At 40.9% G+C, this 116341-nt stretch overlaps 3 protein-coding genes across 8 annotated transcripts; 2 read left to right on the plus strand and 1 right to left on the minus strand.

Moving 5' to 3' along the window:
• The first annotated feature begins 16786 nt into the window (after positions 1–16786).
• On the plus strand, positions 16787–84771 carry kcnip4a (potassium voltage-gated channel interacting protein 4a). 2 transcript variants are annotated; one of them, XM_028428826.1, is made up of 8 exons: positions 16787–17470; positions 75198–75322; positions 81138–81207; positions 81612–81682; positions 82091–82198; positions 82569–82673; positions 82764–82826; positions 82925–84771. In XM_028428826.1, exons 1-8 carry the CDS (start codon positions 17386–17388, stop codon positions 82970–82972), a joined length of 675 nt encoding a protein of 224 aa, XP_028284627.1. In that variant the 5' UTR covers positions 16787–17385; the 3' UTR covers positions 82973–84771. The 2 variants fall into 2 exon arrangements, with proteins under 2 accessions (XP_028284627.1, XP_028284626.1); XM_028428825.1 differs by lacking the exon at positions 16787–17470 and adding an exon at positions 62181–62801.
• Positions 84772–84848: 77 nt separating this feature from the next.
• On the minus strand, positions 84849–100601 carry sec24d (SEC24 homolog D, COPII coat complex component). 3 transcript variants are annotated; one of them, XM_028428824.1, is made up of 23 exons: positions 100504–100601; positions 96535–96742; positions 96214–96289; positions 95854–95984; positions 95438–95731; positions 94959–95080; positions 94577–94688; positions 94225–94352; positions 92851–92989; positions 92642–92757; positions 91993–92117; positions 90314–90505; positions 90067–90160; positions 89461–89577; positions 89093–89263; positions 88734–88830; positions 88509–88654; positions 88293–88431; positions 87893–88011; positions 87600–87779; positions 87296–87487; positions 86857–86946; positions 86318–86458 (listed from the first exon to the last, which is right to left on the minus strand). In XM_028428824.1, exons 2-23 carry the CDS (start codon positions 96683–96685, stop codon positions 86318–86320), a joined length of 3072 nt encoding a protein of 1023 aa, XP_028284625.1. In that variant the 5' UTR covers positions 96686–96742; positions 100504–100601. The 3 variants fall into 3 exon arrangements, with proteins under 3 accessions (XP_028284624.1, XP_028284625.1, XP_028284623.1); XM_028428822.1 differs by having other exon boundaries at positions 96214–96316; XM_028428823.1 differs by lacking the exon at positions 100504–100601 and having other exon boundaries at positions 84849–86458; positions 96214–96316; positions 96535–96685.
• Positions 100602–101755: 1154 nt separating this feature from the next.
• Positions 101756–114755, plus strand: synpo2a (synaptopodin 2a). Of its 3 annotated transcripts, XM_028428875.1 has the most exons (4): positions 101756–101912; positions 107172–107323; positions 108420–109216; positions 110653–114755. In XM_028428875.1, exons 1-4 carry the CDS (start codon positions 101805–101807, stop codon positions 114393–114395), a joined length of 4800 nt encoding a protein of 1599 aa, XP_028284676.1. In that variant the 5' UTR covers positions 101756–101804; the 3' UTR covers positions 114396–114755. The 3 variants fall into 3 exon arrangements, 1 of the variants encoding a protein (XP_028284676.1); XR_003672108.1 differs by lacking the exons at positions 101756–101912; positions 107172–107323; positions 108420–109216 and adding an exon at positions 109465–109828 and having other exon boundaries at positions 110653–110791; XR_003672109.1 differs by lacking the exons at positions 101756–101912; positions 107172–107323; positions 108420–109216 and adding an exon at positions 109465–109803 and having other exon boundaries at positions 110653–110790.
• Positions 114756–116341: the final 1586 nt, after the last annotated feature.

Genomic DNA, 116341 nt, shown 5'->3' on the forward strand with positions numbered 1-116341 from the left:
GAAATTGCTCACGGTAAGATTCCACATCCGGCAGTTGAATGCTGTGGTGAAGCTTAAAGGACCCTGAAACCTTAAGATGTAATGTCAGTCACCATGTTGCTGTATAACATGTTTGATATCATTAATAGAGTCCTCGGGTGCACGTCCTTGTTGAGCGCCATTCTGTCCACGGATATAGCAGATTTTCTCAAATGAGATATGATAAATAGTCGAGCAGCTTGAGGCCAAATGTCTAAAGCGAATCTCTTTCCGTTTTAATCCCTTTTCCCCACTTGGTCAAGAGTGCAGGCCTCAGTAGAACTAAGGTGGAAATGGGAAAAGGCAATGATGGATTAGAGAGGAAGTTGAGGCAGCGTGTAGCCTCTCAGCTCAGAGGAGAAGGGGAGAAAGAGTGATTGCCCAGGGACCACCGGCTGGCTGAGATGCAGACATGTCCTACTGTTGTTATTCTTTTGATTCATATGTTGTGAGAATAAGTGGAAGGGTATCCAACGGTGATACCTTTCCCTGATGTTAATTTTATTCTTAGTATTCACTTGCACTGGTGACAGCCAGAGAGGCAACATGCAAGCTGATGGTATAGCAGGTGATGTTTTATCTGTTCTTTTGGACAGTATGTTTTGTATCTTGTATGTTTTTCAGTGCAGTGAATAATCATTAGCTCTGCACAGAACCTACCTGCTTGCAATTGCGCTCCTTATAAGTCTATATATGGGTTAAACATGACCCTGCCGAAGCACAAGTGATACCAAAAGCACTTTCCATTATGTCACGCAACAGTGAGCCGACCATTCTCTTTCTCAGTCTTGGCCACAACCTCTACCCCTCTGTTGATAAACAGGGATTAGCAGCTAATAGCCAGGGATTAGCTGGAGAATGGGCGACCCCAGCGAAGCATGTTGTTTGTAAAACGCCTTTAAGTAGCCTGTTGACAGACAGTAACACTCACCCCTCCATCCTATCAATTGGATACAGCTAACTGAGATGCTGGGTGGTTCAACACGTGACCGTGCACTGGACATAGCTGTAACCAAGCCTGGTTCTCAGAGGGACTCATTCTACACATCATTAAAGATGCATTTCTTGCCACATGCAGGTGTTTTTCCACAGACCTGATGGAAACACATACCAGTCTACTGACAACACAAAAAGCGTTCACTTGTTTGTGGCAATTTGTGGATAAACTGACTTGATTTTGTAGTTAGTAGGTCATTGTGACTTTGCCTGTTAATGTAAAATTCAACTATATCCTTTTGAAACAGTTCTACTGTGTATCATTACTTTCAGCCTGGAACACAAACACTAACTAAAATCTCTCTCATACTGTAACTTGGTACCAGCTTTTCTGAAGTTGATGTGATTAATGGCCACACCATACTAACTCCACCCACCCAGTTTGTAATCATGGTTTTCCGCCTCAGAGAACAAATTGTGATAACCCTATTATCAAGGTTATTTCCTCAAACTATAGAGGGATCCTTTTTTCATAGCCACAAACAGTATCTCAACATCTCTGAAGCATGAGTAATAGTCCCTATGACGAGAAACTGTTGTTGATGAGTGGAAGTTTAAGCGGTTTGACTCGGCTGATTGTGTGAACAATATCTTTGGTCAAACTGAAGACACAACATCACAATGCCTTGCTTTTTATTATAAAACCAATGCATTAAGGAAAAGCAGACAGAGCTACTGAAAATAAAAGTTCCAAATCTACTGATGGATTGGACTAACTCTGGGAAAAGTTGGTTTGAAGTTGTGAATGTCATTAATCATCAGCTGCTTCTGCATAACTCATCTTTAACCTGGCTACCTTATGTTCCTCACATGTCCTCCTTTCTCCTTATCTCTGCTGGTGAAGCAGTCGTTTGCTGGTAACCTACTTCAGTCAAGTGTTTGTATTCTAGCAGCACGGGCCCTCTATAAATAGGCCCTCCTGATTGATACCCAGTGCAGTAAAACCTCGTAAGCCTGTGGCTGCTGCAGGGCAGAAATGACTTTCTTGTGTCTGTGTCACTCGGCTTTCACACACCTGTCCCTGTCATGGTCTAATTTATCTCCCAGCCGCCTTAGTCAGGCCGCATCTAACCAGCAGGCAGAGTTCATTGCCAGGCCTTGAAAGACCATGCAAGTTCATTCATATTTCCCCACAGAGATGGTGTCTAATAGGGTGTGGTGTGTTTAATGTTCAACATGAAAGGGAAGCTTCTGCCCAACTGTAATTAGGTGTTTCAGGAAAAGCCATTTTACTGTAACCTCTGCTGCTATATAAATGAATTAACACAATAGATCTATTTAGGTCTATTTACGGCATTTTTACCTTAGATTTTCGAATTATTTGGCTTCGTGTGCATCTTTACTACACGTATACGACTCATGCTAATGTTTAGCAAGTCAGGAGATTTCCCTTAATAGAATTTTTGTGAAATACTGACGCTACTTTATGCAGTGTTTTGCCATGTTTTGTGGCAACAAGAAACTTTTATGAAATGATTTAACCTGCTAGTTACTTGCACAACAAATAACTTAACCTGCAGCTCATTTTAACAAGCCAGGGTTGTCACGCGTTTGTGTGATTGAGCAGTGATCCATCTTGTTAGAGTTGGAGCTTTGCACATGTGGCTAATCCACACTGTATGTGTCATTTTAAGGCAATAAGACTGCAAAGCTACACTGACTGCCATCTTTCAAGCCTAGCTTGTTGTGTATCCTCCCACAATGTCACATCATTTCTTGATTTAAATAATGTTAATTTTCTAATAAAAATTAACATTAAAAAAATTAACAGAGAAAAATCTGTTCAATCTAATAAGTTACCATGGCAACAAGCAACAGCACTGATTTCAATTTTTAAATTGAACAATTAATTGTATGCTCATTTCAGTTAGAGTGATTTAAAGGGACTTAAATAAGGACTACTTCACTGTCTGGCTGTCAAAGTTTCACTGTGCTTTATATTAGCTTTAAAAACCATTCTGTGGCAGGGAGATAATTTTTAATTGAAATCATGACTTTAAATGAATTCCAGTCATACTGTGGTGAAATAATGTGTTATTAATTCAAGGATTTTATAGTTGTAGCAAAAGCAGCATTTTCTTTTTGAAAGTACTCCATGCTGAAATGAAATATTTAAACGATGCAGCTTCATTAGGAAGGCAATTGATCACCATTGTAATGTACGAGGTACTGTTGGCTATCTGGTGCATTTCCATTATCTCTCCTGCACTGTAATACAAATAATAGGCACCTTCCTGTTGTGACCATAAAATGAAACACTGAAATTATGTTAAAATATGCAACACATTCTGGGAGTCTGTAAAGATAGTGATTCCTGCTTTCTAGTGGATGTTAATGCTGTTATTGTTCTGCGTTGAACACTCTCCCAGTTTTCTCTTTTGTGTGCCAATACCCTGCAGTTGAGGCTGTGAGACTGGTGTAGAGGGTTTGATGCTGTGGTAGTGAAACCAACATTACAGTATTGCTGACCACTGCAGCCAACAGGGACATCTGTGAGCAGATACATAGTGGTAAGTGTAGAAGACATTTGAGACAATAGGGGAGGTGAGAGAGAAAGGGTAGAGTAATTAGCTGGTAGGACTGTGGAATGAACAGACAAGGGCATGGCAAAAGGAGGAATAGAGACAGAGACAGATGGCTGAAGGTGGAAGCTTGGTCCGAAATGCCAGGCAGAAGATACCTTTTACAGTCCAAACTGGCAGCCTGCAACAGAATGAAAACCTGTTCCTGTGAGACACAAGAAATCTTGAGAGCAGCTGTTCTGAAAAATACACATTCACAACCACTAATACATCGAAGTGGACTGACTTACCAAAATAAAGGTACACTGTTTAAAGGTACACTTTAAGCATGCATAAACTGACATACTGCAAAGGGTAGACTTCCAAAAAGTACTTTTTGCAGATTGCAATCTGTAGCTCATCCTCACCCGGAAACCTGACAACATGAGGCCGATATTTCAGCCTTGAAAACACAATATGTGTATTTCTCCAGAGGCATTTGTAGGTGTTCATGGGGGCAAAAAGGGGGCAAAGACTTGACCCAATGGTTGCCAAAAATGACTAATTTTATGATAAATCCAGCTGCGATTAAAGATTAAATTTAACAGTAGGTAAAAACAAAACAGCTCGCAGTGTCAGGGGGCCTCAAATCTTGACTGCCTGCGTGAAAATTCACTGCACTGCATATGACGTGTTGTTTGTTTGTTTTAGCATAAATGTAGCATAGTGCTATTTGTTGGGTAAGACTTGCATATGTTTCGCTTAAATGTAACCATGTGTCATATTTGCGGAATGTATTGTATTGAACAACTGTGGCATTTTTTTGTGAGGACGGGTTGGTAATCTGGGATTATTGCCATCTGACAGTTTCAGGATAAACATTTGTCTCAATAGATAATATAACAAGCTCTTCAGAATATAGCAGCCCATGCCTTTTGGTTTGTTCGACTCTTTCTAATGCCATCATCGAATGTACAGTTAAAGAAAGCTCATTTTGTTATCTTCATGTCATATTGATGGGAAATTGGAGTCTTGTTAGTCTCTTGGTAACACTGGCCCATCCAGAACAATCTTTTTAAGTGGGACTGTGGGATGTTTTTCTCACTTTCACAGAGAACAAGGTTGGGGATTTCTCACCCACGCTGCAACACATTAAGGGCAGCCTCTATATTTGCTTCCCCACTAATGGCAGCAGTCCCATTTGTTCTCACTTGAGGGGGAAACCAGGAGTATCAGCGCTCCCAGTGGACACAGCCTGTCCTTCTTAAGTAACTGTTGTGCATGTTGGTCTGTCGGCAGACACTGTAGAAATCAGGTCAACAAACCACACCAGGCCTCCTGGAAGAAACCAAACAAAATGAGGCCATGGAAAAGAGATGGTTCTCAGCTGGCCTGGAGAGCTTTTTAGCATGGCACAATATACGCTTTGTTATGACAGTTAACTCTCTCGTAACGCTAACACAGTCGCTCACTAGAATACGTTGTCCATTGGAGTTGGTGCCATGTCTTTGTTTGACATTGTGAAGGCTGCTTAAGTTACAGCACCTATTATGGAGTAATAATATTGTTTCATTGTTTGAAATGATGGTTTATATTTGGTGCGTTGTCCGTAAGCTTTACCTCATGCAAAACAGTGCAGAATGCTGCAAGATTGTATACATAGAAACATCGTCTCTCCCTTCCATTATTTCCCCAGTTGAAGCATTGACACCTTTTTGTAAAACGGGATATTAGCCCACCACATAATCCCCTTGTGATGCATTTCGTTGTACATCCAGTAGTGCTTACTGGCAGTCCACTTTTGCTGATGAATTTCAAACATGATGGCCTCCCAGTAATTACAGTCCTAATGATCATTTGTACTGAATGGTGGTGGGTGTAATTTGACCATTCCCATGGTGGCAACCAAGTAGTTTTATTTTTCTCATTGTCAACGCAGTCATTCAGTAAATAGCTTTTTGCAGGAGAGAATGGTTTCGTGCCCCCTAGCATGGAAGGTTCAAAGGAAGTCGTCATGAGTACCTGTAGCTGCAGAACAACTGAATTAAAAGTGTTTTTTTGGAAGGCTCAGCGTGTAATTTCTTTTTTTTTTTTCTCTGCCCAGACATTCCAAAATATGAGTGCAGGTTTTGGATAGGGAAAAATACACCATATTGAACACAGCTGCAGTTTCTAGATTGGCCTAATACTCTGGCACTGCAGACTTGATCGGCTCCTTCAAAAAACTGTAATAAATAGTTAAAGAATATAATATGAATATGTATGGTTGGGATATTTTGGTCTTTTTTATTAAATCAATCAGTCCGACTTATTTAAATATATAAAGAAATTTCACTAGCTAAAAAGATGGGTTTTACCTTTGAATATTTTAGGAGCAAAAATAATATCAATACCTTAACGGGAGAGTTTTTAATCATCAGTCCATCTGCTAGACACTGCTGCACAGCTGGAACAGATGTCCCAGAAATAAACAAATGCTCACACCAACTTTATCAGAATGTTTACCTCAATGCATTTAGCATCAATGTCTGCAGTCGGTCATGATTCTGTCATTCATGAAACCTTTTGGGTTTACTGCACAGACGATAAAGCTCCAGTATCAAGCAAAACTGCATAAAGTCTGAGAATAAGTGTCTTAAGGACAACGCCTTTTTAAACAAAACTAATTTGAAACAAATCTCCATGCATTTTATTCCTTAACACATTTTGTGAATCAGGAATTCCAGGAATTAGTTTATGATATAATTGTGAGCAAATATTTGTTCAGAATACCCTGTGCAGGCTTGTATTTGTTTGTAAGTGTTCTTTTTGGTCGCATTTTCAAGAGCTGCCAACTGTGAGGGATTTTTTTGTTTTGTGAGAAGGGGAAAAAATAGTCTCTTAGTGGTCTTGCAGAGCAGAGTAATAGTCCCACGGCAGTGAGAGGTTGCTCGTGTGCCTTTGCCCTGGGCTGGTTAATAATAACGACCATTCCCAAATCCTAATTGTTCCCTGAAGACTCAGAGTGACTGTAGTTGTCATATGATGGCAGCTGTGATTTGAATAATAAGCAAGGTTGTTTCATTCTGTGCCTACTGTTAAGGATTTCCCTTGCAAATGCTTTCTGTGAATATCACAGTGTGTGAAATGAATAGTGAATATTTATGCACACAAATATTACAAATGTAATCATTAAGATTCATCAGTTAAAACATCACTGTTTAATACTATGGGGCTGTTAGCATTGTTTATAATGGCATTTGAGCTAGTGGACCCTGACTTGTCTTGTCAGTCAGTGCGGTTGGGTTTTTGATGTATGTTCTGCTGTGTAATTCTGCCTTCAATGTTTTTGAAGTGCTCCTACAGTTGGTTCAGTCTCTGCATGGTCCAACAGTGACAGTTAGTAAGCCTTCGTGGTTTAGCTCTGAATCATGAAATAAAAAGCAGCAGCACAGCAGTAAACCCAATCTCCTGCCTCGTATTTCTACTCCGTTCCATCAGTGCTCAGGGCTACTTTCTGCCACATTATTAGCCAGCCAACTAAAGGTGGCCTTGGTAAATTTGCTCCAGCACACTATAGCTCTTATCAATGATTTAGAGTGTCAGGATTAATGTTCACACTCCATCCTGAAGCTCAGTCCATCCGGTGGTTCAGTGACTTCGGGGTTTGTGGCAAATCTGTTTTTAAGGACTTTACAAGGAGAAGAAGTCAAATAAAAAAAAAACAACATTTTCATGGTGAAATCCTCTGAATGTGTAGTGGTGTTTCCTGGCTTTCATCAGCATGTTAACAAGGACTCAACCTCTTACTGGCTCTGCTTAGCCTCACATTGAGTGCTCTGGAGAGTTTGAGGGAAGACTGACTGGCTCCTACTCACACAGATTTGCATAACCCATTCTCATATGGTTGCCAACTAGAGTTGTGCTATCACTTGAAAATGTATCAAAGCAACAATATTAAAAAAAAAGAAAAAAAAGCATTTAATTCTTAAGAGACAAACATTTTTTTTTTCTTTGAAGAAAATAAGCAGGCTCCTCAATAGACTCTGAGCTTGGCTAGCAAATGAAGATCAATGCCCTAGAAAATCTGTGATTTTATTCAAAGCCAAGATTTGCATCTAATTTAGCATTTCCAGGCTGGAAATGAAAACATACAGAGGAAACCTGTGTATCAATGTATTACATTGTCAGTATTGGAAGAACCAGAATCGTTGTTTTTATGTAACATCCAGGCGAAGTTTAAGATCCAGCCTTATGTATGATGAAGAAAAGCCTTTATGTGTTTGTTGCAGGAAAGGTAAATCAAAAGAACTGCCAGTCTGAGACATTACCTTAACATTCACCACATGACCAACTCCATTTCAAACCGAAGCAGCACTCTGCAGTATAAACCCATAATTTAAATGCCATCTACATTCCCCTGGTGACACACTCTGCCCCCTTTTCCCCATTCCGTCACCTGCAGAGAATACTTCGAGATTCATGATGTCTGTGTCCTTAGTGTGCCGTCATATTTAAAGACCTGGCTGCCCCGAGGAGCAGTAAATACGAGGGGACTGGCACTCTCCAGATCATTATTGTTTTTGCTATCAGTGAAAATGAATGCTGACCCCTCACTCAATCAAAGTGACTGATGAGGTGATAGTAGGGAGGATGAAGTTCATTACTGTCCCTAGGCTTGATGTGTTCATTACTCAGATGTATTGTGATTTCCTCGCCTCCTTGCTTTTTCTTTCTTCTTGATCTCACCGCCCTTCAGTGTCAAAAATACACTTTTAAATGCCAAATTTTAAATACAACTGCATGGATTAGGTACCTTGTTGCTGTATTTCCTGTGTTATATTTTACCAAAGTCCCTGCAGGATACACTTCATGCAGTCTGTTCTTACCAGGAAAATGGAACGTGAGGTCAATATTTTCTTGACAAAGGAACATGTCAACATGTCGTGTGTATATTTCCCTGGTTGCCTCTCTGCGTGTTCATGGGGGTGGAGACTCATCAGCCTTATCGCTGGCAATGGCAACCGCTCGATGGGAATGGCTTTCATTGAGGTGTCCTCAGCTAAGTGTGCTTTTTAAGCTAAGAGAGGTTTTGTCCATGCAGCTAGGCTGTGCCCACTGGGAAGATATAGATATTCAAAGTGGCAATAATGTGGATCCCACAAAGAATAATGTGGTTTTACCACTTCCTTTCAGAAAACTAAAGACTTTACACTTGCTTATCAGCATTGCATGCTGCTCTTTACAGAGTGAAACTTTCCAGCATCTGCAATCTGTCAGGTCACCTGCATGCATTATCAAGCCGCAAGATCCTTGTGCATTAACTTCTGTGCCCTCACATTATAAGATACACAGCACGCCTCACTGTTTGATAAGTCCACCAATTACACAGAAGGTCACCTGCTCTGCCGACAGATGTAGGCAGTGCTAAAACTGGTTGAGAGCCAGAGTTGAAGAGCGGCGGCTGGAACGCTTAATGCAGGCCGTTCAACTTAGTGTATCAGTGTTTGATTGGATTTTAAATTGACAGCATGAAAGAAATGAAAACAACATCGATTTATTGTGATTCAAATACACACTCTGTCGGCCATACTAGAAAGTAAGCATGAAAGACATTGGCATTCAGTGGCAGAATAATGAGGTGTTGGACCTCATAAGGATTTAGAGAAAATGCTTCAAGCAAAATTTAAAGCACCTATCTCTATCATACCTGGCTTGAAAGCATTTGAGGAAAAAACATGGCCGAACAGGATGACAGGTGAATGTGGTTCCAATGTCACTACAAGGTTAATAGCTTCAGGGATTGGTTCAAACATATATAACACTCAACAAAAGGAGAATTTGAGGCTGATTTTGCACATCTAAACTTTTCAGACCGCTGCTAGATCTCTCAACAATAAATCAGAGGTGAACATTAATTCTTGCTGTGTGAAAGTAGCCCTTTGTCAGCAGGCATTAATACAAGAGCCAATGTCCCTTGAAAATAGCTGGAAGTTAATTTCACCATTTCAGAGCCTGTAATTAATCTGTATGAAGAAACATTCATTGAAGTAGGGATTCATATAGAATGTATACAGTATCTTCCATTACAGGCCATGTTTCAGCTGTGTGTAGGGACATACAAAGCAAGTCACCCTTATCAGTGTCCTGTTCAAGAGCCTTCATCTCCCCAAATAGCCTCTGCAAGATACCTGAGTGTAGATAAAACGTCGGCTGTGAGTCCAAGGAGTAATGACAGAGATATACAATGCTGTGTTCTCACCCGGGAGGAACAGGAGATAGTGTTTCGGGTCTCGCTCTGCCATTATAAGTATCCCATCAGCAGATTTATAATGAAGGGGATTACATCAGTTTTCCATAATGACCTTTTTAAAACGAACTCAGCCTAATTCTAAAGGATGGTAATGAATGCCAATGAAGACTGACTGCACTGGACATCTTGATACGCATTTAGGCAAAGCACCGTTTTAAACCTGCCATATGGTCAATAGGATGATCCATCATTCTGTGTTGAAGAATATGCTCATGCTGTAGTGGTGTGAGTGGTGTGTAGAGCAAATGCAAAGCAGGAAAATGGATTTTAATGTGAGGAGGCATCCCATATGCTTTGCTCAGGAGTGTCCGGAGGGAGCAGTTGTGCTAACATTAGCACACTGATGTCATAATCAATTCATTACTGTCCTCAGATATCGACCCCACTCTTATCTGCAGTGACACCATGCATTGTGTTTTGTCTTAGAAAGATGCTGAATTCCTAATTTTTGTTAGCACTAAGGGGATAGGTATCACGTCACTTCCATTAATCCTGTAATGAATCCTGCAGGTTGAATTAATCGTCAATATAAATGTCAGCAATAGCAACTTTCTACATATACTCTTTGCTTCTGTGACTTTCAGCTTGAGACTACATGTAAAGTCAGTCTTTTTTGTCAAATTAGACACAGAATGCATAGTTTTTAGTAGTTTGGCCATTCTAATGCAAAAAAATGGTGCAGTTTGGTCAACAAGGAGAAATTAATATCTGTTGAACAGGTCATTGCCACTCATGCATATATATGTGTGTGTGTATTTAATATATTTGAAGCTGACTGATGCTGACTTTCAGTCATTCTATTTTGTCTCATTTGTCATCAGTTGGCCTTCTCAAAACAATTTTATTATATGCTTTAATAAAACAGTAAAACCCTTTCCATTAACAAACTCAATCAACCTTTTTTTCTTACAGCATCTGTATGCTTTAGCTCTCTATAAAGGTTACCATAGCAACCACTTGGCTTGATAGCTTTCCCTCCCTGCATCTCCTGAGGCAGGGCTCTTCTTTTTTTTTTTTATTCCGCCTTTGGTTGCACAGTCCACACCCAGTATTGTAAGTGATTTAGTCCAGCAAAGCATGTCATTGTTCATTGAGTTGGTTTTATTTCAAGTTCATTTATGGACCATCAGCTTTTTAACTTTAAGTGTTTTTTTTAATACTGTGGCAGAAATTCTTTTTGCCTTTGAGCAAAACTATAAACTTCATGTGGAGAGGACGGAGCTGCACTTTAAAGATGACTTTATTGGGATTACCTTGACAGAAAGTATGATCCAGATATAAATGAGGAACCCTGCAGTGCGCTGATCCTCTTTACAAGAATATTATAAAAGCTTCACATGATGATTTTGATTAAAATGTGCTTTAATTGTGGTTATATTGAAGTTTTACCACCTAACATGGGCACATGACAGATGTGTTTAAAGCACACGCTGCACATTTCAAGATTTTTATTGTTTTTATTTATGCTGTTGTGATGACAGTCTCTGCTGTGTGGATGTCCCATTTTAGTGTCATTGTGTAGATTTGGCAATGATGTGTCATATTACCGCTCTAATTTTGAGTCTCATGATATTGTGTATTCAGTAAGCAATTCTGGGCAGATAGCCCAGACTTATCTGTTCTATTTGGACCTGAATCCATCACCCACAGCATACAGTATATCTACTATATCCAGTTATTTCACCCCTCACTGAAATCAACTGCAGTAGAAGTGTTTATGCAGTCAGCCTCCTTGGATTTATTTCGATATGAAACAGTAAACAGAAGTGATGCAGCACTTATAATCTTCTGCCAGCTTCCTGTGTACTCAGCAAAATGTCCTGTGTTGCAGAGAGAGGAGCTTGTTGAATGTTGCGTTAGTAAAATAAATTGGTTGTTGGGCGAGTGCTTATTCACACAGTGCTTTTTGTGATTATACCTTTTGTTGTTGTTGCTATGAATTTAATACGTTTTCCACCAGATTAAAGACGGCCTTCAACAGAAGTGCGTTTTTGTTTGAAGGAACAAAGCCACCATTAAGGACATTGAGGTTGTGGTCTGTTTTACATCTGGCCTTTGTCTGCAATGGGAAGGGTTATTTCATTTTGTGTGTTTTTATTGTTTAGCTTGGATCGATCAGCAGTGATGTAAATATGATACCTGTTTGTGCATAAGCCTTGGTCCTAACTGTTCTTTGTTACCTACATAGACTGTATATACATATAGAGGACATGACAGCTCCCTAAAGGTGAGGCCATCTCATCTGTGTTTAAATATTCTATTTTTCAATATGTTCGTATTCAATTAGTTATGGTTGCCTAATGTCACGGTTTAGCAGCCAGTGATGCAGCAAAGCTACATAAAAAGTTGACATACAAGATGGCGTCTTTTTCCAACCTGCAGCATTTGCACAAAGGGTGAAGATGGGGTTTTTTTGTGGCACTTTCATTATATCTATATATACACACAAAAGCAGTCTAGCATAAACTTATCTTCTTTTTCTCATGCTTCGCTGATGGCATGTTGGTGTTTTTTACCAAAGCTCAGCTAAGTTAACTAGCTGTACAGAAGTTGTTCATCAGAGTACATGCTGGTGTTCTGTGATATGTTCAGGTGCTAGAAGACATTAGACTCAGTGCCCATGTAAAGACAGCCTGCGGGTATTGTACCTGCAGAGTCTGGCAAGCTGGCTTTCTGCAGCTTTGCTGTTAAAGCACTTCCTTCTACTGTGCATTGGTGGAGATAACAGGTTAATTATCTTCAATACATTTTTCATGTCTGTGACTCCCATAATGCAAATGCCAAACGTGTCATTTGATAAAAAACTAATAAATATTAATTCGGAAAAAATGCAGTGGTTAATGTGATTGACATATGGTCAGTTGTGTGCATCTGGGCTGGACTGGAAATTAAATGCTTTATTAAAATATATTTCATACTATAAACAGCTGTAGTATGTACGCAAAGAAGAACATGTCAAGGTTAACAAGCAGAAATAGACCTGTCGTGTAAACATAGAAAAAGTCTAGCAGTAGCAACAGGCGTGTGGACTTTCTGCAGGCTTTGCACTTGTCAGATAGAAAAGGGTGGACTGATGATCTTTCCTTCAAGGCAGGGGGAACTACTATAGCTTTTGTGGCTCCAAACATATAACTACAGTTCAGTGTCTTAGGAACCTGCACAGATTGTGTTGTTTTGCTACACACTCTTTTGCCAGGAAGAAGAAAACCCACAAAAACTCAAAAATGTGAATAATTTATAGGCACTACTGCTAGTCTGTGAATGTGGTTGTGTGGTTCTCTTGCTTTCAGGAACTTTTGTATAAATATTATCAGGCAAGCTGTGGTGAAAGGGTGAAGAACTTTGCCAGCACAGTGAAGCGCACTCCACATCCAGATGACAGATGGTTACTTTATAGATTGTGGCTCAGCTCTTGGTGTTCAATTTAGTGACCAGTTGGCCCAAAGCTACAACTTCCTTATTGGTTTTAGTAGCAATGTATCATCTATTTACTCTTTACAGAGAATATGGTACATGTTGCTGCCATTTAGCTTGTATGCAAGTCACAATGAGGTCCTCAGCTGCGCTCCCGTGTTTGTTGATAAGCTGTTATCTGTAGTTTTTTTCAGTGACCAAGCTGCTTTGACACAGTAGGGGGAAAAAGCTGTTGTGTGGTAATGGTGTTTCTTACCCCTGGGCGTCCACAGTGGGTGTTTTCTAATTGGATCAATATATCTGTCAACTTCTCCCTGAGTGGAGGCTATTTCATGTCGCTCTTGTCATTGCTGCAGGGTGCAACATGTAAAAGCCCATGTTCCATCTGCAAAACAAAGCTTCTTTAGAAGTTAACTCCACATCAAGTCTCACTGTTCTGTACCTAGTTCTTCCAGCTGAGCTTCAAACAGCATGGAAGGCCAAACTAATGATGTTAATATTATATGGCACACAACTTTGATTTCAGATGCAGGAACAGAGGTGAAATCAGTCCAAGTTATATTTGCACTTGAGCAGTAGGGTCATGAGTACTTCAGAACAGTGTCTAGCCAAATCATGGTGCCTTAAGGCTACAATTACTTTTACAGATATAGCTCAGTAGCTGTCTGTCTGTGCTGTGGAAAAGAACGTAATTATATTCACATGAAGACGATGGGGCTCGAGGCTGCATAACGTATGCTAGTTTCAGTTAAGGATTTTGTCTATGTGATCATGTTATATAAAAGCACAGCAAATAAAATGCATTTTAATATATTGATTCATATATAATGACTGTGGTCTTTAGACTTACTTAAATATCCATGTCAGCAAGTGTATTTGTGGTGGCCCCAGCCTCCATGTCACTTGTTGCCTTGACCATGCTCATTAGGGTAACCATGGTGTGTGTTGAGTTTTTCCTGACTGTATATGGGCTTGGAATGTAGTGATTTGTTCCATCAGACCTTACACTCAGGGAGGGGGTGTAACTTACTTGGGAAGATATATGACTTTCAGTTTAAGCGCAGTGTTCAGCAGCAACACATTGTACCTGGAAGATGATGATGATGTTTTTTGGTCAGTGTTTGTTTGCGCATCTCCCAAGTGAGCCGCAGGCCATCTGCTCACCTCAGATATAGTGAGGTGACAAACCTCACTGAACTCATTTTGCTGCGGACTTTAGTGTGTGTGCACGTTGTTTGACCTGAAAATACTGCTGTGTAGCTGCTCCAAGCGCCGCCTCTCTGGGAACCGCAGACTCCAGGGGTGGGTTTGTTTATCGGAAACATGGGTAGAAATGGAAACCAGTGGCGAGGTGACAGGTGATGGAGTTGCACACATGTTGAAATTAAGTTTTCTTCAGGGGGTTATTCTCTTGGCTCAACTTACAATGTATACAATGTATACATTGAAAAGTTTAAATCCATAATGCATTCTTTTGAAAGCTCTCCTAAAACCAAAATACAAGAGATGACATGTGAGGAAAGGATTAAACTGTGTGTTAACATATCCAGCTTACTAGTAGTAAATTTAATGTAGCACAAAGCCAAGCAGCTGTTTGATTTTTTACATGGGTAAAAGCTACATGTCTAGTGTATCCACCGGATGCTCATAAAGAGTTCAGTGTATTGTAACATTAGCAGCTCTGTCCTGGTTTAGGGAAGATGACACTCCAGCAACCCAAGCACATTTGTAATAGGATGACAGCAGTCAAACACATGACCTTGTCTCATGATAGATATTGCAAGTAATAAATAGGATTTTTCACATCTGTATGTTTATTAAAATTGTTAGTGTCACCAATGGCTAGCTGTCTCACTTGCACACCTCTTTAGAATATATTTACCAGTTTATTAAACTATAATTATACTTGTTGCTTCTAAGATGTTTTTGGAATGCAGTTTTTTTTACAGTCTCTCTCCTAGACCATAACAGTATGCACGGTGTGACAATAGGACAGGGTTATATCACTTTTTCCATCTTTCTGTCTGATCCGGATGTACAGATCTGTGTCTGTTTGACCGTCAGTGGGGCTACGAGCACAAAAGCACAGGCAGCTGTGGCTCAGGTGGTAGAGCAGCTGTACACTGACCCTAAGGTTTGTGGTTGCATGCCAATGTGTCCTTGGGCAAGATGCCGTGTGTGCTTGTGTGTGCCCAAAGGTGAGTGTGAAGATAAAGCAAATTGAGCACCTTTGAGTAGAGTGAAAAATGCTATATAAATGCAGATCATTTACCACAGAGAGAGGGCACAGAGACCACATTTAGGGATGAGACGCCTGTTGTGTTGTTCCTGCTTCCTCCTTTTCTGCACCCTTTCTTTATGTTTGAATAGACATTTTCACCAAGCTAGCAGAGCTAATAATAAGCCTAATAATAAGCCCATCAGGAGTCATTAAGTAGAACTGAGACTTTGTTTTGTCTGCCTTTTTGTAAGTCAGATTTAGCTCCACCTGTTACGTCCCCAGCTCAGCTAGGGGAAAAGTGGGATGTTTTTTATAAACTGAAACTGTGACAGGCATAGCCACATAAGGTGCTGACAGGATGGTTGTGTTGATTTCAGTTTGTCAGCCACATCACAGAAGCACTTCTACAGGTACCTTGTAAATCATACACCTAATTGAGAGTGTACCAGTTCCCTGTGCTGCTCTGACCCAGTAAGAAGTTTCACACAATCCTTCAAGTCCTTGAAATCTTTATTTTTCTCAAAGCACACATGCTTTTTTTTTTACATTCCAGCCTTTAGAGCAAACCCCTTGCTCCTCATTTCCGTCTGTGTGTGTGTGCGGTGTAACACACTATAACAAGAACTTCAAGGTCAGAGTCTGCAGAGTCTCTATGCAGAGCAGGATTCACCAAAATAGAACTGCCTCCCTGTCAAGTGACCTGTAGAATCTCAGCCCCATTTTTGAATATCTTTAAGCCCAGTCAGTCTGATGGGTGTGTAGTGATGAGAAAATGTGGACGATGTTTTCTTAAGTAAATGTAGTGCAGTAATAAGACTGGGGACAGTTAAAGGTTTGAGTTAATGACAGGCTTTTCAGAGGGGAAAGCCTGTCATTGATAGATGAGTGCAATTGAGGTACAGTGTTGGCTAATTAGTGGAGAAGATGATGCACTTGGCTGGTCCTAATGTCATCACAGACACTAGGCGTAGCCTGTCAGTCATTATTAATACTGACCTTGACATTTTGTCGCAGGTGTGTTTGTCACTCCTTCTGCCTTTTGTGTCTCAAGCCAGTGGTGTACCATTATTCTTGTCCATTACTGTCACTCATCGTTTTAACATTCAACTCGACAGCATGCGGAGGGCCATAATGTACTGTCATTGCTGATTCACTGAGGTGCACACTTTCCCCTTAATTCTCCTTTATTTCTCTCCTCCTCCTCGTGTGCTTACTATCTCTCCTCTCCTCCTCCTCCTTCTCCTCCTCTTCCTCTTCTCGGGCCAATCAGGCCACACCTCCATGGCAACCGTCAGTGAGGGTAAAACATCCACAGATGGTGCTGAGTAGAGCGAGCAGCAGGCACACTACGAGATCAAGTGTGGGAGTGTGTGTTTGTTTGTGTGTCTGAGAGAGAGAGAGAGAGACAGACAGAAAGAGGGAGAGACCCACTGGATAACCACTGTATTGTGAAGCCAACAGTGTAGTAGTCTGTAGAAGAAGTGTAGGAGCTCAGAGGAGTGTGTTGGAGGAGAAGGAAAGAGAGAAGCCCCTTCACCTCCCTCAGAGAGCAGGAGGTAAACCGCCGGTAAGCAAATATTAATGACCTGACAAAAGAGCACACAACATCCCTGTGTTGATCAGACAGCCTTACACTGGAGCAGCGCAACAGAGGAGCTTGGATACAGTATACATACAGCCACACACACGAGCAAGACAAGCCCCCTTCGCCGCTCTCTACTCACTCATGATCATCACTCCTGCCACACGCAGACACAAGGGCCACGCTGACACAACCAGTGGAGTGGAGGAGAGAAAAGGACACTTCTTCCCCTCTTGTGGGACTTTGTCAAAGTGAAAACTCTTCCCTGGATTTTTTTGGTTATATTTATTTCTTTTTAACTGAAGCCAGAGTCCTTCTTTTTCTGCTGACCTTTCCAAGCAATCCCCCCTGAGGAGCAAAGATGAGCTGCAGGAAAAGGTGCAAGCGTGAGATCTTCAAGTTCGCACAGTACCTGTTCAGACTTATCACAGGCACGCTCAACACCGGTAAGACTTTCTTTGAGTAGCTTCTTTGATTTGTCCCTCCATTGGTGCTGTGATTATTCTCAATCCGCAGGGATTTACAGATTTATCTTCTCACCAGTTTCTCCGCATAAAAATGATCTCTTTGCAAAGTTTACAATGGAGACACTGAGCTTGCATACCGTCAATGCCATACAATATTTAGGCTGTGTATACATGTATGCCTGCAAAGCCTGCTTGAGAACTGTGAGGATTTCCAGAGTGCATTAGGATTTATCACCTACTCTAATGTGTGTGACTGTGCGTGCATGTGGAAGTTGAAAAGCACACAAGGACAGACAACGGTGACCACGGACGGCGGTTTGCATATGTTTAAACCTCTGAATCGATGGTTCTGTCATGCTTTCATGCACATTATATCACCATTGCTTGCCGAAGTTAGATTTTTTTTCTTACATTATCCTCAGAATGAAAAGTTGTCGAGTATATTGTGCACCTGTAGTGTAATTTTGTAAATCTACAACATGCTGCAAAGTGCAGTAGTCTCTTTAGGGTTCTGCACACACACACGCACACACACACACACACACACTGAGCTTCTCTAATAAGACATATATTGAATCAGTGGGTTTAACAGGATTAAATCTTGGATTATCGTGGATTACCGCAAGATTACTCTATGAAGAGTTCCATAAAGGATAAAGGTTAGCAGCTGTAGCATTCAGTGATCTGCATCAAACTTGCAGCGGATTATTCATTCATGTCATTCAGCTCACAGTGGACTTTACAGTGCACTGTGTGGTTTCTGTACTGCAGATGCACAGATGAGTCTAGTAGCATACATTGACACCCTTGCCTCATGTGGCTCCTGTTCTTGCATTAACTGGCTGTTATCGAGCAGGTTGTTGATTATCACATTGCATGGTGCTAATCCCCAGAGAGGTGCTCGGTGAATGCTCTAATGATTAACAGCAGTCTTTTGAACATATGTGACTTGTAGTATTCTTACAAGTTGTCCCCTTTTAGATTAGTAAAAATGAAGGTGTTCACATGGAGAATATTTCCATAGGAGCCGCGGCCTACTTTCTACAGTCTTCTTGACCTTAGAGACGGTAAGAACAAGTGGGGAGGATGTGTGGCAGCCACAGAGAAGAGTCGCCCTATCAATAAGCTGCTCTATAAAAGGAGGAAGAGGTTTCAGTTTTCCAATCATACATATGAGTATGGGCTGATGCCAAGCTTGAAGAAATCCATCTACAGTCTTTACTCAGAGGAGTATGCTGTTGGTTTCCATGGAGACCAGCAAGTGGTTTAGGTCAGATTGCAATTCGCATTTGGCTATAACATGATTAGTGTATATTGTGTATTTTTTTTTAGTGACAATGATAAAGCTTATAAAATACGGTGGTGTCTTGTTTTGCACTAGAGGCCACAGTGGCTGCTAAATTGTGTTTTTTATTCTCCGTTGACACTTATTAATTATTGATCGTGTAAAATACAAAGCTGGACATGATTTCCCTTTGGACTGACCTTATTTCTGCAAAACAAAGCAATGTTTTGTGTCCACATGTTTAAAATTTCCCCTACATTTTAATGTTTGATATATGTGCTCATATGCATACATGTGTGGGGGTTTTAATCAGTGGGAATCATATAATTAGACATATATGTCACAAGTGCAGTGTTGGTGCACAAACTCTGACATGTAACACCACCTGGGGAAAAAAGACATCACATGCATAACATTATAAAAAGCCATTACCAGCCATTTATTAGACAGTTTCCACTCAATAAACACATCATTTTAACTGATCTTACACAGGCTGCGCTGCAGATTAAAATAAATGGAGTTTGACCGTCGTGAAGCTGGCCCGGCCGTATTTGGGTGACCAGTAGGAAAGAATGATTGATGGAGTCAGTTAGCAGACCATGGGATTTTAATTGAGGTGTTCATTGTCCTAGAACAGGCTCACAGTCATTGCTTCATTGACCACTTAGTTGCCAAGGCCAGAGCAAACACAAAGTGTGGAATAAGGATAATGTGTGTGATGTAACGGAACATATCTGCTGTACATCACATTAATGCTTTTTTTCCCCCCCAACACCGGCTTCTCAACAAGAGGTTACAGATCCAGTTTTGACATTGTTTTGTAGTCAGCATGCAGCATGACTTTGATATGAAGTTTGATGTCTTTGGTCAGCACTTACAATCATTTATTGATCTAAGTAGATGGAGCATACTTGCACAGAAAGTCTCTTAGGAGAGACAGTAGGTATTCACGTCACGACTGCAGCACGGTAGGCCTTGAATCTTTCGACTGGAGAGGAAAAATAGTTGGAAAACAAATCACAGATGTCCCACGTTACACAACTGAACAGCAGTGTCAGCACTTTCTCAATCCATAGAACCTTATTGGCTCCTCACCCAAGGGGAAATCTTCATCCCCCTCCAACATATCCTGCACAGCCTCTGTGACAGACAGGGAGGGGGAGCCACCACTCTTCCACAGTATCCACCAGGATCATTTAGATGTTCTAAAGCCGGGTTATTTATGCTGCTTTCATTTCAGTGACACTTTTTCAATGTCTGGTCGTGGTGTAGTCAATACCTGAGGTTGTGCAGTGAGATACTTTTAATCGTGTTTTTTCCACCTCGGTCTGGCTGGCAGAGCACACTAAATCTGCCGTTTGCTCTGGATCAGAGTGATACCTTTTGGATTCTTTGACCACAGTTCACCTCTTCCCTGAGTGTCTGGCTGTCAGGCTTCCCAGCTTCTGTGCTGCATCATCCTCTTTTTTTCTCACCAGGACAGGCTCACATGTTCTCAGCATACAGTATGACATCACAGCACATTCCCTCTCAGCCTCTCCTCTTTGTGGCCTTTGATAGCTTCAATAAACCTTTAAATCATTTTCAATAAATATTTTGATGAATATTTCCTTTGCTTTGTTTTTCACAATCCATATATGAGCTTTCAAATGTTTATAGATTGGGTGCGCTGGCTTGCAGCAAATGCCAAATAGGCATTTTTTTCTGTGTTCTCTTTATTGCTAAATCAGCTAAATGGGATTTAGTTTGTTCTTAAATGTAGTGTTGTTTGCAGTGTTATTTCAGGGGTTTATATGTTCAGGTTTAGCATTATTATTCGCTAAAAGCTTAGCTCTACAGTTTGTTTGGGTTATGGCTCTCATTTATAACAGGTGTAAAGAATCTAAATTCCTGTGGCAGACAAAGAAAATGAATGACTGCAGTGGCTTCATGTCACAATGTGATGATCCTCGCTGTATTTTTTTAATGATTCTTACATTGTTTGTCAGGGGCTTCAGTTCAAATTGAGATATGTAGTACTGTCTCTTTAAAATTAACCTTTTTGATGTGCTACCTCAAATAATTTGTAGAATATTTATGTTGAATTATTAAGATAAAACCGACTCATCATGCACCAGTGTCACCTAAATCAAAGAACATGTTACAGTTATTCTGCTCCTATAAAATGTTCTCTTATGGTTACTCAGCAGTTCTCAGGCCAAAAAAAGAAGAAGCAGCACTCATTGGCTTTTCAGTGTGTACTTATGAGCACATGTGTGGGGGCCCGGTCAATGACGCGAGGGCCCTTCTTTGTTTCCCTCTCTTTGGTTTCCTGATGGCTATTAGCAGGTCATGTTCCACCTGTCCCATGAGGACAGCACGTTCAAAGCCCATAATCCCTGACCAAACACTGAATATTTGATACCCACAGGCAGGTTAGGTTGGCATCACGGTTACGTGCAAGTGTCCTCATTCTGAATGGCAAAAGACAAGGTGATGTACTGATGTGCAGGCAGGCGCAGACATTCAGACATGTTATCGTAAGCCTCCGTTTGAAGTCCATATCTGCATTGCTAATATATTGGCATTTTGTAATAATTTACACTGCTCTATTGAGATCATATTAGAAATATTCATGCAGAATAAAACAGCATTCATTATTGTTCAGCAGCTTTCTTTTTTTGTTTAACTTCTCAAGATACGCAGCGTATCCTTCATTTTACGTGGCAGGTGAAACACTGTATTACTGTATAACTGTATTACATAATTTTCCCATCATACCTAGTGAACCAACATGGCATCCGCTGATTCACCTGACAAGCATCTGGATGTATCTCTACCTGAAAGCAGATGTATGTGTTCACATGATTGCTTACTTACTCACTGCATAGATCTGACCTGCTCCATGTTAGAACTGACCACCTGGGAATGTAAAATGACATGACCGGTGTTAAAGGAGGCTTTCCTATGACGTTCAGTACTCAGAATTACCTCCTTTTGCACCATTCTGTACACATCCATTCCTGGAATTGAACGTTAGCTTCACAAAAAGACACTAATGGAGGTGTATGTTGTGTTTTCTATGTCACTCTAGATTAAGAAATGAAAGTTATAAGCAAAAGATTAGGATGTTGTAGTAATCCACTCCATCAAAGCATCTTTGCCAAGCCTCTTACATAATGGAAAACGAAGAACAAGTATCAGTGTTATCTAGTAATAGCTTTGTTTTAACCTTGCACCGTGACCTTTCACCGTAACCCCGTTTCCAAGGTTCACTGCCTCTGACGAGCACAGCGCAGAGATGTTTCACTGTGATATGCGTATCCATATCAGCTTCCTGGCAGGCCCGGTCTCTCTCTTTCACGTCTGCCTTCTTTTGGTTTCTGGTTTCTGCTTGCTGTGTTGCCGTCCAGCACCACAGCAGCACAGATTCTGGCAGAACACACAGTGCTTGGCTCTGTTGAGTATGATCAGAACTGACTGTTGATGCCTTAAACCCCACCTTTGTTTCACAAAAGATCATCCTTTCCCTGCCTGGAAATGAGTGACTGGCTGTGTTGAAGTACTGCAAGACAATCTGTCCTGGTGTAACGTAAAACAGGAGAGGGAGAGTGTGCTCACTGTAGTGGAAAATGAATGTCACCATCTAGTCAGGACTCCAACTCCTTGTAAAACAGCAGTGAAAATATTTCCCCGACCTTGCTATTGTCGAGGTCATGACTGGAAAGTAGCTGCACATGAGTTATTACCTGCTTAAATCATCCGTGTGTCCCTCCATCATCATTTCTGCTCCAAGGCAAAACACACATTTCAATGCTAATGTAGTCAGGCTGTAGAAATACATCTGCCCCTCACCAGCCCCATAATTGCATATCTTATTAATTACTGGAACTAATTATGTAATGATGAGCTTGTCACTAAAATGTCACCATCAGAGTTGAAAAAGAGTGATTAAAGTTTAATGCATCAAGGGACTCTAGTTAGAATGTTTGTGTAGTGCAATCTCAAATCTATCCAGGGTTGGGTGATTAAAAATATCCTACCAGCCGCTGTCAGTCCCACAACCAAAGATTGTGTATGTGTGTGTATTAAGGCTTAAAAGTTCAGGTCATCATGTGCTGCAAGCTATAAACTCAGAAGTAGGAGCACGTAGCACGACTAAGACGGAGAGATGAAGCCCATGCTAGAAAATGCAGTTCCCCACCGCACCCTGTGGGGACAGGCCTTAAAAGCTAGTCCATAGTGGAGGTGTGTGTGTGTGTGTGCGTGTGCATGTGTGTGCAGGTTATCTGTGAAAAGAGTTGTGTTTCTACGCTTGTATCGATCAGCCCTCTGTCACCACCACAGCCTTCGCTCATCCTTCAGAATTTCCTGGATGACAATTCTCCTCATTTGTCTTTGTTTGCATTCAGCATTGGCCTGTGGTTAATGGTTATCCCGAGCCTCTGTCCATTCGAATTCACCCGTGCTGGCCCATGTAATCAGTTTTCCCATTTGCACTAATGTTTGTAAACGAGAGTCCCTCTGAGTGGAAGGAATGGCTGGGTTATTTTTAGTTGGCAGTGCATGGTCTTGTGTACGAGGTATCTCTGTGAAGTGAGCATGAAATTTCCCTCCTTGACTTTGTGAGTGTTGATTTATTTTCTTTGCTATGATACCAAAACAGAATCTTGAGTTCACCACTTTCATGATCAAGCTTTGTATTCTTGTGAGTGGAGAGGCACTAAAGAACTGACTGTGCCCTTTAAAATTGCTGGCAATTAGGAGGGGCTGTAATTTGTTTGGTTTGGATTGTTTTTTATTGCCTTAGAGGATTGTTCTATAACCCCAGTGCTTCTCTGACTCCTTTAAATGATCATTACTATTGTTAAACTTTAAATTAAAAAGTTTATATCCCCCCTTTTTTGGTCTCTCTCCAGCTTTTAGTCCTTGTTCTTCCTCTCTTGCTCAGCCTTATCTCGTCTCTCACTTTTGTAATCCCTTCATGTTAAGGTCCCGTTGAGGATGTCAGAACTTCCCCACCGTCAGTGGTCTTGGCTGTGTTTTAACAAAAAGTAAATCCCCTCCCTGCCCTGGATGTTCAGCAGAACAAGAGACGTTGTCCTCTCCATGCACCGTTAGCTAGCAATTACAGGGACTGCATTGCTGCTCCAGCTGCCTACCAACAAAGAAAATCAATACACCTTTGAGGGTCAGAGTGGAAGGAAACTTGGTATCATTAATACACACTAATGTCCTCATGCACAGCTATATTCATTGTAGTGCTAGTAACCTCCTGGAAGCTTTAGTATCGAACACATCATGTTTTATTGAGAGGCTTTTGTTGCTGCAGTCCCACAGGAATCTGAGCTTTTGTGTTTATTCCCTTTCATTATTTCTGTTTATTATTTCTGTCAATCTACCTCACCGAACGCAGAAGACTGCACGAAATGTCAAATGGTTGGATAAACAGAGGAAATGAAAAGATGGACAAGTGGCAAGATGTAAATGACGGACCCCCTTTTTCCACACACAAGCTGTAGTTTCTGACATTTTCACTGCGCAGCGCTCGCTCTGTGAATTGTGATCGCAATTACGTTCAGGATGTCATGCTTTAAAGTTATTACAAGCGTCGCTGTAATAACTTTGATTTGAACAGGTAATATAAAACAGATTTTTTTTTCTTGGGAAGCTTTGTTTCAGCGACCAAGTTAATGAAGTGTGTGTATATCAGGGCAAGTGCTGCAAACAGTGTTGTATTTCTTAATTACACCCTCTCAGGCTCAGGTTGGTGTGTCATTCAATAAAATTCAAGCCATCTGGCCTGCTCATACACTACACATGTAGTCCCATGGAGAGAGCAGCTTGTTGTCCTTGAAGCTATATATCACAATGCTAATGCTGTTCATGATGGAGTATTGACCGTCAAATTATATTTTGTGCTTACGTCTCCTTGTTGTATTGTTTATTTTCCCTCACTGGGATTAGTTGTGCACACTGTTATCATATTATTTGCATGATTCCAGTTTAAACAGCGCCAAAGGGCGAGCAGAGAAGCTGAACTCATTTCTTTAACTCTTTCTGACTAACCAGCTGCACTGGTTACTGTATGTTGCAGAGTGCAGAGGACTGTGTGACCCGAATGTCGCTGCTCATCCTCAGCATCCAATCTATGATGTTGACTGTATAAGCTGGCACGATGTCAAGGACACTAAAATCTACAGCCTGCTCTGTGGAAGGCAAGGCCAGTGTGTGGGAGAACATGGAAGGTGGACTGTTTTTCTGCCAAGATTGGGACCAGATACACCCCCTCTTATACACACACACACACCTCTGTTGTAAACTGGTGTAATCACTCACTCTCGCTGGCAGAGCTCGTCGTGGACGACCATGCAGAAAATGGAGCTCCATCTCCATCATTCCACAGATAGATCCACCCTTGGCCCCATTACTTACCTGGCTGACTCTGTGTCAAAACCAGGCAGGTGTAAATAAAAGAGATCCAACGTCACTGTTAAAGCATAACGGGGGGCCCAGATGCCTCTAGGAGAAGACACTAATTAGTTGCTAAATTAGCTGGAGTGAGTCAAGTAATGTGTTGCAGTGTAACTTCTATCTGCGTCATTAGTCTTTGTAAGGAGAGTGTGGTGTCTGAGTTATAGTGGGTCTCCTGTGTTCCACACTGTCTGTCTATGAATGCAACGCCATGCAATGCAAGCATCAGTGTGGCTTAGGCATTGTGTTAATGACTTTTCAATGGATGTCTCTACTTTTCCGTTTTCAATTCAGCAGTGAATCATTACGTCCTGTTGTAATCAGTTACACCCCTCAAAACCTGCTTTTGCACGCCTCTTATTGTCAAAATTATGGATAGAGCTACTTACCTAAATTGCTCTCTGAAAGATCACACAGCAGCTTTTATCTCAGTCAGACGTCTGTTAGATTTGTCCAACCTTAAAACAACGATGCAGCATCTTGAATCAGGATTTGTGTTTAAATTGCGAAGATCTAAGTACATAAACTTTAGACTTACTGTGATGAATCGGAACAGGTTGGACTGAATATGCTGAACAACAACATTTACAGACTACCAGTGTTTTGTCATGGCTACTGGCCAGTTTCAAACAGTGCCATATTGATCAGAGCATCTTAAATGTTTAATGACAGGAAAACCTCAGTTGTAGCTATAATTTTAGCCAGGCTTTGCTGGTAAGACAAGTTTCCAAGCTGATTCGCATAGGTGTGACACTGCGAAAAATCAGGCACACACACACAAAGAACGATTAAGTGATCGCAGCTCAACACAGAGAGGAGGTGATGTATTACACTCCAGGCACCAGAGAAATCATGGTGTCATTTCTCTTCTGCATTTTCCATGCACCACTGAAACCATCGCAAATTCAATTTAAATGCAAAGCAACACAGGACAAAAAGGTATTTGTGTTTGCCATTTACAGTGTTTCTTCCTCAGCAATCACCGAGCTTCGGCCAATGCAGCAAAGGCCTATCTCCACAGATCACCCTGACCATTCTATTGCTTCTGACTGGCTGCTTGATACATTAGATTTGTACCTAATATGGATGGATCACCCTTTTGCTCTTGTGCCTCCATTCAGGTTCTTTAGCCTATTTTCCTCCTGCTGTCTTTTGTGATTAAACCCAAGTTCCCCAAAGGAAATCTGTGTCTTTTCCTCTGATCTGTCCGTCAGGTTCAGATTCTTTACAGACCTGCTCTTATCAAATTATAATATAGGTGACCGAGAATGATTTATCAGATTTTATTGTCTTGGGAGATGGATAGCATGGGTTCAGTAATGGAAGAATTGATTGAATTGCATCGTATTGATTGAGTTGTCTTAAAAGCCATCATTGCAAAAGTCTGTATACATTTGGCAAAGGACCACCAAACACCCCCAAAGAATATCTGTGCTTTTAAATAGAGGAATCACTACAATGCAAAACCAGAAGCAGGCAGACGTCTGTGTATTTTCTACCTGCCATTAACAGTTATGCCTACAGTGCCTTGCGAAAGTATTTGGCCTCCTTGAACTTTGTGACCTTTTGCCACATTTCAGGCTTCAAACATAAAGATATAAAACTGTAAGTTTTTGTGAAGAATCAACAACAAGTGGGACACAATCATGAAGTGGAACGAAATTTATTGGATATTTCAAACTTTTTTAACAAATAAAAAACAGAAAAATTGGGCGTGCAAAATTATTCAGCCCCCTTAAGTTAATACTTTGTAGCGCCACCTTTTGCTGCGATTACAGCTGTAAGTCGCTTTGGGTATGTCTCTATCAGTCTTGCACATCGAGAAACTGGAATTTTTGCCCATTCCTCCTTGCAAAACAGCTCGAGCTCAGTGAGGTTGGATGGAGAGCGTTTGTGAACAGCAGTTTTCAGATCTTTCCACAGATTCTCGATTGGATTCAGGTCTGGACTTTGACTTGGCCATTCTAACACCTGGATATGTTTATTTGTGAACCATTCCATTGTAGATTTTGCTTTATGTTTTGGATCATTGTCTTGTGGGAAGACAAATCTCCGTCCCAGTCTCAGGTCTTTTGCAGACTCCATCAGGTTTTCTTCCAGAATGGTCCTGTATTTGGCTCCATCCATCTTCCCATCAATTTTAACCATCTTCCCTGTCCCTGCTGAAGAAAAGCAGGCCCAAACCATGATGCTGCCACCGCCATGTTTGACAGTGGGGATGGTGTGTTGAGGGTGATGAGCTGTGTTGCTTTTACGCCAAACATAACGTTTTGCATTGTTGCCAAAAAGTTCGATTTTGGTTTCATCTGACCAGAGCACCTTTTTCCACATATTTGGTGTGTCTCCCAGGTGGCTTGTGGCAAACTTTAAACAACACTTTTTATGGATATCTTTAAGAAATGGCTTTCTTCTTGCCACTCTTCCATAAAGGCCAGATTTGTGCAGTACACGACTGATTGTTGTCCTATGGACAGAGTCTCCCACCTCAGCTGTGGATCTCTGCAGTTCATCCAGAGTGATCATGGGCCTCTTGGCTGCATCTCTGATCAGTCTTCTCCTTGTATGAGCTGAAAGTTTAGTGGGACGGCCAGGTCTTGGTAGATTTGCAGTGGTCTGATACTCCTTCCATTTCAATATTATCGCTTGCACAGTGCTCCTTGGGATGTTTAAAGCTTGGGAAATCTTTTTGTATCCAAATCCAGCTTTAAACTTCTCCACAACAGTATCTCGGACCTGCCTGGTGTGTTCCTTGTTCTTCATGACGCTCTCTGTGCTTTAAACGGACCTCTGAGACTATCACAGTGCAGGTGCATTTATAAGGAGACTTGATTACACACAGGTGGATTCCATTTATCATCATTAGTCATTTAGGTCAACATTGGATCATTCAGAGATCCTCACTGAACTTCTGGAGAGAGTTTGCTGCACTGAAAGTAAAGGGGCTGAATAATTTTGCACGCCCAACTTTTCTGTTTTTTATTTGTTAAAAAAGTTTGAAATATCCAATAAATTTCGTTCCACTTCATGATTGTGTCCCACTTGTTGTTGATTCTTCACAAAAAATTACAGTTTTATATCTTTATGTTTGAAGCCTGAAATGTGGCAAAAGGTCACAAAGTTCAAGGGGGCCAAATACTTTCGCTAGGCACTGTACATTTGTTGACAGAATGCTTAAGCCAGGTCTTCTCAGGTCAGGCAGCCTGAGGGCAGTGCAAACAGGTGCATATTTGTGGCTATGTCTGTGACAATGGCTGCAAAGCCTGCCTACTGTAATACTGGGCTTTCAGGCCAAAACACAGCTGGTTACGGTGATGCATGTTGTTCACATTCTGTGGTGAACAGTAGGTAGAGGAAGAAAGAAGTGGATACTTGAGACACTTTGGTGTGTAGTTGCAAATATCTTGTTCTGCCTGGGGGATGCCTGTCTTGTAGTGCAATCTCATACAGACAGTAAGTTTGTGGGGAAAGAAAAAGGTGCAATCTGAGCTTTGCTAGAGTAAATAGAGTGGAGTCGGTGGAGCGGAGATGGAAAAGCTGGAGGAGAAAATAGGGATGCAGACAAAGCAATATTTGCTTCCTGTATTCCCCATTCTTGTCCTTTGTGAAATGTAATATGCCAGGGAATGGGCCAGAAACTATTCTGGGGAGTTTCAGTTTTACTGTGGAAGCCAACCATCCCTTTGTGCCAAAGTGGGGAAAAAAGCAATCAAAAATAGTGCTTTTAAATCATTTTAATTGGAGCTGTGAAAAGATATATTTGTTTTATAACCCTGTATGTGAAGACTTGTCAAGTAAAAGAATGGTGTGACAGCACCTTCTGCAGAATAAATAAATGGAAAAAAGCAACCATTTTCTGAGAAAACATGTCCCTGACTGTCCTCATCTTGAGATTAAACTGTTTATCTACTATGGGTGAGGATGGGTTTCAACTTGAGTAAACAGGCCCTTTGAGGTCAGTTCAAGTGCTTGGCTTTCTATTCATGTTACATAACTGAGACTCATCGCAGGTCGGGAGAGGTGAAAAAAACGTAGCTCTCTATTGGTGTTTGTGAACTTAATCATAGGAGCAACCATGTTTTAATTATAGCAGTTTAGAACATGGAACACAATACCGGAGTCCTGATCTGCGAACTTTACAAGTGCAAACTGTGATTCATCAAAAAAAAGCAATCAGTTGTTTTTCCACTCTGTTGAGGCACTTGATAACATTATGTTCAAGGGAAGAGGGATTAGTCATCAAACAAACCCCATCACAAAACCATTAAGCTGTTTTTAAATGGCTGCATATATGCACCCAGCTTATTGAAATGATATAGAGGATGGATGAGCTTGATGTTTCTACATTGTATGATATGATTAATTGCATAATTTTATGCGTGCATGCTCGCAGCAGCTTGTGTGGACTTCCTGATTGGCCCAGCATTAAATAAATATGATCTGTGGTTTGATCTTAGAACAAGGTCAACATGTGGTCCACTGTGCTGTCATTAAAGAGAAATTTCAAAGACACTTAAATTAGATTTCTGCAGTAGGGTGTCTAACCAAGCTGCAACTCAGGGTTTTTATCAAACCATCCATTACTATCACATCACAGCATGGAATTTCTTTCATTCATCTTTAAGATTACTTATAAATGCCACGTATAATACTTTTTGGAATATAGACCCTCCTGCTGGAGGCGGCCTCATAACGAATGTCCACATTGTACACTAATGCAGGCTGTGTAAGAATTAGCCTGGCTGTCATAATAGCAGGTGGGCTGATATTCAAGATCTGCAATTAGCATATTTGCCCACTCATACCTTCTCTTGCTTCAGATTGCTCTCTATGAGTCCAGGTTTAACTTTTCATTAGCTTTCTGTTTTAGTTTGTCACTCCGCTCAGGCTCTCTGATGAGCTATGACTCAAAAGGGCAAAAACATAGTGCCAGTGTTCTCTCAGCGGCTTCAACTGAGGCAGCTTGCTCCACATTGTGCTGATGGAAAGTGCCATCAAAGATGCGGCCCTCTTCGGGGAGGCTGATATTGTTTGTCACGCAGGGGGAGGGAACGGTGTGGGGTTTCAGTGTGGTACAGGAGGAGGCTAGATTTCTCTGCCATGTATTACACTGGATTGTCTGTGTAATCAGACACTCGTAGACACTCATAGGTTTTGATTAGATATTGTAAAAAGGGTTAGTCTCTAGTAGCCGTTTATTTGCTATTACCTGATTTTTGAACAGATTTAAAGCTCAGCAAGGTATTAATCAGGGATAAGGGACCACATATCTTTGAGCATCCTTCTGATTGTATTCCCATGCTCTTAATAAGCTACATTACAGTATATTTATCAAGTAGTTTTTTTTTTTTTTTTTCAAACTTACTGGACTGTTAAACCTGCAATAATGGTTTTCATAGCGAGTTCAGAGCAGAAGGATCATAGATGTATCACAGTTTACTGCACAAAAAATACAACTACTGTGTATTGTTATATATGAATGAACAGTCTGTACCAAAAAAAAAGTTTTACAAAATTAATCTTAAATATACTGCCCTTGACTCCTGATTCATGGGTTGTAAATGAGATCATTATAGGGCCCATAAGGTGTGTAACTGTGCACAGCATTGAGTGTGTCCTAACATCTCACCTTGACACAGTCCATAGCTGAGGAGAATTTAGCTCCCTTGTGGTAAACCCAGCCTGCAGAATAAAGGTAGAATGTAAAGTGAAACAGCAGCTCTCTTTCTCTTCTGCACCCTTTTGTCATTGTGTCTCTTAGAGGGTGTATCTCTTGTTGGTGGTTTTGTGCAAGTGATGGCGCCAAGCTAAATGATAGTACCTCCAGGTTCATGTTTAATGGAGGACCCCATTACACATGAAAAATGGGCCTTGTTCTGTAATGGCTGGCTAAATCTAGAGCCTGGAGCAGCTACAGAGAAAATGCTTTAAAGAGAACAGATACTGTACAGGTTGATGATTTTATGCTACATGATATGTTTGTGAGGAGGTTTCTTGAGGAGGTGTTTCTGTCAGTCGCAGCATATCGTTTTTAATGGAGGAGGGAGCCGATGGGACGTGCGATGTGTGAAATTCCATTTTGCTTGGAAACAGATGGGCTTGTTATAGATTGTTCACAGCGTCAGCGTGATATATGAAAGGAAAGTATCGACGTGGAATGATACTTTGAAGAGGTTATGTTGATGAAGTGATCATGCTTGGGTGAGTCTAGGTGTTTATTCTCCCTGGATCACAGAGAATAAATAGGAGTTAACATAAGAGCATGTATTGATTTTTGTGTTCAATCTGGGAATATGCTGTAAAAATGCATGATTTAACACAGAGATAATAAAGAGACTACATTTGAGAAGAATAATTTCAGACTATAGCACTATGCTCTCTTTGACAACCTTCCAGATTTACCCCATACATGGCCAACAGATGGCCCAATGCCCATATATTAATTATAGGCCTATAATGGCTTATATATATGGTGTATATTGTTAATATATCATTCTAGCCACACTATTAAATGAACTTGCTGCACTTGAATTACTAAGCTTGTTAAGAAAAAGTGCTTACTACTCAACAAACACAAACCCAGACAAATGCATCTCATTGTTAGTGCCCAAAAACATACCAAATACACTCCGCAAGAGCACTCACACAGACAAGGAGGAAGCACTCAACACGTCACAGGGTGATCACATTTCCTGTCACAGACTCCTTCCTCATCCCACACTGAGTTCTGAGGCCCCCAGGCCCTCAAGTGACAGGAAGACAAATTGGTCTTGAAGAAGCCCAGAGGCAATCAGAACACACCACTCAAGCACAATTACTTGTCCTTTAACAAAGCGATCAATGTGCTCAGTGAGTTTGACCTGTGCTAGCTGGGCCACATTAAAACAGACTCTCTGGTTGGTTGGGTGCACCATTGAATTAATGAGAAGGAGAGAGCTTCAAAAGGTACATTTTACATATTGAAAAGCTGTCAGTACCATTTGTTTGAAATGTCCCCAAGCTAATTTGGAATTCCTAAACTCTAAGCACAGGAAAATGTATTGAATTTATTCAGACTGATGACAAGAAACAGCAGTCGCATAGTGCGTTATGATATTTAGACAATTAATGCACAACATCAATGTAGCTTTCATACCAAGAAAAGGAAAAAAGTTTCATGGGGCCCCACTATGTAATCACCTCACGTGCTGCTTCTCTGATTGCCTACCACTGTTTTATAACCTACTGATTGCCCCTGCTTTGCAAGTCTGATCAGTCAACCATAGTGTTATAATGGGCTATCAAAATAACTGATGATAAGGACATTGGAAGTCAATTTAAATGTCTAGTCCTTTAAATCTATAGGACAAAAGTGCATGTTTGTCGACTCTAATGTTTTATCATATTTGCTTATATGTACACAACACAAAATTGTCAGGTGGTCACTGTAGAGGCTTAAGAGTGCTGTCCTGCGGGACGGTGAGAGGGTTCACAGCACGGTGGCAGGGCCGCTGCAGCTTCTGCTATGACAGACCAGTGTAAAAATACTTGTACATTTCAAGGGGACTTGTGCATGTGTGGGCTGTCACAATGCATCTGTCTGCCATCATCAGCACAGAAAAACTGTGGGTTTTCATATACAGATACCATCTGCAGCGGCACTGTCTCGAGGGGGAAAAAGAAGCATTCAGACAATGAGGAAACATTACTCATCATTATATAAAAAACTTTAATAAGCCCTAGTTAGTCTGTTTTCTGCTGTTGAGCCCGTACTGTATTTATGTGGCTAGATTTATGTTATGGGATCATTGTAACTGCCTCAGCTGATTTCTTATTCATAACCTCAGCATGAGTCTGTGCAGTCGATACTGAAGCCAGCACCTCAACTTACAAAACACTGTTTACAAATGTTCACTGTAAGACAGTTGCATTCTCATTACTTTTTCATATATTACTCATGTTTCATACAAAGAAAGTTATTACACACAGGAAGGGGAACCCTCTTCTTCTAGCGCTTTCTGTTGCACATGTTGTATTACTTCGTCCATTAATCACTGCTGATTTGTGTTCACACCAGGATTTTATTGGGTTTAAGTTCAATTCCCCACTTCTAGCAAATGGTATATAGTGAATAATTGATGTGTAAGTCATGTCTGAGGGCAAGAATATAAAAAAAGAGTGCATTCTGGAGCGATGAAGGATCTCTTCAGAGCTGGGAATTTGGTGTAAATCCGTGCTTATTGTGGAAGAAGGCAGAAAGTCGGCTGTTACATCAGATTTTCTCCTTGAAAAGAGCCAAAACTGCAGTATTAAACGTGGGTGTAAATAGAGAAACAAATGAGGCTTGAATGTTTTAATTCTAAACATGTAAATTGACTTGCTTTAAAGAAAAGAGCTCACTGCTTTAACAGATTGAATTGCTTTTGATCTATCTTCATTGGTTGATTGAATGCCATTAAAAAAAAGATGATTATGCAACCTTCTCATGAATTTGTGCACTGTATGCACATGAGTAGTTATTCAGCCATGAATTATACTGAACCTGCTCAGCTCCACATGCGCACATTTACACACACTTTTCAGCTACAAAATTGTTGTGCGTAGGATTAAAATTCTTGTTCTATAAATTCTTCCTCTCATGAATTTGGTCATATTTTGCTGCTGAGCGATAAAGATGGGAAAATCATCGATTGCCTATTGAACCAAAGCCTATGTGACGCCACAGCTTGACCATGAAATGGGATTTTATAAAACCCTGGAGAGCCTGCACTCAACCCTCTCTGCACTGTTGTAACTAAGGCGGGCGAATGAGAGATCATGATGAGACAAAAACATGGGCTACTGTGATGTTTTGTGGATGTCACACTACGTCACTGCACCTGCTACAGATTCAATTATATCTTCAAGGATAATTCAGCAATTCACACACCTGCCATAACAGGAACTCTTCCTGTTGAAGTGCTGTCTGCTTTTGGCTGCAGTTTACTAGCAGAGCATTATCAAACATGTGAAAAAAATGCAAATTGCTGTCAGCACCAAATGTCTCTATTCTCACGGTGACTTGAGATGTGGGTGTGTGTTTGTTTCATTTCCTGACACCTCACTCCAGACAGGAGAGCTTGCTGGTTGTGGTTTTTCCAAGTATGAAATATGAGGAGACACTCTGTCTTGTTTATAAGCCAGTCTGCTTATGTAAATACACAGATTCCCTCCTAAACTCAGCAAGAAAATTTGTTGTTTACCTGAAGTAGTAAACAAAATTGTTTGGCACTTACAATAACATAACGTGTGCAAACTTTTCTTACGTTAGATGGGCGGATACTTCTTCAACTCAGCCGTTTTGCTCATCAGATTCATATTTGCAGGATGTTTCTCACTCATGGACTGTAGACAGTGTATATATAAAGATGGTGGCTGTCATAGACCCTGCCACTGTCAAGTTAGTGGATAGTCTTATGTGTCCTGGTGCTACTTTTTTTCAGTACAATCATAATTACCATAGTTAGTTATTGTTGGCTATAAAAGGTACCAAGTAACACTGTGGTCAAAGGAGCATCCAAGCTACAGAATAAGTTGAGGAAGGGGTGTGCTCCATGTGGAAGTGGGTGGGTGTGTGGATGGAACAGCAATGATGTGGCTTTACTTCTCAATCTCTGTTGTGCAAGATGGGGTCTTTTTCCCACAAAAGTGCCTGATATTTGGCCTCACTTTAAAAAAACAAAAACAAAAAAAAAAACAATTCTAGGCGCAGCCGTGTCGTCCATCTTTACATACAGTCCATGATTTAAACTCCTTTGCTTCGTTCCTGACTTTTTGCTTGTTCCTGGAAAGCAAGAAGATGATGGGCTATAAGTTTAGCTTGTAGTTGAGGCTGACAGACTGATGTGTGCCCTGGCACAGTGCAGCAGCCCCTAACTGCATTAAAAGAACCCCATCCACCGTTTCCCTCTTCTCCTAAGCCTCGTGTGGAAAACTTGCCTTGGGTTAGTGTGTATGATGTCATTTTCCCCCTAAATGGAAAGTATTAACACTTTTCTCCTTACACCAGTGTGATGGATGCATACTAAACAGCACCCACTGCAATTTGAGGTGGCCTCAGTAAAACCTGCACTGAGGCTTGTAAACCTGCAGAGAGGGTTACTGTAATTGACTCCTGTAAACATCATAATCGAAATTTGCCGCATAATTGCAGAGAAACAGGCTTGTTTCCAACATTGGGTTCTAATTTAAAGCAGAAATCATGAAACGCCTGCTACTGAGCAAGAGCTGTCAGAGCCTACATTGTTCTGGTGTCTAGCTGGGAAAATGAATCCCTCCCTCAGGTGAGTGTTGACGCTGATGCTGGAATGTATTCACCTGCTGTATTTGTCAGTTTGTGGGAGGGAGGAGAAGGGTGCAGTGAATCTGCAGGAGAGGACACTGAATATAGCCCCGCTTGTTTGTGTTGTTTGTTGAATTAGTGATAGAGAGTGCACTGGTCTTACCTTCTGGACAACATGGTTCCCATGGTGAGACCTAGTGGCAAACTTCACAGCCAGTTTTACGGAATAGAAACACTATTGCACCACCAAAGACAACAAAACAGAAAAAGACAGCAGTCATTTAGTGGTGTACTTGCTCCTCTCTGCATGCCATTTTTGGGTGATACAAATTTAATGTGAGTAGTTGTGTGTCCAAGTACATCCAAAGGTCTTGCCTCTTGGAACTCCAACTTGAACCCACAGACTAATACTTTAAGTATAGAAAAGAAAGAGAATTAGGATGGCTAGCATTCATTTATGTGTACAATTTACACTTTTTACTTTGCTCACAACACAGTGCCTTCATTTTTAACTGATTGACTTCTTTCCTTGAACCTCCAGCAAATTCACCAAGCTAGACACACGAACTGTTGTAATACTCTGTAATGTCATTTTGTCTGTGCTCTCTGTGATATTGATGATTGCGGGTTAGAAAGCTGGAAACATGCTGGCTTGCATACAGCCGAATGAAACTAAATGTACTAGAACATCCTGGTATTTTAGCATAACAAATAGTATAATAGTGTGGGTATCAAATAGATGCACAACAGTGGTGCTTTGTTTCTTTTTCATCTTGCAGCTCCCTTTAGCCTTTTTGTGTCTCTTTTATAGTCCTTCGGTGTCCTTTTGTAGTCGCTCTGTGTCTCTTTCAGTGACATCCTGCTGATGAACCAGAAATCTCTTATTGTATTTCAATCAAATATTACTGTAGCTGCAGTCGGAGCTGTAATATGAAGGAAGAAAATAAACAATAATGCTGAATTGTATTCGGATGGAAGATGCTCGATAATAAGCAGGAGAGAGGGAGAAAAAAAACACAGTACGTCTTATAAGTGAGTTCAGATGGAGATTCTGCCATCAGAGCCCTGTAACTCCTGAGACTCTACCCTGTGTTCAGTAGCCCTCTTCAGTCTTTGACTCACACAAATTGGCAGCCTCACCACATGCTCCCTCACATCCTCATATGGATTATCAATGAGCCAAGACTGGATCACTTAAAGACAGCCCTGACTCATAACATCACATTAACAACCACAGCTGCTAGCGTCAATATGGTGACAACCATGATACTATACCCCTGTCCGCCTAACTTATTTATATGATTTGTGTACCATTACCCAGCATCCCTAAGGGCGCTCAGTGTTTTATGTTTGCCTTACAGTGAACTGAACTGTCTTGGGAAACAGAACACACCGAGGTCAGTGTTTACCATGTAATGCATAATTCACACAGACATTTCTGCCAGTCAAGTTAACATCATGTAATTTTAATGAGCATGAACTTAACCTAGTTCTGTTAGGTAGACCGAGCTGCTTCTGAAATTGGCCTCTATAGGGTGTGAGGTCGGTCACTACAGTACTGTAGAGGGGGATTTAAAGGTTACCATGACATTGAGGTTCAGAAAAATGTTAAGGTCAATGGCAGGTACTAGAAAGAATGTGCAACAGAGCAATCACACAGCAGAATAGAGTTACACATTATAATTTGTATCAGGTTGTACAATAGCATTTGTAAGCATATGCTTGGTTTTCTGTATTGGCTTATAGTACCACCACCTCCACAGCTCCATAGTAAATCCCCACTGGAAACCAGTTGCAATGGAAGTGTCTGTCCCCTTTGGTTAGACTCTGGAATTTAATAGGTGTGAAATCAAGGCATGTCCTGTGAGAATGGGAGTGTGTCCTAGTGGCTAAAAATGGACAGAATGCTAGTGGAGTTCAGATGTGTAAATCTTTTTTTAGTCATGTTTCACACTATTCCTATGATACACTGGTGACCAGTTAAAGGTGTACACTGCCTCTCGCCCATGACAGCTGAGAAAGGCGAAGCAGGTTAAGAAAACAGATGGATGTTTGACAGTTGAAAGTTTTACCTCGAGATTGAGTTAATTAAGAATATTTCTGCTAAACAAAATTGCTTTTTTTGTTGTTATTTATGCTGAGATATAGACTATGCTGTCCATCACACCTCATATTTCCTTGGCTCAGACCAAAACCTTTCTCTATAGTGTCAAATAGGTGCCATGACATAACATTAAATTACACCATCATTGGTGAGAGATTTACAGTGTATTTTGCCCAGAATTGTGTTTCCTTTGTTTCAGTATGTTAAGAGACACCAACAGCATTAATCACAGGTTTTTTTTCCCCCCACCATTGGTGTGAAGTGTGTGCAACTGAATAAGCTTGACAGGAAATGTGCTGTGCTGCAGCATCCACTCAGAAGACAAGCGGTGCCAGCAATGTTCAGCCGGTGTCTCTTTCATTTCAGGGAGGGAACATTACTGCAGTGACAACAGATCATAAAGGCATTAGAAACTAATTGGAGGACATTTTAGTGGTTCAGTCCTCCAGCATGCATAATGTACTGTTGAACCAGGCCATTGCCTGTGTGAGCCGAACACACACACACACACACACACTGTGAGGTTGGTTATACTTTCGACAGCTTTGTAGTTTGTACTGTATTGATCGGTTTCTAGTCTCAGATCAGAGATGTGGGGAAGTGCTGAATCCACTGTCGGGATTAAAGTAGTTTAATGCAAGCAAACTTCAGTGATTTGGAGAGGCATAAAACAAAGAAACACTCTAACATACCCTCTCAATCGGCAAAGATTAATGATCAGAAGCTGTTGGCTTGAATTCAGCTTTTAAATGAGATAGTGAATGCATCTTTTCAAGGAATGCTCCTCTAATCTCATTTTGCACGGCTGCTCTTCACATTCACACTCATTTGTCTGTCTTGCTGCAGTCTTATCAGATAAAATTGGTCTATTTCCACCAAACATAATCATCACTTTTTCTCAGTGGACTGAAAGTGGACTAGGATAACATGATGAAACTCATGCTGCAACTTCCTAGCACTGACAGGTAATACAGCCCTGTGCGTGGAAACAAAAGGTGATACTTGAGTATTACTGGTGCCGCTGGCACAGATAGCGTTTGGTTACGGGCTGCAGGTCTGTGTGAGAAGACGGCTTCCAACACGTCTCGCCATTTACCCGGGGAAAAGGGTTTCCCCCTCTGCTCTCTGGTTTATTAATAGAGACCTGCATGTCGAGCTGGGCTTCAGCGCTGCTGCTGCGGTGTTAGCATCATTGACACGGTTAGTGTTTCACCTGTCACTGTTGGTGATAAGCTGTCATCAGAGCCGGCCTAATAGATTTTAGATGAGGCGGTGGCCCGAAGCTGTTGATAAACGTGTCATTCATGGCACTTTGTGCAAACCTGAGACTGCCCAAGGGCTGCTGAAGGTTGTCCATCCAAGGATACACATGTGTGTAGTTGGCACACTGAATGTGATGATAGCATAACTGTCAAAGCCTCTCATGGCAAAGAAAGGACATCTTCAGCTGCAAAAAATTAGCATACCAGTACCAGACTTGACTATTATGTACCAATACCACGGAAATTCTGAGTTTTGATATCAATGTCAGCACTGCATATAGTACTGATATAAATATAAAGATTCTTGTTGTGTTTTGATGATCAAGTGATTTTCTATTCAAGGTCAAAGGTCATCTGAATCATAATTAAATAATCATTACACAGAGATACTGTAATGATTAAATAATCATTACACAGACATACTGCCCTTCAGAGTCATATGGATGAATGGCGCCACCTGACTGGTTGGGACAAAGGTAGTAACTGTAGTTTGCATCTTGTCAATCAGCTTCTTTTTTTGATGTTGTTGTCCATGTGAGCACAGGTGCCATTAACAGCTTCACAACACTATACAGTCTATATATGCAGGCAGACCTGCTGTGCTCATTCCTCTGCATTCTGGATAAATCCCTGCGGCCTCCCTCGGGTGAACAAGATATGTGACTGATTAAACAGTGCATATTTAATACAGCGGTATGTTTTAGAGCTCATATAATTTCTCTAGCAGTGGACTAAACTGGTCCCTTTGGTATCTGAAGCGGAGCACAATTGGGTTAGATTGTGTGTTGAATGATGAAGTATAGTATACGGTGTTACTAAAATGAAGTGGAGTGAGGAGAAATGTTTATTGCAGTTGGGGTTTCGGACCAATTGAAAGGAACATTAAATTATGTTTTCATCTAGCATCTGGTTTGCTTATTTTCAACCCCCAAATAACTGCAGCAATCACACCCCTGCATGTACCACGCAAGGTTTTATTGGGTTCATCCTCGCATCTCAGCGTGAGTTTCATAGTTTCATGCTTGGAAAAAGAATCGAGTGATGAGCAGGGAACACTGCTTATTATACTGCTCTACTGTAATATCCACTGTGATGAAGGGGTTCAGTTAAGGAAAGCATCCTCTATGCACATTTTGCAATGATATAAAAGTGTTGCAGCAGTAATTTCTAGATGCTGTTTTGGAGGCGTTTTCATATACGGCTCAGTGAGCACTGATCTGTAACAGTGTGCTCGATGTCACACAGACAGCGGCTACATGTCAGGATATAATAAAAGAATGTGACACAGGCCGCGCCTACAGGGTGCAACAATGGCAGCAGGTGGGGCTGAGCTGATGACAGATCGACTCGGGCAGGTGCCTTCGAGCCTCACACCCAACTGTAACTGTGTGGCTGGTGTCCATTCATGTTGGACAGCTACATATATCCACTGGTGCAGGAGCTGGTGTGAATTCTGTGTGTTGTCGGCAGTCACAGTAAAGTTGTTTTTAATTCTCAAGTGCTACTGGTTGTCGTTTCAGCAGGACAGCTTGATTAAAATTATGACCAGCTCGGCTTTTATTATGGCTCGAGGAAAGTTCTGTGCTTTGATGCATTGCTGACGGAAGAGCTGAGTCATACACCTCTTCTCTGTTTACAGTCAGCAGTTGTATAAAAAGAGGAAGAGGAAAGAAGTTTATACGTGCTTGCCAGCAGTTCTTCATTATCTATTCTAGATATCCCCAAACAGCTGTGCTACCTTGTTTAACAAGAAATATTTTGTAAGCTGAGATGGTGCCAGACACACAGAGGATCCAGAGGGGTTCAAACATTAAAGTAGCTGAGCTGTTGTGCTTGTCCCTGTTGTGAAAATCAGGTTTATGCGCCAACATTTGAAAGGAAGTAACCTTTTCCCCTGGACTGTATTTGCGTGTGATTGATTGCAGTTGGATGCGGCACACACCATGAGGCCCGATGCCCACAGTTTCAGGCCATCTGGGCAGGTAGTGTAGCTCAGTGTCCCTGTAGCCACATATTATCCCTAAAACAGTCTCAGGATGACTCGCTTTGTTGGCCGTGCAGGGAAAATAAAGGCTGAGTGTGCATATTCTGACATTTATAACTCACACATATGCTAATGACAAAAATCCGTGTGTCAACCTCTGTGTTTCTTTGTCCTCCAAAGACCATTCTTAATTGATCCCTAATTAAAACAGTATTATTAGGGTTTACCTGTGTCAAGGTCTCACTAGGATCAGTTGCTGATTATGGTTTTGACACAATAGAAGCCATTTCTCTCTACATTTTTTCTACATTTTATACACACTCAGAAGCAGACGATCCATGTGGCCACTTGTGGTTTCTTCCTGCATACTCTGAAATTAAAAGCACCGCTGAGTGACAATATTCACATTTTTTTCCCTGCTTGCCACTGCAGCGACTTAATATGCAGCATTTTTCCTCAATTTCATTTCCACTTTAAATGCTTAGCTTGCAGTTTCTAGATTATTTCAGGATTGTTTTTTTTTTCTGTTTGTGGATTTTAACCCAAACAAAGCCGAACAAAAGAATTCAGATGTATTTTGGAATAAAAGATTTATAGTTTGTTTTAGAATGAGCTCTGACACCTTGCTGTTGCAGTTTTGGCAGGCTGTGTCTTACGTCATGGAAAGAAAAATAAATAGGATGTCTGCTCACTGTTATTTACATTGTTCGTTTTGTCAAGAGCCCTTTAATCTTTGCTATAAAACATACTCTGCATGCAGTGTGTTGTTTAAAGGCTGTTTGATCCGAATGATGTTTGGATAGAAAGAGACATGGAAAGAGAAAGTGAAATGGAAGCACAGTGTGCATGCTTTTAGCAAGATCAGATGAGATTGTGGTAAAATAAACAGCACAACAGATGATACCTCTTCCAGATATGGATTTGCAGTCAGAAGGTGTTTTGTTTTAAAAGAACAACTGCGCCCTCTGCTGTCCAAAATATAGCAGTGGATTTGATTTTGAACACATTTATTCATTTTGTATGCAAGGCACCAAACTGATCTTTGCTAACCAGATCTCTGATGTATTTTTTGTATATTGTCACAGTTGTGTGTGATGAAAGAAACACCACACATAACCACAATGAGCTGAAGTGTTGGTGTGTGCACCTTATTTGATCGTTTGTCTATGTTTATAAATCTATGTTGTTGTGTGTTTACCTTACAGTTTGAAAGAAATGAGGTCAGCTTGAAGGCTTATCAGTGGTTGACTGCTTGCTGGCCTAAAAGACACCTACATTAATTTCATTGATCAGATGTCTGCTTTGTTTCAGCTTGTTTGTTTGTGTGAATAACATGGATGGAGCATTGGGACACACTGTACAGTAACTAATGTTGGAGAGCAGGTAAATCTTGAAAATACTAAGAAAAATATTTGTTTACATCCTGTTTGGCTTTGTTACATTAACAGAAATTAGATGTGCATAGATGAATGTGACGGTGTCTTCATTTTTTAATGCAATGGCTGCCATAGCTGTATATGGATTTGTGCTGCCATTTAGTGGACGATGTGAATACTGATCCTTGTGGACGGGGTTGTTATGAAAACAAATAGGATTACATTAGTTTTTCATAGCACAATGAATGAATGTCAACAGATTCCACATACAAATTACTATTATGCATTTTATGTTGCATAAATTAATTGATAATTGATCGTTGTACATATGAGCTAAATATTGCCAATTGCAAATATCAGCTAATATTTGCCAGTCCAGTGTTTATTAATAAAATATAATAAAGACAAGGGACTGGACTGTATAATCTAGTAGTGGTTCTAGAGTATGTTGGGGCCCTTGGCAAACATTAATATGGGGCCCCTCACACCAGTGGTCATCATGCTGATGCCAGTAAAACGGTTTTCAAACAAGTCCAAGGTGTCAAACAGGGGCTAAAAGTAGAAACTTGACCAGTGTCGGCTTTTCAAAATAAAGGTTTCATGTATCAGTAGAAAGCAGAGCAGTAGAAGCACCTAAGGAACCTCTTCTTTTTAGTTTTTAGATACAGTTCCAGCCTTCCAGTAAACTTAGATTTTGACCTCCTGTCCTTCATGTCCTCAGCCTTTTTCAGCAACTTATGCAGCAATCAAATCAATCAATTGTTTTTATGGATTTTAAAAGGAAACTATAGGAGGCGGCTTACCACAGTTCACAGCTGCAGGCTTTTTTATCAGCAGGCATTGAGACCTGTGGTGATTGTTGTTTTAGCCATGGATGTGTTTTGGTGGTTATATGCCAGTAGCATGTTTTAGCTGTAAGCCAGTTAAAGCATGTTTTCAGTGTACTCATAAGAACTAATGATCCTATATGGGCAATATAACTGCAGGTACTCCACTTGGTTGGTTTGCTGCACATTCTGCTCTTTTCCATCCTTTACCATGCCTGTAAAAACGTCAACAAAGGCCTTATGAAAGCTGGGTAGCTGCCTACACTTTCTAGATTTTCTAGCTGATGCTCAACCAAGTTCACAAGCATAACCTTTAATGATGTCTTACACAAAACGCTTGTTTTTTCGCACCTCACCCAGAGCCACCTCTGCACAGCTGCACTGATTCATCGCTGCCATCATGTTTCAGCTGCTGTTCACAAGCTTCCTGCATCTATGGCTCAAGTTTATTTCGATTTGCCTCTGCACACCATTAGTTCAAAAGACAGTGGGGGCAACTACCCACCTATGCCTCACTACATGTGTCTGAGTCAGAAAACCCTGACAGAATAGCAGGATTTCTTTTAATGAAGAGCTGTATATGGCATCAGATTGATCATCAGGAGGGAACAGGAGCAAGAAAGGCTATGTGGTGTGAAAGAAAAAAAAAAGTGAGGCCCTATCCTTTGGATAATAGGCGGCCATCTCAAGTGTGTGGCCTGTGGGAGGCAGAGCACCGGTGCACTTGAAATGCACTGGTGTTTACCCTCCCCCAGTAACAAGATGTTTTGGTGATGTGTTGGTCCTTGAAATGACCACAGGTTGTGATTAATGTCTCTAAAACTCAACATTTCAATTACAAAACACTTGTGCCATCATTGCAATTTCAAATCTCATATTGTTAATCAGATTGTATTTTGATTGTTTTTCTCAAGTGGTGTGGAAGAGGCCTCAGTATGTGCAGAGATGATTTACCTCAGAGACATTTGATTATTCCGTCCTATTCTCTGGAGTGTCTAATTTAATGAAAAGTCGTTACTGCTCCAACATAATTAGGCTACCCTTTGAAAAGCCATGCTCAGCTGATTTGGACCGAACTTCAGACTGGGACTGCGGCTTAAGGGTTCATGCAAAGTGTCTGTACTTTGACACACTCTCAGACGGTTATATGTATGTTGACTGAGCCAACAAGCGTTTATGCATGCATGCATGTGAGCTTATATTTACCCAGTATTATGTCTCTCTCCGTCTTTGAGGTTAAAAGATTCATACAGCTCTTGTTGCACGGACGTGCAGTTAAACTATGAGTGATTAAAGTCAATAGCCTTTGTTCTAATTCTGCACTGAGTAATCACAAACTGCCACTCAGACTGTCTGAGAACATCCATGCTGCCATGGGCTGCTTCTGTCTCAAGGACTTATTACCCAACCAGGGTGAGGACGTGGTGGCAACACTAGGTGAGGCTGCTCCTTATAACAATGAGGTGAAAAAGTCAGGTGCCGAATTGAAATGAAAGTCTTTGGAGACCATGTGTGCTGTTGTCTGACCTCAGCTAAGGACAAATTTGTGTCAGACAAGGTGGTTGTTAGTATTATAATGCAGGTGTCATGCTGAAGTTATTAGTGAGAAATGTAATACAAAAGAAACAGGGTGCACACTGGTGATTTAAAGCTTCAGTGTAGTTGCGGTCACTCGTCTGTGTGCATGTTTCTCACATATACAGTTTCTGCCCCTGCACTGAGAGTCAGTTTAGTGTTACCTTCTGTCTGACATCCGTAGGAGGCCTCGGAGCAACAAAGTACGCGCCTGCCGACAGGAAGCAGGTTAATGGAGTGGGTGCAAATTGGTACTTGATTGCAGTGGTTGGCTGTTCCGCTTCTGAATTGGACTGCCGTCAAACAGTTCATGAAGTGAATTGTGCGTGGGTGTCGTCGGGAGCGGAAGTATTTTTCATTCTATTTGCTGCTTTTCATGTCAGGCAAACGGCGGTGACATTGTTCATCCTTACTTATAGAAAAAAGAGCATAGAAAATGAGGGATTCTGACCTACAGACCTTTTTTTTTCCTCCATAATCTCAAAGTCAGCCAGAGCCAAGTCTTACAGCAGCAGGGTGGATCAGCATCTGAAGAGGCAATCATAGTGTGTACAGTGGAAAGACATGGGAAATAGCTTTCACAAGGAAGGAGGAGAAAATGCTCCATCTGTATTGCATCAGAATCCATCCTTTGAAAGGTGTCTCTCCTGCTGTTTATTTTCTGTTTACATGACTCTGTCTTTACATTGTTTGTCATTGGAAAGCTTCAGTTATTACCTCCTGATTTGAAGGCACATTTCCATTGATGTACCCACTGTTCTCTCATTAATCTCTTTATAAAATGGCTTGTCAGCAGCATCAGGCAGAAGAGATGATCTGCGAAGATTGTTTGTTCATAATTTAAATATTTTCACCTGCCTACAAGTCGGAGTTCTCTGCTCTTACTTACTCAGTGTCGTGTCCACAGCATGGTTCTCTCCTCCCATTCCCAGCGGGAGATGTAGTTAAAAAGCAGCTAGTAAGGAAAAATGGTTATCTACAGCATGAGCTCTCCCGCCTTCCTGCAATTTCTCCCTTCCTGTGTGAGGAGAGATCTGTTGAAAAGAGCGGCTGTACCACTCACCACAGCATGTTACTGGCTTTCTCTCCGAGCGCTCAATTAATCTAGGTGCTCAACTGGTACAAAGTAGCTTTTGCAGAGCAGAGACCAGCCAGCAGGCTCTCACTTCAGAGCGAGGAAACAGGAGAGGGGAGGGCGGGAGGGGGTCTGCAGAGCGTCAAAATTCAAAACTCGGCCAGTGCGCACTTGTGTGTTTTACTCCCACTCCTTTTGCTCAACGTACAGCCCACCTTGCCAGGGTGGATATAAAGGAGAAGTTAGGACGGAAGATTTGATTTTTCATGTGAGGCTGCCAGCATCTCTTTTTTTCTTCTCCGTTTTCACTCAAGTGTGGGAGTGAAAAGTGTGTGAAATCTAGCAGGACTTCCAGATCACAAAGCGAGAAAGTCTGGAGGGCATCATGGGGGCTTTAATGGTCATCTTCTCTCTTCAGCCAAAACAAAGACGCAAGACGACAGGTAGGCAGGATGGGAATTAGGAACTGGTTTAATCTGATTGACTTCATTTAATTACCTGTTAAGCTGATAACCTAAAAAATGGAAAAAGTAGTAGCCTTTCAATAGATTTCTTTCAATATGCTGCATTTCAGCCAGATTTGTGTGTGTTGTGTATCATTCACTGTGTGTGTTTTTGACTTTGGCATCCATAAAGTTTACTCTATAATCCCATCTGAACTCTTGTTGCCACACCAGCAGTCCATGAAATTGACTTAAAATCAGCCACGTTTTGGTAAACAATCCTGGCTGAACTTGCCTCACTTTTTTTTTTCCATTTCCTCTTCCCAATATTGATTTTACAGTGACAGCACACACACACACACAGCATGCCACATTTACTCTGCCAACGCAGTCGCACTAGCTTATGTTACATTACTGTCTCACCGCAATAATGCGCTGATCAGCATCGCCGTCACGGCTTGTCACTGTAACAAAAGACAAGGAAGTCCCATCTTTATTAAAGAACAATGAAATATTTAGTGGGTGGCCAGCAGACAATAACTGTCACAGGTTATATTTAGTGGTAGTGGGAGAGAGACAGAATGGATGACACTCAAAGTACAGCAAGTCGTATTTCACTCGGGTATTGTTAGGGAGCTTGAAGGCAAAATGAATGAGGGACTCTATGTAACTCTCTCAAGCAATAGATCATAGAGCGGGCAGTCGTGTGCACCGTAAGCACATTTCATAGAGACCTAGAAAAGAGAACATGGGATCCACATATGGTCTTACAGTAGAGTTAATGTGCTGGTATACAGTGAATAAATCTAACCTCATATGGGGCAGATAAATAAAAAATAAAAAAAGAACCAATATTGATGACTTGGTGGTTGATAATTTTGGTGGTTGATAGGGTTTACTGTCACTACTCCTCAAGAAATCATTTGATTTTATTGGAAGACGCAGTTCAGATTTTTTATAATTCATAGTGTGAGAAGCAGTCAGACAAAAACAGGCTTCACATTCCCAGCTGGTTCAATGTGAAGCCTCCAACTTGCTGCTGCTATACTAACACTTCCATCTTGAATCCCGTTGGTCAGAAACCACAAAATATTTTGTGTGTGTGACATTCTGGACACTTTTGAATCCTAATAGCTTTAATTTTTAAAGTTTTTGTGCTATAAATTCATTTTTTTCTCTCTCTCAAATAACACAGCGTACAGGTTTGTGTGGCTCTTCTTATGAGGACAAAATAATAAAGCGTGCACTGTCTGATCTGACCTTCGTGCTACTCCACTGCCCACTCTAATGCGTTGCTATTAATTCTCATGGCTACACTCATCTACATGATAAGAGCTGATGGTCCACCAAGCATCCACAGGAACTTTGACCTCCAGCTGCTTTTCAATCTCACCCACTCTGAAATATAAGAGACGTGCGGGTGTCAGTACGGCGGTGTTATAGTGATGTGTGTGGCCTTGTGTTTTCTGCCATTTAAATGTCTTTCCTGTTTGTGTTATTAGTGAGTCTGTGTAGGAGTGAGATAGGTACACTCGGATGAAGAGCTGCTCAAAAGGAAAACATTAGCAATGACTCAGGCTGAAATGTATTTAACAGTCTGTTGCATGATTTTCAGAGTTGTTTTCTGGCGCTAACTCCGTGTGACATTAACACAAGGGGCGATGTCCAGTGTGCTTCTTGCTGCTGGCCCCCTCTCCATCCAGGCCTTCTGGTGTTTACAGATCTGAGTGGAGACTGGGGCCGACCACAGGGAGAGCATCTGTCATTATTTGGGGGTTGCCACACCACCATTCGCCACGTTCACTCGCTCAGAGCACAATCTGATTGTATATAAAAAAAAAACAATTTCATTTATTTGTTAAAACTTCACGCTTTTCATTTCTTATAAAAGCAATCTTGCACAGCCTCCTGGGAATAATTGCTACAAAGAAGATGTTTTAATCTTGATCTGTTTTTCTGCAGCAATAATTTAGAAACAGGTTTAATTTAAAGTTATCTTCGCTCGTCTTCCTCAATCTTCTTTTTGCATACAGAGTCCAAGGCTAATAATTACTGTAAAAATGGACTGTATGCCAAAAGCACTTTGAATTGCTCTCATTAATTTTTTCCCAACCCATCTGTCACATGCACCACTTTTCACAGAGCCACTCATCTTGTTCAGAAGTGCTGGGTGGACGTCACAACGTGACAGAGATATGAGAGAACATTTAGTATGCACACTCTCCTTTAGCACTCGTCTCACTGCAGGTACAAGCCTATCGATCCATATCACAGTATTAACTAACCGGCAACGAGAAGTCCCCTGAAGGCTCAGTTATATGCCCAGTGGTCATTAGCATAAGAAACAGGATGTTCCAAGCTGCAGTGTCTCTCCATGAATTAGCTCTAATTTGCTGTGCACCAGTTCCTCATATCGGAATTACTTTGCATTTTAAAAAGGGATCTATAGTATATATATATATATGTATATGTATATATATGTATATATGTATATGTATATATATGTATATGTGTATATATGTATATGTATATATGTATATGTATATATATATACATATACATATATATATGTATATATATATATATATATATATATACATATACTATATATATATATATACATATATATATATATATATATATATATATATATATATATATATATATATATATATATATATATGTATATACCTCCACATAAAATTGATTTCTTTTAACAGATGGAAAATATATATATATATATATATTTTTTATGAAGGCCCATGGCTTGTGAAAGATAACCTTATACTAATACACAAAGGTTACTGCATGTTGACACAAAGAGAGGTCACTTTCTCAGTCCCTTTTCAAAGTCACTGTGTCACTACACTGCAGCGGTTGTTCTGTTCTCTAAATTAGCATTTAAATTGAAAAGAAGACCTACATCAGTGGCTTTGAGTTTGTTTTGGGTTTCCCTCACTGCAGAGGTTTGTTCGCTGGAATTAATCACTCTGCTCCCACAGGGCACGGTGACCAGTATTAAGAGAGTTCACTTTAGAACTGGATTAATGACTAGCATCCTGCTCAGAGAGGCTCCGCAGGTGCAGAAACGTGGGCTCAGATGTGGTGAATGGAGGGGAAAGAGGTCATGGCCATGTACTGACAAATAGAGCAAAAACAGGTACTTACCGGCACCCCAGGGTGCAGTGCTGGTTTGATTAACACTGTAATGCAGACAGATTAGATACATAACACTGAATAAGCTTATTTTAGGCACCTGGTGTTAGGATGATACTAACGATATGTTCATATAATGCAAAATGTGTTTTGCATGGTTGACAAAAGATTTTAACGAAAAGATTTTACATGACTCAGCGCGATCTAATGCAGGCCAGCCCACTCAGGAGGATGAGATCATGAAGCAGAAAATATTGAACTATACACACAGACAACGCTATGTACATGTGGCATCAAGAACATAGTGAAAAAACAAGGGATACAAGTCTAGTGCACACCTTCATATTTAAATCTGATCATTTTATATCCCATCAAGAGGGATGTAAGTTTTTGAACTTTCATATAAATAATGTAAAGCATGCAATGTATGTTTACAGTATAATTGATGCTTTGACTTGTTGATTCCTGCTGTTTCCACTTGATGGCAGCAGATCTCAACAAACAGGCTTCGGGCAGTAAGAGAGCAGGAGCTCGGTGATCATTATTCTCAATGAAAGACGTCCTTTGTTTCAGCCAAAATGCCAACTAGTGTAGTCATTAGTGTAAATGTAAACAGTGATTAAATAACAGCAGATCAATAGAAGGAACAGATTATGTTATGAGAGTCATGTTTTAAATATTTTATTCTTTACCTCATACCTCTGTGAAACAGCAGGCTTGCTTCACACTGGCTTGATGTGATTGCCTTTATATTAGTCCTCTTTCCAAGAAAATGTCTTCCACCACAAAATCTGACTGCAAACTCAAATCAAATTAATTCGCAATTAACCGTCGTTTGAAGGTTACAGGCCACCGGGGCCTTGTGTAATTTCTACAAACAAATGGCAGACATTAATTTGTTTTAACGCCACATTGGCGCGCTGTGCTTTGTTTCTGCAAATGGGAATTCAATTGTAACTTAATTTGACCTTCCATTCCATTGTGTTTACCTGCAGGTCCACTGAGCTTTCACTTTGATTTAAATCAACCTCGATATAGGGAGCAGGATGGCTTTTAAATCCCATGCTGAGAAATTGTGCATTTGTTCTTCATATTATGCATATATGCAACAGAGGGATGTGATTAGCATTCCATAACTCCATTGATAAGTCTCTAATTGAAAATCTGAGGAAGAAATTATCTAAAGCAAAGAACCCCTTTCAGCTGGTTAATGATCTTTCTCACATTGTTAGGACTAAATATAATGGTGGCTAGGATCTTTGAAAGCAGCCAGTTGATTGTGTGAAAGGGTACAGCTAGCAAGGTGCTAGTTTTAGTCATTTAAACCTGTCATTTGGAAAAATTCACAAAAAAGCTTTCTTTAGGTGGGGTGAGCCAAGCTCTCTTTCAGTTCTGTGGCGCATTGACCTCATAGTGACTATAATGTTATTTTTTTTGACACCTTTTTTTGTGCATCACACACTCTTTGTGTGTATTTTTCCAGGTGCTGCACACATTCTCTGCCACCTACAGTACATGTGCATGTTCCAACACACCACAATGCTCTGCACTGGCAATTACCTTCATCACCAATCATACACTGATTGATACAGCACACTGTGTGCTGATGACATGCACAAACCTTGATTATTTTTCATTACCATTAGCCAAGGACCTTGATTACACCCAGTGCAAAGTTCTGAGGTGATTGGAGAGCAGATGCTAGAAAGTGGAGGAAGTTTCTTTGAGATTATGTTCTGATATTAGAAAAAAAAAATATCATGTCTTTTCAAATTAAGACACACCTGGAAGATTTGTTTCCAGGCTTCTGTCACACCTTCTCTTCACCTTTACAACCCCTGTCTTCATAGAGCTTCCTACACAGCTGCTGGTCCTGTCATGTCCACAGAAAGCACACACTCTGAGGAATAGGGGAGCTATATTTGGCACTTACTCAGCTGCCACAAATAAAGGAAAGTAAAGTGATAGTGGGATAAATGAGCTGCCCAATGGCACACACAGCAGAGAGGTTGTTTCCATGGTAAAACTGCGTCCTAACAATTCCTTTTGAGTCGACAGGCTGTGAAGATGAATGTGGGATCACTTCCATTCCTGTGAGGTTGTGCAAGGGACCTTATCTGTGAAGCAGCTTTTAATTACAAACTACACTGTCACTTTTTTCCCTAATGAAGTCTGCAGGCAGTGGTGGATATTGTTCAGCATGAAAGTAATATTTTGTTAAAAAAATCAGATCTTTTGGACGTTTTGGCAGCTAAACTTGCACCTTGGTATCTATAGAATGTGTTGTGCAGAGTAGACTTCTATATAAACATGCATTCATGCTGTCAAAAACTAAAGCAAAATGATGAATTCTTCCCTTTGTCTCCAGCAGCCACCTGCTGCCTGACCGCAGTCACGTTTCCACCCAGAACCTCCAAGTCCTCTCTTCCTCTGTCGTGTTGTCCCCCCCCTCCTCTTGACCTCTCCCTTGTCATCCCTCCCTTCAGGTTTTTGTGCTTTATTTTAAAAGTCCAGGTGATGGTGAAGTCAGAGCTGACATTTTACACTGATCCCGCTGCCTCTGAGGAATCTGTTAGAAGTTCATATCTTTTCACACCTTAGGTGAAATTGCAAGGTGTTCTTTCTGTCAGTGACAATACAAGAACAGTTTGTTTTTTTAGTTTTGCTGTAATTGCGTGCTGTCAGATAGACGTCAGTGTCACAAGATGCGTCTGCAGCCATGTTCATCCTCATGGGATGGTGTATGGTGAAGTAATTGTTAATACATGCAAGTGAGAGTTTTCTGTGACTACACGTTATCTGCTTTTGACCTTTACATAGTCAAACCACATCCTACATCATCATCAGGTTCATCCCTCGTTTTTCCATTCTCTCCTCACTGCCCCCTTGTCTTTATCCTTGCCACTCCATCTCCTCCCTCCCTCCTTGATTTTCTACACACTTCTCTCCCCCACCCCACCCTCCTCCTCATTTTCCTCCCTCCCTCCCTCTCTTCCTCACTGACTTGTGCCGGTCTCCTCATCAGAGCCTGAGATGCAGGGCTCTTAAGTGGAGTTAAATGGCCTGCAGACAGCGCAGCACGCCGAGCTTTGTGTCACCGGGCACGGGCAGCCTGTGACCCGTCCGACATGTTGACTATGAACTTGGAGGGACTGGAAATGATTGCTGTGCTGGTAGTTGTGGTCTTGTTTGTTAAGGTGCTGGAGCAGTTTGGGTTGTTAGAAGACGGCTATGACGGTAAGGAAACGGCAAACTGTTCATCATTGGGTTTTTTGTTTTTTTTTTTGGTAGTGATGAAGGTGTTTGTGAAAGCATGAGCTGCCCATCTGTTGCTCTCTCTTCTATGTTGTTTTATTCTGCTTAAACACACCATGCTATAAGCTACGTTACCACAAATAGCTTTTTCTGAGTTTGGTGGTTTTAGCTGTGTGCTTTAGACATCCTATCACAAGGTTCACTTTCAGTCTGTCACTCATCAAACTGAAATCTTCACCAGTCTCTGCATCTGTCCTTCAATCTATTTTAAATCTTTGAGTCACCTGACTTTGCTGCTAATTGGCTCAACTAAGTTATAATGACTAATGTGCTGCACATATAGCCAAATATTAAAATCTGACTTTCTGCTTTTTCAATATCATTTCATGTGATATCCAAATGCCTCCACTTTGATGGTTAGTTTATTACATTTAAATGAAGTCAGATTGGATGTGAAAGCTTGCCTCATCTGTGGGTTCAGTAACTTGTTTATTCAAATGAGAGTGAGGGCAGTTGAGGACTGAATGTCACCCTGCTGCCGCTGGAACCTCCAGAACCTTGGAACTTATTTGAGTGCTGGGATGACATTTATTTTTCTTATGTTTGCTTAGAAAGAAAAGGCAGTAATCCAAATGAAACTGCTGCTCATTCATTCAGAAAGTTGTGTCACTCATGAGTAAAGGCGAGTCAGGATTTGTGTTCAGCTAAATAGCCTTAGCTACATGATTCTAAACTTTGTTTATCATTTCACTTTATTTTCTGCGGTGCTTAGCAGGGAACAATGATTGAGTCTGTGCCCACTGGAGATTTGTCAAGGTGCCATGCTGAATTTTTTTCCCACCAAAGTGTGAATCTAATATTCAGGAGTTGGGTCTCTCTGGCACTGACGACCACCTGTTATTTATAAGCTCTGCTTACTGTACAGACTGCCAAGCTGTTTAGCTTATGGCTGGGCTTTCACAAGCGAGAGACAAACAAAACAGCCTCCAACCAAACTGAATAAAAGTTTCCATGACAATTTAAAAGTAAGAATTTTTAGAATTGTTTTCTTTTTTTTTCTGTCTAACATTTACGTTAATATTAAAAATAATTCACATTTGGCTAACAAAACTGTTATCTTGCTCATACTCAACAAGTGTTTTGTTATTTATGTAAAAGTAAACTGCTCAAATATACTGTGACAAGTGATTTTGCACAATTCTTCATTGTGCAACAACAAAAAGAGACTAAACCCAGCAAAGCAAGAAATACAGCATAAAATTTGGAAGGTTGATTATTACTCTGTGGTACTCTCCCTCTTGATGCTTCTGGATAAAAATAGACTTGCTACACAGCCGGACGCAAATGGCTCTTTTCAGTCTCTGCGCCTCTCTTTAGTGGCGTGACAGTGAGTGACAGTGGTGTGCCACCGGAGCACAGAGAGACGTGACAGCTGGCAGGGGCAGCCTTTTGATATGGCCGTTTTTTTGGCAAATTACGAGTGTGCTAAAGGTGTGGCTTACATCGACAACTGTGACTTTGGAACAAATTAATATAAGAAACTGTGCAATATTGTTGCAATTTCTGGTCTTTCATTTTAAATGTAAAATTTTTTGGCTAAGCCGTTTCTTCCATCTGGATAATATTTGCTGCTTTCTATGTTTTGCTAGCCTGTCTCTGTGGCACATGGACATTAGAGTCATCTCTTTATAGGGTCACCATACTCTTATAGGGACTCTAGTATTCCAGTCTAACTCTTGGTGCCAAAAAGTGGTGTGTGAGGAGGCAGAAACATTGTAAAAAGAGCCTGGCAGTCACCAGGTTGTATGTATTTTTTAATGTCATTGACAGCCTGGTTGTCACCATGATTGATGAGAGGTTTGAATCATGAAGAAAAACAGCTCTCTGCCACTTCTTCTTCTCATGTTGGACTGACAGCAGACTGCTACACTGACTCATTGTCCCATCTTGTGGTACCTATGCGATGATAAAGAATACTGCTAGTTTGGTAGCAATTACCTCTGCAGAACAACACCCATACTTCACATTGTGTTCCTTTAAACTGACAGGTAAACAAATTGCCTCTTTAACCCTTCGGGCAGAACATACTTGCATCCATCCATCCTCCCTCCAATCTCCCCTGTCACTCCACTCATTGTACATCATTGTTTGTAGAGCTACAGTGTATCCTAAGACTGCCATGCATACATCATCCTCCCATTGTTGTGGGGTTTACTTACTCTAAAACCCAGCTGAAGTCGGTGGCCTGTGTTTAGTGAGCTGACTCACATGAAGCCCTACGTGGTGTATTTATGTGATATTTACTGTAAAGCTGGGAGCAACATGGCACACGTTTTTTTTTGTGTTATTAAGCAGAGCACTTAGTATACAAAAAATTGATCCAAATGAACAAAGGACTGGATCCACATGTCTTCATACAGCTGTTTATCACAGTAAGAACATGCTTTGGATACAGAAAAGAGGCTCATATATCTTCCTATATATATATTTGCATTAGATATATTTATATTTGTCATGGTGCTGTATTAATGCACATTTTGACACATGACTTCAAAGTGCTCAAGCTGGGGGAAAAAAAATCACACGAGGAAGGTTTATCTGTGACTTTTTTCATTTTGTTAGGTTTATGTATAAAAAAACAACATGAAAAAGTTCATATCTATCATCATAAAGCATGATTTGCACAAACAATACAACAACCATGAACAGAGTGTGAGAGGAAGTCCATTAAAAAGCCATAAGCTGCTCTCTGAGATAAGGTGCTTGCTTTTACTTTAAAAGAAGAAAAATAATCCTGTGGTTCATATAGCAGCAGTGCTGTCTGTTTATGGATTTAACGTTGGAGCAAACTTTGAAGTTTGTTAGCAGATGTGCCAGCAGAGGGAAGCAAAGCTTAGAGTCAGTCTCACACCAGCTGACAGTCCCACAGCTTCACCATCTAAAAGCAGTAAATGAATCAGATCAAACATTTAATACACAAATAAACTGGACCTTTCATGGGTTCAGTTTAGCAAATAACTTGAATAATAAATTTGTACTTTTAGACATAAGTGCTTTACAACCATATAAATCCAAGAGTGCGTAATTATTTTTATATTTGTTATTGCTTGCTGCAGCTCACAGTTAAAATGGCACACACCCTCTTAATAAATATTTGTAAGCCTCATCCATCTCAGTAGGATAAAAGCGTAGAGATCATTTTTGTTCTGTGTCAAAAAAATGATGTGAAAATTGTATACTTTGCTTTTTTAAATGTTTATTTTATAATTCATATTCATGTTAGCTTTGTTTTTATGCTCCTTGTTGCCTTTGTTGGATATTATTCAGTGAAGGAATATTAAAAACATTGCGATTTATTATGTTTTTTGTAATAACAGCCTGGAGTCTTAGACATTTATTAGAGGCATGTTGTCGTTCCTGAAAGTTTTGCACTGAATTAAATGCTGTTAGCGCTCTTGCCATAGTTACAGCTTCACTCCGTCATCAATCACAGCGATGATAAGGGAGCGACTGATTTTCAGAGAATGTTCCGGGCTTTTCCTGCAGACATTTAAGAGAGTGTTTTTGTTAGCATGATTAAAGAGGGAGTCAGTTTGAGCTACCATGCTTTGCATTTAGTGCGATGTGTATTGGAGGCCACTGAATAAAAACATAAGATAATGAATGAAAGCCTCAATATCAAGTGAAAAGAAGCAAGATGTAATTTAATGTGCATCTTTGAAGTCCAGAACTGTCAGCCTTAACCTGTTTACATATTGCATTTGAACAGAATTAGCACTGATCCACCCTTTTTCCCCGCTAAACAGTCATCATCAGCTCAGGGGAATTGCAGTATACACTACAAGTTGATTTGTTTAGACCTTTAGTCCACAAACATGAGTGACTGAGTATGAGCTCATGGAACTTTTTATGTTGTTTATTGTTTTCTCCGTTTCTACATTTGTGCAAAGTTCTCACATAATTTTGCCACCTCCCGATATATCACAGTGTCTGCTTATGTGCCGCATACAAAAAATATGGTGCAGTTTACTGTTGAGAACATTGGTGTTACAGTCAATCTGTTTGTCTCCTGATCTGAACCCAGATCATTTAAATGTGTTTAGCCGTGAATTAAGCTTGCACACCTTTCAAAACATTTTCAGTGAGCTTACTGAAATGATATGAAATGAGTTTTTAATTCGCCGTTTGTCTGTAGGGTCATTAAAAGTTGTACTTTATATTACCGGCTGCTCTGTGATATCTGATCCACTCCATAGATCTGTGGACAAAACAACTCCAAGAAATGATTTCCTCTCATTGAGTACTGTTATTGGTAAGGGATGTCTCCACACAATTAATTAGAAATAAAGCCGTATTGAATACCAGAATATTTGGCAAAGAGAGATCATTAACACCTCGACCAAAGGTTGCCTCAGGAGTGTCCTTTGCTCAGAATATTAAGTAGAAGGGCTTATTTAATGCAGTTTTTTATTACAGACATGAATTCACATAAATTGATAACGTAAATTGATTCTCAGATCTGATTGAAGATTATTGCTGAAACTCAGACCTGATTTACCTCTTTAATAATACAGGAGAACCTGTACAGTGCCAGCCAAGTTTCCTGTGCACTATTTTACACTGTAAGATTTATGGCAAGCCTCTCAACGGACCAATAAAACCTGCAGGTAAGGGTCACATGACAGAACAGCACAACTGATGTATGGCTTTTTTCAAATTGTAAAGAGAAAGGAACTTTCCTTGTAGACATGTCTACCTGTATTGATTCTTTTTCAGCATCCTTTTCTTGCCAGTGAACTGTGCTCATCATATCTCATCGTCTGGACAGTGGCTCCAGCCTTCCTTCCTCCGTCTGCCTTTTTCATCTTGCCCCTCGTCTTTTTTCTTTCTTTCTTTTTTCTTTTTTTTTTTTTTACTGTCCCTGCCAATGCATATTATCCGTTGACCTTTTGTGCTTTAAAAGTCCAGTTTGACTGCTGAAGGATAGCAGGCTGTAAATCAGATGGCAGCCTGGAGGTGTCAAGACAACCCATGTCCTGTTCCTCCGTGCTCCTACCTGTGAGCAGACAGAAGCGAGCTAATGTGGCAAAGATATGGTGGAAATCAGGTCAATGCCCAAGCACACCGTCCATTGTGTTACTGTCCCTTTCACAGACAATTCTATTGACGTCTCCCTTTAACACTAGAGCTGGTCATCTGGAATCAATGGGGATCTTGATTAAAAATCTCACAGTCATGCTGTAGAAAGAGGGCTGACAGTTTTGTTAGAAATGAACAGACCTGTCACTTTGCTTGTAGATATTGGCCTGGCTTTTTGTTTTTCACCGTCCTCCATTAGCCCAGAGGCTCTGGGGGACAAAATAAAGGCACAACTCAGGAGAGAAACAACATAATTTAATACTGGCACTTGTTAGGTTCATTCACATGTGACACATTGAAAGTTCAGGTGGGGACGCTGGTAATCATGACTCTGCAGAACAGGGTCAAGGTGTGCAGTTCACCTTGTTGCCTCTAGTGTCAGGCTCCAAAAATGAGTCAATCCCCATAGACTCCCATGTTAAAATGCAGAAATGTATTTACATGTTTTTAGCCTGTGAGTGTGACACTCCTGACATGGTGATGGGCAGAGTCTCCCACAGAGTCTCAAGATGGCTCTTTAGAAGCCTATGGATGACATCACAGACATTCCATCCATAGTTAGTCTATCTTCCAGACTAGGGATCTGATTCTGTGACATTGTGTATGCCCATGGTGGTCCCTCAAAACTTGCAGGCTTGAATGGTGCAAATTCCCATAAAAGCATGCACACCTGGCAAAGTGAGTCCACAAAATAAGTCCTTAATATCAGAGTAACCCCATGGCGCTCCACAGTTGATTGCACATGCTGTTTCACTGAGGGTTGCCCTGGTTCACAGCTCATAATTGCCTACCCCTTCACAGGCGCCTCCTCAGTAAATATGACAGCCTCATTTTAATGTGCCTCACAAAACACAACCCAAACAGTGACGCTGCTTTGCATGCCTGAGCAAATCGCTGCAGGTGTTGCCTAATTATATCACCCGCTTGTACCCCGAGCTGATCTGTAAACAGCGGGACAATCTCATCTTCGCCTCTTTGCCCGTCTGCTGGTTGGTGTCGCTTTGATTGATGATGGTTACAGGGGAGCCACTACCTCCCCCACCCACTCACCCTTCTCCAGGTCTTACAGAGGCTCACTGTGTGCTTCAGGAAAGATAACACTTGTCCAATTCTTATTGGACATTTTGTTCTCTGGGGCTGTTTCGTATGCACATGCTGTCACTGTGTAAAAAAACTAATAAAAACACAGAGATAGTTACCGTCTCATAAAAAGACTCACTTAAGTTACTCCTGCAGCTGTGGTGTTTAATTTGGTTTTATCACAATGTACTGCTTACCTAATAGTCTGAGGGGAATTGGAAGGAAATTATTAAAGTGTACTCAGCATGAACTACAAACACTGTGCACATGAAAGGTGGCTTTTCGGTTCTTCTCTGTAAATGTATTGTTGGGCCTCTGTGTCCATGCTGCCCAGATAGAAAAAGTGATAACATCCTCCCCGTGTGAATACAGAGGACAGAAAGCGCCAAGACATGTGGCGGCAATGAGTGAGATCTCTTCTGGGATCAGCGTCTATCAGTCTGCACGGGCTGATGAACACAAAGGCTGCAGGTTTGTCACTCAGGCGTCTCCTGTTCGTTACACAGATAAGGGGTTTGGACTAAGGCGCGGCCACATGCCAGACCCGAGTGCAGGCCTGACATTTCAGACCTGGATCACAGAGCGATGCTATCTAGCTGAGGTTATGGAGGTCTTGGTTAAAAGCCCACAGTCAAGCCATGGAGGCATGTGGTGTTTCGGGTGGTGCAGGCGATTGCACTTGTTGTATAACCCCCATAAGCAATTATTATTCAATGAATGTTTAGCCATTGGAAGACCAATGTTTACCAGTTTCAACCGGCATGATTACTGTTTAATGTATACATACATGAATACATATTTTGAGAAATATTTCAATTGGAATACATCCTTCTCTTGAATTTGCTGACAGCAAATAAGAGTCATTTTCTTCTTTTAGCTTAAGTCTCTTTGTTATTAAAGTGATTTATCTGGCTGACATGATTACAGTACACACACACACTTTGTTGCATTTCTACAGCTAACCTTCCATTAGGCTCACACAGGACAGTATCATGCAAGGTTATGTCTGTTGATTTTATTTACATTTTAGTGCTCTCCGCTGCAAACTTCCACTTTGTGAGTAGTTCGTTCAAGGACCCTTGTTTTTCTCAACTTTCATTTTCTCTTTTCAATTTAGGTACAAAGTCATTTTGTAATTCTGATTAATTCTGGTCCATAAATGCTGTTTTGTTTTTAAGGTTTCCATCTATCAAAGCTGTCATGCTGTAATGTGCTGTAGTGGTGATTGTCCAGGATTTGTGTGACATTAATAGAGGTAGCTGTGGGGTGTAATATTTATCTGTCAGCAGCACTGATAGAATCATGGCTCTGATAATAGTTACAAAATCTCCAACCCCCTAATACATACTGTACTTCAATCCACCAGACTCACCTCCACCATCTCAGCTTTAAAAATTAATTGTTTGGATCTCTGTACTGGAGAAAGCTTATGATTGGTCAATTATTCCTGTTTTATTAACCATTCAACTCCCAGAGAGAGTTAAACCATGCAGAGGGAAAGGCCGGAGGCAACAGATCCTGAAATGCATTGTGTCCAGTGCGTTTGGCTTTGGGTGGCCTGTCATGTGATGACGGCCTCACTGATGGGGGTGCCAGTGCTCACATGTTGGCAGTGCTGCATGCTGTTGCAGCCCAGCATCCAACAGGTCAGCTGATATGTAATACATTGTCAGCTGGTTGATGCTTTGAACCAAACCTGCACTCCTGCGATTGACTTTCAATAATATTGTGCTGTAGCAGCAGCAGCAATGAAAAATATGTTTTCCTACTCTTTAGCATTTTGATGCTTTTTAGAGATTTTATTTGAACTCTCTCACCATCTAATAAAACCAGTTCTTCTTGTTTGTCTCCACTAAATCTACAGGAGAAAATAAAGTCTTATCTGCTGCCGTCTGATGATGCCACTGGGGGCTTGTTTTGTTGCTTTCGGCGCCACAGATATCCGGATAAGAGTTAAAGGATATCCTGGCTGTTCTTTGTGCTGCTGTGTTTACAGCTGGAGTGATAGTTAGAAGCCATCACAACAACTTTATTTAAGATACTCGGTCAACAAATGCAGTGTTAGTGGGTGTGTGCTGCCTCGGTGAAACATACTCATTTAGTGCTGCAGTAGTAGGTGCCATCTTTATGCTGTTTATACTGACGATTAACTGTAGGCTGTATGGAACATCCATTCATAGAGGTGGAAAAGATGCTAGGTGTTGCTCTTGCAATCAGCTGATTTAAAAGCTTATTAAATGTAATTACACAAACAGCTCTGCATTGTCTAAAAATGTGCACTCAGACATTCAGTCCTTTTACTGTTACTTACACAATATAAAATGATCCTTGTGATGGGCCCTCTTTATATTTCCACTGCTCAAGTTGGTGGATATTTTGCACTTTGGATGACTTGTCCAGCAGCTATTCAGACTAAGCAGGATGTGTGTCACTTGAGTATGATTTTCTTTTAGCATAATGATAAATTATTCACAAAGATTATTTTTTTTTTCAAACCCCTTTTTCCCATTTTGTGTTGTTGTGAAAAGAGCGGCGGCGGCAGATGGACTGAATGCAAATGGCTGCATGTGACTTTTTTTTCTATCACTGCAAAAATCCATTGTTATGTATTGAACATTTATCATAGAGCAATTGAGTAAGCGGTGAATGAGTCACGGTTCTTTTCTCTGGGCCAAAATAATATCCGGCCACGATGATTGTAATTAATGTGGCTTTGTGTGTTTACATCAGTGATGTATGGCTGAGTTTGCTGTAGATGGAATTAGAGCTCAGGAAAGGCAGATGAAGACATTTAGGAGTGGGAATAATCAAATAGAGTGCAGGGGCATTGTGTTAAACAGAAAGACGCTGTTGTCTGGGGGGTAAATAAAGTGTAATAGTGTTATTATGGAGGATGACAGTCTACACGGGGCCAGTAGATGGTGGTGTCTTCACTTATTTGCTGCACACACATTCATTTTCACTCCCTGACTCCCCACAGTGGAATTACAATATATATTATACTCTATTTACATTCTAGCAGTCAAATAGATGGGTGCTGTTTCCACTTAATTATTCTTGACATTTCTCCTTCGTTATGTGTGGAAGAAGTGGCTTTTCTTAACAAATCCAAATGTTAGTTTTAGCCTACTTATTGTGATTTTTTTTTTCTATTATCACATAGCAACAAAATAAAATTCAGGGACATGTTTTGTTTTAAGGATTCGTTTGAAGTTGATGGTAACATGAGGGCTCTCGCATCTTGTAGCACCACACCTCCCCTCTGCCTCTGTCTCATCTCCCCTCCCCTCCTCGCTCCCTCACTCATATCCACTCCCTCTCATCTTCCCTCCCTTTACTTTGCAGTGTGGCAGTCAGTGAGCAAGGGAGAGGGGGAGAGAAAGAGAGAGAGAGAAAGAGAGAGAGCTACAAACTGTCAGAGAAGAGCAGAGTTTGCTCTCCCTGCTTTCTCCACAGCTCTCACATGTCTGCTCATTTGCGAAGGGAGGAAAGAAGAGGATGATCAGCATGTGTGGACTTTATTCCCCTTTGTCTCATCTTTTCTAAAATTTTCATTGAACTCCCTTTGAGATTAGAGAGAAACTTAATGACTTCAGGATTCTCTCTAAACTGAGGCCAGTTCTTCTTATCTGACTCTTCACCTCAGCCCTCCTGAACCCAGACTGGATTTAGTGAGTGATCGAGCAGTAGGTGGGTGCCGGGAGGCGCCCGGCCCGTGCGTTTGGGCCGGCGTAGCACTGGAGTGGGTGCAAGGGAACTGGAGTGAGGGGCCAGGTGGGAGCGGCGTTCCTGGTCCTGGCGGCGGCGGTCAACAGGGCGAGGAGGCCGGCTCGGGCTCCGGGTTCGGGTCAGGGTATGGTGGTGCAGAGTGGTCAGAGGGTGGAGCAATGCTGAATGCGATATGGGAGACTGAGGGGCTGCAGACGGTGGGCATCGTGGTGCTGGTGTTCGCTTCCATCAAGCTGCTGCACCTTCTGGGGCTCATCAGCTTCTCAGAGGGTAAGACACTGATGGAGACAAAGAAAGAGAGAGCAGGAATTTCAGCTGGCTGCATTTTCTGACAATGATTTCCTTTTCTCTTCCATTTATTATTCAGTGTTTGTGGGATTTTGTTGATATAATTGTAAACTTTTAAAGGCAGCAATGTGAAAAGTTGTAGAGTTTATTGAAGGCAGTTGGTCTTATTTCCTGAAAATGTGACAGAAATATGTATGAGCTGTGCTGTGACTGGAGCCAGGAGGGAGGTCTTGAGCAGTAAAAAGTGTGCGTTCTCAGAGATTGAAATTCTGGAGAGGCAAATCTATAATCTGGATTTCTGGATTGTGTTTTATTTTGTTTTAAAATATTGTTTTTCTAACCTTTTAGGAAAACCCATCGTACTATTCTAGGTACAGGAGCTGATTAAGCACTGAATGTGACAGTTCAGTTTAAACCTACTGCAGCTGTCTCACTAAATAAAGTAGGAGCAGCATGGTGGGCAACATGAATTCTAAACCAGCTCATCCATCAGACAACTGCTTTGTAACCACAGTTTATCTTCTAATTAGAAGAATCAATTTAAAAGTCTCAGAGACACTAAGTAAATCAAGAGGTGATAATGAGCAATGTAAGTAAATGGAAAAATCTGACCCGACCTCAGAGAAGTGTTTAGATGGAGAACAGAGGTGTTAGCGTCTGTGTATTGACTGGAGCTGTGTTATTTTAAAAGGCACATGGGAGCAGTGTTTTCATTCGGGGGGAACTGTGAAGCTCATGCTCAGCGTAAGAGTTTACATGCTTCACTAAACAGTGGCAAGTTCACCGAAGCACTCCGCTAATCCAAACGCAGCCGTCATGATATTGATTATTTGCCGAGGTGAGATGATACAGACGTCAAAGCCGGCGTGTCGGGCGCCGTTTGCCCGTTGATGTGATCTGTATTCCACACAGGTGTCTGTGTGTCTCAGAGAGATTGTTGTACCAGACAAGCAGTCGATACAGGTTATTGATGTTTGCCATGTGTCTGCAGGTTTTTTTTAAGGAGAAGTGGGATATAGGAGTTCACAGATTTCTTCTTGAAATATATGACAATCACAGCTGTGATTACTGTGTGTGATTCATGTATGATTAATGTCCTAAAAGTTGATTATTTTCCTGGTTATTCAGTTTCAAAACTGACATTTAGTTTACTTATATATATTAACTACATTATATTCAGGACACATTACGTTAAACAGTATTCTGCTTAATAAAATTTTTTTAAAAAAATTACAAATTATCACAACAGTTGCCAGTTTTTTGACAATTTTATCAAATCAAATTGCGTAATGTATAAATGAAAATTGTAGATATAAGTATAACTACATGCAATTTTAAAAATGTGCAGCATTTCTTGTATTTTAGTCCAGTTGAATAAATGTTTGACTTTTTGTAAGACAATGTTTTTTTTTAGCCTCACGTAAAAACAAAACAAAAAAATTCTGTTTGTAGTGTTTGGACAAATACATTCATTCAACCTCAAAATTTATTTTTGCTTTTTGCTCAAGTTTAGTTGACTAAATCGGACTGTAAATCATATAGAATTACCTTTGCAGCAGCTGTCACCTTAAACTTTTTTTTTTTTTTTTTGTTCATACAGACCTTAAGGGACAGCGTTTCAGTGAGCGTGCATGCTCTGTTTAACATTCACAGCTGGGTGCTGCCCAGTATGATCACATCCCTCCACTGCCCGCCACCTGAGCAGCTCCGCTGGGGCATCTAGGGAGCATAAAGGTCTTACTTTGAAAGCCTCTGTGTGGTAAATAGTGAAAGAGTTTCTCAGCTGGGCTGCAAATTTGAACTGGCGACACTCCAGTCTCAGGAGAGAGCCGACACAGCCGAAGAGAGGATGTTTTATACACTGTTCCACTCTTTACTGTATAGTGGCAGCAAAATGAAACTGTAATCTTTGTAGGGATCCAGCTGTCCACACTGCACATATGACCAACAGGGATTGGACACTCTGATCCTGTCCGCTGTGCAGACTGTAAAGACTTCAACCTGGAAATATAGCACAATAACAGCCAGTCTGTGTCACTGGCATGCTTCCACATTGGAGAAATATAACAAGATCATTGCGTCAGACTGTGCACAGTCACCAGAGCATCCTACTGGGAATAGGAGCAAGGCCTGGCAAGCAGAATAAGAGTTGCCACTTTCAGTTTAATTATGAATGTAGCTGAAGTGATGTGTGCTTGTATTCTTGTTATCCACCCCAAAGCTGGTGTTAGAATCTCACCGCTGCTGGCTAAGTGTTTGCACAGCATGGCTAGTAAAATGATCTGATGAACAGTGTTTTTTTTCAGCCCTCTTTTGTCTTTGTTCATGTTTGTTGTTTTGTACATATGTACGTTTTCACACTCAAACAATGCATTAGTGCAAACTGCTGAGCAAAGCCCTGTAGTGTGCAGACTAATCAGTATGTCACACAATGATAAATTAGGCTTTGGTTCAGCTGTACACAGCAACACCCCCAACCATAACCCCACACCCCACAGTCACACACACACACACACACACACACACATTTACAAGCACACCATTACCCAACAACAAGGATGGAACGCTGTGTCAATTTGAACCTGCCGTTCGCTATTATCGAGTGAGACCACAGAGAGCATCTCAGCACTGATATTTATCTAACAAGCTTTTCGTGTTCAGTGTGTCCTTGATGGGAATTTATGGGATTGTATCCAAGAGAGTTAGTGTCAGCACTGACCTGGGCTCTTTTTATCTGTATTTCACCAATTTTGTTGTCTCTTAACATCTCTTGAAAGGATTGGGTCATCTGGTTGGTATAACTTTAAGGTGATGAAGGTCCAGCACACCACAGGATACACAGTGACCTACAGAAATATGGATATCTACTGCAAGTATCATAATAATCTGATCATCTCAACAGCAAAACCTGTATAATCCCATTTCTAGCATTGCACTGTATTCTGTAACAATGTTTGTGCAATTATTCCAACTGCCAGAAGGGGGAGAGAGCTGAATATGCTTTAATTGTCTTATTTAGCTTTATTGCCCCCTGTGGCTGGCTGCAGTATAGGTCATAAACCCCACCTCCTCAGGATTAGCAGCCAAACGACACAAAAAATTGACGCTGAATGTTGTTTAGGTGAAACGGTGATCATACGGCTGCACCTTTTAACTTGAATGCACAGACTCTGATTCCAAGATGGTGGCTTTTTCCAACATGGCAGCACCTGTAAGCGAGATAGTTTGGCCTCGCTTTTGTACAATGGGTGTAGGCAGAGCCACATCATCCGTCTTCATATACAGTCTATGCTTAAGGGTCTATAGCACTTTGTTGTGTAGTGACATCACACCTGATGCATGTGAGGCGTCATGTTAACTGTGTATCACATGGTTCGGAGCATCAAGCACGCCTGTTGAATTTTTATGATACAACATTATGAATGACCTTTCCGCTGTTGTTTGGTGGCATTTGTTTGGGATCTAGCAGGTCTGACGTGCCTGTCATTGATTATCACATCATATCATTGGTATGGAGCTAACCCTGCACTTAGAGTACCACAACTAGCTGTCTTTATGTCTTCATTCACTGTACATGTTTTTATTGTTTGAAACTCTTGAATGGATGGCTTTCATTTTGTTAAGTGCACATTTTTGTGTCTATTTATAGCTCACACACTCCGGTTTATGGGCGTGGTATAAACAGTGAAGCATCTTTATGCGATTGTGTTTTTGTTTTTGACACACACATTAATCATCGAAGCTGAGTCAGCAGAAGTGTTTAGCCACATTTTCATTATTTCAGATGATGACTTTTATGGTCTGTTCAGTAAATTTAATTGGCAGTTTCCATCCTGGAGATAAATCTTTGTATTGTTCAAGCAGGCGAGCTTTTAAATGATTAAAACATGGGAGAAATATGATGCAGTCACAGGTAGCGAAGTGTGAGATACTCCGCGTCCAGCTCCTCTGCTGCCGGTAATTGTTTCATCTTCTTACCAGTCCCATTTAAAGGACAACAATCAACTGGCCCAATTACCCTTTGGCTATTTTCCATGATGCCTATTTAGAGTGGTGACTTGATTGACTTAACCTTTTGCAAGGAGCGTCCTAAGCTACGGGTCCCTCTGGTGTCTTTAGAGACGAGAACGGCAGAGCGAGGAAGCTTATTGAAAGTAAGAGGCAATTTGAGTCAGGAAAGGAAAGACAAGTATCACTCCAGCAATCAATTTTGATGAAAACATCACAGATAATAAATTCAGATAGAGGAAGCATGACACATGCTTCTGAGCCAAGGATGATATGGATGATTGCAGCGCTTAGAGGCTCCCTAAGGAAGAGGGGGCGAGAGGCAGATTATACTCTTGAAGATGCACTTAATTAAATGACCTGCACCACACAGCAGCAGTCCATATAGATGCAGGATTGTGTAGCTCATTGTGAAACACTTATCAAATTTCACAAAGTTTCTACAAAAAAGAATGAAATCTTTCGTAAAGCTTTGAAGCTGCATGTGTGGGTTTTTTTTTCAATCAAGGCTACACAAGCAGGATGCTCATTCAGCGTGTTTGTGTCTTTAATTAAGCAGAAAAATGAATAATCATGGTGCCACATGAATCCAGCAACTACATTTCCCATAATTAAAACAAGGACATAGGTTCTCATGCATAATGCAGAGGCCTTGCCAACCTTATTCTGTAGCTAATTGTAATTTTTTTTTTTTTTGCTTCCTTTTCCACATGGACTGAATGTACCAGTTTTTAATTATTCAGTCTTTTTAGCTGCAAGTGATTATTCACTCCTTTGTCTTTAACCTGCAGAAGGGATGATAACATTTTGCAAAGGGAATACTTTTCAGAGTGGACTAATATCCGCTGTAAAAGTCTCATTACCTAAGAGCTCTGTGGTATATTGAAGCCGTTTAATTGGATAAAACATCATTAGATGTTCTATTGATGGAAACTCAAAAAGTAATCTATCTTGTTCAGTAAATAAGGATGGATGTACAAAAGAAAAAATATAATAAACACATAGCTCTTTGTTGGCTGGCATCACAAACATTAATCATATTGTGAAATGACTGGCTAACACATTATAATTAGAGCCGTGGTAGCAGACTAAAAGCCTCTATTCACTTACATCTGACAAAAGACCAGATTAAGCTGAAGGTGTGTCACAGTAATAGTGTTTTACTTGCTGTTTATCTTTGTTTTGTTTTACTCTTGGTTAGTTTTATTAAGATTCACCCTCACCGCAAACTACATAATAACAATAGGCAACCCCCAAAAAACTGAGGCATCTTATATTTTCTGTGCTTTATTATGAAACTGTTACGTTTGTCGCATTTTTCTCTGAGACTGAGCTCCACTTTGAAGGTTGTGTTTGTTTTGGCTGCGCTTCAGTTTATGGAGAGGAAAAAAAAAAAGAAAAGTAAGAGTGAGTTGTTTTGGGATGTGAGTGTGTTTATGTGAAATATAAACACTGCCTATCTTGTCAGAATAAAATCCATTAATCCAGTAATGCACTTTTTCTGAGTGACTGGTTGCATCAGTGCATGTTTCCTGTCAGCAGCTGGAATAAAAAATGACTCGCTTGGAAGTGACTCATAAAGGCTCTTCTGGTCCCCTCCTCTCTTTTTTTTTCCTGGCATGAAAGCTCTAAAGTTTTCAGCTGAAGTGTGATAAAACTCCTCCTTCCTCACTTGTCCCATCTTATAATCTTTAAAATGATTGGACTAGAAAGGGCAGACGACCCTTCCTTTCTATTGCTGCTGCAAGGTTTTCTTAGAGACAGACTATTATTGAAGCACTTCCAAGTGACAAATGATTGCAATTAAAAGCATACACTGCTCTTTCCCCCAGATTCCAATAAATGCCTCAACCGTCTGATGGTTTGTCATTATGGCCACTGTGAGAGGCTGCTCTCCCTCATAAAGAACCTTGGCGTTCAGTCCCTAGATCGCTAGTCAGTCACACTCGGCACAGAACAGAAGAGCATTTGATTTCATGTCCATCCAGAGCCTGAAAGATGAGCTTCTGGAACTTCTTCTTACTCACATTTTAACTGTTTAAACTGATTATTGGATGGGGCAAAATACAAACTGTATCTAATTACACTAATGGTGGAAAGCAATAGCTAATGCACTCTTTTTGCCAGTAAAGAGCCAGTGTAGTTAGAACAGCTCTGACTTCTGTGTAACCTGAAGGGAATACTCAAGGCTTGAGTTCATTTGGCTGTTTACACAGATCCCATTCTGGGATCTGCCTTAATCAGTGGCAGCTACTTGATGTGAAATCCCTGGATGTGTAAATTCAAATATAAGCAAAAAAAAATGCAAAAACACTGTGGGCTGTTGCTCAGTTGAGTTTTATTTGACAACACACCAAACACTGAGCCTGCCTGCAGACCCTTCCTGGTGCTCAGTTGCAGTTTTCCCTCGCCTGCCATAAGGAACGAGAGGCTGTTTTATTAAATAAGAGCAATGACATATCGCAGTGCCTGACTCCAGCCTCGCAGCTTATTTGTATTTGCAACCAGCAAATGGGGACAAATGGGAGATATGTATCCACCTCCCTCGTCGTCTGATTTATCTGATACAAAATGAGGCTTTCTCATTACACACAGCAGGTGTACTGTGTTTGAATTACCTTTCTTGTGGTGACTTGGATCTATACATCTAATATTCACAACAAAACAAACCAACAAAAAGCAGAATTGCAATCAGCAGCTGTCCACCGTTGGCATCTCTAAATCTCTGGGTGTCTGCTGTGATTTATCTCGGAGCATTAGAAAATATTTGGTGCAGCAACAGGAAAATCGTTACATGTCAGGACATGGGGTGTGTGTTTTTTATCTTTTGTCTACAGGCAGATATGGAGATGCCAGATATTGCTAAACACACAGTGTCCTCTCTGCCATCCATGTGTGTGTGTGGGCTGTTTGCTGAATTCACAATATAACACACTGACTTCCGATTTAGTCAAAGTTGTGGTGTGTGTAGATTCAGAAATCCTGGTGCAAAGTCTATGTTTTAAATACCTTTCTATGCATCCAATTCATCCATCAAATATACATTCATGGCGTTGCAATAAATCAATTGACCTCTTTTCCCACTGCAGTATTCCCTGGGAGGTGACTGGTCTCTGTATCCGTGGTGTAACCTTAGATGAGCGGGTCAGTTTGATTTCACATTAGCACTTTTTTTTGGAATTTGTTCTAATCGTGCCGCTCATCTGCAGCCGCTGTCGCCCGTCTGTGTCACATTTGTCCCAAGAACAACACGTTGTGTGACTAAGACCTAGGAATCAGGCATAGCTCTTGCTGATTGGGTTTGATTTTACTGGGGCAAACGCTTCTGAATGTGTTTTGACCATATGACCTTCTGCTCCATGTTACTAAACCTGGGTCCTTTGGAGAGGTGGGGAGTTTGAATTGAATTGAACGAGGTATTGACAAGTAGACATTAGCTTCAACAGAAATTTCCTTGAAGCGACATTACTTTAACTCTACACATCACACAGAACTGTCATGTGTTTGTAGTGTGAAAGGCAGCATTTCTCATTTTTTGACTTTGATAGCATCTGAAAGGCCTGCAGGAGACAGATTAAGGTGTTAAAAGATGTAACACCTTAGTACCCTGTGTGAGGACTGTAAATATGTCAAATTACTCGTTCCATAGCATGATTCCACTCAAGGCCTGTGAATGTCAGGGTCCGTGTTATGATTAATCATAAAGATGAAAGCTGTTTTAATACACCTATGGAAACAGAATATATATATATAATTGAATAGCCTAATTTAGGACTTAAAAATTGAATCTCCAACTTTCAGTGAAGTGATTGCCACTGTAATTATGTGGACATTAAAATGTAGAAAGAGGGAACAGCACCAGTGGTGTCCTCTGCCAGATAAAATCCTCCACAGAAAGAGATTTCTTTAAAAGTAAATGAAAATGATAAAAATTGTATTGGAACCAAAGAATTTCAGTTCCAAGTTTAATATTCAAATACGAGCCTGAAGCCTTTTCATCGCTGCTGTGTTTGCTGTTACAGTCGCCAACACCTTTTTGGTGACTGTCTATGCATATTTTGTCCTTAAATGGGCTGCCATAGACACAGCACAGCCTTGTGATGAACTTGATACCCTCAGATTGCTGTTGTGGTTTTGTTTTTTTCTTCTTCTTTGTTGTATTGCCAGGACTCAGCAAAGGCTATATAAGGAGCGAGCTCAGGTTGAGATCGGATCAGTTTTGAGTTTGGGTTCAGGTGTTAAGTTTGGCAGAGACAGGCAGATGAGGCGTCATAGGGATGCTTATGGATGGTAGTGAAGCTTGAAGTTTAACTCATCTGTTTTGACCCTGCTCTTCACACCTCCACAAAAACCAGCTGAGATTTTTCATTTTTTAAATTGTTTCAGTCTTTCAGTTCTAAGCAGCCTAGAGGGGTCACTGATTCTAGTTCAATTAGTTGGCGGCCATTAACTGTAACCCAGAACCACCGGTCTAATCGTGCTCAAAGATCTTCAGATCACAGCTCAAGCTGTATAGTCTCACATCCTTTGGTGCTGCTGCCCGGTAACACTATCTAACTGTAACTGTCGCCAGATAAGTTGTGTTTCCTTGGAGTCGTGGCCTACTTTTGCCGCGCCTTCTTGGCACCGCAGAGCTAAAGGAACGTCAAAGAAGCTGGACCTCACACACACAGACACACACACAGGAAAAAAAACATGATGCTAAATCACACAAAGATGCAGCTACACAAATGTGACTGAAGCAAAAGGCCATTAAAAGACTGACAGCTAGGAATAAAATGCAGCGTCTGATAAACGTTATCAGTCTTTGACCAAGATAGTTTTTAATTCAATTTCACACAGATTAAACCCAGACTTTGCCTATTAAAGATCCATTTAATGATTTTAATTCAAAGCTTTTTGCACTTACTGTATTACATTTTTACATCCCATGTGGTCCCCTAGGCCATTACTTGCCCTTTCAGCTGCACCTTTCATCAAACTGTGCACTTCAGCACAAGAAGTGACCCAAGAGCCATTGATTTCAAGCAGCCATGTGTGTCTGCCTGGATACGTTTTAGTTTGTACATGATATAGATTTATCAATTATTTATTGCACATCCTTTTTTTCAGTGTATGGATCCAATTGATTTAGGGCTAGTGAGGTTTTACCCTCCAGCCTCGCCTTACCTTTGTGATAAATGAGCCCTGAATTATAAATCTTGTGGGAGTGTAGCGCTTCAGACATGATTGATCAGCCCGCACTCATTTTGGGTGGTGATATTTCAGAGTTTAAGTACATTGATTGAGAAGATACTGTGTAGTAGACCTTTTTATGGCTGTTGTCTACAAAGCTAGTTACCCCGTGTCCCACGGTAATTACATTTTGCTGAGTTATTTCTCTTTGGTTATGACCCGCAGAGGGTATCTAGATGTTGCGTTGTGTTGCTGCAGAGCACAACAGCTTTGTTACTTATTTCTGATGAGCTCAGCTGTCAGTCAAAGAGCTGCTATGGCGTGTTTTTTTGTGTGTTTTTTTCCTTTCGAGGAAGGCAAAAGTGTGTGCATGGCAGTATATGTGTGCACGTAATGACTGCATCAGTGAAATTTAACAGTGCTGCTTGATTCTTCAGGACAACAACACATCATTTGTGGCGCTTAGTTACGTGAAATGGTGAACTTTGACCTTTGTGATTAGGGGCACCGGGGCCCAGCGTGAGACGCTGTCTTTGTGATCAGACGCAAGCGTCAGATCGATTTAGTCAATAAAATAAAAGGGCAAACGCTAATCAGACAGCCATGACTGCATGCTCTTTTCCTGCACGATTAAGCGTCGCGTCAATCAAACTCCACTTTGGAGATCAGATTTTATTGGTTCGGCTTTATACCAACAGTCATGCTTTCAATTTTATTAGGGATCATACTGAATTGTTTTTTGTGTGTGCATCCTAAACTTGAGCCCCACTACGCTGTCCTTGAGCTCTGAGCGGTCTCTCTGTAGTACAGTAATGTTTCCAAATAAAGCCAGCCTGCTGTCAAGACCAATATATCTTTGCAACAAAAGTAACATCTGTCTAGTTCATCCTGGGCGAGGGCACTCAGACGTCTCGCCTGCACTCAGGTAGAAAGGTGTGTGTCAAGGAGGTAACAAGAAGAGATGAGGGCTTCATCCTCTAAATCTCAGAGTTATTGAGTTATTACAGACGGCAATATGGGGCTGCTCTCAGCAGAAACACATCAACAGTGTCTCCAGAGCAGAAAGGTTTGTTGCATCTGCTCTGCTCTCCATCATTGCAGTCATTCTAGAAATGACGTCATCGTGGTCATATTCATTTGCAATGTTCTCCCTGTGTGCTGTAAAACCAGGTGATGACAAGAAGTCATTGACCTTCCTCATGGCTGTTGTCCAGCACTGGTAGGACTCGATCCGGCCTTTTCCTGACAGAACAGCCTGCTTTTAGGAGGAACAAATAACACCCCACAGCTTCACCAGCCTCTTCTGCAGAACGTTGTTGGCAGGCCAGGTTACAAATTTATATTACAATTTTCACTGCCTCTACTCGGTGAGGTAATTGTTGCCACCACATCCCTTTATAGCTCAGGTTTATAGAGGCCTCTTACAACTCCCATCGGCCATCTTGACTCGTTATAAACATGCCATGAGTCCCATGTCTATTGTATGTTCTACCTGCAAGCACAGCCTCATAATTAAGAGTTTCATGATTGACAAATGTTTAGCAGCGTGCCCGCTACCTCTATCAAACCGCCTACTAAATTTTTCAGAATAGCCTGAAGCAGGAGGGGATATAGCATTTTTAGGCTTGTTGCTTGTTGCACATCACAAAAGTGATGGGCCACTGTAGTGATGCTGCCTGATGGGCAGACAGCACTTTTTTGTCAAGCTTATATGTAAGATATTAACTTACAGGCTGACAAGGTTTAAAATTGCATTTTATTCTTTGGAACTATAGCCCCAGCTTCATTTAATCAAATATTTGTGAAGAAAAAAAGGGTGAAAAAAAACAAAAATCAAATGTATTCCCTGCATTTCCTTCACTGTGATGGCTTTGCAGTAACAGTGCCAGCTCGTTTGTGCAGCCTTACCTTGTATTTACTGATCTGAACGCTAACACTTTGTTACATGTGTGCATGAATGAGTTTGTGCCTTTCTTTAGTGCTAATTATTAAAGCTTAGCAAAATAAACTAAAATTGTAAATGTCAGTGGCTTTTAATGTAGCAGCGTCACCTGTTACGAGCCTCTTTAAGAATTCTGTGTTGTTGTCCTAAAGCAATTAAACAGATTCTCGCCTCTTGCATGTCCGGTTTCTTCAGAATGTACTGAGGCTCTTCGTTGTCAGGGTAACCAAAAGACCTACTGCTGCTGTATTTCCCAGGTTACCCTCAGATTGTCCACAAGCGCGGAGTGAGAGCTCGGCTCATGAGGCTCTTTCCATGCTCCACTACCAAAAAGCCATCCTCCAGTAATCAAAGCAAGTGGCTCTTCCAGGGCTCTCTTTCCTTCTTTGTCTGGCTGTCTGTGATGATTTCTTGTTGTTGTTGTTGTTATTGTCTAAGATGCCTTTATCTTTTTGTGGATTTCTGTGAATTTCTTGGTAATACACTCAATAGAGGCTTTAGTCACACACTATTTTTTTGAGATCTTTTTTACTGCTTTCACATTTTTTTCCAGCTGTTAAAAGGATGCTTGTGTAAATAATATTTAAAAATGAAATAATATATTCACATACCCTACGATGTTAAGCCGGGCAGATAAACATGAAATGAAAAATGCTTCTGCTAATATGATGATTAGAATGAGATCAAGCAGCTGTTTGATTTCATTTCTAACACACGAGCTGCGATTGCAGAGCATTTGCTTCGTAGCAGCAGGTTAATTGTGGTCTCTCAGATGATCGGGCCCCCTTTGGCTGTAGGCCACACTAAAAGCCTCGCAGCTAATGAGGCGCTTTAGACAGTGTGTCACACTTCAGGTGTACGAAAAGACAAGTGGAATGCTGTGCTGTGAGGACAGTGCAGTCACCGACAACCTCTGCCATCATTACAGGGCCCATTAAAACATTTCACAGGGATCAGCTGCCCCCTTTCATGGAGAAGCTCTCTCCCACAAGGACCTGTTGTGTTCTAGGGTCTCAATGACGCTAATTACCTATGCTGTCACATTTGTTGTAGAGAAGAAAGGGGCGTTTAGATTTTCGTCTGGTGTTGTGAGGGCCCAAATTAAAAAGGCAAAAGAGGATGTGATGCCATTTCAAGGCTTGATGTGCAGTGAATGGGAAGTCTAAAAATGCTAATTTGCAAAGACCTGCCCCAGCGTCTGTTCATGTTTGACCCTCTTCTTCCTCCTTCTACTCCTCCTCCTCTTCCTCCAGACAGCGTTGAAGATGAGCTTGAACTCTCAGCAGTCCGCCATCGCCCCGAGGGCCTGGAGCAGCTTGAAGCGCAGACACGTTTCTCCCGTAAGGAGCTACAGATCCTGTATCGCGGCTTCAAGAACGTAAGTGACAAAAACCACCGTTTATTCTCTCTGAAATTGGATTGAATCTTTCATAACATTCTCCTGTTGGTATATTCGAGTCCCTTAGCTCTCATCCCTGTTCAGCTTGTGAAGCAATAAATAAGCATCTTTGCTGAATCGCCTGCATCCTCCACTAAACCATCCGATTGTGCTTACCACAGAAAATTGAAACTTCTCTACATTGTTCACCGTGTCAGAGATAATTAGGCCATACTTCCAACCTGCTATGGAAGATTACTGATGAGCAATCCAGGTCAAAATCCGGATATGAAATCACCTTACTCCTCTGTCACCTCTGGTGTGAGGCGTAATGAGATGACCTAGAATTAACTCAACCCAAATTGTCTGGCAATGAAAGAGCATAGTGTGAATCCTGTGATAGTGGGAGTCCCGCAGGGCTTCAGTTTCCTGTCGAGCCTGCACCGTGCCCCAGCCAAGTCCCTGCAAAGCCTGCCCATTAGTCCGCCTCCACTGGAGACAGAGTAAGGGGTAAGAAGTGTACTAATGAGGCCTTTAATTTGTGCCACACACTCAGCCTGACTTCCTCTGAGGGAGACAGAATTGTTTATAGACACCCTCCTGTTCCAGCGTGGATTGTTCACTTGGTCTGTCACTAAAATATCTCATATCTCACAAAATTTGTGTTGTCACAGATGCATTTTATTCCATCCCTGGGCAATGTTTAAAAGCTGCAGTGCTGCTTAAGAGTTTTTAACCTTTTAACCTGTTCTACCGGAGCGCCGCCGCTCCGGTAGCACTGTGAAATTTTGTACAGGTGTGGTTGACAAGATGTAGAAGACCTGTGTATAATTTCAACTGACAACTGTCAAGCATCTCTTTGTCAGGCTTTTTTAAATATATTACATTATTTTTGAGCACCAAAAAAAGAAAAAAGATCAATATTTGAACAGAGGCAGTTTAAGATGTGCTCTACTCACACTTTTATATTTATTTTTTTCACTAAACTAGAATGAATTATCTTTCAAAAGATGTCTCTCACAGGCAGATTGGCCTTACAGTTCTCCTGTTATAAGCTTTTTCTTTTGGGTATGCAAATTAGGCGAGGATAGCAAAAAATAGGTAGATGAGAAGGGGTTAATTTCCTATATTTCTGCAAAAATATGACCCAAAACATCAATCAATGAAACAGAAATATTTCACTTTGTCCTCGGACTCCACAAACTGCACCAAAAACAAGTAAAAAACAGGCCGCACGGTTACAGAAGAACCCAGTGCAACCTCTAAGCAGCCAATGTGAGGCCTCTCTCACATTGGCTAATGTTAACATTCATGATTCCACCATCAGGAGAACACTGAACAACCATGGTGTGCACAGCAGAGCTGCAAGGAGAAAGACACTGCTCTCTAAAAAGAACACTGCTGAGCTTGAAGGTAAATAAACGACAAAGTGAAATGTTTGTTTTATTGTTTAATTGGCTTCTCTTTTTCTGTTTGTGTGTACATTTCCTGATGTTTTAAGTCATATTTATGCAGAAATATAGAAAATTCTAAAGGTCTCATGAAATTTCAAGCAGCACTACATATCATGTGATGTGAGTATTAGCTCCACCCACTCTCCAAAACCGCTTGATTCTTTCCAAAAAATACTAACAAAGTCTCTTCTATGTATAACTCTCTGTAGTTAAAAAGGACATCACAGTTCTTAAATAGCTTTTATCCATCACTAAGTCCATTTTTTATCCACTGGGGTCAAACAGCTCATCATTGCCTCGCCTCAACCCTGTGACATTGAAGGAGAGCTTTTAAGGCCAGCCAGACTAATAGAAGCTGGCATGGTTCCCACGATGACAAGTTTGGCCCTTTGTCCTTGGTGTCCATGGATTCCAAGCAAATTGAATGCGTCTAATGCAGGTGGCAGGATGAGGTCGTTTGTCTTGACAACAAGCTTTAGGAGTCGCTCACTTGTAGCTCAGGTGGTCTGAGCGGAGCTTTGTCTTCCAATCCAGCAATATGTCTAGTCTAGAGACCAAAGCAGGACCTCTGGCTCAGGAACACACTCTTAAGGTGGAATTTGAACCAAAGTGACCTTAAAGAAATGAGAGAATGCACTGTCTCATAAATCCCTTCACCTCAGACTACAGAATATAACACAATATTGTCCTCACGTCTGACTTAATCTGCCGGGCTTTCACAGTTCACACACCAGGGCACTGACTCTGGCATTAGATTAAGATCTCATACTTTCTATTCCATCAGTCATGATCGGCCTCTGTGCGCAGGTTTATTTCATTCCCTGTGCCCCTTATTGCTGGAACGCTCTGAAAGGAATTTCATGCCTGGCCACTCCTGCATTTCACAGATTGTATTTTTGCGTTCATTTTCATGGATGAGCTAATTTAACAAGCACATCAAATGAATACAGATACACTCTCTGACCTCTCACTGCATGTAAATCGAATGGCACTGAAGAATATGCAAAATGAGCCGAAGGGTGGTTAGGTAATTATATCATCATTGATTATCATTCTACACAACAAAACTCATTATTATTCCAGGTGTTCTGAAAAGAAAAGCCACCTGTGGCCATCAAGTCATCTGGGTGCTGATGATTCCATCAGTCGCTGCTGTTCTCCTGCTATGTACCATTAGCTGATTAATATGCTAGGTAGATTAACAGGTAGAGGATCAGCCACAGTGTTGAACAGTGAAGCATGAGACTCATAAAAAAAGCATACAATAAATAAACAGAGCACTTAATGCTTGTGAATCATAATTTAATGTTAAATATCCAAATGCAACACTTGATTGATCTCCTTCTGCTGTACATCATAATAAAAACGTTATCTTTGGTTTAAGATCAAAGTGTATCCTGACAGGACCTTTAGCCAGAGTGGAACTATTTTTCTGAACTTTAAATTGAATTGCAGAGCCACTGCGTTGTTCACAGACGACACACAGGCTTCATTCCCAATTGAAAAATTGCCTCCTCCTCTGCCCGAGTCACGATTGCTGGAGACCGAAAGGAGACGATCAAACACAATCAGATGAATTCTGCCGTCAGTGTGAGATTCACTTCTACAGATTTTTACTGTTTAATTTTCATTCCAGTTTCTGGGGGATGAGTGAGGGTGGTCAGAAGAAGACGCTGACTAAGAGCACAGCCATTAACCGTTGTGTTATTAATGTTGACAGCTGTGATTGTCTGTCTCCACAAACAGGGTGATGTGTGTTTTTTAAATCCCACCCCTCTTTTTAAGTACTTTATTACGTGACATTCGCTGCACTGCTTCAGTTTTAGAACATAAACAAAGCACTAATTAACAGAAACTCCAAGAAAAACAAAGGGACTCTACACAGCAGCAGCAGCAGCAGCAGCTTTTCAGGATGGATATGTTTGAGGTTTCCTCCATAAAACATCTGCAGTCTTGGCTGGAATCTAATTAAGGAAATTGCTGACTTTACTTAGATAAACGAATAGTTTAGAATCAGGGGTTTTCTTGCCAAGAGTTAGAGGAGAAGGTTCATATTCATCACATATTTGTCCTGGGAGATGTAGTTCCTTGAGAGCATTCAGACACACATTTTTTGTGTTGTAGAGTTTTTTCATTTTAAAAGCCCCTTTGACAGCAATTACAGCTTTGAGTTTTCTTGGCAAACTTGAGGAAGAGTCTTCAAATATCTTCACTTTTACAATTATTGAGAACACCGTGCTCCTGGGAACACTCAGAGCTTTAGAAATGATTTTATTCCCTTTGGTCTGATTGATGGTTTGCCACCATTTTATCATGAGGTCTGTAGAAACGTTGGCTTTGATTTTCACTTATTGGGCAGCATTTAAATATACAACACTTTCAGGTTTTAGAAAACACCTTAGGGACAGTTAAGTACTTTTCTACACTGAAAAAAATGTGTTTTCCAATGTTAAAAAATGTGCACTAGAAAGTGTACAAAGAGTGAAGAGGCTGGGTATGCGACTTACACTCAGGTGCGGCTTATATATTAAAGTATACAATTAGTTAGCCTTGTGTCCTGACATCCCATTACCTCCCTGATCCTGACGGTTCTCTTCCACCCCCAGCTTGTCCACACTTTGCATACCGAGCATTGGTGACATGCACGTTCTGAGACTCAGACCTCACCTGGCAACAAGGAATTCTATTTTCTGATTGGTCGATAGGTCGTTCATTCCAGACAGCTATATGAGCGCACAGTAGTCTGCCTTAAACTCATTTACAGGATTTTTATAGGATTTTTTGTGCGGTGAAACTGATCATTTCTCCGTGTGAGGACTTGTTGAAATGCGTGTGTCTCACTCTCAATGCCCTGCCGTACCACTTAGGTTAAGAGGAATTCAAGAGGCAAAGTTACGCTAAAAACATAGTGATTTACGCTGACCCGCTGGTGTGACTAATACTCCGGTGTGACTTGTATATGTTTTTTTCTTCTTCCTTGCGCATTTTTTGGCTTGTCCAGAAAATACGGTAATTTGCTGTACAGAGCCAAAGTAGCTGTTTTTCTTTAAGTTTAGCTTCATGTAGCCTGACATCCACTCATAAAAATGACTCATCCAGCCTGCCCTCACCAGGAAAACACAGCAATGATGTTGATATATATATATATATAAATCTATGTATATATGTACTGTATGTCGATGAAAATGGAACTTGTGCGCATGTCTGTGTGTTCATGAGGGTTGGGGGGCTCGTCCCAGTGGTAGCTAAAAATGGCGACCGCACAATGGGAGCAGTTTTGCTTGTAAAATGTGTTTAATGTTATGATTTTGTGTGTTTAAAGATGATCTTTACATAAACCCTTACCTTGCTTTAACCTTAACCAGCTCCAATTAAAAAGAAAACATAACTATGGGTGAAAACAGAACAGCTCATGGTGTCAGGGGGACTCGAACCCCAGAATCCTGAGAGAAAAATCACCATGGTATAATCCAGATCCAGGATGGAGATTCCCCATCATTAGGATTCATATGCTGGCCTGACCAGTGACTGTCAGACCCCATCAGGTCAAAGCCACCACATGCAGACATCGTTGTACTCATTCTGTCTCCCCTGACTTTATCCCCTCTACAAAAAAATCTTTCTCACCTCAACCCTACAGGAGACAGGAGGAGCAGGAGGGGAAAGAGGGGGTGGATGGGAGGTTGCAGACAACCTTGTAGCATCCTCTCAGCTTGAAACACAAGAAGCCTTTTTGAAGCACGGTTTCATCTTTTTCCTCCCCTGCTGCTCTGTTATCCAACATGGTCACAGGAAGTTAGGAAACCTGGTTTGCCCCATGAATCTTATGAAGTTTCTGAGGAAGGTGTTTCTTTTTAGATTTCATTATTCCAGAGAAATATAACACAGGACTCCAGGTCTTAAACAAAATGAGTTTTATATCAGATTGAAGGTGTTGATGCAGAACAGCTTCCTGTATCGGAGGGGCATTTATTTTATTGTATTGCGTGTGCAGTTTGATTCCCTACGCAGCCTCCACTGTGGCTAATATGTTATATAGAAAAGCCAAATTGTTCCATATAGGTGAAACATTTTCTGCAGTTTCTTCTAAATTCAATATCCTGCCAGAGCTGCCTTCATCACTGACCTCATCCACCTGTGAGGTTCTGTCAAAAGAGACGGCAGCATCCTTCTGGGAGATTTTATGTAAGATTATTCAATCCGAATGCTACCAGAAAGCCACAGGTGGGTGACTTTGAATGGCTGCGGACAAGATATCTATTAAGGTTTTTTTTTTTTTTCGTCCCACTATGTGAGGGTGTAAGTGTTTCCATGCCACAAATAAATACTTTCCCACTGACACTTTCCATTTTGTCTTCCAGGAATGCCCCAGCGGAGTCGTCAACGAAGAAACTTTTAAAGACATCTACTCGCAGTTCTTCCCACAAGGAGGTTTGTTTTCCCCCATCTTTCATGAGTGCTTCTGAGTGCTGGACAGGCAGAAATTGTCTATGACTCATGTTTACAAAAATTGCACAGTCCAGATTACTTTTTTTTTACGCTAACCTTCCATCTGAGAGAAAAAAAAAAAATTGGGGAACAGCATCCTCGTTATTATGCAAAGATTCTACCCGAGGAGGAAGAAAAGAGGAAAAGAGGAAACATTAGGAGGCTTTGATATATCTTTTCGGGAGAGAAGAAAGGCAAACAAGTAAACATAATGGCACACCGCACAGGAAACGATGATAAAACTCTTAGTTGTGAGCATGTTGTTCTTCTCTCTCATAATAAGCCTGTTTTCTTTGAAGTCCTGCATTTTTCTTGTTCGTTTGAGTTCATGTTGGTTCTCTTCATAGATGCTTCAACGTACGCGCATTTCCTGTTCAACGCCTTTGACACAGATCACAATGGCTCTGTGAGTTTTGAGGTAAGCAAAGTGTTATATAGTTAAATATGTAGGAACGTATTGGAAAAAGCGTCCAGTCCTGACGTTGCTTACTCCCCTAAGGCGTCACTGGTTCATTATGTAACCCCCGTCATTTTAATTCAGCCAACTCGAGATGCTATCAACATTTGATTAATATGTATGAAGGGGACATATTTGCTTATTAGGACACAAGAGCTGTCATTACACCAAACCAGTCCTGTTCAAGAGTACCAGGATTCCCTGAGGGCCGACACAGAATATGAGTCGGCTAATCATTTGAATAATGAGGTAGTTTTGATTTATAGCATCTGCGCTCTAATTAATACCTGATCTGCTTGATCAGTTATAGAATGCTATTTTTTTTTACATGTTTTGCTTAATAATCAGTGAACCTTGTTTCCATAACAGGATTTTGTCATGGGTCTGTCCATCCTGCTGCGAGGCACAGTGCAGGAAAAACTCAACTGGGCGTTCAACCTTTATGACATCAATAAAGATGGTTACATCACTAAAGAGGTAAGTCTCCTACACTTTATTTATAAGACAATATCCCTCTACTTAATGTCTCAGAAATAAGATCAAATAGTTGCCACCATATTGTCCTGAATATAAGACACCCCCCCTTTTTCAGAAAGTACCTGTCGAAAATGGGCTTTCTGTTCTATATTGTAAAATCATAATTATTATAATGGTACATTGTGACATCACTTCCTGTTTTTGATGAGGTGAGATGTCTTACGACTGTTCAGACAGTAGCTTAACTGCACCAACAGAATAAGTGCACTAGAGGTTTAATGATAAATCCATAGACATTAAGCCATTAAGCAGAAATTATATCGCATTATTTTGTCATTTGGACAAATTGCTCCTTTTCTATGCTTCACAGGAAATGCTGGACATCATGAAGGCCATCTACGACATGATGGGAAAATGCACATACCCTGTCCTCAAAGAGGAGACGCCTCGCCAGCACGTAGAAGTATTCTTTCAGGCAAGCGTGCAGCAGTTTGGCAGCATTCACAGTGCTGTACCAGAAATCCCTCTTTGTTTTTCATCTGTTTTTTTCCTTTGTCTCCAACAGAAGATGGATAAGAATAAAGATGGAGTGGTAACCATAGACGAGTTCATCGACTGTTGCCAAAATGTAAGCTGGATCCCTGACACATCTGCTCCTTACTAACTGTCGGCTTGTGTTCTTTGTTATTCACTTCATTGTTCCTTTTTTTTTTTTATCCTCTGCAGGATGAAAACATCATGCGATCAATGCACCTCTTTGAAAATGTTCTTTAACTTCTGGCTGGCTTGTGGAGGCTCCGGAAAGAGAACATCATCTTTAGCTTGGCCCAATTACTGACTTGGACTCATACTGTGTACAGTGTGCTATGCAGACTTTTGACCATAGATACAATATTGTTCATTACTGTGGGCCACAATTAGGAGTAGGCAGCGTGGTGTGAACACTCTGGAATTAGCCGAAGTTCATTTAACACAGTTAGAAATATATGACATTTAAAGAAAATGGAACTTCAAATTTTATTTCTAGCATCTCTAGAGAGGGTTTTATTTACTGCCAAGTGGAATCACTGTGACTCAAAACAATGAACAAAACAATCCAACTGTACATTTTTACATTCCAGACTGGCGCTCGGTTCCAGAGTGTTCTTACCTGACTTAGTGAACTTTCCTGGTCTGTCTTTTTGCTCTTTGAAGGAAGCATTTAGAGAAGAAAGCATTCATTGTATCATTTTAAATTGTACATACTATAGATAAAGCGTTAGATAAGAACTATCTATGAGAAACCTTTGTTCATGTTTACTTGCCAACTAGAATGAGACAACACAAGGATTGTATTGATGTCAAAACCGGACCACAAAACCCATGGTTTGTCTACAGAAGCACACAGGTAGCTATATTTACCATGAGTATACCTTTAGACCACTTTGTTATAATGCAAATGCTGCTTTCAGTGTATTCCATTTTAAATCTTTATGTATGTACATTTCCTGTAAAGTCAACCATCTATCAATATGTTATTATTATGTTGTTTTCAGAGCACTGTTTATGAGTTTACACTAAGAGCAGTGTTTGAGGTTATTTATATGGTATTATGCTCATTGTACAAAGGATTGTCAGCTGTACAGTATTAAATGAAAATTCACTCCCGGGTGAATTTCAGGTCTTTAGATGCACTGTTTTTTAATAAGCAGGGTTTGGTTGTTGATACAAACTTTGTATTATGCTCATTGTTTTTGGGTTAATGCTCTTCCTCTTGTTTCCCTCCTCCTCCTCCTCCTCCTATCATCATCATCATCCTGTGAGATAAAGTCCAGCTGCCTGTTCAGCCTGATTGGTCCCTGCTGTCTCTGATTAAAGCATTGATTGGCTTCAAATGTTAGCACACACAAGGCATGCTCGGTAGAAGTGTCACTTCATCTTGCTGGTTGGAAACTACGGCGTTGCTGAAAAGGAGGTTTCTGCACATTTGATGAGTAAGTTACTGAGTGTTTCCATCTCTGTTTGTTTTCCAAATCACTTGGATAATAGCTACAGGAAGTATCCACAAATATGACAATTTGTTGGTTTATGGTGAATATTTTTGCAGCACATGATGTTTATAATTTAAAGTATCACTGGGAGATTCACAAAACATACAAATCTCAGTGCGGCATGTTGTTAATGCATTCATTAAGTAAAGAAAATGACACATTTTTCTGACCTGTGATCTTTTTACAAAGATATTTAATTAAAGGCAAAAAATGTTCTTTGATTTGTCTTACTGTGGCAACAAATTCTAACATTGTTGTCCATATCCGAACATATCTAGTTTTTGAAGAATACTTTGAAGAATGTTTTATAATGTAAAAATAATATAATCCAAAAATCCGTTCATATTGCAGTTAAAAATGTATGTCGTTCTTGTTGTTGGTTGTGGAGAGAAAACGGACATCTGGCGCCCCCTTATGATAGCAAAACACTATTACAATTGGGACAAAAAATTAAATTAATTAAAATATGTAGCAAAAAACGCATCAAATATAAAATATACTATTGGAAACTGTGCAGGATCCTCCAATCGGAGTATGTAAGATTCTTGCTAAATTGCTATTAGTGATATTTCAAACTCAGAAGTTGATTTTAGGTCGTTACCAAAATTGAGCAACCACACTGAAGTCTGATCATTTTAATTAGACAAAAGGTTGTTTAAGGATGCAATGTACATGGCACACTGAGCCTGTGAATTTTCACAAGACCACTCCAAACAACAGATGTCCCATCGTTTCCAGTTCAAATCCCTTCTTTCCAACTCAGAATCATACTGAAAATACCTGAGATAAATTTGCATACAAACCAAATGGACTGGAATCCACAAACCCTTTATCACATATGACATTTATACTTTAATATGTATGTTAACAACTATTACTGTGTAAGGCCAATGGTTATAATTTTGAAAACAAGTTGCACTCTTCATAAACAAATGACATAAACAAGAAAACACCATGTTTACCAAGCGAGTAGAATTACAAAGAAATTATGCCCATGTTAAAAAAAGTGACAGTATGGTGCTGTAACTGCACTGAAATATTTTAATATACATGAGATTTTATAAGTTTAAACAGTGAACAGTCATTTACAACTGAGACATTTTGTAAAAATTATCTAATTTTCTCTAAAAGTCCTTTTAAATTAAACTTTGGATTATTAAACACGAACAGGAGTAAAACATTTCTGAGACTGGGAGGAAAAATAAAATCATATTTGGTCCCTGTTAACGCTTCCATTTGTCACCCTTATTAAATATGTTTTGTACCAACTCTGATTACATGTACTGAAAGAGTGTCATTTTTATAAGGACATGAGTTGGTCCTCTATGTGGAGCAACAGCTGTGTTCGTTTCATTGTGTCCTTAGCACACCAAAACAAATGAAAAAAACGCATCACTGCACACTGCAGAGATGAAATCTCAGCCATAAATGGTCAAAGAATTTGATTTTTGGTGGGGGCATGTGTGAACCAAATGCTTTGAGTCATTCATGGTGTAATAACAGGACAAATCCCGCAGCCAGCGGCTTGTTTCAGCATTGTTCAGTTTCAGGAATTTATTGTAATTGATCCAGTCAGAAAGCAAAAGCTAATAAAATGTAGTTTAAATAATAATATTTACTGTGACTCCTTTATATATCTTTTGGGAGACTAAGAAAAACGTTGACCCTCTACAGTATGGCCCACAAATAACCAACATATCCCTATAAATCCACTAGATGGAATGGAAATTAATGCTGTTGACTACACAGTGGATGTTTTATTGCTTGTGCCAGCGGGCCTCATCCCAGACTGGATTTCAGTCTTAGGCACTCATGTCATTCCAGTCAGTCCATCACACACAGTACCTCTGCAGGAAAATGCTTGATGTGTTGTCCATTTTATTAAAAGTTCCTCAAACAGCTATTTGACAGGAAGGCAGCTTTGGGCTTTTATAAAACACTTTTTGTAAAAAAAAAAAATGAAATGGAACCTGTAAGACTTTTGTGCATGGTCCTTCAGATGGTGTGTTCCTCCCAGGCCCGTGAGGAAGAGGACGCTGAGCATTGGGCGTGGGGGGGGGGGGGGGGGGGGGGGGATTAAGGGGGCTCGTTAAGTGAGCAGCTGCCTGATCTCTCGGTGAACGTAGCAAAGGAAGTCCATGTAGGAAGCTCCGCCGTGCAGACCTTTATCTTCCACCAGGAACTGACGGAACAACATCTCTGGTTTGTCTTTCTGCCTCACAATGTGGAGCTGGGCAGGAAAAAATGAAATTGTTAAGAAATAATTGTTGTTGTGTGTAACATGTTTCACATCAATGAAGGCCTCATTTTTTGCTTCATTTAAAGGCTTGCATGGCCTTCTATGGATTTAGAGCAATATTATTGTAACTATTTTGTATATATCAACTGCTTAATAGCACTGAGCCTGCATTGCATATAATGTGACTTGCAATCTTGGCTTGTATTTTGATTAGATTGTTTATATAGGCACAACATGTTAAATGAGGTTTTTGTAGCTGATGTATGCATTTCCTGGCTCCACTAGAGGGCAGCAAAGATCATTAAAACTCTGTGCAACCTCAGCCAAAACATTTTCTTTGAGGTGATACAAATGTCTTTATGAGTGTGTTCTTGTTCTGTGTATCTTACCTTCATAGAATTCGGCCTCTTTTCAAGAAGGCCATTGACAATGGATCCAACCTTCCTTGATAATGGGTTATCGAGCTCTGGCAGCGCACACTGTAAAGCAAGGGGGGGAAAAAGGGTTGAAGATTTTACATCATAAGACCTGAATGAAAAGCAAAATACCTTTATTTATGAAGTTAAGCAAATTTAAGTTGTTGCTTTTCCTCATGTGAACTTCTGCCTTCAAAATAAATGTCCATCTTTCAACTTTATGTGTTTACTTTATTGTTGATTCAGATTGTTCAACGATTTATATCTGATAAAATGTAAGCAGACGCCTGAAATATGATGTAGTTCAAATCTCAACACCTTCAGATCAATAAGGTAAAATATCTAATATCTGTACAAGCAGATCATCTGTATTCTATGTTTGAGGTCAAAGTGATTGAAAATAAATTCTGACCATGTTTCCTTGCAGGTGGGCAAGGGAGGGCAGGTTGAAAATGCTCTGGATGAGGTCTGGTGGACACGCTTGGCCCAGCCACAGGAACATGAAGTGGCCATTCTCCAGGAGGAACATGCCCGAGTCTGCAAGACGCTCCTCAGAGCAGCGCAACGGAAGAGGTGGTGTATCACTGTTAAGGTCAACGTTGTGCTGGAAAAAAGCACAGTGGTATGTAAGCTGGTTCTGTTTATGATACGATCTCAGTTGTCTAGATTAATTATTAGATTCTTTCCTTTATCTTTGTATGAAATAAGTTCGTTACCAGTGGGATGAGGCGCGGGTAGAGCAGCAGCTGCGTGTCCTCCACTCCCATGCCCATGACTGACAGCCTTTGGTGGGCTCTGTCGTCTGTGGAGAGCTCTGTGCTACCCACCAAAGGAGCAGTTTTCATCAGGCTGTTCATGTAGACTGGGAACACTTTCATGGCATCTGGCAGGATCAACTAAATGCATAAAAAAATAGTGTTAGTGTCATTTTACAAATGTACTGTCACATCTGTGGATCAAGGTGGTCTTAGTATGATTAATTTCATTCCAGGCTCCATCTCACACTCACCTGGCTGGCAGCGGACGGGCTGGCGCAGTTCTTTCTGTAGCAGGCCAGCATGTGGGCTGTCTGGTTGACCAGTATCTCCCTCACACTCTTCAGAGGCTGGTTCAATATGGCACGGTAAGCTGAGTGGGCAGGGGAAAAGGTTAGTAAAAGAAAAAAAGACATGAGCGGGGGAGGAGAGTTACACAGGGTCCTCAGAGGCATCTTACGATAAGCAGACGAAAAGGGTGGAAGAAGAAAAATTTCAGGCAAGTCATTTTTCTCTTACTGTTAGATTACCAAGTGATACATGAGATAATTTCAACAAAGGTCAGACAATCCTTCAAAGATGTCTCCGTACTCTCAGATACACTGACAAAAGGAGCCCACTGCATCCAATCATCAAATAATAGAAAACACATACCTGATTTGGCAAAGAAGTTGATGAGTGAGTCGGTCTCGCAGCTCTTGTACAGCTCTGACAACTGTGAGCTGCAGTTCAAACTGAGGTTGTGTATACGGAGACGTCGATGCCCGCTGATGGTGGTGTATAACAAAGCACACTAGGGAAACAAGACAGCAAACATGCTGCAAATAATCACCAAAACAATCAAATGCTAACATGTCAGATAAAACATACCTGGACGAGTGCCCCCGTCTCCTCGCTGAGTGTGTCGTCATGCTTGAACTCGACTGTCACAGCCTTGTCACAATCCACAGCCGCCATCTCTACATCTGTTGTGTTGTTCATGTGAATGGCACCAAAGAAGTCTGTGGCTCTGAAGCCTTAAGAAAGACACACACACTGTAGTGTCACTTACTTAGAGTCTACATGCCGGATGACAAATCTTTGTCAGGTTCTTACCTGTGCTGGTACGGACACGCATGATGCCATCGAATCCGATGCTCTTCTGAACATCTTTTCTGAGGTCTCTCAGGAAGTGTTCCCCGTCGGTTTCCATCTGTCAAAGAAAATATATTATGAAGTGAAACTTCATCCAGCAGATGGCAGCATTGTGACAACAAGCAGGCTGGGGTTCATCGAACAAACAAGTTGTACTATTCCTTTGGGATATTTATATATTAACCCTGAAGGTCTCAACTTTCTTTTATAAGGCTGCAAAGGCTGCGTTTACCACAAATTACTAGACATAAACAAAAAAATGAGCCTGTGTGTGTTTTTCTTGCATTATTATTTTGTGTGTGTTTTGCTTAATGTTGTACCTGGAAGTTGCTGTACTTGTAAACGGACCCTCCGGTGTGTGAAGGCACATCAGCCATGGTTGTCAGGTCCACATACTGGCTGGGGAAAAGGAACAGGTCCACGCAGCAGCCCTGTGCCACACACTCCTTAGACAACTGCTCGTACACTCCTTTCTGAGGCTGGAACAGAGTCTATAGGGAAAGAAAACAGGGTACGTATTCTCATTCATTACTCACTGCAGCCATGTCCATAGATATAGGACACCCTATAAACAGCACATCGCTCACTTGTGATGATGCAGGGAGCAGCCATCTTTGATTTTGATTTTCTGACTTTAACACAAAGTTAAAACAATTAGGGTTTAGACTCAACACCATCATCTACTCACTTTCTCTTTCTCAGTGTTCACCAGCTTTTTGTCATCTCTGTTCTTCAGTTTGCCGGGAGCCTCGGCAGTAGGCATGGACGAGTGAAAGATGAAAAGCTTTCCGCTACATTCTGCTGCCTGGAAGGGGAAGGACGAATGATGAAAGATGAAAATGATACAAAACGGAACTCACTGAGGTTTGTAGCATTCCTTATGTCCTGGTTCAACATGGTTAGGTGCAATCCCTTCAAGTATTTTAAAACTAAAAGACGTGAGCAGTGTCTGAACTAAAAATATGCCCATGAACAAACAAATAAGTCACTGACTCCTTGCTGTTGTGTAATATCATGACTGCTTCAAATTAAAAGCACTGTGTGAACTTTTCCTTTGCTGTGTGCCAAAGCACTGACCTCACATCACTGTTGGACTAAAAGTAAACACAAACACATCAGGAAGAGAAAAGAGAAACTGTTGCTTGTTAGGCTGACTATAAATCTTTTTTTAAGGGTTGCTGCAAAATGAAATGTATGTTGGTCAAATAAAGAGCTTCCAAATGCATCCACCCATAATTCAGGGAAGTGGTATTGTGGCCTATTCAGTGTTGACAGATGGCACCCTGTAGCTAACCTTAAATGCCTCCAATCCGGCCTGGATGACAGGGGCAAAGACCGTCTCACTCTCATTGCTGTCTGCAAACATGTCAGGGATCTGGTTCAGGAGGCTGGAAAGAAAATGGAGAGGATTATGGTTTGGGCTGAGTACCTCACAGAGAGATGTCTTCATAATGCTTTCAAAATGACTTTTCTTTATTAGACTGGATCATTTCCCATCCAGTTACAAAAATAGTAACATTTTTTTTTTGTTGGTATCTTACTTGTGGATGACGGCCTTTGAGTCCTGGTAGTTAACAAGGAAGCCGTCAAGCAGTGGAACAAACATCTCGGCTGTGTCGGACACCACCATCATCTGCGGCTGGGCCAAAGCACTCTTCACATTGTAGAAGTGGAGGATCTTGTTGTAGGTAACAAAGCCCACCTTTATTGCAGGGGTCTCTGCACCTTCCTCTCTAGTAAGGATGACAGAATAAGCAGTGCATGAGCTCTAGGACAGTTCGGATAGATCAGAACGCATGTGTTCAAAGGCAGACAAAAATATTTAAAGGGGCCAAAACGGGAAGTGTTCTAGTGCAAGAACTTGGTTTATCTTTTGGATAACCATCACTTTAAAGTACCTATAAAAAGACCATTATGTGTCCAGGTCAGAGTGTAGAATGTAAACATCCCTCTGGCATCAAAGTAACATTAATTATGCACTTGTTTAATAATTTTAATAATGTGCTGCTAGATTTTCATTTAAATAAATGTCTGTTAACCATGTCTGGCCAAACAAAACAATGTCTGAACCTGTGACTATGACAGCAAGACCTGGGTGACATTAATGCACAGAATTACAAGCTGTACTAATAAATGCAGGTCATGCCGTTTGGCTCTCTGGGATGTTTAAGATTAAAAAAAAAAAAAAAAAAATCTACCTGCAATTATTGCACAGAAGTAAAAATGCATATCTTCAAGAAAAAAAAAACTTGTCTGACATTTTTTCTGACATCTGTGTTCTGCTTATCTATAAAAAAAAGTATTTTGGCTTCAGTTGATAGCTGCTCTTTAAAGAACTAAAGACACAAACCTCCTGACATTTACCAGAACACTCTGGATTCACGTGTGGAACTGGTAGCTACACAGAACCACACTATAAATCAAATCCTGTCTCTGGATGAGCAATTTTAAAAGCATTCTTTACTGTCACTGCTGACTGCCCCTTATATGTGTCTCTTCTTAAATCATGCAGCTACACCAAAGAGCATGTAATGTGACGAGAAAATAATACACCACTGGGTAACCATCCTGTATCCTTGATAACATAAGCCGCAGGGGCTGTTCGAAGGAAGTTTATTATTGTGGTTTTTCTTATTCGAAATATTTGGTCCACATCATTTATTTAAACTGTGTCTAGCTTTAACTTGAGTTAATTAAACATGCATTTTGGCCGGAACTTTAAACAATGTTGGGTGTCCTAATGGTTTTTAATTTAGTGCTAGCAAAGAAAAAAGCAAAGATCCAAACACAGCTGAAGAAGAGCTTATCTTAAGTACTTTTTTTTACCAAGTGTTTAAAGGATGATGTCATGGCAGCAGACAAACATGGGTACATTTTTGCTGGCCACAAACCCAGAGCTGTCTGTACAACAAAGCCCTTTGTTTTCTATTGCTCTTAGGGACAAGAACATGCACTGGTAATATTTTCCATTTTTGGAACCGTCTCTCACCGATACCCACCATCTGTGAAACTTCATACAGAAATATTCGGCTGATGTGAACAAATCGCCGGACTGATCATCAAGAAAGCCCTTTTTTGGCAATGCATATGTTGGTCGTTAACATTTTACATTTCCAGCTTATTTTAAATGCGCAGAGAGAGTGGCAGATGTGGAAAAGTGATATTAAGGATAAAGAACTCTCTAAGCCAGTGTGATGCATATATAAGTTGTATTTATTACCTGGGCAACTTCTCCAGCAGGGTCTTCAGCTCATCACATATCAGTCTGACCAGGCCACTTTTGATGTTGTTATAGGATACATCAATCATGAAGATGTAGGCAGGAGGATTTGGAGGCTTGTTGTTCTGTGGGTGGAAAAAGCAGCAGATGGAATGAATTAGTAAAGATACAGTAATTCACTACCTATTAAAAGAATATTCTTTGTGCAAACTGAGTCCATTAAAAAAGCCTATATTCTCTTATTTATGGCATATTTATAAAGAACTGGGTGTACAGTTATGCATTCCAATTTAAAGACCACCACAGTATTGGCACTCATGTTTTTACTCTCACTACCAGGTACAAATTTACTGTATGCATAAATGACAATGCAACAAAGTGTGTGAAAAGGCCTGTCTGTAAGATAATATTTTGTTTCCACAGTTACAACCCATGACACGACACCTTTTGTTTATCATCTGGCCTCCAGAGGTTGTTTATATGTCTTGTTAAACAGAACAAAAGTAGGGCAGTGGAGTGACGCAGCTTTCAACACTGAGCCAAGACACTTTTTAACCCTGCTTTGATACATGCTGAATAATAAAAGGGTGCATGCCAAAAGGGCATCCGGAAAAACCAGTAATACAAGCCTGTAGATCTCATTGTGTACCTTGCAGTAGTCCAGAGTGGCTACAAACTCATAGGATCCCAGGGACAGCTCAGGCCTCTCATAGAAGTCCACTCTCCGCCCCATGTGGTCAAGATGTTGGAAATAGAAGGCTGGCACTAGAAAAACAAAAATATACTCTATTAGAAAAGATGTTAAACTTTTGTTTTTAATTGATTTTTTTTTTTCAATTTAATTAACTGCTACTGTACCTTCGTTGACACAGTTGCAGAAACCACACTGGTATCGACGACCGCCATCAGTAAACTGCATGTAGGGACACATGTAGGCTTTGCATCGATTGCAGCGGATCGGACCTGACTCACCGTGGTTCACCACATACAGAGGAGACTACACAGGGACACGTGCAGAAGACATATGGGTCCAGATAGCACTTATTCCAAAAGTAAACTGTTCCTTAGAAGGTAATTGATGACTGCAGAAGCTATGACATTTGTCATGGTTTATTTCCACTGCTGATGTTACTGTACTTTAATATTCTCTTGACATATCTGCTTTGTATTAAGCATCAGCAGATGCTTAACAATACTTGCTGCACTTTAAAACAGAGCATTTGTTTGTCGTGGAATGTAAATGGTTAGCATAAATCTTTTTAGTACACCACAGTTACTGAGCACCATATGCGGGCCTGCAGTCAGATGACAGAGAATGTCTTCGCACTGTTTATTTAAGCATCTCTGGAAGCCCTGACATAGCACCATAAATTAAAATTTTGTTTGCTTCAAATGAACTTAGCTACCATAAAACATCTTCAGACATGGCAACAGGTTTATTATAGACCAAAGACAAGGAGAGTGTTTACAGTATCTTAACCCAGTGCCATGAACAAAAGCAATCATACAACATACAAGCAAATGAGCATGCGATGTACAAACTCACACACACACACACACACACTAATATGTCTCGTGCAGATATGCCTCCTGTTTCTCCCTGAATAGAATCCAATGTGTAAGCGCCACATGGTTATGTTTGATTTCTTTTGTGTAAACCTTCTTTCTCCCTCAGTGATCCCAGCAGATTTGACATTAGCTAATTAGCCCAAAGCCAGATGAGAGAAAGCTAACATTGCCTAAAAAGGCCAGTTGGTGCCTGGGACAAGGCAAGTGAAGAGAGGGAAAGTATCCAAGACAAAATTCTTGGACCACACTTGATCCAAAGGGAGGTCATTCATTGGACAAATGAACTTTTGTAGTACGCAGAGACATTTATCAGGGAGGGAGGGAGGAACTCACACAAATGTAGAAACTATCAGACTTGTAACTTCACAAAATTCTAAAAGAATCATATAACCTGTATCTGTTTGTTTATGGTTGGGAACATTTTGAAACCACAGTACAGTCCCAGCATAGAAATGTTTTGGTGTGCGATGAATAGTTGGCCCAACATGAATAAATTCTCAATCCGAAGAGACATGAGTGTATATTCACACTTATCAGCAAAAGTTAAACTTGAAGCACAGCAGGAAAACAGATAAGCAGCAATCTTACTCTCTTGTGGTTTTGCATATATTATTCTAACAGATTTTTTTTTTGATATGACAACTGGCTTTTAAGTAAACTTACCTCATTTGCTGGCAAATTGGCAAAGGGTTTGATGATGGAAGCCAGGGGCACATGGCACTGTTTGGCCAGATCAGCAGTGCAGGGCAGGGAGTAGGTGGTGCAGCGCATGAACCTTGGGCTGGCATTGCCTTGAGTAAAATCATGACAGAGCACATTTCTAATCATTTCTATATACTATACTTTTATTTAAAATACCCAGAAATGAGTAATAATTACAATTCTCCACAGAATGTACCAGAAACCCATAATTTATCATAATCTGGTAATTTAAATCTAGACTTGAGAACAATAATACCTGGATTCTCATATACTGTACAATCATTAGACAAACCATAAGATTTTTTTGGACTACCTTGATCCTGTACTCTGAAGTCAGTGGTGACCAGAGGTGGAACCTGTCCTCTGATGTTCGTGCTGTAGATCTCATCTCCATGTTTCACTTTGTCATCTTCGATAACCTGGGTCTAAAACGGAACAGTTCTGTATTATGGTACAATCCGATCAACTGCAGGTGGCATAAAAAATGTAAAACTTTAACATGAAAAGTAAATGCGTATTTTAACATTTAAATAATCATTTACAATACTCATTAACCCAGGAGCAGATGAACAATGAATGAATTTGCCACCTTTTCAGGAATTAATAAGCCGCTGCTTCAGAACAGAAAATGCGGCTTGTGGTATGGTTAGTATGTGAAAGTATGCGGGTCCCATGAGGATTAGTCTAATACTCACTATGCTTGGGATGGAGTCAGGATCCAGTTTTTTCTGAGGTGGGCCAGCCAGTGCAGCTGGAGCTCCTGGGAAGGCCCCTGGCATGCCTGGTTGGGGCCCAGCCATGTGCCCCCCAAACTGACCTGTGCAATGAAGCAAGACATACAAGCTGTTAAAAAGGCTTTTAAAAAAGTCTGATTTAAAAAGACTTGACAGTGAATCAGATTATATTATTATTATATATATATTATAGAGGGGCAGCAGTGGCTCAGTGGTAAAGCAGGGGTTGTCCAATAACCAGAAGGTTGGTGGTTCAATCCCAACTCCTCCCTAGTCATTGTTGTGTGTCCTTGGGCAAGGCACTTTACCCGCATTGCCTCCAGTGCACTCACTGGTGTGTGGCGCTACTTGCTGGCAGCCTTAAGCAATTTCCCTTCTGGGATTATTAAAGTATAAGAAAAAAATGGATTTATAGTGTACTCGTTTTTTTTTTAAGTTACCTGCTTGCTGTGGGAATCCTGGTGGACCAGCAGGTCCAAGACCAGATGGCTGGAAACCTCCAGGGCCTGGAGGAGGTGGCCCAGGAAACGGACTACCCATGCCCCCCATTGGTGGACCTGCCATTGTCATGGTTGGTGGAGGTGACAGAGGTGAAGACATCTGGGGGGACATGTGGGGTGACTGTGGGCCTGGTGGCATCTGTGGCTGACCCATTACTGGAGGAGGAGATGTCTGAAAAGGCTGCTGGGTTACAGAGCTTGTAGGAGGAGGAGGGCTCTGCATGGGACCTGGTGCTACACATTTAAGAAAGACAATCCTGTAAGTAATGTTTATAATCTCTGTTTGATCCCTTTCACTAATTACAATAATAAAAAGCTGGTAAAAATCTGTAGCCAGTGAAATTCAGTAAACTTACCATAGTTACCCAAGTTCATAGCACTCATCTGATTGGTGAGCTGTTGAGCTGGAGGCAGGCCAGGTGAGGCCATGTTGTTGTATAGTGGGTGCTGAGACTGACTATAAGGAACAGTTGGAGGGGCAGCAAACCTGAGGAACACAGGACAATAACAGAGTGCCTCACTATTCACGTTTTGTTAATAATTTTGAAGTTAGCATCTGTCAGGGCAATTTCAACAGTCAATATCTTTCATGGTGCAATAAAACCAGGCAAAGTTAACTTTAAATTCCACTATTTCATAAATCATAATTAAATCATAACATGTTTGTGTCTCATTCAATAAATATTTGCCACTTGTAGCAGCTTCTTGACTGTTACCGTTGTGGATGAGCACCGTTCTGCTGCGCATTTGGATTATAATGAGTGGACACTGGGGGTGGTGGCATGCCAGCAGCTGAGGAGACAGGTGATTTCATCATACCTGCAGTAAGTAACAGATGTTATGTCTATATTTATTGTTTATTATATACATTTCCACAGATAAAACATGATGACATAGAGAAGAATTTTAAATGATGAGCTTTTATTGTCATTAAGGAGTGAGCTAAATGAGAAGAAACACACTTTTATGTAACAAGACTGAACATATTAAATGAAAGTCTGACAAACATGTTACATGGAGGAATATTTTGACAGTACCTGTTGGTGGAGCATTGAATGCCTGAGGCGGCCCACCATAGTGCCCGTAGAGGGGCTGTGCAGGGCCAGCTCCAAATCCACCTTGATAGCCCCCCATCCCTGGCTGAGCCTGGGAGTAGGGAGGTGCAGCAACATAACCCTGTTGACTCATTTCGATAGGATGGATGTCAGTGTTTTCTCATGCCAAGATGAAAGGGGTTGTGACAGCCTGTGGAGCGTAAATAAAGAAACATGAGGCTTACATAGCACAGATTAGGGTTGGGCGATATTGGCAAAAAAATTAATCACGATTAATTGTGGCATTTAGCCGATAACGATTAATTTGACGATTAATTGATGACCATTGTTTACATGTTTTTGACTCTAAATCGCCACATTGTTCCAAAATGATACTGACAAATCATCAGTCAAGTTAACTCCTTCATTCTAACAGGTTAAGCTGGTAAGTAGTCATTAGGCACAAACCAGCCATGTTTGAAATATGTATTGATAATAGATGCACAATGCACATACTGCTTCAAAATAATAATGAAGCAAACATTTAGTACTTTGTTCTTCAAATGTTCTTATCTTAAGGTCACAGAGCAGTGCATATCAACATTAAAATTAAACAGGACAAATAAGTTTAGAAAATCACATCAGTGATTATTTCAAGTTAAAAAAAATGTGTCTGTGCAAATGAACCTGTGACTGGAATACGTCCCACACTAGTGCATGTTTTCACTCATACTGTAGAACAGCAGCAGAAAAAACAAACAAACAAACCGGACAATTTTACATTTAAATGGATGTCAACCTGCGTTACGTCCTTCCAGCGCTTACTTTGGTCGTAAGGAGCTAAACGTATCACGGATACTGTAATGTTTCCTATCTTGCTGTGGAGTCCTTAAATAAAGGTGGCAGCTTCTCCAGTCAGAGCTCATTCCTTTGATCCAAGCAAACATTCCGTTACTATGGCAACAACCAACGCTCCACGCTCCGCACCTAATGCATGTAGCGTACGCACTAGCTGTGTTCCAATTCAGGATCTGCATCCTTCAGAGGACGTGGCCTACGTGGTAAGGCGTTGCACGTTGTAAATATAGTATTTTCTGCTGATCTTTCATAAATAATAAATTGTACATTTTCATAATGCCCACTGGTAAATAGTTAGAAATGTTCAAATTGTATCTTTGTAAATATTGTACATAACAAAAAATAAATAATTTACTGTTGTCACTGAGAAGTTGTTCAAAAGTTTACATAAATTATAAATAGGTAATGAAACACATAATGTAACAAGGTTAGAAGAGTTTAAGAACACAAAGACAATAACAATTTAATATACAATTTAATAAGTAACCATTTAAATAACAACACAGAACATCAAAAAAAATTAAAGCTGCAAGCAGCATTGCGGGCCCTCGCAGACCTTGCGATCCGCGTGGTTAACGTAATCCCCTCTCCTATGCTCTCGTCTCATATACTCTTCTGTGCTCTCATTTCCAGAGACATACAACAAACACACATTTACAAGACATAGTTCCTGTTGCCAGTAGGTGGCGCTATGACCGTATGATCCTATTAGCATATATATCTGTTTAGACTCGGGTCCATAGCAGTACTATAACATATTGTCCACAAGTATGTTGGTGGTACTGCAGAAAATACAGCGAGTTCCTTTGTACTGGCGAATGGGCAAATTTGAGGCCACGCCCCTGCCACACCATAACACTTTTGAAAGAGTTTTGGAATGCGTCTATTCCCCATGGTGTCCTGAGTACACACAGTGAATTTCAGCTCAATTGGATGATGTATGCGAGGCGTGAAAGGTTTTGTAGGAGGGTCACAAATCACCACAAATTACCACAAAATTCAAGATGGCGGACTTCCTGTTGGGTTTAGAGGGGGGGTCCAAGAGACTTTTTTGTGCGTCTTGAGGTGATACATATGTGTGCCAATTTTCATAATCCTGTGTCAAACCGGCCAGAGGGGCTACGCGTTGGGGGCGGTTTCAATGGGGCTCTTGCACCATTCGGTGCTCGGGCCCTAAAAATCACTGCCTGTCCACCATCCTCTCCAATGAGCTGAAGTCTGTCTGTCTGTTCTTTCTCTTTTCTCTCTCTCTCTCTCTCTCTGTCTCTCTCTCCCTCTCTAGCCTCATGTCTTCCATTATCAATTGTCAGATTTCATCTGTTTCCCTCTGCTCCTCCTACAACAAAATGACAACAGGCAGAATGACCATTTGATATAATAACGATAATATTGCTCCTCAAGTGAACTATACTTTATACTATACTATAGTAAACAGTCAAGAAACAACATTCAATCAAAACATTTAGTTTGCGTTTACAGTGCCTCGTATCAACAGGATGTCATGTTTGTAAATATAAAACTATAATTTTTCAATGCCGCTGTCACTACTAGCATTTTAAGAATCCCTCGAACTACTGCCCTTTACTTACATTTAAATGTGAATTCGGCACTACTGCCGCTGCCGCTCACTTGTTCCGTCAATTTTACTGTTGAAAAAAATAGGCCCGCAAAGCATCTTGGGATATGCAAGGCCACGAAGGATGCTAGCGATGCATCCTCCGAATTCAGGCAAAAGGAGGCCGCATTTGGAGGATGCATTTGAAGGACCCTTCGAATTTTGGCGAATTGGAACAGCCTTCGCGCAGCGTTGTGACGTAAGCGCCCTTAAAATGCGCACTCCGAAGGATGCAGAGCCGGAATTGGAACACAGCTTATATAATACAGCTGTAGCCGGCGTTGTGGCCTTGTTGAGCTTTCTTCGGCTTTCTTCGTACTCCGGCTTATGGTAACAGACGTTGAACCTCTGGTAGGAACGTGCTGCTCCACATCATTTGACTGAATACCACTGCCTTCCACCATTATTGTTATTGTGGGCTCACACGTGCGCGCTTGCGGGTGATGGTGAGAGTACGTCGCACACAAAAATGTGTCATCATGGCGGGGCACTAATCTAAATCACTAAATCACTAAAAATTAAGTGGCAAATATTAATCGGTGACGGTTTTTCTGACGATTAATTGCACACGATACGATTTTGCACAAGCCTAAATACAGATACTTAATAAGCAAATAAGTATTGATTTCAAAATTGGCTATAAATTATAAAACATACACTCATGAAAACTATGTTAAAATATTGTATTGTTTGCATAGAGCGACTGTGCATATTTACAAGCCACACAACACCTGATATTTGACCTCATGCAATCATCACTGTGTAACATGGACCTTTGACATTGCTTATTGAGAGAGATAAAGCAGTCTATCATTGGTTACATTATCTTCAAGTGTATAACTGCATGAGTAGCTAGTTTTTGTTTTGCTGTCGGAACTACACCCTAATGCACACTTCTGAGAATATGAATAGCCTTGTGCAGCATGATATATGAGCTTTGTTGCAATCTGGGACACTGTAAATAATGAGCAGCAAAGGTAACAGGCCTGTAAACTTTTTTTAACTAAGCAAACATTAGTATTTGCTTTATTGTGCAATCCTTTTATGATCACATAATACACTATGCAACACGTTTTAGACGAACATAAAGCTTAAGGTAGCTTTAGATTACTGGTGCGGTTCAATTTAACTGCGTCTGCCACTTCCGAGAATTGCCACGTCAAGGACCGTTATGAAGGCTGAAAAACGAGCATCGCTAGCTCCCTTTAATTCACATCCAGCTGGTGACACGTTAGCTTCTTTTGTCGCTAATAACTCATGTTGCCAGTACAACGAAGCTTTATGTGTTATAGAAAGGACGCGGTAAAAAAGACAGCACATCACCTCCTTCAGTGATGAGGAAACATCTTGCTAGCTACACGAAAATCACTACAAAGTTTTCCTTTTTACCATTAACGCATTCGTTCAGAACATAAACACGTTAAAATAAAGTATAGTCGGAAGTAGGATTCCTCATTTGTAATAGTAACGTGTGTAAATAGTGTCTTGTTGGTATTTACCTGAAAGCTGGGCAGAGTCCTCTTCAGTGTGTTGCCCTCGGTGAAAGCAGAGTGCCACGTCAAACTCCTCCACAGCGCCGGGTCGCTCTGTTGCTACGACGAAAAACAGCGTCAACCGCCGTGTAAAAGAATAGCCACTTAGCTTCCGGTTACACATTTCAAAATAAAATTGTTAACAGAAAATAACCTTCCCAGGCGTGATAAATCGTAAAACATTATTCGAAGTCATAAAGCAATCTATTTATTACACAAACAAAAATATGTAAATGTTGTTATGCTAAGAAGTCGGTTCTAAAAAGTTAAAATGTGCTTTATGTTCAAGAGTTCAAGGCCCTTACTTCCGCATTGGGGACGCACCTTCTATTTAACTTGACAACGCTGAGTCGTGTCTCGCCCTGGTACGCATGCGTGAAGAAAAGGAAACCCATACACGTCAGCACAGAGGTTGTGGACCTGAACATGTAGCCTGCGTTTCATCATCACATGCGCAGTGAAAATGATCTCTTATGAGAGTAAATGCTAATATGTATGGTGATTAAATATATCAGATAACAGATTATACAATCTATATATATATATATATATATATATATATAGATAGATAAAGCAGTTTATTAAGATTAAGATTAAGAATACCTTTATTCGTCCCACAATGGGGAAATTGCATTATTGTTCACAGACAGTGAATTGAAATAGATAACCAATGATAAAGCCTAATGTATGCAAATTTAGGGGGTTGACAAAAGAGTTAAAAAAATGGGATTGTTCTAATCCACTGACTAAAATCGTCATTATAGATACTTTGCATATCAACCATGTCATACATATATACTGTAGGCTGTATATCTTTATTATTCATTATAGACCAGGATAATGTGGTATATTTAATAGTTGTTAAGAAAGGTTAAATGTGTAAATCCGGGGTTAGACTGCAGCTGGATCCACCATGTGAGCAGAGATGTGCGCACTTTGCGCATGTGGCACAGCAGCATCTAGCCACTTTATTTATTTAATAAATTGTTCAATTTCAATTTCAAAACAGACTGTTGAATGGGTTTATGTTGACACATGTGATACATTTGTAAAATACAAAGCCATTGCAGTTCAAAACCACCAGTTGCATGCCTGCAGGCGTGTCCGTGCGCAGTGACGTTTCCAAAAAGCGGGCTGGACTCAGGGAGAACTCAGATGATGGGGATTATACAGCGGTGCGGCGGAGGTGGTTTTTGTAAAGCGCTGCTGGTCTGGCTGACAGCTCGATGAGCGCACTGTGGAAGTTTGGATGAGGAGCTGTGCGCAGCATGGGCACCGGGGATTACATCTGCGTAACGCTGCACGGCGGTGCACCCTGGGGATTCAACCTAACAGAGGGAGAGGGGGACACTTATAGGCCGTTCATTGTTTCCCAGGTATCCGTTTATTTATCTAGATTGCATTTCCTTTATATGAATTCGAGTCTTATCGTGTTGTTGTGATCTAAAAATGAAAGTTTTGACAAATGTTATTGCTGAGATGTGTAAATCTAATTATCTACAGTGTGTCAGGTATATTCATTATTCTGTTGAGAAATTCAGTAAAACATAGAAAATGTTCAAGTCTGTGGTGGGAGAGAATTTATTCAGAGAAGTGCGTCCCTGCATTTTTGTGTGCGTTGGCCATGTTTTTGTGAGAGATTCCTCAGCACCCTTATATGGTCAAGGCCAAGAGAGAGTGTGAAGCTGAGGGCAGAGCGATCTGTTATCACTCATAAAGACCTCAGCAATAGAGCAAAACTTTACTTAGACCCGTAACTCACCTGGAAAGTGTAAAGTCTGTGCGTAATGCTGATGCAAACTCATAAAAATATTAATCACACAGGATGAGCTCATGCAGATGTCCTTTTAGAACGACATTCAAATAAGTGATAGGAAGAAGGGTAGTCAAATGATTGCTAAAAGAACACTTTAGATACATTTGTTTAGCCTGATAATGACGAAATTAAGTGTTCAATAGGCTGTTTTCTTTTTTCAAGGCCTTCACTTGCATCAAGTTATTCTATATGTCAGTTTTGCATCCGTCCATCACAAGCTGTGCAAGACCTTTACATACATATCATTCTATTCTTTTAACTAGTGTCCATTCATTGTAACACAGCTTATTATCTGGACAGTATTGCACACAAACACCAGCTTTGTTTCCTGCACTGAAGTCTGTTTTGTAGCCTGCATATAAGCAGACATAATGGTTATAACAATTTTCCATCACAACAGAGTATCATATGGATACTTGTAGGTTTTATTGTTGGATTAGGGCTAAAATATGCATTGTGATTTATTAGATATTTTGCTGTGATCTACAGCACATGTGCACTAAGAGAGTTGAAGCCAGGTGCCTTGACTTTGAGGGGTTGCTTACACTCTATATATGGCATTGTAATGTTTGTGTCCACAGATCCCTCGTCAACTTGTCATCCAGGTCGCTGACATGTAAATGTTTCTCTTAAGCTGCATTCCAGTGACATCAAAGCTCCAACAGAAGAGAGCCTTAGAGACTCTGAAAGCATCAATATATCATTTTAATAACAGATCCACAACCTGTTTCTAATAGCCAAATCCATGGAGTTCATATGTGATTTTTGGGGATGATTACACTCATAAACCTTTATATTGAAAGAAATAGTCCCTTTCTAGTGATGGCTTATCAGAATAAAAGCCCAGCTGTTTGATTTCCATATGTACTCCACAGACATTGTGTCAAGCTATATAAGTTATATATTTTCTATTCTACTACTAATCATTGTGAACATACTGCATTCATGTGGAAGATGTATATTCCTCAGACATGAACATCTGGGAGGTTTACCTCATCTGGAAGGCATAACTCTACCTCTGAACTCTTCTTCTGGGGAGGACAGCGAGCTAAGTCAGTTAGTTAAAAGTGGAAAACACAAACATACCAATATCATGACCTGTACTCTTAAGCTTGAGGCTCTCCTGCATCTGATAAAATGTGTTACTTAAAAGCTTCTGTTGAATGTTGTGGAAAGTGTTTCCTGAGAGAAAGTGATTGTTCAGTGCACTGACAAGCAGAGCAGTGTACGGGCACCGGGTATATCCACTCCAAAAAGGTTCTTTCCATATAAGGGAGGTTGTATTTTTCTTCTTATTTGGAGTCTTGGCCTCAGTACAAAGTGGATGAGGTCACTATTTTTCAAGCTGCACAATACTGAGTTTTACTTGTTGTGTCTTACAGCACTCCCCTTGGAAAGTATATCCATCTGATCTTTGGTAAAGGTGACAAAGAGTTTCTGATGTCATATGTTTGATACTAAACAGATATTCCAAAAAAGAAAATAATGGATTAAATCCTCAAGACCTGAACAGCAGACATTTTGGCCTAATTACGAAGGTATGTCATGTTGGTATGTGGAATGTCAACATGCATCAGATCAGTTTTGGACACTAAATGACACAGCAAGTCTGAAAAGTTTCCAGGTTTCACTATTATGTAAACTCAACCCCGTCCCACTAAATTCATAGCTTGATTAATATCGCTCTTGACCAGGATTATCTTGCCTTTTAGAGAGAAAAGAGGGCCCTTGTTGCAGATACTCCAGCCGTAATGGTACACCATAGGAATCTTATTAAGCTGCCAAGCAATCAGCAAAATGCCACGGCCTCTCTCCCATTCAGCGCTGTTTTCCCGGAGTAAACAAAGTGCTCCACGACTCCTTCCACTCCTGCAGTTCTGGCATTGTGCTTCCAAGCTCTGATTCTGGGAGAGGGGGGGACCTCATGATGACTGCATTTGCTGTTTCACATAACTTTAACGAATCAAGACCAGTGTTCCAATAATGTTATGCTAGGATGAATCAATATTAATATTTGTTCTTGTATCATCATCATACTGTTCATCCTCTCTGCCTAAAATATGTCCAGTTGAATGCTGAATGGTTTATATGAGGTCTAATCTTAAACATGGAAATATGATGGAGTCTCATGCCTTCTGTGGCATGCAATGGATGGCTTGCTTCAAAAAGTGTGTACTATTACATGCAATATGCTTACAATTAGGACATATGTCATTACAACATATAAATTCACATTAACCACAGTCCATAATTCACTATTTGGCCAGGTGGTGCTACATTTGCTGTATGCATGGTGTCCGAATGCCTTGTAATCCCTGTGGTTTTAGATGCTCAGTTACAATGGATTAGAATGGTTAGAAAAGCAAGAATCACATGTATGCTTGTATCCTGCAAAATGTAATAGAACATCCTGACACTTTTAACACACCTCTGAACTAACTAGTGAACTACACATGCATAGCACACACAGTACTCACTCTTGATGATTGCTCTATATTGCCTCCAGTGGTCAAAGCCTCAATTGTGTGGTCGAGAACTCAAATGAAAGTCATTTTAGGCCTTTTAGTGGAAACCATTTTAAGTTAAAGAGGACACATTAAATGTAAATCTTCCCTCATGGTGTAAGTGTTACCTGTGGACCAGCTGGAAAATATTTGCTCTGAAATGTAAAAGTGTAATTGCTCAAAGCTGTGAAAGGGCAGGAACTGCCTCAAGGTCTGCCGACACATCATGCAGGCTTGATTTTCCTGTGATGTTCTGTTGTGTTTAAGCCTATTAAGTAGATGATTTGAAAATTGGCTGCCCAGGCATACAGAACCCCCATGATGCCAGCAGAAAATGTGATAACTGGGACAACATTTTTTGAAAGATCCTTGCTTGTCTTATTCTTCCCACGTACGACATATATACTAAGCTTCTCTTTACAACCAGCACATCACAAACACACTAAAAGGTACCTGCCTCCTTTGAACACTGCCTGATGTGTATCTTTAAGTTGCGAGGAGACAAATGTTTCCCCTCCTTTTTTGGAGCATGGATGGTTGCCGTGGTGTTCCAGACAAAACCATCCTCTGTGTATTGAGGTGTGAGTCCTAATGGACAGGCAAGCTGACTTTCATATAGGGCTTGTTTGCACACAGTTATATATATATATATATATATATATATATATATATATATATATATATATATATATATATATATAATTCTCATGACAGTGCTGTTTGCTTTTGTTGACTACAAAGAGATTAAAATTATGACAAATGGTGTATGAGCATCTTTAAAGGGAACACAAAATAGTTTTTAGACTTCTGCATCCTTGCTGTTGTCGGTTATCTTCCAAGCTGTGAGCATATATTGCCATCTAGTGACACAACTGCTGTACTGCATGTACTGTTTGCATCTTAGTATGTAAAGATTTTTTTATGGCACAGTGTGCCACAAAAAATTGTCATGAAGTTAAAGCATTATTTCATTTAATTTGATCACAGTCAGCTTAATATTATAATTATTTACACCATAAGTATTATCCTAAAATCTAAGGAATACTGTGCAGTTAAATAGTGGAATTGGTCCCATTTCATCAAATGTAGGGCATTATTCAATGGTAGGATAATGTGGTTACTTACTCATGTTTTATGTGTCAAAGATAAAACTGTATTGGTTAGTCTGTCATTAACAAGACTGTAAAGTCAGGAATTAATCTTTCAGGGGAATTAGACAGGACATGCATTAAGACACATGGCTCCATTATGGTGAACACTTTGAATTGTAGAGCCTACTGTCTACAATTCAGCAGCTTGTTTTGATAATCTTTGTGGATTGACAGGAGAGACACTGAGGAAATACATGACATAGTTTGGGGGTAAAAATCTGTGTATTTTGGAAAATATCTGAACATATTTTCTGAGAGCATATCATAATGGCCTGGTCCTGAAGAAACCATTCATCCCACTAGCTGTATAAGTGGCCTTTTGTGCAGAATTTACGGGGTATTCCTCCTTATTAAATCCTCTTATTAATGAACCATTTTATAGGCTTCAGGAACCAATTACAAGAAAATGAAACCATCAGTCATTAGTTTAACTGTGTAAAGAGGTGCCCTTTAAATGGCTGTGCTCAGAGCTGGCCCGCAGCTATAATATGCAGCAGCACAGTTAAAATTCAAGGTAGAAGCTACTTTTTTATTATTAAACGCCCTAACTAGAGTAGGTCTTTCATTTTAGTGACACTGTTTGTACACTGAAGTGTGAATTGAACAAATTGTTACTTGACTCCACAGTGGTTTCATAAATGTTGAGTTAATGTATGCACATATGATCATTTAAAGGACCAGAGTGTGGAAATAAAGTATTGAATATTGTGTTTTTAGTTAAGGGTGTAACTTGAATGTGGTGTTATAACAATAAGGTGCTACTGTTCTTCCACAGTCTGATATATAAAGGGGTAAAAAGTAATCAGCAGCATCACCACTAGATGCTGCTAAATACTCCATTCTGGCCCTTTAATATGTCTATGCTAATTAAAAGGAGATGGCAACTTAAACAAGTGTATATTTTGGAATGTAACATTTTGTAAGAATTTTTTTAGTTTTATTTTTTCAAACATTTAACATTTAACATTTCAAACATGATTTATTTTAGCTTCCTGTAAGTAGCTGCAGTGTTACAGTTGGGCTGTGTGTGAAGGTTAGAGGGCACTTCTAACACTTGGGACATCCGCACAGCACAGCTGCCTGAGGTCTTTATATGAGCTCCCCTCTTTGGGATCATTTGCTGTTTGGACATTAATAACTGATGCTGTTTGCTGTCTTCCACAGGTAGAGGAGGGGGGCCGTGCCTTTCTGGGGGGAGTGCAGGATGGTGATGAGGTGGTGTCAGTCAATGGGGAGCCATGTGCTGATCTGACACTTTTACGAGCGCTTGCTCTCATCGACACATCCATCGACTCTCTGCAGCTACTTGTCAAAAGGTAGATCTATGTGCAGTCATTAGCAGAGATTATAGGACTGTGTGGTAAAAAAAATACAACAACAACAACAACAACAAAATACAACAACACAATATAATTCTATCATGCCACATCCTTGGGATATCATATGAAGACAACTCAAGAGCCGTGCAGTGTTTGTATGACATGAGTTGTGCAGTGCTACTGGAAGTCTAAACTGATTGTTGCACCATCATATTAGCATTTAGATAGCATGTTGTTTTATGACCCGTGCCCTTTTGCATCTAGCTTGTTGAACCCTCTGTGTGGAGGTGCATCCATGTGTGTGTGTGTGTGTGTGTGTTCTTGTGAGCTAATGTGTGTCAGCCATGCTGACCTTTCGGCTAGCTTAGCCAAGGTGTTGCAGACTTGTGTGTCTGATTGGCATGCAGCTGTTCAGCCATTACTCAACTGGCACTGCCAGTCTGTTTATCAGGTTGACATGTCGTCAGATAATACTGCATGCTCCTTATTGTGAAATACACTTTGACCCTAGATCTATTTGTATCAGATATAATTTATCATATCATCAATTTTTCATAATATTGTCTGTGTGGCTTTATGCTGTACAGGCTTATTTGTGGTATTATTGTTTATGTTACTGCATGTAGAAGCTTATTTTATAGATTCAGAGAGCAGATGACCTCAGCTCGCAGTCATCAAGATATATAAAGATACATCACTCTCTCCCATTTGGGCAAATTGACTAGTCTTTAATGTCCAATTGACTTAAATTCAATAACTGCAGTCACTGATAATGACATTCTGTTTTGCTATTCCAATCTGACCTTGAACGTGGAAATTAGGCAAAGTGACGTTGACGCGTGATTGCTTTCCACTTAAGTGCCCTGACCTTTTTGATTAGCTCGCTGAATGAAGATTAAATCTACTCGACTGCTTTGACAACTTCAGCAGCTCAAGAAAGGCTTCAATTCGATGGCTACATTTCTCACTGATAAAAAAGTAGAAGGTTTGAGGGCAAAATTGGGACCCTTGAAGAATGTTTTTCCAAAAGTATTCGAAGATTTACCTGAATAAATGAAATTATTTTGCCACATCTCCTTTTCTTCTCTGACAGATACCACTCGATCACTCCTGAAGATGATGAATCAGAGAGTGGTGAGAGAGCCTCCTCTGGTGAACCTTTAGAGAGCACCACCCTACACATCATCTCCTCAAAGCACAAGTCCCAAATCCCAAAAGAACTATATATATCAGAGTCCCAGGATGAGGCCTATTATGTGGAGTTGGACAGTGATGTAGAGTTCCCCAAAGGACCCAGGCAGTTTTATACTTCCTCATCTGTTACTGGAAAAAGTCAGGAGAATGTTTTTAGGAAAAAAGATGAGGATGTACAGCGCTGCTTCTCTCCTGGGAACACAGTTGAGCTCCAGGTGTCCCTATCCCAGCAAACCTTGGATGATGTGGGTTGCGCCTCTCTGGGAAGCGCTCGTGGGATTGAGGGTAGTTTCTCAAACAGAGAGCTTGTTGATGCCATCCCTACCATCACCACATCACACTGTGTGCCGAGCTCCATCAGAGAGCCGCTCAGCCAGCACGGAGTGGTGGTCAGCTCCCCTTCGCTGCTAGGCCAGGTGGAGGTCATTCTGCAGCAGCCAACAGCATCAGCTGCAAGAGGAGGAGGAGGGAGGGGCATCCAGAGCGTGGGTGGCCCTAGGGTCATTGAAAGTGTTGGATCCCAAAGTGAAGAAGAAGAAGAGGGAGGAGGAGGAGTAGAGCAACACACGGGTGTTCCTGGGTCTTTTAGTGTTTCATTTGAAATTTCCTCAGAAGGGGGGAGCCCAGCAGAAGAGCAGGGCTCTGATTCTGAGGGGGATCGAAACAAACCCAGCAAGCATCGGGCAAGGCACGCAAGTAAGTACCTTTGAACCAATGAGTACTGTCCTGTTGTGTGTTCTTTCTTACTGCGTGTGGGTTGGTGTATTCTTTAAGGGGTAATCTGCAACACTAAATTGCATTTGTCAACATGTGTGCATTCCAAAGCCTGATGTCTAATGTGTGCACACCTCAAAATAGTATGCAGTTGGAGGAGGGTGTCATTCCTGTGAATAGAAGCAGATACGTCCGGATGTAACCTGAATTATGACAGAACCAAAATGATAGTATGGGAAGCACAGTATAGGTGGCGAGTAAAAAACTAATATATGAAATTTAAATACGGTAGGAGAAATGATAAAAGAGGCATTAGCTACGTCTTATAAAATGTCTTTAAACTAGGCATTAAAGAGTCATGATGATGAATATGGACACGAGGCGTTTCCTCTGAGCTGTGTAGAAGACATAAATAACACCAGCACGCTGATGATGCCTGCAGAAGTGGCCCTTTGACAGACACTAGCATGTGCTCCCCTAACCGTTACCTGATCCTTTCAAACTGGCTGCTTTAACTGAGCTAAAAAAGTGAGACCGCTGCTCACTCCCGCTGTCTTCTCTACCTTCAGGTTAGTCCTGCAGGGCTACAAAAAAGTAAGCCGGCTTGTTAATTTTGTTATGGCTTTGGATTATTGGATGGTTTGAATGTGGTTTTCCGTCATGTCATGTTTTGATCAAATTCTTTCGTTTATCACCATATGTGGAACAGTTTATCTAAGCGGTCACATTACAGATAAAGACTGGTGAAAGGCGCCTGGTGAATTTAATGTAGTGCATTCTCAGTGAACAAATGACAATATTAGACACGGATCAGAGGATTTTATTTGTGCTTTATGGGCTAATATTTCATGTTCAGCAGCATGAGCACAGTTGGAGCAATGCAATCACAAATGTATATAACAACAAGCTGATAAATGTTATGTGACTAGGAGTCTGTAGCCTAGTTCTAGTATGTTTGTTGCCTCCATGGATCATTACAATGGTCAACACTGGATATATTTTTAAACAGGCGGATGGCAATAGTGTAGTGTTGCAGGCTGAAATTGCTTTGTGGGTTACCTTTGTTTTGAAGCATAATTTTCTTGTTGCATGCTTTTTAGATGAGGGTTTAAAAAAGGTTAAGTTCATTTGGTAAAATATTTATTTATGTCCCTGCTTATTTAGAATGAGCATATGGTAAAAACTGCTTTCCACATGCATAATTTTATTTCATTTAATTAGTTATGTGAGATACAGTGTGCAAGGATTGCCTTGAAAATGTGCTGAAGATCAAAGAGCTGCAAAGTTCAAACAAAATCTTTACTAATTGAGGCCAAGGCATAATTCAGAAAATAAAGTTTACTTATAATTTCATTGCATGTTATTAACATAGTACTCCATTTTTAAACCATCTCTCTCTCTCTCTCTGTGTCTCACAGGGCTCAGGCGCAGCGAGAGTCTGTCCGAGAAACAGGTGAAGGAGGCGAAGTCCAAATGTAAACGCATTGCTCTCCTTCTAACGGCTGCTCCACCCAACCCCAATAACAAGGGGGTGTTGATGTTCAAGAAGCATCGTCAGAGGGCCAAGAAATACACACTGGTGAGCTACGGCACAGGAGAAGACGAACCAGAGTACTACAGTGACGAGGAGGGCGAGGAAAACGGAGACGACAGACAAGAAACCCACACTGTCGAATTTACTCTTCTGCCTCCTAATGATCCTGATATAGACAAGGGTTTACTTACGAATGCCCAAAGTAGTAAAGGTGTGCTAAGTGTTAACTTTGATAAGGGTCTCCTTGAAATTGAAAGGAACCTGAATAACCAAGCGGAGATGGAGTGTTTGCCAGAAACCAAAGGCAAGGGTGCCCTGATGTTTGCCCAGCGGCGTTTGAGGATGGATGAGATCACTGCTGAACACGAGGAGCTTCGGCGCCAGGGGATGCCCGTGGAAGGAGTGCAGGAGACTAATAAAAAGATAATGGAGCAATCCTACATGCAAGCCACCACAGAGGGCCATGCTTACATGGATGTAAATATGCACCATCAAACCCAGCAACAGCAGTACCAGCAATATCAAGAACAACAGTATTATGAGCAACAACAAAACTATCAACAGCAGCAACAATACCAACAATATCAGCAGCAGCAGCACCACCAGCAGCAGCAGCAGTATGAACAAAGGCAATATCAACAACAGCAAATGTACCAACAGGAATACCATCAAGAGCAACAGCAAATGCAGCACTATGCTACAAATATCAACGGCAATGTCCAACAAGAAACAAGTGAAATGCAGAGCTCTTTCAGTAACCGCACTGCAAAACCTTTCACAGTAGAAAACATGCCGACCGCCCCTTATTCTCATGCAATAAGTGGGACCAATCAAGATTCTGTAGGTCAAGGAGAGCAGATAGCTTCCCGTGATGAGCGCATTTCCACTCCTGCAATTAAGACAGGCTTCTTGCAGGATGCAAGGAGAAGGAATGCTGGCAAGCCTATGTTCACGTTTAAGGAAGCTCCAAAAGTATCGCCAAACCCAGCATTGCTGAACCTCCTCAACAAGAGTGATAAAAAGCAGGGTTTTGAGTCAGGACCAGAGGAAGACTACCTTAGCCTCGGAGCTGAGGCATGTAATTTTCTCCAGTCTCAGCGATTCAAAAACAAAATTCCTCCACCAGTTGCCCCAAAGCCTGTGATCAACCCTATCTCTCCTCCTTGGTCCACACAGATAGAAGTGACCAACCAGGACATGCCTCAGTGTGCTGAAAATAGTCTGTCCACACCTGCTGTTGCCCCCACCATGGAGTCTGCTCCTGCTCCAGAACTAGAGCCAACTCCAGCACCTGCCCCTGAGCCCTCTCCCCCTCCTGCCCCGCAGGAGGCTCCTGCCAGCACCGCTACAGTAGAACAGCCCATGTGGACCATCCCGGAGCCTGAATCTCAACATCAGCCTGTGCAAGTTACAGCTCAAGAGGCAAATGGTCATATGAATGCTACATTACAGCCTGAGCCTTCTCCTGTGACCTGGGGTTCACCACAGCCACAAGCTCAGACACAGGTATCATCAAATTCTTGGCATCCAGCTCAAGTACAACCGCAGGAACCCCTGCCAAGTCAGTCGCCACCACAGCCACCTTGGGTAACACGTCAACCTTCTCAGAACCAAGTACAGGTTCAACCACCTACAAACACTTGGAACTCTCAGCCCCAACAGCCCCCTCAGCCATCCTGGTCTCAGCCTCAAGAGCAAGCCCAACCCCAGACTCATGCTCAGCCGCCCTGGGTCCAATCTCGAGAGCCACCACAGTCTCAGCCACAGGTTCAGCCACCCTGGGCACACACTAATGAGCAGCCACACTTGCAACAAATCCAGCCATCTTGGAGTCAGGCTCCAGAACCAATTCAGCCACAACCCCAGAACCCATGGACACAACCATCACAAACTGACTCTCAACATCAACCACCATGGATGCAACAACCCCAGAAGGAATCCCAACCACAACCTCCCTGGGTTCAGCAGGCTCAGCCAGAATCTCAGCCTCAGCCACCATGGGTTCAGCAACCTCAGCATCAAGCTCTGCAGCAAACATGGCCACAAGTGCAGGCACCAGTTCAACCTCAACCTTCTTGGGTCTCAGCCCAGCCTCAACAACAACCTACACTTAATGCATGGCCCCCTTCACAAACTCAAGCCCAAGTTCAACCACCCTGGGTTCAGGCACAACCTCAAGCACAGCCTCAAGCCAATTTGAATCCGTGGGCACCAGTGCCTACCCAAGCTCAGTCCCAACCTTCATGGGGTCACCAGCCTCAAGAACATGGTCAGCCCCCCATGAATTCTTGGGCTCAGGAGCAAAATCAGGCCCAACATCAGCCACCTTGGGCACAACCAGTTCCACCCCAGCCAACACCACAGCCAAACTGGCAGCAATCCACTTCAAAGACTCCCCCACAACTTCAAATGAATACATGGCCTCCAGCTCAGACACAGCCTCAGACACCTATGAATGCCTGGGCACCACAGTCCCAGCAGACCCCTGCAAATGTTTCCACATCAATAGTGAACACTCGTCCCTCTCCAAAACCGTGGCTTCCACCACAAAATGCCCCAGAAAGCCGGACCCCTCCTCCTCCACCACAGAGGTTGCACTCTTTTAATATTGGTCAAAGAGCTTCGTCACCCATCAACCCAATGGCCACTGTCCTAAACCCATCACCCTCAGCTTCAGCTCTGGAGATGCCAGTTGTCAGAGGGAAAGGAGCAGATATGTTCGCCAAGAGGCAGTCTCGCATGGAGAAGTTTGTGGTCGACTCTGAGACTGTGGAAGCTAACAAGGCAAGCCGGTCTACATCGCCAGCAGCTTCCTTACCGAACGAATGGAAATACTCTCCTAATGTACGTGCTCCACCTCCAAGAGCCTACAATCCTATTCAATCCCCATTTTATCCCCCAGCAGCAACAAAGCAGCCCCCTCCAAGTAGCCCTTCAACCAAAGCAAAGAAAAAAGAGAAAGAGAAACAGAAACAGATGCCAGCCCCTAAACCACTCAATGTTATTGATGTCATGAAGCATCAGCCCTATCAGCTTAGTTCTTCACTTTTTATCTTTGGCCCAGAACCAGAGCCTCCAAAGCCAGCACCTCAGCCCTGTTCACCTATTAATCCACCTGTAGATAACCAACCAATTATGTATGAGCCAATGGCCCCAGTCCAACCAACTGGACCATATGGTGCCCCATACCCCCAGCAACCCTACGGGATGCCTATGCAGCCAATGATGCACGAAGAGCACTATCAGCAAACCCAAGCTAATTTGTACCCTCCTTCTAATCCTTATCAGCAGCCTCCTGGTGGTCTATACCAGCAAGCCTATAACCAGCAGTACCAACAGCCTCCCCCACCTGCTTATCATCCCCAAGCCCCTCAGTCACCAAACTCTCCCTACCAACAGGCCATGCAGGCTGCTTACCAGCCGGCCAACAGCCCTCCCTATTTGGCAACTCCTTCTGCACCTTACCAGCAACAGCTTCCCAGTAGCTATGTCACTCCTAGCTTCCCTGTAGCTGCTAGGCCTGAGTCTGCATCTGGCAGTGCCCCTGCAACTGCTCCTAAACCTAAGTTTATGGCTAAGAAGAGCTCAGCTCAGGTGTGGAAGCCTTCAGCAGGTGATAAAGAGTGATTCTCATAGAATCAGGATATGATTTGTGCCTGCTGGGGGGATTTGATGCTCTCGCAGTCCACTGAAAAGTGGGATAGTTTGAGCAATGATTCACCTTTGCCTATTTTGTTATAATCAAAGGACAGCACTTGCTGTTTTTTGAGAGATGATGCAAAAGGCATCACAAATGCTTTAATAACATCATCAGACATAAAGTAGCCAAAATGAGGTCTTTTGTAGAAAACTGTGTTGAAAAATATCTATAAATTCTAAGTAAGACTTGATGGCAGTATAAGAATGTAGGGAAGTGATGTAATGCTCTGTGTGGAATGAAAAAGAGGTGAGAGACAGTTAAAAAAAAGGAAAGTTGATTTTTGAAAAGAGGAAAAATACTAAACAACAAATGAGATTTAATAAAGCTAAAGGGTTAGTGTGAAGGGTGGGGTCTGTGAGGGTGTAATGATACCAAAGCTAAATTTGTGACATCAGGGATGTCAAGTGCAGAGATTATGTAACAACTCTGGAGTTTCAGGACATTTTCAGTCCAGAGATCACAGCAATCCTGTTCTGCTAACACTGGCTGGCCTCAACATAGATTAGAAAACATTTGTTTTTCTCTTCACTGCCTTTCCCTATGTGTCTTTTCCATAGTGCCTACTGAAATGGGTTAGTTTTATTTTAAGCTTTTTACCAGCTGTTGCATCATGTTAGGCACTATATTTAAACTGCCTCATGAGAGGGAGTTCTGAGGTCCAGAGAGTAGGCTTAAATTTCAACTCAGTGAGAGCTACTATATTTTCAGATCTTTATAGTAATTTATTTTCTTAAAGCAAATAATATAACCCTGGATCTTCTTTTTGTTTTATATACTGTAAATGAACAGATAATAAATAATATACAAAAGAAGAATTTATATATAAAAAAAAAGATTACCAGCCTGGTCATGCTCACACATATATTTTTGGTACAGGGCTGCTTTTGTTCTTTACTTTCTTCTTTTTTTCTTTGTGTGTTTCTCCTCATAGTGCACTTTCTGTATGATTCACTGCTGTGCCATTAAAATGTCTTCTATCCTTTGGTTGGTTTCCTTTCTTTTGTTCGTTGGGCATTTCCTTCTTCTTTTCTTTTCTTGCCACTTTTGCACTTTAGTATTCTAATTGTACAAAATGTAATTAAATCACTGCTATTATAATTTATTACTAAAATTAAAGTTTGTAGCCTGAGATGATCGGTTCAGAAGCACATTCCTGCAGAATGATGACCCGATGATGGTATTATTAGATTGGTGACTTTACTCTGACCTCATTGGGAAGCCCAATTCTGGAGGTCAAGTGAGTAGCCGTCTGCTGAAATGTGTAGTTGTGTTGTGTCATGTATTTTCAGAAAGGGCATGTATTTGTCAAGTGGAAGTTTTAATATCAAAGTACCGGTAAGTCTTCAGGTTGCAGTTTTTGCAGCTATATGTGGAAGGATTTAACTTTTTTCTTTTTCCACTTCCCTTAAAAGATCACATTTAATTATATATACTAATGTAACATGAGTCAATATTTTTTGTAAGATCTTACCTGGTATCACAAAGGGAATGTTAGTCAAATTTACATATTGAACATTTGTCTCAAAAGGGACCAGACTCCCCTGATGCCCCTTTTCTGGGATACATCAAATTCTGCAGATTTGGCAGATAGACAATAGTGCAGATATATTATCATCTGAGCAATTTCCTTTAGCAGAATAGAAAAAAATGCCCTTCTACAAATCTACCCATTCATTCCATCTATCCTAATCCAGTGTAGCACTGCTGCAGGCATTTTAAGCCTACCAGATACCTGAGTCAGCAAAGACTTTATCCCCCCCGACTCATTCAGCATGTGTCTTTTATGTCTGCACTGTATTCTTTTCTTCTGCTTTTGGCATCTTGTAGAAAAGTGAAAATATTAAATATAATAAATATATATTAGTTATTATTA

This window comes from Parambassis ranga, chromosome 18 (assembly GCF_900634625.1).
Source record: "Parambassis ranga chromosome 18, fParRan2.1, whole genome shotgun sequence".
Classification (NCBI taxonomy): domain Eukaryota; kingdom Metazoa; phylum Chordata; class Actinopteri; family Ambassidae; genus Parambassis; species Parambassis ranga.

What these genes read in the sequence shown, in the direction of transcription:
- kcnip4a (XM_028428825.1), top strand. Translation starts at nt 62,690, where the DNA reads ATGCTGAATGCGATATGGGAGACTGAGGGGCTGCAGACGGTGGGCATC. An exon ending in GCTCATCAGCTTCTCAGAGG is followed by an intron (nt 62,802 to 75,197) that starts GTAAGACACTGA and finishes CTCTTCCTCCAG; the next exon opens with ACAGCGTTGAAGATGAGCTT. An exon ending in TCATCGACTGTTGCCAAAAT is followed by an intron (nt 82,827 to 82,924) that starts GTAAGCTGGATC and finishes TATCCTCTGCAG; the next exon opens with GATGAAAACATCATGCGATC.
- synpo2a (XM_028428875.1), top strand. Translation starts at nt 101,805, where the DNA reads ATGGGCACCGGGGATTACATCTGCGTAACGCTGCACGGCGGTGCACCC. An exon ending in GGCCGTTCATTGTTTCCCAG is followed by an intron (nt 101,913 to 107,171) that starts GTATCCGTTTAT and finishes TGTCTTCCACAG; the next exon opens with GTAGAGGAGGGGGGCCGTGC. An exon ending in GCATCGGGCAAGGCACGCAA is followed by an intron (nt 109,217 to 110,652) that starts GTAAGTACCTTT and finishes TGTGTCTCACAG; the next exon opens with GGCTCAGGCGCAGCGAGAGT.
- sec24d (XM_028428823.1), bottom strand. Translation starts at nt 96,685, where the DNA reads ATGAGTCAACAGGGTTATGTTGCTGCACCTCCCTACTCCCAGGCTCAG. An exon ending in CCACTCTGGACTACTGCAAG is followed by an intron (nt 92,118 to 92,641) that starts GTACACAATGAG and finishes TTCCACCCACAG; the next exon opens with AACAACAAGCCTCCAAATCC. An exon ending in CCGGATTGGAGGCATTTAAG is followed by an intron (nt 89,578 to 90,066) that starts GTTAGCTACAGG and finishes TTCCCCTTCCAG; the next exon opens with GCAGCAGAATGTAGCGGAAA.